The sequence below is a fragment of the Aphelocoma coerulescens genome, unplaced genomic scaffold (assembly GCF_041296385.1).
Source record: "Aphelocoma coerulescens isolate FSJ_1873_10779 unplaced genomic scaffold, UR_Acoe_1.0 HiC_scaffold_168, whole genome shotgun sequence".
Classification (NCBI taxonomy): Eukaryota; Metazoa; Chordata; class Aves; order Passeriformes; family Corvidae; genus Aphelocoma; species Aphelocoma coerulescens.
Genome location: NW_027183516.1, coordinates 3,206 through 143,167, shown reverse-complemented (window position 1 = coordinate 143,167; position 139,962 = coordinate 3,206). Strand labels below are relative to the sequence as shown.

General features: G+C 59.7%; 5 protein-coding genes across 5 annotated transcripts in view; 1 reads left to right on the top strand and 4 right to left on the bottom strand.

Annotated features, from left to right (window-relative positions):
• The window catches only part of LOC138100925 (proliferation-associated protein 2G4), a 28,780-nt gene extending 27,016 nt beyond the window's left edge, over positions 1–1,764 (bottom strand). Inside the window, exon 1 of the mRNA XM_068998751.1 lies at positions 1,646–1,764. Within this exon, the coding sequence (XP_068854852.1) occupies positions 1,646–1,733 (88 nt within the window). The 5' untranslated portion in view covers positions 1,734–1,764. The remainder of the gene's footprint in view (positions 1–1,645) is intronic.
• Positions 1,765–3,035: 1,271 nt separating this feature from the next.
• On the bottom strand, positions 3,036–44,571 carry LOC138100929 (receptor tyrosine-protein kinase erbB-3-like). The gene is made up of 28 exons (XM_068998752.1): positions 44,448–44,571; positions 40,193–40,344; positions 38,275–38,461; positions 36,819–36,944; positions 36,624–36,689; positions 36,409–36,527; positions 34,154–34,295; positions 33,960–34,073; positions 33,762–33,882; positions 33,617–33,690; positions 33,434–33,524; positions 31,653–31,852; positions 29,762–29,894; positions 28,607–28,697; positions 26,889–27,043; positions 25,476–25,529; positions 23,130–23,271; positions 17,878–17,997; positions 15,519–15,617; positions 12,697–12,882; positions 12,461–12,616; positions 10,934–11,009; positions 10,701–10,847; positions 9,131–9,228; positions 7,992–8,147; positions 6,644–6,709; positions 5,173–5,440; positions 3,036–3,815 (listed from the first exon to the last, which is right to left on the bottom strand). Exons 1-28 carry the CDS (start codon positions 44,542–44,544, stop codon positions 3,223–3,225), a joined length of 4,029 nt encoding a protein of 1,342 aa, XP_068854853.1. The 5' UTR covers positions 44,545–44,571; the 3' UTR covers positions 3,036–3,222.
• Positions 44,572–45,174: 603 nt separating this feature from the next.
• On the bottom strand, positions 45,175–52,610 carry LOC138100934 (small ribosomal subunit protein eS26-like). Its single transcript, XM_068998758.1, has 5 exons — positions 52,378–52,610; positions 51,424–51,601; positions 48,414–48,544; positions 45,790–45,889; positions 45,175–45,203 (listed from the first exon to the last, which is right to left on the bottom strand). Exons 1-5 carry the CDS (start codon positions 52,378–52,380, stop codon positions 45,175–45,177), a joined length of 441 nt encoding a protein of 146 aa, XP_068854859.1. The 5' UTR covers positions 52,381–52,610.
• Positions 52,611–59,818: 7,208 nt separating this feature from the next.
• LOC138100930 (zinc finger protein Eos-like) lies at positions 59,819–133,469 on the bottom strand. The gene is made up of 9 exons (XM_068998753.1): positions 133,424–133,469; positions 114,320–114,373; positions 109,301–109,426; positions 101,797–101,895; positions 89,932–90,168; positions 83,356–83,523; positions 77,537–77,677; positions 65,311–65,436; positions 59,819–60,576 (listed from the first exon to the last, which is right to left on the bottom strand). The coding sequence occupies exons 2-9, from the start codon at positions 114,357–114,359 to the stop codon at positions 59,894–59,896; spliced, it is 1,620 nt and encodes a 539-aa protein (XP_068854854.1). The 5' UTR covers positions 114,360–114,373; positions 133,424–133,469; the 3' UTR covers positions 59,819–59,893.
• Positions 133,470–139,871: 6,402 nt separating this feature from the next.
• LOC138100933 (homeobox protein ESX1-like) overlaps positions 139,872–139,962 on the top strand; it is a 1,044-nt gene continuing 953 nt past the window's right edge. The window contains exon 1 of the mRNA XM_068998757.1: positions 139,872–139,935. Coding sequence (XP_068854858.1) covers positions 139,872–139,935 — 64 coding nt within the window. The remainder of the gene's footprint in view (positions 139,936–139,962) is intronic.

Here is a 139,962-nt window from a genome sequence, read left to right as displayed (position 1 = left end):
CCAGATAAAAGGGAAAACCCTCGGAGCATTCCAAGGGATCCGGGCACAGCTGATAGCAAACGCTCCTCCAAGGCCTGACTCCTTCCCGGTGGTTTTTTTTTTTTTAGGGAGTCGAGGCACTTTTGATCCCTAAAACCCGACAGCTGGAAGGTTTTTTTATTTCGTTTGCCGGAGTTTTTTTTTGGTGTTTGCGCTTCCCAAGGGAGAAGAACCCGAGTGGAGCTGCTTTTTTCCCCCCCCGGGAAGGGAGGCGGCCAAACTTCCAGTCTGCCCAGGAGACTTCCCTCCCTTCCCGAAGGGAATGCCGGCTCCCAAAACGCCTCCCGGGACACCGGCAGGAGCTCAAGAGAAGCTCTGGAGTCAGCAGGAAGCGGGGTGGGACAGCGGGGAGCCCCGCGGAACCGGTCGGGGCAGCTCCCGGAGCCGGGACACCGGGAACGGCGGGGAGAGGGGGGGGTTAAAAAATAATCGGGAAAGGGGGAGGGGGCGGCAGCTGGAGCCGCATTCCCGGGAAAGGATCCCCATTCCCGGGACAGGATCCCCATTCCCGGGACAGGATCTACATCTTGATCGGGAATGCACCCCCATTCCCGGGACAGAACCCCCATTCCCGGGGAAAGACCCCCATTCCCGGCACAGGACCCCCATTCCCGGCACAGGACCCCCATTCCCAGGACAGAACCCCCATTCCCGGGACAGGATCCCATTCCTGGGACAGGATCCCGTTCCCGGGACAGGATCCCCATTCCCGGGACAGGACCCCCATTCCCGGGACAGAACCCCCATTCCCGGGGAAAGACCCCCATTCCCGGCACAGGACCCCCATTCCCGGCACAGGACCCCCATTCCCGGGACAGGATCCCCATTCCCGGGACAGAACCCCATTCCCAGGACAGAACCCCCATTCCCGGGACAGGACTCAATCCCTGCCCCGGGACAGGACCCCATTCCCAGCACAGGAACCCCCCCAACCGGGGCTGGATCCACCTCCTGACCGGGACAAGACCCCGATTCCCCATTCCCAGAACCGGCTCCCAGAACACGATCCCGTTCCCGGTACAGGACCCCCAGCCCGCTCCGGGCCCCCATTCCCAGCACAGAACCCCGTTCCCGGGGCATCCCCCACCCTCCAACTCGGCCGGGCTCCCGCCGCTCCCGGGGCTCCCGCCGCTCCCGGGGCTCCCGCCGCTCCCGTCCCGTCCCCGCGGGGCTCGGCTCCCCCCTCTCACCGGAGGGGGGGTGGGTCAGACCCCGAACAAAAGGGGTCCCGGCGGGGTTTGGGGCGGGGGGCGGCAGGCCCGGCCCCGCTCCCCCCGCGCCGCCGGTGCACGTGGGGCGCGGTACCACGTGCCGGCAGCGGCGGCGGCCGCGCGGGGCCGGGCCCCGCCGGGACCGGGTGGGTCCCGCGCACCGGGTGAGGGGAGGGGGGGTCACACCGGGACCCCCACCCCGCCACCCCCACCCCGCCCCCAGCCCCAACCGGCGAGCCCGTAGGGGCCCAAGCCGGGGGTCTCAAGCCGGGGCGGGGGGGGGGGGGGGGAGGCTCAGGCCTGGCCGCCCCCCGCCTCAGCGCTCCCCCCGCGCCCTCCCCGCCGCCCCCTGCCCGCCGCCCCCCCCCCCCCCCCCGCCCGCGGCCCGCACTCACGGTTGGCGATGTCCCCCCCCATCTTGTACTTGGTCACCACCAGGTCCTCGGCGATGGTGAGCTCGGCCGCCTCCTCCTCGCCCGACATGGTGGGAGCCCCGCCGAGCCCCCCGGAGCCCCCCCGGGCCTGGTCGAGCCCCCCCCGCCCGGCGCTGAGGAGCCCCCGGGACCGCGAGCCGGAGGCGCGAGCAGGGCAGAGCGCGGGCTCCGCGCGGGGCACGCTGGGAACACGAGTCCTCCCCGCCCCCCTGGACTACAACTCCCGGCGGTCCCCGCGCGCAGTGCCCCGGACGGGTGCGTGCGGCCCCCCCCATGGTGTACCCCGTGGACTACAACTCCCAGTGCGCAGCGCGGCCCTCGCGAGAGGAGGTAAGGTGCGAGAACGGAAGTGGCCGCGGAGGGTGATGGGGGATGTAGGCGGAAGGGGGGAACGGGAGAGGAAGGGGCGGGTGCGGCGTTTCGGCACCGGGACGGCACCGGGACGGCGCCGGGAGCGGTCATTCCCTCCCTCCTTCGCCTCTCGGGGTCCCCGCGGCACGGTCCTGGATCCGACCCTGCAGCACCGGTCCCACGCAGCACCCCCAGACCCGCGGCTCCCGTCCCGCTCCGCCCCCGACCCTCCGGTCTGCTCCGCCAGCACCGGCACCGCGGCCACGCCGGCACCGGTCACTGCTGGACCGTGGCACCGGGCCCGCTCAGCGGCCTCAGTCCCATGGTCCCAGCCCCGCCGCACCCCCCGGTGCTCCCCCCGACCCCCGCTCAAGCCCCTCCGACCCCCCCCCGGCACCGCGAGCACACCGGGACCGGTCACTGCCCCGGGGCTGTCGCTGTCCCCGGACCATGGTCCCGGTCCCCGGTCCGGTGTCCCCCCCCCCCGGTCCAGCCCCTCTCTGACCCCCCCCAAAGCCGCAGCACCGACGCTTTTACTCAAATTCCTTTATTTTCACTCATCCCGCGCGACCCCCGGGGCCGGGGGCGATCCCTGAGCGGGGGGGGTGTCCCCCCCCCCCCCCCCCCAACCCGGGCAGCCCCCGAAAAACCGGGGGGAAACACCCCAAAAAGGGATCCGGGGGGGGGGGGCGAACCGGGGAGAGGGGGGGGGGGGTCCACCCCCAAACCTTCACTCCGGTGCCAGCGGGGAGTGGGGAAACCTGAAAATGAGTCTGGGGTCCTTCAGAAATCCCGTCTGACCTCGTCTGTGGACCCCCGGCCCCCCCAGCGACCCCCGGCCCCTCCAGGGACCCCCCCTCAGGGATTTGGGGGAGCACCTTCAGTGAGGGTGGGGGGAGAGGGAGGAAAGAAACGATGGGAGGGGGATGCGGGGGGGGGGGGGGGTCTCCGCTGCCCCCTCCCCACCTCGGCGTGCTCTCAGCCCCCCCCCCCCCACCCCCATACCCAAAACAACAAAAAGGGGGCGGGGGGAGGGGAGGGGAGAGGCCACAGCCGCCCCCGGAGGGGCTGAGACCCCCGGAGGGGCTGAGACCCCCGACCCTCCGCCCGATGGGAGGGGGGATCCTTCATATCCAATGTGAAATGAGGGGAGGAGGGGGGGTGGTCCCGGGGTGGGGAGGGGTCCCCTACGTCCGCTGGGCATCGGCCTTGGCGAAGAGGCGACTGTGCCAATAATCGGGGTTGTCGAAGGCGCAGTCCGAGGCTTCCAAACTCCGCAGGGGCTTCATGGGGGGCCCGCGGCAACCGGGGCAGCGCGGGGCGACCACGGCGTCCATCTCCTCGTAGCCTTGCTCTTCATCCTCCTCCTCCTCCTCCTCCTCCTCTTCTTCCTCCTCCGGGGAGGTGGCGGAGGTGTCCCCCGGTCTCATATCGGTGTAGCCGTCGTGCCGGGGGAGGGGGGGTCCCGGGAGGCCCCCGCCGGGGTCGCTGCCCAGCGAGCGGCTGAGCCGCGGTTGTTTGTTCATGTACTCGTAGTCCTCTTCTTCATCCTCCTCATCCTCGTCGCGCTGCGGTGCCCCCCGGCCTAAGGGGGCTCCCGGGGGTCCCCCCGCCTCTGAGCCCACCTCCATGTATTCGTAGCCCAACTCTTCCAGCGAGGCCGGCCGCGGTTGGGGGGCTCCCGGGGCACCCCCCGGCCGTCGGTTCATGTACTCGTACTCCTCCTCCTCCTCTTCCTCCTCCCGCGGCTCCGGCAGCGAGACCCCCGCGGGGTCTGAATCTGGGGGGCGGACGGGGGGGGGGTCAGACACCGGACAGGGATTCCCCTCCCCCCCCCCCCGAGCCCTCCTGGGGTCCCCCTGGCTGCCCGCAGGACCCTCGGTTTGGGGGGGGGGGGGTCTCACCTGGGTTCATCCCAGGTCAAAAACCTAAAAGAGCATCCCCTAAATGGTGACCCCCCCTCTTGGACCCCAGACCCTAAAACAGCATCCCCTAAATGACCCCACCCCCAGCCCGGACCCCAAACCCTAAAAGAGCATCCCCTAAATGGTGACCCCCCCTCTTGGACCCCAGACCCTAAAAGAGCATCCCCTAAATGGTGACCCCCCCCTTGGACCCCAGACCCTAAAGAGCATCCCCTAAATGATCCCCCCCTCTTGGACCCCAGACCCTAAAGAGCATCCCCAAAATGACCCCACCCCCAGCCTGGACCCCAGACCCTAAAAGAGCATCCCCTAAATGGTGACCCCCCCTCTTGGACCCCAGACCCTAAAGAGCATCCCCTAAATGGTGACCCCCCCTCTTGGACCCCAGACCCTAAAAAAGCATCCCCTAAATGGTGACCCCCCCTCTTGGACCCCAGACCCTAAAACAGCATCCCCTAAATGACCCCACCCCCAGCCCGGACCCCAAACCCTAAAAGAGCATCCCCTAAATGGTGACCCCCCCCCTTGGACCCCAGACCCTAAAAGAGCATCCCCTAAATGGTGACCCCCCCTCTTGGACCCCAGACCCTAAAGAGCATCCCCTAAATGGTGACCCCCCCTCTTGGACCCCAGACCCTAAAAGAGCATCCCCTAAATGGTGGCCCCCCCCCCCCCCAGCCCAGACCCCAGACCCTACACGGGGGAGCCCCCAGACCCCAATCCAACGGGACAGGACCCCCTCCCCAAAACCCCCACAGACATGGGGGAGCCCCCAGACCCCAATCCAACGGGACAGAAACCCCCTCCCCAAAACCCCCACGGACTGGGGGAGCCCCCAGACCCCAATCCAATAGCACAGAAACCCCCTCCCCAAAACCCCCACGGTCTGGGGGAGCCCCCAGACCCCAATCCAATAGCACAGAAACCCCCTCCCCAAAACCCCCACGGACTGGGGGAGCCCCCAGACCCCAATCCAACGGGACAGGAACCCCCTCCCCAAAACCCCCACGGACATGGGGAGCCCCCAGACCCCAATCCAACGGGACAGAACCCCCTCCCCAGAACCCCCTCCCCAAAACCCCCACGGACACGGGGAGCCCCCAGACCCCAATCCAATGGCACAGAAACCCCCTCCCCAAAACCCCCACGGACTGGAGGAGCCCCCAGACCCCAATCCAACGGGACAGGACCCCCCTAAAGCCCCCTCCTCACCGCGGTGGGCGCAGTTGGGGGTGACGTAGCCATTGGGGTCCTCCTCGCTGCCCTCGGAGCTGGGGGGCGGGGGGGGGAAGCTCTCGCGCTGGGACAGGTACGCGCTGTCCCCCCCCCGCGAGCGGAGGCTGCGGCAGAGGCTCCCGGCCAGGGACCCCCCCTCGCCCAGCTCCAGCTCCGAGGCGGTGCCGCGACCCTCGGACGACTCGGACACCGTCCGGCCCAGCGACTCCTGACGGCTCCGCCGCAGCGGCCGCGACCCCCCGGCCTGGGGACAGCGGGGGTCAGGGGGGGGACCCCAACCCCCCGCCCTGGGACCCCCCGGCCTGGGGACAGCGGGGGTCAGGGGGGGGACCCCAACCCCCCTGCCCTGGGATCCCCCACCCTTGGGGACAGCGGGGGTCAGGGGGGGACCCCAACCCCCCGCCCTGGGACCCCCCACCCTTGGAGACAGCGGGGGTCAGGGGGGGACCCCAACAGGACCCCAATCCCCCGCCTTGGGACCCCCACCCTTGGGGAGAGCGGGGATCAGGGGGGGACCCCAACAGGACCCCAACCCCGCCCTGGGACCCCCACCCTTGGGGACAGTGGGGGTCAGGGGGCGACCCCAACAGGACCCCAACCCCCCGCCCTTGGGGACACTGGGGGTCGGGGGGGGGGCCCACCTGGACCCCAATCCTGCCTCTGGTCCACCTTCCCCAACCCCGGGACCCCCCCCACCCTTGGGGACAGCGGGGATCAGGGGGGGACCCCAACAGGACCTCAACCCCCCGCCCTGGGATCCCCCGGCCTGGGGACAGCGGGGATCGGGGGGGGACCCCAACCCCCCGCCCTGGGACCCCCCACCCTTGGAGACAGCGGGGGTCAGGGGGGACCCCAACAGGACCCCAACCCCCGCCTTGGGACCCCCCGGCCTGGGGACAGCGCGGATCGGGGGGGACCCCAACCCCCCGCCCTGGGACCCCCCACCCTTGGGGACAGCGGGGGTCAGGGGGCGACCCCAACAGGACCCCAACCCCCGGCCTGGGGACAGCGGGGATCGGGGGGGACCCCAACCCCCCGCCCTGGGATCCCCCACCCTTGGAGACAGCGGGGGTCGGGGGGGACCCCAACAGGACCCCAATGCCCCGCCTTGGGACCCCCCAACCTGGGGACAGCGGGGGTCAGGGGGGGACCCCAACCCCGCCCTGTGACCCCCCACCCTTGGCCTGGGGACATCGGGGGTCAAGGGGGGACCCCAACCCCGCTCTGGGACCCCCCGGCCTGGGGACAGCGGGGGTCAAGGGGGGGACCCCTGAGGACCCCAACCCCCCCGCCCTTGGGGACACGGGGATTAAGGGGGGGACACCTGCGGACCCCAACCTCTCTTCCACCGCCTCCCTCCCCGTGTCACCCCTTTGTGCCCCCACCCTGGCACCCCACGGTCGCCCCCCCAGCCCCTCCCCCGAGCCCCCCGAAGCGCCCCCGGTACCGTTCGGGTGAAGCCGGGCTGGTTCATGGGGATGTACCCGGCGGGGGGGCTCAGCAGGCTGGGGCTCTGCGGGGACACGGCGGGGCTGGCACCGGCCGGGGGCACAGGGACAGGGGGGCAGGGGGGCAGGGGGCACGGGGGGCAGGGGGCATGGGATAGGGGGGCACGGGGACAGGGGGGCAGGGGGGCAGGGGACAGGGGGCATGGGATAGGGGGGCACGGGGACAGGGGGGCATGGGACAGGGGGCATGGGATAGGGGGGCACGGGGGACAGGGGGGCACGGGGACAGGGGGACAGGGGGACAGGGGACAGGGGGCACGGGGGACAGGGGGGCATGGGGCACGGGGACAGGGGGCATGGGATAGGGGGGCACGGGGACAGGGGGACAGAGGGGCAGGAGGGCACGGGGACAGGGGGCACGGTGACACAGGGACAGAGGGACACGGGGACAGAGGGACACGGGGACAGGGGGGCACGGGGGGACACGGGGACAGGGGACAGAGGACAGGGGGACAGGGGGCACGGGGACAGGGGATAGGGGGCACGGGGGGCACGGGGACACAGAGCACGGGGACACAGAGCACGGGGACAGGGGGCACGGGATAGGGGGACAGGGGGACAGGGGGGCAGAGGGACAGGGGGACAGGGGATAGGGGGCACGGGGACAGGGGGGCACGGGGACACGGGACAGGGGGACAGGGGGGCAGGGGGACAGGGGGACAGGGGACAGGGGATAGGGGGCACGGGGACAGGGGGGCACGGGGACACGGGACAGGGGGACAGGGGGGCACGGGGACAGGGGGCACGGGATAGGGGGGCAGGAGACACGGGATAGGGGGGCAGGGGGCACGGGGGACAGGGGGCACGGGGACAGGGGGGCAGGGGGACACGGGATAGGGGGGCACGGGGACAGGGGGACACAGGGACAGGGGGACACGGAAATAGGGGGGCAGGGGGACAGGGGGACACGGGGACAGGGGGACACGGGGACACGGGGGGACAGTGGGACAGGGGGACAGGGGACAGGGGGACAGAGGGGCAGGAGGGCACGGGGACAGAGAGCACGGGGACAGGGGGACACAGGGACAGGGGGACAGGGGACAGGGGGGCGGGGGACACGGGGACACGGGGGGCACGGGGACAGGGGACAGGGGGGCACGGGGGGTTGGCTCCAGATCCCACCCCCGTGCCACTTTCCAGGACCCCGTGCCACTTTCCAGGACCCCGTGCCACACCCCAAGCCCCCATGCCACACCCCACACCCCAAGCCCCCATGCCACACCCCACACCGCATCCCCCGAGCCCCCCCGAGCCCCCCGGGCGCCCCCAGCCCCGCTCGGGCCTCACCCGGGCGCAGCTGCCCCGCGGGCGCTGCGGGCACAGCCCGAGGCCGAAGGGCTCCAGCTCCTCCTCCTCCTCCTCCAGCTCCAGCGTCTCCACCTCGTCCAGCTCCTTGTCACTGAGGGTGGGGGGCTCGGCGGGGGGCGCGGCCCCGCTCTCCTGCTGCGGGGGGGGGGGGGGGGGCTCACCTTGACCACCAGGTAACACCGGGGGGGAGGTCCCGGTTCGGGTCTAGGGGGGACTGGGGGGGCTCACCTTGATGGCCGGGTAGCTCTGGGGGGGCTGGGGGGCTCTGGGGGGGCTGTGGGGGGCTGTGGGGGGCTCACCTTGATGGCCGGGTAGCTCTGGGGGGTCTAGGGGGGTCTGGGGGGCTCTGGGGGGGCTCTGGGGGGCTGTGGGGGGCTCTGGGGGGTTCACCTTGATGGCCAGGTAGCTCTGGGGGGGTCTGGGGGGGGTCTGGGGGGGCTCACCTTGATGACCAGGTAGCTCTGGGGTGCTCTGGGGGGCTCTGGGGGTGCTTTGGGGGGGCTCTGGGGGGCTCTGGGGGCCTCTGGGGGGCTCTGGGGGGGCTCTGGGGGGCTCTGGGGGGTCGGGGGGCTCACCTTGATGACCAGGTAGCTCTGGGGGTCTCTGGGGGTCTCTGGGGGGCTCTGGGGGGCTCTGGGGGGGCTCACCTTGATGACCAGGTAGCTCTGGGGGTCTCTGGGGGTCTCTGGGGGGTCTCTGGGGGGCTCTGGGGGTCTCTGGGGGTCTCTGGGGGGCTCTGGGGGGCTCTGGGGAGGCTCACCTTGATGACCAGGTAGCTCTGGGGGTCTCTGGGGGTCTCTGGGGGGCTCTGGGGGGCTCTGGGGGGCTCACCTTGATGACCAGGTAACTCTGGGGGTCTCTGGGGGTCTCTGGGGGGGCTCTGGGGGTCTCTGGGGGTCTCTGGGGGTCTCTGGGGGTCTCTGGGGGTGCTCTGGGGGGCTCTGGGGGTCTCTGGGGGTCTCTGGGGGGGCTCTGGGGGGCTCTGGGGGTCTCTGGGGGTCTCTGGGGGTGCTCTGGGGGGCTCTGGGGGGCTCTGGGGGGCTCACCTTGATGACCAGGTAGCTCTGGGGGTCTCTGGGGGGTCTCTGGGGGGCTCTGGGGGGCTCTGGGGGGCTCACCTTGATGACCAGGTAGCGCGGCGGGTCCCGGGCCATGCGGGTGAACTCGTTGGCCAGCTCCTTGAAGGTGGGGCGGATGTTCTCATCGATCATCCAGCCTGGGGGGCGGGGGGACAGCGGGGACACGGTCACGGGGGGGTGGGACAGGGGCAGGAGCCACCCTGGGCGTGGGGACACGGACAGGGAAAGGATCCTCCTGGGAATGGGGACAGGGACAGGGACGGGGACAGGGAAAGGATCCTCCTGGGAATGGGGACAGGGACAGGGACAGGGACAGGGAAAGGATCCTCCTGGGAATGGGGACAGGGACAGGGACAGGGACAGGGAAAGGATCCTCCTGGGAATGGGGACAGGGACAGGGACAGGGACAGGGACAGGGACAGGGACAGGGACAGGGAAAGGACCCTCCTGGGAATGGGGACAGGGATAGGGACAGGGACAGGGATAGGGACAGGGACAGGGAAAGGATCCTCCTGGGAATGGGGACAGGGACAGGGACAGGGAAAGGATCCTCCTGGGAAAGGGGACAGGTACAGAGACAGGGACAGGGACAGGGACAGGGACAGAGACAGGGAAAGGATCCTCCTGGGAATGGGGACAGGGACGGGGATGGGGACAGGGACAGGGACAGGGACAGGGACAGGGACAGGGAAAGGATCCTCCTGGGAATGGGGATGGGGACAGGGACAGGGACAGGGACAGGATCCTCCTGGGAAAGGGGACAGGGACAGGGACAGGATCCTCCTGGGAATGGGGACGGGGACAGGGACAGGGACAGGGACAGGACCCTCCTGGGAATGGGGACGGGGACAGGAACAGGGACAGGGACAGGACCCTCCTGGGAATGGGAACGGGGACAGCTCTGGGGACAGCGGCAGGACCCTGCTTAGGGCTGGGGACAGCGGCAGGAGCCGGGGATGGGGACAGGGACAGCTCTGGGGACAGCAGCAGGATCCTCCTGGGATGGGGACGGGGATGGGGATGGGGACAGGATCCTCCTGGGAATGGGGACAGCTCTGGGGACAGCAGCAGGATCCTCCTGGGATGGGGATGGGGATGGGGACAGGATCCTCCTGGGAACGGGGACAGCTCTGGGGCCAGCAGCAGGACCTGTCCGGGGCTGGGGACACCTCTGGGGACAGCAGCAGGAGCCGGGGATGGGGACAGGGACAGCTCTGGGGACAGCAGCAGGACCCTCCAGGGATGGGGATGGGGACAGGATCCTCCTGGGAACGGGGACAGCTCTGGGGACAGCAGCAGGAGCCGGGGATGGGAACTGGAGCAGGACCCTCCAGGGAACAGGGACGGCTCTGGGGACAGCAGCAGGAGCCGGGGATGGGGACAGCTCTGGGGACAGCAGCAGGAGCTGGGGATGGGGACAGGGACAGCTCTGGGGACAGCAGCAGGATCCTCCTGGGATGGGGATGGGGACAGGATCCTCCTGGGAACGGGGACAGCTCTGGGGACAGCAGCAGGAGCCGGGGATGGGGATGGGGACAACTCTGGGGACAGCAGCAGGAGCCTGCCCAGGGTTGGGGACAGCTCTGGGGACAGCTCTGGGGACGCTCACATTTCACCATCACCATGTAGACGTCGATGGTGCAGATCTGGGGCTGCGAGAGCCGCTCCCCCTTCTCCAGCAGGTCGGGCACCTCTGCCAGGCGGATGCCGGCGTAGGGCTCGGCCCCGAACGTCATCATCTCCCACAGTGTCACCCCTGGGGCGGGGACAGGCCCCGTGAGCCCCGCGGGGACACGGGGGGACACCGGGGGACACCGGGGGGACACCGGGGGGACCGCTCACCGTAGCTCCAGACGTCGCTCTGGTGCGTGTACTTCCCGAAGTGGATGCTCTCCAGGGCCATCCACTTGATGGGAGTCTGCGGGAAAAGGGGGAGTGGGAGACGGGGACAAGGAGGGGACACCCCACGGGGCAGGGGACACGGAGGGGGTGGCACGCAGGGGGTCCTGGAGGTGCGGGATGGGCAGAAGAGAGGGGATGGGATATGGAGGGGGTGGGATTTTGGGGGTCCCAGGGGTGTGGGGCGGGTGACACGGAGGGGGTGGGACATCCCTGGGTGCTGGGGACAAGGAGGGGATGGGATTTTGGGGGGTCCTGGGGGTGCAGGACGGGTGACACGGAGGGGATGGGACATCCCTGGGTGCTGGGGACACAGGGAATGGGATTTTGGGGGGTCCTGGGGGTGCGAGGTGGGTGACATGGAGGGGGCAGGACATCCCTGGGTGCTGGGAACACGGAGGGGATGGGATTTTGGGGGGTCCTGGAGGTGCAGGATGGGTGGCAGAGAGGGGGTGGCACATCCCTGGGTGCTGGGGACAAGGAGGGGATGGGATTTTGGGGGTCCTGGGGGTGCAGGACAGGTGGCACAGAGGGGATGGGACATCCCTGGGTGCTGGGGACACGGAGGGGATGGGATTTGGGGGATCCCACAACTCAGGAGGTCCCAGGGGTGTGGGACAGGCAGAACAGAGGGGATGGGACATCCCTGAGAACACAAAGGGATGGGTTTGGGGTGTCCTGGTGGGTGGCACAGAGGGGATGGGACATCCCTGAGAACACAAAGGGATGGGTTTGGGGTGTCCTGGTGGGTGGCACAGAGGGGATGGGACATCCCTGAGAACACAAATGGATGGGTTTGGGGTGTCCTGGAGGTGCAGGACGGGTGGCACAGAGGGGATGGGACATCCCTGGGTGCTGGGGACAAAGAGGGGATGGGATTTTGGGGGTCTCAGGGGGTCGGGGTGGGTGGCACAGGGGGATGGGACATCCCTGAGAACACAAAGGGGTGGGTTTGGGGTGTCCTGGAGGTGCAGGACCAGTGGCACAGGGGGGTGGGACATCCCTGAGAACACAAATGGATCAGTTTGGGGTGTCCTGGTGGGTGGCACAGAGGGGATGGGACATCCCTGAGAACACAAAGGGGTGGGTTTGGGGTGTCCTGGAGGTGCAGGATGGGTGGCACAGAGGGGATGGGACATCCCTGAGAACACAAATGGATCAGTTTGGGGTGTCCTGGTGGGTGGCACAGGGGGGATGGGACATCCCTGAGAACACAAAGGGGTGGGTTTGGGGTGTCCTGGTGGGTGGCACAGGGGGGATGGGACATCCCTGAGAACACAAATGGATCAGTTTGGGGTGTCCTGGTGGGTGGCACAGGGGGGATGGGACATCCCTGAGAACACAAAGGGGTGGGTTTGGGGTGTCCTGGTGGGTGGCACAGGGGGGATGGGACACCCCTGAGCACTGGGAACACAAAGGGGATGAGTTTGGGGCGATCCCACAGCTCAGGGCATCCCCAGCAAGGCCCACCTTGACCTCGTTGTAGAAATACTTTTTGTCATCGGGGTAGAGCAGGTCGGCGATCCCAAAATCAGCCACCTGCACCTGGCTGGGCGACTTGAGCAGCACGTTGCGAGCCGCCAGGTTGCGGTGCACCATGCGGTGCTCCTCCAGGTAGTACATCCCCTGGAAAAACGGGGGGGGCTTTCGGCTCAGCGGCAGCGGGGAGGGCAGGAAAAACCCCAAAACGGCCGCGGGGGACTGACCTTGGCCACCTGGACGCACCAGTTGAGCAGCAGCTGGGGGCTGATGGAGTCGCGGTTCTTGCGCACGTACTCGAGCAGGGAGCCCAGCGGCAGCAGCTGCGTCACCAGCTGCAGCTGCGGGCCCGGGCAGATGCCCAGCAGGCGCACGATGTACGAGTGGTCCAGGCTGCCGATGGCCAGCATGTGCTGGGGGGGACACGGTCAGCACCCCCGGAGCACTCCCGGAGTACCCCCGGTTCCAGGGGGTTACACCCAGAGCACCCCCAGAGTACCCCCGACCCCAGGGGGACACGGTCAGCACCCCCGGAGCACTCCCAGAGCAGCCCCGGTTCCAGGGGGGTACACCCAGAGCACCCCCAGAGCACCCCCAGAGCACCCCCAGAGCACCCCCAGAGCACCCCCGGTTCCGAGGGGGGATACGCAGAGCACCCCCAGAGCACCCCCGACCCCAGGGGGACACGGGCAGCACCCCTGGAGCACCCCCGGAGCAGCCCTGACTCCAGGGGGGACACGGGCAGCACCCCCGGAGCACTCCCAGAGCACCCCCGGTTCCGAGGGGTACACCCAGAGCACCCCTGGAGCACCCCCGGAGCACCCCCGGTTCCGAGGGGGGATACGCAGAGCACCCCTGGAGCACCACTGGAGCACCCCCAGAGCACCCCCGGTTCCAGGGGGTTACACCCAGAGCACCCCGAGAGCATCCCCAGAGTACCCCCGACCCCAGGGGGACACGGTCAGCACCCCCGGAGCACTCCCAGAGCACCCCCAGAGTACCCCCGACCCCAGGGGGACACGGGCAGCACCCCTGGAGCACCCCCAGAGCACCCCCAGAGTACCCCCGACCCCAGGGGGACACGGGCAGCACCCCCGGAGCACCCCCAGAGCACCCCCAGAGTACCCCCGACCCCAGGGGGACACGGGCAGCACCCCTGGAGCACCCCCGGAGCAGCCCTGACTCCAGGGGGGACACGGGCAGCACCCCCGGAGCACTCCCAGAGCACCCCCGGTTCCGAGGGGTACACCCAGAGCACCCCCAGAGCATCCCCAGAGTACCCCCGACCCCAGGGGGACACGGGCAGCACCCCCGGAGCACCCCCAGAGCACCCCCAGAGTACCCCCGACCCCAGGGGACACGGTCAGCACCCCTGGAGCACCCCCGGAGCAGCCCTGACTCCAGGGGGGACACGGGCAGCACCCCCGGAGCACTCCCAGAGCACCCCCGGTTCCGAGGGGTACACCCAGAGCACCCCTGGAGCACCCCCGGAGCACCCCCGGTTCCGAGGGGTACACCCAGAGCACCCCTGGAGCACCCCCGGAGCACCCCCGGTTCCGAGGGGGGATACGCAGAGCACCCCTGGAGCACCACTGGAGCACCCCCAGAGCACCCCCGGTTCCAGGGGGTTACACCCAGAGCACACCCAGAGCACCCCCAGAGTACCCCCGACCCCAGGGGGACACGGGCAGCACCCCTGGAGCACCCCCGGTTCCAGGAGGGACACCCGGAGCACCCCCAGAGCACCCCCGGAGCACCCCCGGTTCCAAGGGGGGACACCCAGAGCACCCCCAGAGCATCCCTGACCCCAGGGGGACACGGGCAGCACTCCCGGACCACCCCCGGAGCACCCCCAGTTCCAAGGGGAGACGCCTGGAGCATCCCTGGAGCACCCCTGGTTCCAAGGGGGGACACCCAGAGCACCCCCAGAGCATCCCTGACCCCAGGGGGGACACCCAGAGCACCCCCAGAGCACCCCCGGTTCCAAAGGGGGATACCCGGAGCACCCCCGGAGCATCCCCAGTTCCAAGGGGGGACACCCAGAGCACCCCCAGAGCACCCCTGGAGCATCCCTGAAGCACTCCCAGTTCCAAGGGGGGACACCCAGAGCACCCCTGGAGCACCCCCAGTTCCAAGGGGGGACACCCAGAGCACCCCCAGAGCACCCCTGGAGCACCCCCGGAGCACTCCCAGTTCCAAGGGGGGACACCCGGAGCACCCCTGGAGCACCCCCGGAGCACTCCCAGTTCCAAGAGGGAACACCCAGAGCACCCCTGGAGCACCCCCAGTTCCAAGGGGGAACACCCAGAGCACCCCTGGAGCACTCCCAGTTCCAAGGGGGGATACCTGGGGCACCCCTGGAGCATCCCCAACCCCAGAGGGACACCTGGAGCACCCCCAGAGCACCCCTGGAGCATCCCTGGAGCACTCCCAGTTCCAAGGGGGAACACCCAGAGCACCCCCGGAGCACTCCCAGTTCCAAAGGGGAACACCCAGAGCACCCCCGGAGCATCCCCAACCCCAGAGGGACACCTGGAGCACCCCCGGAGCCCCCCTGGAGCCCCCCAGGGCCCCCCCAACCCCCCCCGGAGCCCCCCTGGAGCCCCCCGGGCCCCCTCAGAGCCCCCCCAACCCCCCCCCGGAGCCCCCCCGGAGCCCCCCCGGGCCCCCTCAGAGCCCCCCCAACCCCCCCCGGAGCCCCCCCGGAGCCCCCCCGAGCCCCCTCAGAGCCCCCCCAACCCCCCCCGGAGCACCCCCGGAGCCCCCCTGGAGCCCCCCAGGGCCCCCCCAGCCCCCCCCGGAGCCCCCCTGGAGCCCCCCGGGCCCCCTCAGAGCCCCCCCAACCCCCCCCGGAACCCCCCTGGAGCCCCCCGGGCCCCCTCAGAGCCCCCCCAACCCCCCCCGGAGCCCCCCCGGAGCCCCCCAGAGCCCCCCCAACCCCCCCCGGAGCACCCCCGGAGCCCCCCAGAGCCCCCCCAGGGCCCCCCCAGCCCCCCCCGGAGCACCCCCGGAGGCCCCCCGGAGCCCTCCCGTCCCCTGGGGCACTCACGTCGGTGACGGCGTGGAAGGATTGCTGCCCGCTCCAGTCCTGGATCACCTTGATGCTCACCGGGATCTTGATGGAATCCCCGTCCGGGATCCAGATACCCTGAGGGGGATTGGGATGGGATTGAAGGGATGGGATGGGATGGGATGGGATGGGATTGATGGGATTGATGGGATGGGATGGGATGGGATTGATGGGATGGGATTGGGATGGGATTGAGGGGATGGGATTGATGGGATGGATGGATTGGGATGGGATTGATGGGATTGATGGGATGGGATAGATTTATGGGATTTATAGGATGGATGGGATGGGATGGGATAGATTGGGATGGGATGGGATTGATGGGATTTATGGGATTGATGGGATGGGATGGATGGATTGGGATGGGACTGATGGGATGGGATAGATTTATGGGATTTATAGGATTGATGGGATGGGATGGGATTGGATGGATGGATTGGGATGGGATTGATGGGATTTATGGGATTGATGGGATGGGATGGATGGATTGGGATGGGATTGATGGGATTTATGGGATGGGATAGATTTATGGGATTTATAGGATGGATGGGATGGGATGGGATGGGATGGGATGGGATGGGATGGGATTGGGATGGGATTGATGGGATTTATGGGATGGGATTGGGATGGGATGGGATGGATTGGGATGGGATTGATGGGATTTATGGGATGGGATTGGGATGGGATTGATGGGATTTATGGGATGGGATGGGATGGGATGGGATGGGATGGATTGGGATGGGATTGATGGGATTTATGGGATGGGATGGGATAGATTTATGGGATTTATGGGATTGATGGGATGGGATGGATGGATTGGGATGGGATTGATGGGATTTATGGGATGGCATGGATTGGGATGGGACTGGGATGGATTGGGATGGGATGGGATTTATGGGATGGGATTTATGGGATTTATGGGATTTATAGGATGGGATGGGATGGGATGGGATGGGATGGGATGGGATGGGATGGGATGGGATGGATGGATTGGGATGGGATTGATGGGATTTATGGGATGGGATAGATTTATGGGATTTATAGGATGGATGGGATGGGATTGGGATGGGATTGATGGGATTTATGGGATGGGATGGGATAGATTTATGGGATTGATGGGATTGATGGGATTGATGGGATGGATTGGGATGGGATGGGATTGATGGGATGGGATGGATGGATTGGGATGGGATTGATGGGATTGATGGGATGGGATAGATTTATAGGATTGATGGGATGGGATGGATTGGGATGGATTGGGATGGGATGGGATGGGATGGGATGGGATGGGATGGGATGGGATGGGATGAGATGGGATTGGGATGGGATTGATGGGATTGATGGGATGGGATTGATGGGATTTATGAGATGGGATAGATTTATGGGACTTATAGGATTGATGGGATTTATGGGATGGGATGGGATGGGATGGGATTGGGATGGGATGGATTGGGATGGGATTGATGGGATTTATGGGATGGGATGGGATAGATTTATGGGATTTATAGGATTGATGGGATGGGATTGATGGATTGGGATGGGATTGATGGGATTTATGGGATGGCATGCATTGGGATGGGATGGGATGGATTGGGATGGGATGGGATTTATGGGATGGGATTTATGGGATTTATGGGATTTATAGGATGGGATGGGATGGGATGGGATGGGATGGGATGGGATGGGATGGGATGGGATGGGATGGGATGGGATGGAATGGGATGGGGTTTATAGGATGGGATGGGGATGGGATGGATTGGGATGGGATGGATTTATAGGATTTATAGGATTGATGGGATGGGATTTATGGGATGGGATGGATTGAGATGGGATTGGGATGGGATTGAGATGGGATTGGGATGGGATTGATGGGATTTATGTGATGGGATTGAGATGGGATTGGGATGGGATTGAGATGGGATTGAGATGGGATTGATGGGATTTATGGGATGGCATGGATTGGGATGGGATTGGGATGGATTGGGATGGGATGGGATTTATGGGATGGGATTTATGGGATGGGATTTATGGGATGGGATGGGATGGGATGGGATGGGATGGGATGGGATGGGATGGGATGGGATGGGATGGAATGGGATGGGGTTTATAGGATGGGATGGGGATGGGATGGATTGGGATGGGATGGATTTATAGGATTTATAGGATTGATGGGATGGGATTTATGGGATGGGATGGATTGAGATGGGATTGGGATGGGATTTATGGGATGGGATTGAGATGGGATTGGGATGGGATTGAGATGGGATTGGGATGGGATTGATGGGATTTATGGGATGGCACCTCAGCCCCCCCGACCCCCTCCCCAAATCCCCCCCACCTTGTGCACGGTGCCGAAGACGCCGGAGCCCAGGACCTTGAGGCGCTTCAGCTCCGTCTCCTTGAAGATCCGGGCCAGGACCTTGTTGGCTTTTTCACTGGGATCCAGCGGCTCCAGGCTCTGCCGGGCGGGACACGGAGTGGGAACGGGAACGGGGAACGGGAACGGGAACGGGAACAGGAACGGGGAACGGGAACAGGAACGGGAACGGGAAACGGGAACGGGAACAGGAACGGGAACAGGAATGGGGAACGGGAACGGGAAACAGGAACAGGAACGGGAACGGGAACGGGAAACGGGAACGGGAACAGGAATGGGGAACGGGAACGGGAAACGGGGAATGGGAACGGGAACAGGAACGGGAAACGGGAACGGGAACAGGAACGGGGAACGGGGAACGGGGAACGGGGAACGGGGAACGGGAAACGGGAACGGGAACGGGGAACGGGAACGGGAACAGGAATGGGGAACGGGAACGGGAACGGGAACGGGAACGGGAAACGGGAACGGGAACGGGAAACGGGGAATGGGAACGGGAACAGGAATGGGGAACGGGAACGGGAACAGGAATGGGGAACGGGAACGGGAACGGGAACAGGAACGGAAAACGGGAACGGGAACGGGAAACGGGAACGGGAACAGGAATGGGGAACGGGAACGGGAAACGGGAACGGGAACAGGAATGGGGAACGGGAAACGGGAACGGGGAATGGGAACGGGAATGGGAACGGGAAACGGGAACGGGAAACGGGAACGGGAACGGGAACGGGAACGGGGAACGGGAACGGGAAACAGGAACGGGAACGGGAAACGGGGAATGGGAACGGGAACAGGAATGGGGAACGGGAACGGGAACAGGAATGGGGAACGGGAACGGGAACGGGAACAGGAATGGAAAACGGGAACGGGAACGGGAAACGGGAACGGGAACAGGAACGGGGAACGGGAACGGGAACGGGAACGGGAAACGGGGAATGGGAACGGGAACAGGAATGGGGAACGGGAACGGGAACAGGAATGGGGAACGGGAACGGGAACGGGAACAGGAATGGAAAACGGGAACGGGAACGGGAAACGGGAACGGGAACAGGAACGGGGAACGGGAACGGGAAACGGGAACGGGAACAGGAATGGGGAACGGGAACGGGAAACGGGAACGGGAACAGGAATGGGGAACGGGAACGGGAAATGGGAACGGGAAACGGGAACGGGAACAGGAACGGGGAACGGGAACGGGGAACGGGAACGGGAACGGGGAATGGGAACGGGAATGGGAACGGGAAACGGGAACGGGAAACGGGAACGGGAACGGGAACGGGAACGGGAACGGGGAACGGGAACGGGAAACAGGAACGGGAACAGGAATGGGGAACGGGAACGGGAAACAGGAACGGGAACAGGAACGGGAAGGGGGAACGGGAACGGGAACGGGAAACGGGAACGGGGAACGGGAACGGGAACGGGAACGGGAACAGGAATGGGGAACGGGAAACGGGAACGGGAACGGGAACGGGGAACGGGAACGGGAACGGGAACGGGAAAGGGGAACGGGAAACGGAACGGGGAACGGGAACAGGAACGGGAACGGGAACAGGAACGGGAACGGGAACGGGGAACGGGAAACGGGAACGGGAACGGGAACAGGAATGGGGAACGGGAACGGGAACGGGAAACGGGAACGGGAACGGGAACAGGAACGGGAACGGGAACGGAATGGGGAACGGGAACGGGAACAGGAACAGGGAACGGGAACGGGAACGGGAACAGGAATGGGGAACGGGAACGGGAACAGGAACGGGAACGGGGAACGGGAACGGGAACGGGAACGGGGAACGGGAACAGGAAACGGGAACGGGAACGGGAACAGGAACGGGAACGGGGAACGGGAACGGGAACGGGAAACGGGAACAGGAATGGGAAACGGGAACGGGAACGGGAAACGGGAACGGGAACAGGAACGGGAACAGGAATGGGGAACGGGAACGGGAAACAGGAACAGGAACGGGAACGGGAACGGGAAACGGGAACGGGAACAGGAATGGGGAACGGGAACGGGAAACGGGGAATGGGAACGGGAACAGGAACGGGAAACGGGAACGGGAACAGGAACGGGGAACGGGGAACGGGGAACGGGGAACGGGAAACGGGAACGGGAACGGGGAACGGGAACGGGAACAGGAATGGGGAACGGGAACGGGAACGGGAACGGGAACGGGAAACGGGAACGGGAACGGGAAACGGGGAATGGGAACGGGAACAGGAATGGGGAACGGGAACGGGAACAGGAATGGGGAACGGGAACGGGAACGGGAACAGGAATGGAAAACGGGAACGGGAACGGGAAACGGGAACGGGAACAGGAACGGGGAACGGGAACGGGAAACGGGAACGGGAACAGGAATGGGGAACGGGAACGGGAAACGGGAACGGGAACAGGAATGGGGAACGGGAAACGGGAACGGGGAATGGGAACGGGAATGGGAACGGGAAACGGGAACGGGAAACGGGAACGGGAACGGGAACGGGAACGGGGAACGGGAACGGGAAACAGGAACGGGAACGGGAAACGGGGAATGGGAACGGGAACAGGAATGGGGAACGGGAACGGGAACAGGAATGGGGAACGGGAACGGGAACGGGAACAGGAATGGAAAACGGGAACGGGAACGGGAAACGGGAACGGGAACAGGAACGGGGAACGGGAACGGGAACGGGAACGGGAAACGGGGAATGGGAACGGGAACAGGAATGGGGAACGGGAACGGGAACAGGAATGGGGAACGGGAACGGGAACGGGAACAGGAATGGAAAACGGGAACGGGAACGGGAAACGGGAACGGGAACAGGAACGGGGAACGGGAACGGGAACAGGAATGGGGAACGGGAACGGGAAACGGGAACGGGAACAGGAATGGGGAACGGGAACGGGAAATGGGAACGGGAAACGGGAACGGGAACAGGAACGGGGAACGGGAACGGGGAACGGGAACAGGAATGGAAAACGGGAACGGGAACGGGAAACGGGAACGGGAACAGGAACGGGGAACGGGAACGGGAACGGGGAATGGGAACGGGAATGGGAACGGGAAACGGGAACGGGAAACGGGAACGGGAACGGGAACGGGAACGGGAACGGGGAACGGGAACGGGAAACAGGAACGGGAACAGGAATGGGGAACGGGAACGGGAAACAGGAACGGGAACAGGAACGGGAAGGGGGAACGGGAACGGGAACGGGAAACGGGAACGGGGAACGGGAACGGGAACGGGAACGGGAACAGGAATGGGGAACGGGAAACGGGAACGGGAACGGGAACGGGGAACGGGAACGGGAACGGGAACGGGAATGGGGAACGGGAAACGGAACGGGGAACGGGAACAGGAACGGGAACGGGAACAGGAACGGGAACGGGAACGGGGAACGGGAAACGGGAACGGGAACGGGAACAGGAATGGGGAACGGGAACGGGAACGGGAAACGGGAACGGGAACGGGAACAGGAACGGGAACGGGAACGGAATGGGGAACGGGAACGGGAACAGGAACAGGGAACGGGAACGGGAACGGGAACAGGAATGGGGAACGGGAACGGGAACAGGAACGGGAACGGGGAACGGGAACGGGAACGGGAACGGGGAACGGGAACAGGAAACGGGAACGGGAACGGGAACAGGAACGGGAACGGGGAACGGGAACGGGAACGGGAAACGGGAACAGGAATGGGAAACGGGAACGGGAACGGGAAACGGGAACGGGAACAGGAACAGGAATGGGGAACGGGAACGGGAAACGGGAACGGGAACGGGGAACGGGAACAGGAATGGGGAATGGGAACGGGAAACGGAAACGGGAACGGGAACGGGAACAGGAACGGGGAACGGGAACGGGAACGGGAACAGGAATGGGAAAGGGGAACGGGAACGGGAACAGGAATGGGGAACGGGAACGGGAAACGGGAAACGGGAACGGGAACAGGAAACGGGAACGGGAACGGAAACAGGAATGGGGAACGGGAACGGGAACAGGAACGGGAACGGGGAACGGGAACGGGAACAGGAAAGGGCAGGGAGCGGGATGGGGATGGGGAGGAAGCGGGACAGGGACAGGGATAGGGGATGGGACAGGGACAGGGATGGGCACAGGCAGGGAGCGGGACGGGGAGGGGGATAGGGACAGGGATGGGATGGGATGGGGACAGAAATGGGGACAGAGACAGGGATGGGGACGGGGATGGGGATGGGATGGGATGGGATGGGATGGGATGGGGATGGGGATGGGGATGGGGACAGGGATGGGATGGGGAGAGGAATGGGATGGGGACAGGAATGGGATGGGGACAGGGATGGGATGGGAATGGGATGGGATGGGATGGGATGGGATGGGATGGGATGGGATGGGATGGGATGGGATGGGGTGGGGTGGGATGGGATGGGATGGGATGGGATGGGATGGGATGGGATGGGATGGGATGGGATGGGGTGGGATGGGGATGCGGATGGGGACAGGGATGGGATGGGGAGAGGAATGGGATGGGGACAGGAATGGGATGGGGATGGGGACAGGGATGGGATGGGATGGGATGGGATGGGATGGGATGGGATGGGATGGGATGGGATGGGATGGGATGGGTTGGGATGGGGTGGGGTGGGATGGGATGGGGTGGGGTGGGATGGGATGGGATGGGATGGGATGGGATGGGATGGGATGGGGACAGGGATGGGATGGGAATGGGATGGGATGGGATGGGATGGGATGGGATGGGATGGGATGGGATGGGATGGGATGGGATGGGATGGGAATGGGATGGGGACAGGAATGGGATGGGGATGGGGACAGGGATGGGATGGGGATGGGATGGGGATGGGGACGGGATGGGGACAGGAATGGGACGGGGACAGGAACGAGATGGGGACAGGAATGGGATGGGATGGGATGGGATGGGATGGGATGGGATGGGATGGGATGGGATGGGATGGGATGGGATGGGATGGGATGGGATGGGGACAGGAATGGGACGGGGACAGGAATGAGATGGGAATGTGACGGGGACAAGGACGGGGCCAGGAGCAGAGCAGGGTGAGGATGCAGAGCGAGGCCGGCCCGGCCGCAGAGATGGACACGGACGGGGACGGGGCTGGCGAGGGACGGCCACGGCTCCAGCCAGGCGGGACGCGGCACCGGGACGGGTCCCGCCCCTTCCCCGCCGTCCCGGGGCCGTTCCCGGGGGCTCTCCCGGTGCTGCCGGCGCTGACCTCGCCCCTCTCCAGGTAGCGCCGCATCGCCCGCTTCTTCTGGATCTTCTTCCCCCGCCAGTAGAGCAGCGCCAGCAGCACGAGCGAGCAGGAGAGGAAACCCCCGCCGACCACCATGACCGCCACCAGCGTCGGGGTCCGCCTGCGGGACCGGGACCGGGACCGGGGGACGGGGGACGGGGCGAGGTCAGCGCCCGGCAGGACCCGCCAGGTCCTGGCAGGACCCCACACCCTCCCCGCCGCCGCCCCGGTGCTGGGGATGTGTCCCAAGCCCGGGCTGGCGGGCACGACACGGCACGGGATGGCACGGGATGGCACGGGATGTCCCCACAGCCCCCTCCGGGATGTCCCCGCAGCCTTTTGGGGTCCCCCCAGCCCCCCCCGGGATGTGCCCACAGCCCCCCCGGGATATCCCCACAGCCCCCCCCGGGATGTCCCCGCAGCCTTCTGGGGTCCCCCAGCCCCCCCCGGGATGTCCCCGCAGCCTTTTGGGGTCCCCACAGAACCCCCCCCGCGGGGATATCCCCGCACCCCCCGGGATGTCCCCGCAGCCTTCTGGGGTCCCCACAGCCCCCCCCGGATGTCCCCCCAGCCCCCCCGGGATGTCCCCGCAGCCTTTTGGGGTCCCCCCCCCCCCGGGATGTCCCTGCACCCCCCGGATGTCCCCCCAGCCCCCCGGATGTCCCCGCACACCCGGGATATCCCCGCAGCCTTTTGGGGTCCCCCCAGCCCCCCCGGATGTCCCCGCAGCCTTTTGGGGTCCCCCACAGCCCCCCCCGGGATATCCCCGCAGCCCCCGGGATGTCCCCGCAGCCTTTTGGGGTCCCCCCAGCCCCCCCAGGGATGTCCCCGCAGCCTTTTAGGGTCCCCCCAGCCCCCCCGGGATATCCCCGCAGCCCCCGGGATGTCCCCGCAGCCTTTTGGGGTCCCCACAGCCCCCCCAGGGATGTCCCCGCAGCCTTTTGGGGTCCCCACAGCCCCCCCCGGATGTCCCCTCAGTCCCCCGGGATGTCCCCGCAGCCTTTTGGGGTCCCCACAGCCCCCCCCGGATGTCCCCTCAGCCCCCCGGGATGTCCCCGCAGCCTTTTGGGGTCCCCCCAGCCCCCCCGGGATGTCCCCGTAGCCTTTTAGGGTCCCCCACAGCCCCCCCCGGGATATCCCCGCAGCCCCCGGGATGTCCCTGCACCCCCCGGGATATCCCCACAGCCCCCCCCGGGATGTCCCCACAGCCTTTTGGGGTCCCCCCCAGCCCCCCCCGGGATGTCCCCGCAGCCTTTTGGGGTCCCCCACAGCCCCCCCCCGGGATGTCCCCGCAGCCCCCGGGATGTCCCCGCAGCCTTTTGGGGTCCCCCCAGCCCCCCCCGGATGTCCCCGCAGCCTTTTGGGGTCCCCCACAGCCCCCCCCGGGATATCCCTGCACCCCCCGGGATGTCCCCGCAGCCTTTTGGGGTCCCCCAGCCCCCCCGGGATGTCCCCGCACCCCCCGGGATGTCCCCCCAGCCCCCCGGATGTCCCCACAGCCCCCCCCGGGATGTCCCCGCACCCCCCGGGATGTCCCCGCAGCCTTTTGGGGTCCCCACAGCCCCCCTCGGGATGTCCCCGCACCCCCCGGGATGTCCCCGCAGCCCCCGGATGTCCCCGCACACCCGGGATATCCCCGCAGCCTTTTGGGGTCCCCCCAGCCCCCCCGGATGTCCCCGCAGCCTTTTGGGGTCCCCCCAGCCCCCCCAGGGATGTCCCCGCAGCCTTTTAGGGTCCCCCCAGCCCCCCCGGGATATCCCCGCAGCCCCCGGGATGTCCCCGCAGCCTTTTGGGGTCCCCACAGCCCCCCCCGGATGTCCCCTCAGTCCCCCGGGATGTCCCCGCAGCCTTTTGGGGTCCCCCCAGCCCCCCCGGGATGTCCCCGTAGCCTTTTAGGGTCCCCCACAGCCCCCCCCGGGATATCCCCGCAGCCCCCGGGATGTCCCTGTACCCCCCGGGATATCCCCACAGCCCCCCCCGGGATGTCCCCGCAGCCTTTTGGGGTCCCCCAGCCCCCCCGGGATGTCCCCGCACCCCCCGGGATGTCCCCACAGCCTTTTGGGGTCCCCCCAGCCCCCCCGGGATGTCCCCGCACCCCCCGGGATGTCCCCACAGCCTTTTGGGGTCCCCCCAGCCCCCCCGGGATGTCCCCGCACCCCCCGGGATGTCCCCGCAGCCTTTTGGGGTCCCCCCAGCCCCCCCGGGATGTCCCCGCACCCCCCCGGATGTCCCCGCAGCCTTTTGGGGTCCCCCAGCCCCCCCAGGGATGTCCCCGCAGCCTTTTGGGGTCCCCCAGCCCCCCCGGGATGTCCCCGCACCCCGTACCTGGACACGGGCAGGGGGTCCCCCAGGCAGTCCCGCAGCAGCGGCCCCACGCACCTGAGGGACGGACCTGGGGGTCAGCCGGTGTGGGACCCCCCCCCCCCCCCCCAGCGGGCACCTGGGACCCCCAACCTGCCCCCCATGGGGTCCTGGGTCCCCCAACCCTGCCCCAAATGAGTCTCGGGACCCCCGACCTCCTCCCCAGCAGGGTCTTGCCCCCCCACAGCCTTTCCCCCCTTTCCCCAATCTGCCCTTGGAACCCCCAACCAGCCCTGGGACCCCCACCCTGCCCCCCAACCAGCCCTGGGACCCCCACCCTGCTCCCAGTGATGTCCTGGGACCCCCAGTGAGGTCTCAGGACCCCCAAATGATGCCCCGGGCCCCCCAGTGAGGTCTCAGGACCCCCAAATGATGCCCTGGGCCCCCCAGTGAGGTCTCAGGACCCCCAAATGATGCCCTGGGCCCCCAGTGAGGTCTCAGGACCCCCAAATGATGCCCTGGGCCCCCCAGTGAGGTCTCAAGACCCCCACCCTGCCCCCCAAATGATGCCCTGGACCCCCCAGTGAGGTCTCAGGACCCCCAAATGATGCCCAGGGCCCCCCAGTGAGGTCTCAGGACCCCCAAATGATGCCCTGGGCCCCCCAGTGAGGTCTCAGGACCCCCAAATGATGCCCCGGGCCCCCCAGTGAGGTCTCAGGACCCCCAAATGATGCCCCGGGCCCCCCAGTGAGGTCTCAGGACCCCCACCCTGCCCCTCAGTGATGTCCTGGGCCCCCAGTGAGGTCTCAAGACCCCCACCCTGCCCCCCAAATGATGCCCTGGACCCCCCAGTGAGGTCTCAGGACCCCCAAATGATGCCCTGGGCCCCCCAGTGAGGTCTCAGGACCCCCACCCTGCCCCTCAGTGATGTCCTGGGCCCCCAGTGAGGTCTCAGGACCCCCACCCTGCCCCCCAAATGATGCCCTGGGTCCCCCAGTGAGGTCTCAGGACCCCCAAATGATGCCCTGGGCCCCCCAGTGAGGTCTCAGGACCCCCAAATGACACCCTGGGCCCCCCAGTGAGGTCTCAAGACCCCCACCCTGCCCCCCAAATGATGCCCTGGACCCCCCAGTGAGGTCTCAGGACCCCCAAATGATGCCCAGGGCCCCCCAGTGAGGTCTCAGGACCCCCAAATGATGCCCTGGGCCCCCCAGTGAGGTCTCAGGACCCCCACCCTGCCCCTCAGTGATGTCCTGGGCCCCCAGTGAGGTCTCAGGACCCCCACCCTGCCCCTCAGTGATGTCCTGGGCCCCCAGTGAGGTCTCAGGACCCCCACCCTGCCCCCCAAATGATGTCCTAGGACCCCCAGTGAGGTCTCAGGACCCCCACCCTGCCCCCCAGTGATGCCCTGGGCCCCCCAGTGCCCCCCGGGCCCACCCCCGGGTGCAGTTCTCGTGGCAGGGCCGGCACTCGCGGCCGCTGTCGGGGAATTTGTAGATGGGGCCGCGCTCGCCCAGGACTCCGTCGGGACATCGCTCCACGCAGTGGGGCCCGTCGCGATAGTGGGCACAGCGCGTGCAGGTGTCGGCGCCCTGCGCGGGGGTGGGGACACGTGTGGGGACCCGCGGGGGGGACAGCGGCGACAAAGGGGGGGCTCGGAGCCGGGCTGGGGGTCCCCGTGGCTCGGAGGGACTAAAGGGGGGGGCTGGGAGCGGGGCTGGGGGTCCCCGTGGCTCGGAGGGACAAAGGGGGGCTCGGAGCAGGGGCTGGGGGTCCCCGAGCCTTGGAGAGACAAAGGGGGGCTCGGAGAGGGGCTGGGGGTCCCCGAGCCTTGGAGGGACTAAAGGGGGGCTCAGAGCGGGGCTGGGGGTCCCCGTGGCTCGGAGGGACAAAGGGGGGCTCGGGGCGGGGTCTGGGGGTCCCCGTGGCTCGGAGGGACAAAGGGGGGGGCTCGGAGCCGGGCTGGGGGTCCCCGTGGCTCGGAGGGACTAAAGGGGGGCTCGGAGCGGGGTCTGGGGGTTCCCAAGCCTTGGAGGGACAAAGGGGGTCTCGGGGCGGGGTCTGGGGGTTCCCAAGCCTTGGAGGGACAAAGGGGGGCTCGGAGAGGGGCTGGGGGTCCCCGAGCCTTGGAGGGACTAAAGGGGGGCTCGGGGCAGGGTCTGGGGGTCCCCGTGGCTCGGAGGGACAAAGGGGGGGGCTCGGGGCAGGGTCTGGGGGTCCCCGTGGCTCGGAGGGACAAAGGGGGGCTCGGGGCGGGGGCTGGGGGTCACCAAGCCTTGGAGGGACAAAGGGGGGGCGCGGGGCGGGGTCTGGGGGTCCCCGTGGCTCGAAGGGACTAAAGGGGGGCTTGGAGTGGGGCTGGGGGTGCCCGAGACTTGGAGGGACTAAAGGGGGGGCTCGGGGTGGGGTCTGGGGGTCCCCGTGGCTCGGAGGGACAAAGGGGGGCTCGGGGCAGGGCTGGGGGTCCCCGTGGCTCGGAGGGACAAGGGGGGCTCGGGGCAGGGTCTGGGGGTCCCCGAGCCTTGGAGAGACAAAGGGGGGCTCGGAGAGGGGCTGGGGGTCCCCGAGCCTTGGAGGGACTAAAGGGGGGCTCGGAGCGGGGCTGGGGGTCCCCGAGCCTTGGAGGGACTAAAGGGGGGCTTGGAGTGGGGCTGGGGGTGCCCGAGCCTTGGAGGGACTAAAGGGGGGCTCGGGGCAGGGTCTGGGGGTCCCCGTGGCTCGGAGGGACTAAAGGGGGGCTCGGAGCGGGGTCTGGGGGTTCCCAAGCCTTGGAGGGACAAAGGGGGTCTCGGGGCGGGGTCTGGGGGTTCCCAAGCCTTGGAGGGACAAAGGGGGGCTCGGAGCGGGGCTGGGGGTGCCCGAGCCTTGGAGGGACAAAGGGGGGCTCGGAGCAGGGCTGGGGGTCCCCGTGGCTCGGAGGGACAAAGGGGGGCTCGGGGCGGGTCTGAGGGTGCCCGAGCCTTGGAGGGACAAAGGGGGGCTCGGGGCAGGGTCTGGGGGTCCCCGTGGCTCGGAGGGACTAAAGGGGGGCTCGGGGCGGGGTCTGGGGGTCACCGAGCCTTGGAGGGACAAAGGGGGGCTCAGAGCGGGGCTGGGGGTCCCCGTGGCTCGGAAGGACAAAGGGGGGCTCGGAGTGGGTCTGGGGGTCCCCGTACCGAGCCGTTGCAGGTGGGCCCGCCCTCGATGCGCTCGCACTCGGGGTGGCACTCGGAGCATTCGCCGTCCTGCGAGAACTCCCGCGTGTCCCTGGGGACCCCGGGCAGCGTCACCGCGCCCGCCCGGCGGCGACAGTGCCACCGCACGGGTGTCCGTCCCACCCCGGGGCCATCAGCAGCGTCCATCCCACCCTGGGGTCATCAGCAGCGTCCGTCCCACCCTGGGGTCATCAGCAGTGTCCATCCCACCCCGGGGTCATCAACAGCGTCCGTCCCCCCCGGGGTCATCAGCAGTGTCCGTCCCACCCTGGGGTCCTCTCCTTCAGTGTCCATCCCACCCTGGGGTCATCAGCAGTGTCCGTCCCACCCTGGGGTCCCCTCTTTCTGTGTCCATCCCACCCGGGGGTCCCCTCCTTCAGCGTCCATCCCATCCTGACGTCATCAGCAGTGTCCATCCCACCCTGGGGTCCCCTCCTTCAGTGTCCGTCCCACCTTGGGGTCCCCTCCTTCAGTGTCCATCTCCACGTCCCCGTGCCCCCTGTGTCCCCCCGTGTCCCCCCTTGACCCCCCGTGCCCTCTGCCCCCCTGTTCCCCCCGTGCCCCCCGTGCCGCCCGTGTCCCCCTTGTCCCCTTTATCCCCCCTTTATCCCCCCGTGTCCCCCTCTCCCCGCGTGTCCCCCTTGTCCCCTTTATCCCCCCGTGCCCCCCGTGTCCCCCTTGTCCCCTTTATCCCCCCGTGCCCCCGTTCCCCCCGTGCCCCCCCGTGCCCCCCGTGCCCCGCGTGTCCCCCTTGTCCCCTTTATCCCCCCGTGCCCCCCGTGTCCCCCTCTCCCTGCGTGTCCCCCTTGTCCCCTTTATCCCCCCGTGCCCCCCGTGCCCCGCGTGTCCCCCTTGTCCCCCTTTATCCCCCCGTGCCCCCCTCTCCCCGCGTGTCCCCCTTGTCCCCTCTATCCCCCCTTTATCCCCCCGTGCCCCCCGTGCCCCGCGTGTCCCCCTTGTCCCCTTTATCCCCCCTTTATCCCCCCTTTATCCCCCCTTTATCCCCCCTTTATCCCCCCGTGCCCCCTGTTCCCCCCTCTCCCCGCGTGTCCCCCTTGTCCCCCTTTATCCCCCCGTGCCCCCCGTGCCCCCCCGTGCCCCCCGTGCCCCGCTGACCCCTCGCTGAAGCGGCAGGTGGACACGCAGACCCCCCTCCGGCTGTAGTAGCGGCAGGACAGGCACTGCCCGGGCCCGGGCCCCCAGCACCCCTCGGCCGAGCACAGCGGGTCACACACCTTCCCCTCTTGCTCTGCGGGGACATCGGGGGGCTCAGAGCGGGGCTGGGGGTCCCCGGGGGGACAGAGAGGGGCTCAGAGTGGGGCTGGGGGTCCCTGGGGGGACAGAGAGGGGCTCAGAGAGGGGCTGGGGGTCCCTGGGGTACAGAGAGGGGCTCAGAGCAGGGCTGGGGGTCCCTGGGGGGACAGAGAGAGGCTCAGAGCGGGGCTGGGGGTCCCCGGGGGGACAGAGAGGGGCTCAGAGTGGGGCTGGGGGTCCCTGGGGGGACAGAGAGGGGCTCAGAGCGGGGCTGGGGGTCCCTGGGGGGACAGAGAGGGGCTCAGAGCGGGGCTGGGGATCCTCAGGGGAACATCGGGGGGCTCAGAGCGGGGCTGGGGGTCCCCGGGGGGACAGAGAGGGGCTCAGAGAGGGGCTGGGGGTCCCCGGGGGGACAGAGAGGGGCTCAGAGTGGGGCTGGGGGTCCCTGGGGGGACATCGGGGGGCTCAGAGCGGGGCTGGGGGTCCCCGGGGGGACAGAGAGGGGCTCAGAGCGGGGCTGGGGGTCCCCAGGGGGAACATCGGGGGGCTCAGAGTGGGGCTGGGGGTCCCTGGGGGAACATCAGTGGGCTCAGAGTGGGGCTGGGGGTCCCCGGGGGGACAGAGAGGGGCTCAGAGAGGGGCTGGGGGTCCCCGGGGGAACATCGGGGGGCTCAGAGTGGGGCTGGGGGTCCCCAAGCCTCGGGGGGACATCGGGGGTTCAGAGAGAGGCTGGGGGTCCCCGGGGAGACATCGGGGGGCTCAGAGCAGGGCTGGGGGTCCCTGGGGGGACATCGGGGGGCTCAGAGCGGGGCTGGGGGTCTCCAAGCCTCGGGGGGACAGAGGGGGGTTCAGAGTGGGGCTGGGGGTCCTCGGGGGGACATCGGGGGGCTCAGAGCGGGGCTGGGGGTCCCCGAGCCTCGGGGGGACAAAGGGGCTCGGTCACCCCCCCATGGGCTCAGAGGGGGGTCTGGGGGTCCCCGGGTCTTGGAGGGATGGGGGGGGGGGCTCAGTACGAGGTCCAGGGGTCCCCACGCCCCCTCCCCTGTGAGAAGGACGGGGGGAGGGTCTCAGCACGGGGTCTGGGGGTGCCCAAGAGGTGCCGGGGGGGTCTCACGCCCCCTCCTTGGTGGGACGGATTGGGGGGGGGTCTCAGTGCGGGGTCTGGGGGTGCCCAAGAGGTGCCGGGGGGGTCTCACGCCCCCTCCTTGGTGGGACGGATTGGGGGGGGTCTCAGTGCGGGATCTGGGGGTCCCCCGTGTCCCCTTCCCTATGGGATGGACAGGGGGTCTCTCGCGGGGTCTGGGGGTGCCCAAGAGGTGCCGGAGGGGTCCCCCACCCCCTCCTTGGTGGGACGGATTGGGGGGGGGGGGTCTCAGTGCGGGGTCTGGGGGTCCCCCGTGTCCCCTTCCCTATGGGAAGGGGACCCCGGGGGGACCGGGAGGGGCCCCACGGGTTCAGTGGGGGGGTTCTGGGGGTCTCAATGTCCCCTTCCCTATGGGACAGACGGGGGGTCTCTCACGGGGTCCGGACGTGCCTGGGGGTCCCGGGGGGGGGGTCTCACGCCCCCTCCCTGGAGGGATAGAAGGGGAGGGGGGCGCTCTCAGTGCGGGGTCCGGGGATCCCCCGTGTCCCCTTCCCTATGGGACGGACCGGGGAACTCTCAGGGCTTTCTGGGGATGCCCAGGAGATCCCTGGGGGGGGGGGGGGGAAACGGGGGGGGTCCCACGCCCCCTCCCCAGCCCGGCCCACGCACGGCACTTGCTGCGGGGTCGGTTGTTGCGGATGTCGAGGTCGGCGCGGCTGCGGCTGAGCGCGGCCCAGTGCACGGTGTGCAGGAAGCAGAGCCGCCGGTTCTCCGTGATGTACACGCGGCCCGCGCTCACCTCCCGCAGCGAGCGCAGCCCCAGAGACGTCACGTTCTCGTTCTTCATGATCAGCAGGGAGAAGCCGCGGCTGCGGGGAGCGGCGGTCAGCGCGGGGGGGTCGGGAGGAGGGAGTGAGGGGAGCTGGGGGTGCTCCGGGAGTGAGGGGGTGCGCAGGGAGTGAGGGGATGGTCCGGGAGTGAGGGGGTGCGCCGGGAGTGAGGGGGTGCGCCGGGAGTGAGGGGGTGCTCCGGGAGCTGCTCCGGGAGTGAAGGGATGGTCCGGGAGCTGCGGGTGCTCCGGGAGTGAGGGGATGGTCCGGGAGTGAGGGGATGCTCCGGGAGTTGGGGGTGCTCCGGGAGCTGCTCCGGGAGCTGGGGGAGCTCGGGGAGCTGGGGATGGTCCCGGGAGTGACGGGGTGCTCCGGGAGCTGCTCCGGGAGTGAGGGGATGGTCCGGGAGTGAGGGGGTGCGCCGGGAGTGAGGGGATGGTCCGGGAATGAGGGGATGGTCCGGGAGTGAGGGGGTGCGCCGGGAGTGAGGGGATGGTCTGGGAGTGAAGGGATGCTCCGGGAGTGAGGGGGTGCACCGGGAGTGAGGGGATGGTCCGGGAGTGAGGGGGTGCACCGGGAGTGAGGGGATGGTCCGGGAGTGAGGGGATGCTCCGGGAGTTGGGGGTGCTCCGGGAGCTGCTCCGGGAGTGAGGGGATGGTCCGGGAGCTGGGGGAGCTCGGGGAGCTGGGGATGCTCCCGGGAGTGGGGAGGTGCGCCGGGAGTGAAAGGATGGTCCGGGAGTGAGGGGATGCTCCGGGAGTGAGGGGGTGGTCCGGGAGTGAGGGGATGCGCCGGGAGTGAGGGGATGCGCCGGGAGTGAGGGGATGGTCCGGGAGTTGGGGGTGCTCCGGGAGTGAGGGGATGCTCCGGGAGTGAGGGGATGCTCCGGGAGCTGCTCCGGGAGCCGGGAAATCCTCCGGGAGTGAGGGGATGCTCCGGAAGTCGGGAGCCGCTCCTGGAGCCGGGGAATGCTCCGGGATCCGGGAGCGGCTTCGGGCATGAGGGGATGCTCAGGGAGTGAGGGAATGCTCCGGGCATGAGGGGATGCTCCGGGAGCCGGGGAATGCTCCGGGAGTGAGGGAATGTTCTGGGACCCGGGGAATGCTCTGGGAGTGAGGGGATGCTCCGGGACTGAGGGGATGCTCCGGGAGCCGGGGAATGCTCCGAGATCCGGGGAATGCTCCGGGACTGAGGGGATGCTCCGGGAGCCGGGGAATGCTCCGGGAGTGAGGAGATGCACCGGGAGTGGGGAGCCGCTCCGGGATCCGGGGAGTGCTCCGGGCATGAGGGGATGTTCCAGGAGTGGCGGAAGGGAAGCTCCGGTAACAGGAGAATGTTCCGGGACCCGGGGAATGCTCCGGGATCCGGGGAATGCTCCAGGACTGAGGGAGGCTCCGGGAGCGGGAGGAGGGAGGGAGGGAGGGAGGGAGGGAAGGTCCCGAGGGAACACAGGGACAAGGACATGGGGATGGGGGGTGCCGGGGATGCAGGGATGAGGGGATGCGGGGATTAGGGAAAACGGGGAATTCGGGGATTGGGGATGACGGGGGATTCAGGGATTAGGGAAAACAGGGAATTCGGGGATCGGCGGAGCAGGACACGCGGCGGAGGCTCCTCACTTGTACAGGCTCCGGCCCCCGATGGTCTCGAGGTTGGAGAAGACGCTGAAGTTGTGCATGTGCTTGGGCCAGGACTGGATGTTCAGGTACCCTGCGGGGACACGGGGGGCTCAGGGCGGCTCCGGGGGTCCCGGGGGGAGGGCTCCAGGGGGGGGTCCCAGCACCCCCAGCCCCGCTCCTCACCCGTGATCTCCCGCACCGTCCGGAACACGTTCAGCTTCTCCGGGTCCAGCGCCGAGATGTTGCGCCAGGGATCCCTGCGGGGCCGCAGCCATCAGTAGGGCTGGGGGGCTGCACCCCCGAGCCCCCCCCAAATCCCGCCCCTCACCCCTCCAGGCCCGTGATGAGGAAGTCGAGGTTGCCCAGGATCTTGGTGCAGTTGATGAAGGTGTCGATGTTGCTCGAGTCCACGGTCTGGTATTTGCTGCCGGCGCCGGTGCCCTCGCAGGCTGTGGGGGTGCGGGACGGGGGTCAGGGGGGGGGTCCCGCCATCCCCGGCCCCCCTCGGGGACCCCCAGCCCCGTACCCTTGGGGCACAGCCCCGCGCAGGGCTCGCAGATCTTCAGCCCGTTCTTCTCCACTTCCATCTTGTCGTTGGGGCAGGCGCGCACGCACGAGCTCTGGTCCACCACGAAGTTGTCTGGGGGAGAGGCTCGGGGTCACCGAGCGGCCGTCCCCAGAGCCCCCCGGAGCCCCCCCAAATCCCAAACGCCGACTCACGGGGGCATTCCCGCACGCAGACCCCCCCGTACTGGTACTTGGTGTCAGGGTTGGGCTCCAGCTGGAACGTCAGCTTGTTGTAGATGAGGGGCTGCGGACACAGCGGGACACAGGCGCCGCTGTCGTTGAAGTGCCGGCAGGCCTGGGAGGGACAGACGGACACGGGATGGACATGGGATGGACAGGAGATGGACAGGAGATGGACACGGGGATGGACATGGGATGGACGGGGGGGGACATGGGGTGGACACAGGGATGGACACAGGGATGGACACAGCGGGACACAGGCGCCGCTGTCGTTGAAGTGCCGGCAGGCCTGGGAGGGACAGACGGACACGGGATGGACATGGGATGGACAGGAGATGGACAGGAGATGGACACGGGATGGACACAGGGATGGACACAGGGATGGACAGGAGATGGACAGGGATGGACACAGGATGGACACAGGGATGGACACGGGGATGGACACAGGGATGGACACAGCGGGACACAGGCGCCGCTGTCATTGAAGTGCCGGCAGGCCTGGGAGGGACAGATGGACACGGGATGGACATGGGGATGGACATGGGATGGACACAGGGATGGACACAGGGATGGACACAGCGGGACACAGGCGTTGCTGTCACTGAAGTGCCGGCAGGCCTGGGAGGGACAGATGGACACGGGACGGACATGGGATGGACAAGGGATGGACATGGGATGGACAGGGATGGACAGGGATGGACATGGGATGGACACAGGATGGACACAGGGATGGACAGGAGATGGACAGGGATGGACATGGGGTGGGACATGGGGTGGGCATGGGATGGATATGAGGATGGTTAGGGGGGACACAGGGACAGCCAGCTGGACACAGGGATGGACAGACAGTCACAGGGGTGGACAGATGGACACGGGATGGACAGACGGACACAGGGGACGGACAGACATGGGGATGGACAGACGGACACAGGGACGGACAGACAGACACAGGGGATGGACAGACTGACACAGGGGATGGACAGACGGACACAGGGGATGGACAGATGGACACAGGGACGGACAGACAGACACAGAGACAGCCAGCTGGATGCAGGGATGGACAGACGGACACAGGGGACAGACAGACACAGGGGATGGACAGACGGACACAGGGGTGGACAGACAGACACAGGGACGGACAGACAGACACAGGGACGGACAGACGGACACAGGGATGGACAGACAGACATAGGGACGGACAGACGGACACAGGGGTGGACAGACAGACACAGGCACGGACAGACAGACAGGGATGGACAGACGGACACAGGCACGGGCAGACAGACACAGGCACGGACAGACGGACACAGGGGTGGACAGACAGACACAGGGACGGACAGACGGACAGGGACGGACAGACGGACACAGGGACGGACAGACAGACACAGGGACGGACAGACGGACACAGGGGTGGACAGACAGACACAGGCACGGACAGACGGACACAGGCACGGACAGACGGACACAGGGACGGACAGACAGACACAGGGACGGACAGATGGACAGGGATGGACAGACGGACACAGGGACGGACAGACAGACATAGGGACGGACAGACGGACACAGGGGTGGACAGACAGACACAGGCACGGGCAGACAGACAGGGATGGACAGACAGACACAGGCACGGACAGACGGACACAGGGGTGGACAGACAGACACAGGGACGGACAGACGGACAGGGATGGACAGACGGACACAGGCACGGACAGACGGACACAGGCACGGACAGACAGACAGACACAGGCACGGACAGACGGACAGACGGACGGACAGAGGGACAGACGGCCGCGGGCACGGACAGACGGACGGACAGACGGACGGACAGAGGCACAGACGGCCGCGGGCACGGACAGACAGACGGACAGACGGACGGACAGAGGCACAGACGGCCGCGGGCACGGACAGACAGACGGACAGACGGACGGACAGAGGCACAGACGGCCGCGGGCACGGACAGACAGACGGACAGACGGACGGACAGAGGCACAGACGGCCGCGGGCACGGACAGACGGACGGACAGACGGACGGACAGAGGCACAGACGGCCGCGGGCACGGACAGACGGACGGACAGACAGACGGACAGAGGCACAGACGGCCGCGGGCACGGACAGACAGACGGACGGACGGACAGAGGCACAGACGGCCGCGGGCACGGACAGACAGACGGACAGACGGACGGACAGAGGCACAGACGGCCGCGGGCCGCGCTCCCGGCTCACGTACGAAGCAGTGGGTGCGGAGGGGGCCGGTGCAGCCCCCCGCGCACTCCTCGTGGCAGCACTCGTTGGGCGCCCGCCCGAAGCAGCGCCCGTTGCACTGCGGGGCGCAGATGGTCTTGGTCACTGCGGGGCCACACGGTGGGGTCACCCGGGGGGCCGGGGGGTGCTGACCACCCCAAATTCCCCCCCATGACCCCCCCCCCCCCCCCAGGTACCCACGTTTCTGGCAGTCCTCGGGGCCGGGCCCCCAGCAGTGGCCGCCGCAGCTCTCGTGGCATGGGGGACCTGCGGGTGGCACAGAGGGCGGGGGTCACCCCGAAGTGACCCAAACCCAGGGGTGACCCCCAGCTGGACCCCGAGCGCAGGGGTGGCCCCGAAGCCCCCCCCCCCCTCCCGGGGTGCCCTGGCACGCACAGCCCTTGCCGTTGTCCCTCACGATGGGCTCCAGGCGCGGGTCCCTCATGATGTCCCTCCACTCCACCGTGTCCACGTGGCAGAGCTGCGCGTTCTTCTCGATGTACACCCCCCCCGCCAGGATCTCTGGGGACAGGGGGGACAGGGGGTGATGGGGGGGATGGGGGGGGGACAGGGGGGACAGGGGGGGACAGGGGTGACGGGGGGGACAGGGGGGACGGGGGGGGACGGGGGGGACAGGGGGGACGGGGGGTGACAGGGGGGATGGAGGGGGACAGGGGGGACAGGGTGTCCCCAGCCCCCCTTGGTGTCCCCAACCCTGTGGTGTCCCCAGCCCCCCACAGCATCCCTGGCTCCCCATGGGTGTCCCCAGCCCCCCGTGGTGTCCTCAGCCCCCCATGATGTCCCCAACCCACCATGGGTGTCCCCAACCCCACGGCATCCCCAACCCCGTGGTGTCCCCTCTCTGTGCTGCTCCCATGGGTGTCCCCAGCCCCCCGTGGTGTCCCCAACCCCTCACAATGTCCCCAACCCCACAATGTCCCCAACCCACCCTGGGTGTCCTCAACCCCATGGTGTCCCCAATCCTACAGCATCCCCAACCCCATGGTGTCCCCTCTCTGTGCTGCTCCCATGGGTGTCCCCAGCTCCCCGTGGTGTCCTCAGCCCCCCACGATGTCCCCAACCCACCCTGGCTGTCCCCAACCCCTCGCGACATCCCCAACCCCACAACGTCCCCAGCCCCACGATGTCCCCAACCCACCCTGAGTGTCCCCAACCCCTCACAACGTCCCCAACCCCACGATGTCCCCAACCCACCCTGGGTGTCCCCAACCCCTCACGACGTCCCCAACCCCACGATGTCCCCAACCCACCCTGGGTGTCCTCAACCCCACGGCATCCCCAACCCCGTGGTGTCCCCTCTCTGTGCTGCTCCCATGGGTGTCCCCAGCCCCCCGTGGTGTCCTCAGCCCCCCACGATGTCCCCAACCCACCCTGGCTGTCCCCAACCCCTCGCGACATCCCCAACCCCACAACGTCCCCAGCCCCACGATGTCCCCAACCCACCCTGAGTGTCCCCAACCCCTCACAACGTCCCCAACCCCACGATGTCCCCAACCCACCATGGGTGTCCCCAACCCTGTGGTGTCCCCTCTCTGTGCTGCTCCCATGGGTGTCTCCAGCTCCCTGTGGTGTCCCCAACCCCACGATGTCCCCAAACCACCCTGGGTGTCTCCAACCCCACAACGTCCCCAGCCCCTCACAACATCCCCAACCCCACGACGTCCCCAACCCCACGATGTCCCCAACCCACCCTGGCTGTCCCCAACCCCACGACGTCCCCAACCCCACGATGTCCCCAACCCACCCTGGCTGTCCCCAACCCCTCACGGCGTCCCCAACCCCCCGTTGCCCCCTCCCCGCGCCGTCCCCGTGCCCGCGGCGATGCCCCCACCCGTGAGCTGGCTGAGGCCGAGCTGGCGCAGGGCGTGGGTGGCGTTGGGGTTGTAGTTGAGCAGCACGAAGAGGGCGAAGCGCTCCTCGTAGAACTGCGTCCCGCGGATCACGCGCAGGCTGCGCAGCGGCAGCGCCGCGAACACGTTCATGGCGATCAGGATGTAGCCGGTCACCTCCCGGATGGTCTGCGGCCACCGTGCGGTCAGCATGGCCACCTAACCTCCCCCTGGTCACCTCCCGGATGGTCTGCGGCCACCATGCGGTCAGCATGGCCACCTAACCTCACCAGTCACCTCCCGGATGGTCTGCGGCCACCGTGTGGTCAGCATGGCCACCTAACCTCCCCCTGGTCATCTCCTGGATGGTCTGTGGCCACCGTGTGGTCAGCATGGCCACCTAACCCCCCTGGTCACCTCCTGGACGGTCTGCAGCCACCGTGTGGTCAGCATGGCCACCCAACCCCCCTGGTCACCTCCCGGATGGTCTGTGGCCACCGTGCAGTCAGCATGGCCACCTAACCTCCCCCTGGTCACCTCCCCGATGGTCTGCGGCCACCGTGCGGTCAGCATGGCCACCCAACCCCCCTGGTCACCTCCTGGATGGTCTGCGGCCACCGTGCGGTCAGCATGGCCACCTAACCTCCCCCTGGTCACCTCCTGGACGGTCTGCGGCCACCGTGCGGTCAGCATGGCCACCCAACCCCCCTGGTCACCTCCCGGATGGTCTGCGGCCACCGTGCGGTCAGCATGGCCACCCAACCCCCCTGGTCACCTCCCGGATGGTCTGCGGCCACCGTGCGGTCAGCATGGCCACCTAACCTCCCCCTGGTCACCTCCCGGATGGTCTGTGGCCACTGTGCGGTCAGCATGGCCACCCAACCCCAACAGTCACCTCCCGGATGGTCTGTGGCCACCGTGTGGTCAGCATGGCCACCTAACCTCCCCCTGGTCATCTCCTGGATGGTCTGCGGCCACCGTGTGGTCAGCATGGCCACCTAACCTCACCAGTCACCTCCCAGATGGTCTGCGGCCACCGTGTGGTCAGCATGGCCACCCAACCCCAACAGTCACCTCCCGGATGGTCTGCGGCCACCGTCTGGTCAGCATGGCCACCTAACCTCCCCCTGGTCACCTCCCGGATGGTCTGCAGCCACCATGCAGTCAGCACGGCCACCCAACCTCCCCCTGGTCACCTCCTGGATGGTCTGCGGCCACCGTGCGGTCAGCATGGCCACCTAACCTCACCAGTCACCTCCCGGATGGTCTGTGGCCACTGTGTGGTCAGCATGGCCACCCCGCCCCCCACACTGACCACCAGGTACCACCCAGCCACCCTCCACAAGTGGGGCTGGGGACACCCGTGGGGGGCTGGGGACACTGTGGGGGGTTGGGGACACCCATGGGGGGCTGGGGACACCCATGGGGGGCTGGGGACACTGAGGGGGGGTTGGGGACACCCATGGGGGGCTGGGGACACTGAGGGGGGGTTGGGGACACCCAAGGGGGGTTGGGGACACTGAGGGGGGCTGGGGACACCCATGGGGGGCTGGGGACACCCAAGGAGGGCTGGGGACACTGAGGGGGGCTGGGGACACTGTGGGGGGCCGGGGACACCCAAGGAGGGTTGGGGATACTGAGGGGGGCTGGGGACACCCATGGGGGGCTGGGGACACTGAGGGGGTCTGGGGACACCTTTGGGGGTTGGGGACACTGAGGGGGGCTGGGGACACCCAAGGGGGGCTGGGGACACTGAGGGGTCTGGGGACACCCATGGGGGGCCGGGGACACCCAAGGAGGGTTGGGGACACCCATGGGGGGCCGGGGACACCCAAGGGGGGTTGGGGACACTGAGGGGGGCCGGGGACACCCAAGGAGGGTTGGGGACACCCGTGGGGGGCTGGGGACACCCTGGGTCACCTGGAGGAAGGACAGGTCCTGGGTGTGGTCGATGAGGACGATCTCCAGGTTGCCCATGACGATCTCGCAGTTGTTGTACATCTTGTGCAGGGTCTGGTACTGGTGCTGCGCGTCCCCCGTCACGCTCAGCCCGTTCAGCGTCCCCGCGCACACTGCGGCCACCGACGGGGTCACCGGGGCCACCGCGGCCACCCCCGCGTGGCCACGGCACCCCCCCGAGCTGGACGCGTCCCACACGTCACGGCCGTGGTCGTGGCACCCCCACGGGGGCTGTGTCACCCCCTTGAATGGTCACGTCCTCCCCTTGGTGGCCGCGGTGGTCCCCCGCGCTGGCCACCGTGTCACCTCCACGCTGGCCACGTGCCCTGTGTGGTCTCTGTCCCCTCTGAGCTGGTCATGTCCTGCCCTTGATGGTCCCCATGGTGGCCGTGTCACCCCTTCGATGGTCACGTCCTCCCCTTGGTGGCCACACCAATGTCCTGGATGGGCTCGCTGTCCACTCCAAGCTGGCCATGTCCCCCCCCCCCCCCAGTGGCCATGTCCCCTCCTTGGTGGCTCCGTCTCCTCCTGGACGCTCCCGTGCTGGTCTCTGTCCCTCCTGTGCTGGCCCTGTGCCCCCCACAGTGCCCATAGTGTCCCGTCCATGGTGCGCCTCCACGGTGTCCCTGTCACCCCCACGGTGTCCCTGTCCCTTCCATGGTGTCCCTGTCCCTTCTGTGGTGTCCTTGTCTCCTCCATGGTGTCCCTGTCCCCCCCACGGTGTCCCTGTCCCCTCCATGGTGTCCCAGTCCCCCCCATGGTGTCCTTGTCCCTTCTGTGGTGTCCTTGTCCCCTCCATGGTGTCCCTCTCCCCCCCACGGTGTCCCTGACCCCTCCATGGTGTCCCTGTCCCCTCCATGGTGTCCCTGTCCCCTCCATGATGTCCCTGTCCCCCCCATGGTGTCCTTGTCCCTTCTGTGGTGTCCCTGTCCCTTCCATGGTGTCCTTGTCCCCTCCATGGTGTCCCTGTCCCCTCCATGGTGTCCTTGTCCCCTCCACAGTGTCCCTGTCCCTTCTGTGGTGTCCCTGTCCCTTCTGTGGTGTCCCTGTCCCCCCCATGGTGTCCCTGTCCCTTCCACGGTGTCCCTGTCCTCCCCATGGCGTTCCTGTCCCCTCCACGGTGTCCCTGTCCCCCCCATGGCGTTCCTGTCCCTTCCACGGCGTCCCTGTCCCCCCCATGGCGTTCCTGTCCCTTCCATGGTGTCCCTGTCCCCTCCATGGTGTCCTTGTCCCTTCCATGGTGTCCCAGTCCCCCCCATGGTGTCCTTGTCCCTTCTGTGGTGTCCTTGTCTCCTCCATGGTGTCCCTCTCCCCCCCACGGTGTCCCTGTCCCCTCCATGGTGTCCTTGTCCCCTCCACCGTGTCCCTGTCCCTTCTGTGGTGTCCCTGTCCCCCCCATGGTGTCCCTGTCCCTTCCACGGTGTCCCTGTCCCTTCCATGGTGTCCTTGTCCCTTCTGTGGTGTCCTTGTCTCCTCCATGGTGTCCCCGTCCCCCCCATGGTGTCCCCATCCCCTCCATGGTGTCCTTGTCCCTTCCATGATGTCCCTGTCCCCTCCATGGTGTCCCTGTCCCTTCCATGATGTCCCTGTCCTCCCCATGGCGTTCCTGTCCCCTCCATGGTGTCCTTGTCTCCTCCACAGTGTTCTTGTCCCTTCCATGATGTCCTTGTCCCCCCCATGGTGTCCCTGTCCCCTCTGTGGTGTGCCCCTTACAGTGTCCTTGTTCCCTCTGCTCTTGTCCCTGTCCCCTCCCCGGTATCCCACCCATGGCGTCCCTGTCCCTTCCATGGTGTCCCTTCCATGATGTCCCTGTCCCTTCCATGATGTCCCTGTCCTCCCCATGGTGTCCCTGTCCCACCCATGGTGTCCCTGTCCCTTCCATGGTGTCCCTGTCCCCTCCATGGTGTCCCTTCCATGGTGTCCTTGCCTCTCCCTTTTGTCCCCCCCCCCACATCCGCACATCCCCCCCCACCCCTCGGCGGGGGTGGCGGTGCCCGGGGCGGGGAGCGCCGGGTCCTCCCGCTCCTCTCCGCTCCCTCCCTCCGGAGCGCGGTGCCCGAACCGGCCGGGCGAGCCTTGCGCAAGGCGGGTGCCGCGGGCACGGCCCCCCCGCCCCGCCACGCCCGCCCGGACTTCGGCCCCGCCGCCACCGCCCCACAGGGCCGGGCCGAGCCCCGCGGACACCCCCGGCCTCGGGGGCGCGGGGTCCCCCCGGGGGTGACGGGCTCGGTGTCCGTCCGTCCCCCCCTCCCCGCACCCCGCGTGGGCGCACAGGGCCCCCTTTGTGCGCGGGGCCCCCTCCCCTGGCACCGCACAAAGCCGCGATTGTGGCGGGCGGGACGGGAGGGGGGGGGGGGGGGGGCTGAGCCCCCCGAAACCGGGACCCCCGGGGGGCACGGAGGGGTGCGGGCTCCCCCCCCCGGGACCCGGCAGACGTGACTCAGGCCCCGGCGCGGGGGGGCCGCGGTCAAAGGCGGCTTTGTCCGGCCCGGGACCCCTCCGGGGGCGGCCGCAGCTCGGTGCCCGCACGGGAAGGGCCCCCCCGCCCCGGGCCGAGCTATTTTAGCAGGGAAGGGGCTAAAAAAAGGTCCCAGCTGCGATGGCAGCGGCCCCCCAGCCCCGACGCCCCGGGGATGGGCACGGGGGGGCCCGGAAAAGGGGGTGCTGCGACCCCCCGTGAAACACCGGGGGGGGTCCTCAGGGTGTTGGGGGGGGGCGAAGCATCCAGCGCCCCCCGACCCTCGTAGCCTTGAGCGTGCTGGGGCAGCGCCGGTGACTCCTGAACGGCGGCTCCGAGGGTCCCACCGGGACCCCTCGGCACGGGGGACTGCGGGGGCGCGACCCCCGGGTGCACCTGCCCGCGGGGGGGGTGGGGGGCGATGCCGGGGGCCCCCCCCCGGGCGCCGCGGCGGCGGCGGGACCGGGCGTTATCAGCGCGGGGCCCCGCTGGCAGCTCCGGCACGTCCCCGCTATCAGCCGCGTGCCACCGCGGCCCCCGGCCCCCGCCGCCAGGAATAGCACCGGGGGACCCGGGGGGGGGCACCGGGGGGGGCACCGGGGACGGGGGGGACGGGGGGGGGACGGGGGGCCAGGCGCGACCTCCTGCCCTCGGCCCCGGCGGCGGCACAAAGGGGGCTGTGTGCGCCGGGCCCCGGGCGAACAAAGGGGGCTCTCAGAGGGGACGGGGAGCCGGCTTTGGGGGGTGCAGAGCTGCGGCCGCTCCCCTCGGTGTCCCCTCGGTGTCCCCGAGCCCCCCCCGAGGTGTCCTTGAGCCCCCCGAGGTGTCCCTGAGCCCCCCCACTGCTCCCTCTCTCCCGTCCGTGCGATCCGGACCCCGTGGGTGGCAGCCGAGGCGTCGCCGGTGGCACACGGAGCTGGGGACACCCCGAGGGGGTCCCCCGTGTGTCCCCCCCAGCCCCGGGCACCCCCGGGCACCGCCGGCATTTCGGGGTGACGCCGGCCCCACCTGCGCGTCCAGCCCTCGGTGTTTTTCCTTTGGGGACTGGAAAACAACTCCCGGGCGGCCGCGGCCCTTCCGGGGTGCGCGGGGGCCGCGCGGGCAGGGCCGGGGCCCTTCCGAGGGTCCCGTCTGAAGGATCCCCCCCCAAACCCCTCGGGGGGTCCCACCCGGATCCCAAAGGCATCGGCGGGTCCCGGCCTCGCAGCCTAAAATTAGCCCGGGCAGCTGCGGGGCCGCAGGTGCCGAGCGCGGGAGGGGGCACCGAGAGCGGGACCGAGCCCGGGAGGGGGCACCGAACCCCGGGTGGGACCCCCGGGAGGGGGCACCGAGAGCGGGACCGACCCCCGAGAAGGGGCACCGAGCGCGGGATCGACCCCCGGGAGGAGGCAGCGACCCTCGGGACAGACCCCCGGGAGGGGGCAGCGAGCCCCGGTCCCGCCGGAGCCACGATCCCGGGGGGGGCTTTGCCAGTCCCGGTACCCCCGGGGCCGTGGGGTCCCCCCCGGGACAGCGCCGGGGGATCCCGGGACGCTCCCGCGGGGGGAAGCGGCCGCGGGAATTGTCGGGATTGGGTCGGGGTCCGGTACCGGCCGAATCGGGACACCAGGGGCGCCGGGACCCCCGAGCGCTCCCACTGCCGCCGCCCATCCCGGGAGCCCCGAGCGCTCCGGTATTTCCCCGTTTCCCCCCTTGCCCGCTCCGGCCGCGCAGCCCCGGTTCCCCCGTGCTCCCGGCGGTGCCGGTGCCGGTGCTCACCTGCCTGCGCGGCGCCGGGCGCGGGGGCGCGGAGCAGCAGCAGCAGCAGCAGCAGCAGCACCGCCCGGGGCCGCTCCCGGTGCCGGTGCGGCTCCATCGCGGCTCGCGGGGCCCCGGTAGCGGCGGAGCGTGCCCGGGAATGCACCTGGCGCGGGGCCGCGGGGCGGGCGGGGCCGGGCCGGGCCGGGCCGGGCGGGGGCAGCGCCGGGGAGGAGGTGAGGGGGGGAACGGGACACCCCGCTTCCCTCCCCGCCCCTCCCCGGGACCCGCCCGCCGCGCCCGGGGCGGTGGCACCGGGACCCTCCGCCCCCGCCCGGGCCGGGCACGGCCGGGACCGGCCCCAGCGCGACGCCCCCGGCTCGGTTCGGCCCCTCCCGGTTCGGGCGGGTGAAGCCCCGGTGCCCCCCCCCGCCCCCGGCCCGGTTCGGCCCCTCCCGGTTCGTTCGGATGAAGCCCCGGTGCCCCCCCCCGCCCCCAGCCCGGTCCGGCCCCTCCCGGTTCGTTCGGGTTAAGCCCCGGTGCCCCCCCCGCCCCCGGCTCGGTTCGGCCCCTCCCGGTTCGTGCGGGTGAAGCCCCGGTGCCCCCCCCGCCCCCGGCCCGGTCCGGCCCCTCCCGGTTCGTTCGGGTGAAGCCCCGGTGCCCCCCCCGCCCCCGGCCCGGTCCTGCCGCCCCCCGGCGCCGGTCCCGGGACGAAGTTCGTCCCTCGGTGTCCCCCCCCCAGCCCCGTTCACACCCCCCGGGCACGGCCTGGCCCCACTGCGGCCCCCCCAGAACAGGGGAGAGGGGTCGGGCCCCACTGCAGCCCCCCCAAATCCGCTCCCAGATTGACGCCCCCCCCCCCCCCCCGCCCCGCTCCCCCAAAACGGGGGGGGGGGGGTCCTGACCCCCATTCCGGCCCCCCCAGCTCGGGGCAGGTTCTGGCCCTGGGGAGGATTTGGGGACCCGGAACCCCCCCTGAGCAAGGTTTGGGGTCAGGGGAGGGGTTTGGGGGCACCGGGGCAGCCCCCCCAAACCCTCTGCAGGCAGGGGGTGCCCCCCTGAGCCCCCCCAAATACACCCGGACAGCACCAGGGGGCAGAGCCCCCCCCCCCCCATCCCCCCCCTCCAGGGTGGGCAGCAGCCCCCCAGCCCCACACTGGGGACCCCAGAGCCCCCCATAACCAGGGGGCTGAGAACCCCTCAGGAACCCCCCCACCCCCAAAAACCACAGGAGCCAGGCTTGGAGCAGCCCCCCCCCCCCCCCCCAAGATATGGGGTGACCCCAGAGCCCCCCCATAAGGAGGGGGCTGAGAACCCCTCAGGACCCCCCCCCAATTCCCGAATCCCCCCAAGAACACGGAGCCGGCTCGGAGCTGATCCTTTATTGACTCTGCGCTCGGGGGTCCCGCACGGGGCCGGGGGCTCCTCACATGGGCTTGGGGGGGGGGGCGGGGGGCTGCTCCCTGCAGAGAGAACCCACGGTTAGGGGGGCACAGACCCCCGGAGACCCCCCCAGACCCCTCCAGGTGCCCCCCAGACCCCTTGGGACTCCCCAAAACCCCCTGGGGACCCTCCCAGAACCCCCCCAGAAGCCCTGTGGATCCCTCCAGAACCCCCTGAGACCCCTCCAGGACCCCCTGGGACCTCCCCCCGGACCCCCTGGGACCCTCCCAGACCCCCTGGGACCCCTCCAGGACTCCCTGGAACTCTCCCAGACCCCACCAGGACCCCCTGGGAACCCCCCCAGGACTCCCTGGAACTCTCCCAGACCCCCTGAGACCCCCTGGGACTCTCTCAGACCCCTCCAGGGCACTCTGGGACCCTTCCCAGACCCCCTTGGACCCCCCCAGGACCCCCTGGAACCCTCCCAAACCCCTCCAGGACTCCCTGGGACCCTCCCAGACCCCCTAGGACCCCTGCAGGACCCCCCAGACCCCCTGGGACCCTTCCAGACCCCCTGGGACCCTCCCAGACCCCTCCAGGACCCCCTGCAACTCCCCCAACTCCCCTAGGACCCCCCCCAGGAACCCCTGTGACTTTCCCAGACCCCTCCAGGACCCCCTGGGACCCTTCCAGGACCCCCTGGAACCCCCCCAGGACCCCGTGGAACCCTCCCAGACCCCCTGGGACCCTCCCAGACACCCTGAAACTTTCCCAAACCCCCTAGGACCCCTCCAGGACCCCCGCAGACCCCCTGGGACCCCTCCAGGACCCCCCCTCGGACCCCCTGGGACCCTTCCAGGACCCCCAGGGACCCTCCCAGACCCCTCCAGGACCCCCTGCAACTCTCCCAACTCCCCTAGCACCCCTCCAGGACCCCCTGGGACCCCCTGGAACCCTCCCAGACCCCTCCAGGACCCTTTGCGACCCCCCCAGGACCCCCTGGAACCCTCCCAGACCCCCTGGAACCCTCCCAGACCCCTCCAGGACCCTTTGCGACCCCTCTAGGACCCCCTGGAACTCTCCCAGACCCTTCCAGGAACCCCTGTGACTTTCCCAGACCCCTCCAGGACCCCCTGGGACCCTTCCAGGACCCCCTGGAACCCCCCCAGGACCCCCTGGAACCCTCCCAGACCCCTCCAGGACCCTTTGCGACCCCCCCAGGACCCCCTGGAACCCTCCCAGACCCCCTGGGACCCTCCCAGACACCCTGAAACTTTCCCAAACCCCCTAGGACCCCTCCAGGACCCCCGCAGACCCCCTGGGACCCCTCCAGGACCCCCCCTCGGACCCCCTGGGACCCTTCCAGGACCCCCGCAGACCCCCTGGGACCCCTCCAGGACCCCCTGGGACCCCTCCAGGACCCCTGCAGACCCCCTGGGACCCCCGCAGACCCCCTGGGACCCCTCCAGGACCCCCGCAGACCCCCTGGGACCCCCGCAGACCCCCTGGGACCCTTCCAGGACCCCCACAGACCCCCTGGGACCCCTCCAGGACCCCCTGGGACCCTTCCAGGACCCCCGCAGACCCCCTGGGACCCCTCCAGAACCCCCTGGGACCCTTCCAGGACCCCCGCAGACCCCCTGGGACCCCCGCAGACCCCCTGGGACCCTTCCAGGACCCCCACAGACACCCTGGGACCCCTCCAGGACCCCCTGGGACCCTTCCAGGACCCCCACAGACCCCCTGGGACCCCTCCAGGACCCCCTGGGACCCTTCCAGGACCTCCGCAGACCCCCTGGGACCCCTCCAGGACCCCCTGGGACCCCTCCAGGACCCCCGCAGACCCCCTGGGACCCCTCCAGGACCCCCGCAGACCCCCTGGGACCCCCGCAGACCCCCTGGGACCCTTCCAGGACCCCCACAGACCCCCTGGGACCCCTCCAGGACCCCCTGGGACCCTTCCAGGACCCCCGCAGACCCCCTGGGACCCCTCCAGAACCCCCTGGGACCCCTCCAGGACCCCCGCAGACCCCCTGGGACCCTTCCAGGACCCCCACAGACCCCCTGGGACCCCTCCAGGACCCCCTGGGACCCTTCCAGGACCCCCACAGACCCCCTGGGACCCCTCCAGAACCCCCTGGGACCCCTCCAGGACCCCCGCAGACCCCCTGGGACCCTTCCAGGACCCCCACAGACCCCCTGGGACCCCTCCAGGACCCCCTGGGACCCTTCCAGGACCCCCGCAGACCCCCTGGGACCCCTCCAGGACCCCCTGGGACCCTTCCAGGACCCCCGCAGACCCCCTGGGACCCCTCCAGAACCCCCTGGGACCCCTCCAGGACCCCCGCAGACCCCCTGGGACCCCTCCAGAACCCCCTGGGACCCCTCCAGGACCCCCGCAGACCCCCTGGGACCCCTCCAGGACCCCCTGGGACCCTTCCAGGACCCCCGCAGACCCCCTGGGACCCCTCCAGGACCCCCTGGGACCCCTCCAGGACCCCCGCAGACCACCTGGGACCCCTCCAAGACCCCCGCAGACCCCCTGGGACCCCTCCAGGACCCCCGCAGACCCCCTGGGACCCCTCCAGGACCCCCCGGACTCACGGCGGGGCGGAAGCGGGGCGGGGGGGTGCGGTCCTTGCGGGCCTCGCGGGAGCGGTTCCGCACCACCTTGCTGTGGATGGCGCAGCTGACGCAGTAGTGCAGCTTCACGTACAGCTTGGGCAGCACGTAGGCTGTGGGAGGGGGCACGGGGGGCTCAGGGACCCCAAAAACACCCCTGGGACACAGCAGGAAACCCCAAACCCACCCCCGGGACAGACCTGACCCCACCCAGGTATGGTGGGAGTTGTTACGGGGTGGAACGGTGACCCCAATTTCCCCTGCTCTGAGGAGGGTGGATCTGCTGGGGAGGGGGCACGGGAGGCTCAAGAGACCCCAAAAACACCCCTGGGACACAGCAGGAAACCCCAAAACCCCCCTGGAGCAGACCTGACCCCACTCAGGTATGGTGGGAGTTGTTATGGGGTGGAACAATGACCCCAAACCCCCCTGTTCTGAGGAGGGTGAATCTGCTGGGGAGGGGGCACAGGGACCCCAAAAACACCCCTGGGACAGACCTGACCCCACCCAGGTATGGTGGGAGTTGTTACGGGGTGGAACAGTGACCCCAAACCCCCCTGTTCTGTCTCAAGGAGGGTGGATCTGTTGGGGAGGGGGCTCAGGGACCCCAAAAACACCCCTGGGACACAGCAGGAAACCCTAAAACCCCCCCAGGACAGATCTGACCCCACCCAGGCATGGTGGGAGCTGCTGTGGGGTGGAACAGTGACCCCAAACCCCCCTGTTCTGTCTCCAGGAGGGTGGATCTGCTGGGGAGGGGGCTCAGGGACCCCAAAAACACCCCTGGGACACAGCAGGAAACCCCAAACCCTCCCCCTGGAGCAGACCTGACCCCACCCAGGTATGGTGGGAGTTGTTACGGGGTGGAACAGTGACCCCAAACCCCCCTGCTCTGAGGAGGGTGGATCTGCTGGGGAGGGGGCACGGGGACCCCAAAAACACCCCTGGGACAGACCTGACCCCACCCAGGCATGGTGGGAGTTGTTACGGGGTGGAACAGTGACCCCAAACCCCCCGGTTCTGTCTTGAGGAGGGTGGATCTGTTGGGGAGGGGGCTCAGAGACCCCAAAACCACCCCTGGGACACAGCAGGAAACCCCAAAACCCCCCCAGGACAGACCTGACCCCACCCAGCCATGGTGACCCCAAACCCATCCCAGCACGGCCCTGTCTTCACCTGGGGATCTTTTGGGGAGGGGGCACAGGGGGGTCAAGGACCCCAAAAAACACCCCCGGGACAGCCCAGAGACCCCCAAAATCCCCCTGGGACAGCCCAGAGACCCCCAAAATCCCCCCGGGATAGCCCAGAGCCCCCCAAAATCCCCCTGATCCAAGCAGGGTGGGACGTTCTGAGGGTCTGATTTGGGGGGGGCAGATGGAGGAGGGTGGGATATTTGGGGGGGACAGGGTGGGATATTTTGGGGGGACAAGGGGCTGTTTTTGGGGGATAAGGGGCTGTTTTGGGGGGACAAGGGGCTGTTTTTGGGGGACAAGGGGCTGTTTTGGGGGACAAGGGGCTGTTTTGGGGGGGACAAGGGGCTGGTTTTGGGGGACAAGGGGCTGGTTTTGGGGGATAAGGGGCTGTTTTGGGGGGGACAAGGGGCTGTTTTGGGGGATAAGGGGCTGTTTGGGGGGACAAGGGGCTGTTTTGGGGGGACAAGGGGCTGGTTTTGGGGGGCAGAGGCAGCAAGGTGGGCTGATTTTGGGGGGTATCTTTGGGGTGCCAGGATGGGTTATTGGGGGGAATCAGGGCAGGCTGTTTTGGGGTGACAAAAGGACTATTTTTGGGGTGAGCAGGGGGGGCTATTTAGGGGGGCAAGGGGAGCTTTTTTGGGGTGACAAAAAGGACTGTTTTTGGGGTGACAAAAGGACTATTTTTGGGGTGACACGGCGAGCGGGGGGGGCTATTCAGGGGGGGCTATGGGAGCTATTTTGGGGTGACAAAAGGACTATTTTTGGGGCGACAAAATGACTGTTTTTGGGGTGAGCAGGGGGGGCTATTTAGGGGGGGGCTAGAGGAGCTATTTTGGGGTGACAAAATGACTGTTTTTGGGGTGACAAAAGGACTGTTTTTGGGGTGAGCAGGGGGGGCTATTTAGGGGGCAAGGGGAGCTATTTTGGGGTGACAAAAGGACTATTTTTGGGGCGACAAAAGGACTGTTTTTGGGGTGAGCAGGTGGGGCTATTTAGGGGGCAAGGGGAGCTATTTTGGGGTGACAAAAGGACTATTTTTGGGGTGCCAAAAGGACTGTTTTTGGGGTGACAAAAGGACTATTTTTGGGGTGACACGGCGAGCGGGGGGGGCTATTCAGGGGGGGCTAGGGGAGCTATTTTGGGGTGACAAAAGGACTATTTTTGGGGTGACAAAAGGACTGTTTTTGGGGTGACAAAAGGACTATTTTTGGGGTGACACGGCGAGCGGGGGGGGCTATTCAGGGGGGGCTAGGGGAGCTATTTTGGGGTGACAAAAGGACTATTTTTGGGGTGACAAAAGGACTGTTTTTGGGGTGACAAAAGGACTATTTTTGGGGTGACACGGCGAGCAGGGGGGCTATTCGGGGGGGGCTAGGGGAGCTATTTTGGGGTGACAAAAGGACTGTTTTTGGGGTGACAAAAGGACTGTTTTTGGGGTGACAAAAGGACTGTTTTTAGGGTGAGCAGGGGGGGCTATTTAGGGGGCAAGGGGAGCTATTTTGGGGTGCCAAAAGGACTATTTTTGGGGTGACAAAAGCACTGGTTTTGGGGTGACAAAAGCACTGGTTTTGGGGTGAGCAGGGGGGGCTATTTAGGGGGCAAGGGGAGCTATTTTGGGGTGACAAAAGGACTATTTTTGGGGTGACACGGCGAGCAGGGGGGGCTATTCAGGGGGGGCTAGGGGAACTTTTTTGGGGTGCCAAAAGGACTGTTTTTGGGGTGACACGGCGAGCAGGGGGGGGCTATTTCAGGGGTGAGCAGGGGGTTATTTTTGGGGGCCTCCCCCCCCCGCAGCTCACAGTCGAACACGCTGGCCTCGGAGATGTCCCTGACGGCCGCGGCCTCCACGATGTTCCTGATGACGAATTTCTTGATGGCCTTGTCCTTGGGCACGCAGCGGGCACAGTTGGTGCAGCGGATGGGCTGCACGTGCCCGCGGCCCTTCTTGGCCCTCCCGTTGTTCCTCCTCTTCTTCGTCTGCGCCGGGAAAGGCCGGGATCAATCCCCGGCAGCCCGGAGAACCTCCCCCCCTCCTTCCTCCAACTCCCACCCCAAAAGGAATTCCCCCCCCTCAAAGCCACCCCCAGCCCCAAAACGACCCCCAAAAAAGTCCCATCCGCGCCCCCCTCCCCCCCCGTCCCATAAGGGCCTTGGGGTTTTCCCTGTACCTTCCGCCCTATAGGGACCCCGTCCATCCCCGCCCCCCCTCAGACACCCCAAATATCACCCTCAGATGCCCCAAAAGCATCTCCTGCCCCACACGTGGCCCGCCTTAGAAACACCCCTAATGCCCCCCAGGAACCTCTCTCCTCAACACCCCCCGCCCCATATGAGCCCCACATCCCTCTCCGAGCCCCCCATCCCAAATCCCCCCGGAGACCCCAAAGCCCCTCCCGCAGCTCTCAGGGCGCCCCTCTCGGTACCCCAAGAACCACCCCAAGGGCCCCCCTCAGCATCCCACACCCCACACGGACCCCACACGGACCCCACACGGACCCCACGTCCCTCTCCGGGGCCTCAGAACCCTCTCAGAGCCCCCCCCCGCCAAACCCCTCCTGAGGCCTTCACGACCCCTCCCACGCCTCCCCCCTCCCGTCACTCTCGCACACCTCCCAAAGCCCCCCCAGGGGTCCTTCTCAACACCCCCTGCCCCATAAGGGCCCCACATCCCTTTCCGAGCCCTTTGGGTCCCCTCCGAGCCCCATCCGCGCCCCCCGGAGCCCCCCGGGCCGCCCCGGCCACGCCGCGCTCACCATGGCGGCTCTGAGGGAGCGGCGGAAGAGGCACGGCCGCAGCACCGCTGTCCTTATATCCGTCCGCTCCCTCCGCCCGGAAGCGCCGCCGCCGCCGCCGCGGCTCCCGTGGGGACCCCCGAAGCGGCCTGGCAGCGGCTCCGCCCGAGGCACCGGGGCGGGTGGGGGCGGCGGCGAGCGGCGGGAATGGGGGCGGGGAATTAACGGGAGCTGGGGTGAGGTAGGGACTATTTTTTTTCTGCGAGGGGCGGAGGGATTCGCGCCGCGCGCGAGGAGCGAGATTTCCCGCGCCGTGCGTGTGACGTCACCCGCAGGGCGCGCGCCGCGGGGGCTGCTGGGAAATGGAGTCCGAAAGGGTGGGTGGGGGGGTCCCCTCCGATCCATGGGGGTCCCCAGTGACGTGGGGGGGTCCCCCCAGCCCCGGGGGTCCCCAGTGCCATTTGTGTCCCCCCTTGGTGTCCTGTGTCCCCCCAAACCCCTAAACGAGACCCCAATGTCCTTTTCCCCCCATCCCTGGGGGTCCCCAATGTCCTGTGTCCCCCTAAACCCCTCCAGGACACCCCCAATGTCCTTTTCCCCCATCCCTGTGTGTCCCCAATGTCCCGTGTCCCTTCCTGGGGTCTCCCCCCAGTGTCCTGTGTCCCCCCAAAACCCCTAACCGAGACCCCAATGTCCTTTTCCCCCATTTCTGGGGGTCCCCAGTGCCATTTGTGTCCCCCCCCAATGTCCTGTGTCCCCCCAAACCCCTAAACGAGACCCCAATGTTCTTTTCCCCCCATCCCTGGGGGTCCCCAATGTCCTGTGTCCCCAAAACCTCTCCAAGATACCCCCAATGTCCTTTTCCCCCCATTCCTGGGGGTCCCCAGTGCCATCTGTGTCCCCCCCAAAACCCCTAAACAAGACCCCTGTGCCCTTTCCCCCCCAATTCCTGGGGGTCCCCAATGTCCTGTGTCCCCCCCAATGTCCTGTGTCCCCCAAAACCCCAAAATGAGACCCCAATGTCCTTTTCCCCCCATTCCTGGGGGTCCCCAGTGCCACTTGTGTCCCCCTCAAACCCCTAAACAAGACCCCAATGTCCTTTTCCCCTTTTCCTGGGGGTCCCCAAAGTCCTGTGTCCCCAAACCCCCTCCAAGATACCCCCAATGTCCTTTTCCCCCCAATTCCTGGGGGTCCCCAATGTCCTGTGCCCCCCCAAAACCCCTAACCGAGACCCCAATGTCCTTTTCCCCCATTTCTGGGGGTCCCCAATGTCCTGTGTCCCCCCCAATGCCATTTGTGTCCCCCCCAAACCCCTAAACAAGACCCCAATGTCCCTTTCCCCCCATCCCTGGGGGTCCCCAATGCCATTTGTGTCCCCCCCAAACCCCTAAACGAGACCCCAGTGTCCTTTTCCCCCCAATTCCTGGGGGTCCCCAATGTCCTGTGTCCCCCCCAATGTCCTGTGTCCCCCCCAACCCCTAAACGAGACCCCAATGTCCCTTTCCCCCACAATTCCTGGGGGTCCCCAATGCCATTTGTGTCCCCCCCAAACCCCTAACCGAGACCCCAATGTCCTTTTCCCCCCATCCCTGGGGGTCCCCCATGTCCTGTGTCCCCAAACCCCCTCCAAGATACCCCCAATGTCCTTTTCTCCCCAAGTTCTGGGGGTCCCCAATGCCATTTGTGTCCCCCCCAACCCCAAAACGAGACCCCAATGTCCTTTCCCCCCATTCCTGGGGGTCCCCAATGCCATTTGTGTCCCCCCCAGTGTCCTGTGTCCCCCCCAAACCCCTAAACAAGACCCCAGTGCCCTTTCCCCCCCAATTCCTGGGGGTCCCCAATGTCCTGTGTCCCCAAAACCTCTCCAAGATACCCCCAATGTCCTTTCCCCCCATTCCTGGGGGTCCCCAATGCCATTTGTGTCCCCCCCAAACCCCTAAACGAGACCCCAATGTCCTTTTCCCCTTTTCCTGGGGGTCCCCCATGTCCTGTGTCCCCAAACCCCCTCCAAGATACCCCCAATGTCCTTTTCTCCCCAAGTTCTGGGGGTCCCCAATGCCATTTGTGTCCCCCACAAACCCCTAAACGAGACCCCAATGTCCTTTTCCCCAATTTCTGGGGGTCCCCAGTGCCATTTGTGTCCCCAAAACCCCTCCAAGATACCCCCAATGTCCTTTTCCCCCCAATTCCTGGGGGTCCCCAATGCCATTTGTGTCCCCCCCAAACCCCTAAACAAGACCCCAGTGCCCTTTCCCCCCCAATTCCTGGGGGTCCCCAATGTCCTGTGTCCCCAAAACCTCTCCAAGATACCCCCAATGTCCTTTCCCCCCCAATTCCTGGGGGTCCCCAGTGCCATTTGTGTCCCCCCCAGTGCCATTTGTGTCCCCCCCAACCCCAAAACGAGACCCCAATGTCCTTTCCCCCCCAATTCCTGGGGGTCCCCAATGTCCCGTGCCCCTTCCCGGGGGTCCCTTCCCCTCGAAGCCCACCCCAGCACCAGCCCCCAGGTGAGGAAAGGGATTTTTTGGGGTGAGGGGGGGGGGCACATTAAATTATTCCTGTTTATTTATAACAGACCCTCAGCCAGTACAGTACAAAACTTACAGTAGATCTCGTTACACAAATCATTAATTACAATATTTTACAGATACAAAAGCTCCCGGGAAAGGGGAAAATTCGGGAAAAAGGGGGGGGGGAGGGGTCCAAAAGCGAGTCCAAAACCTCACAAAAAAAGGGCCAAGCCAAAAAAAAAAAAACAAAAAACAAACAAAAAAAAAACAAAGCAAAAAAAAAATTAAAAAAAAACAAACGAAAAAACCAAAACCAACCAAAAAGAGACGACGGCGAATCCATGAATTCCTCGGGATTTTGGGGGAAAAATGGGGGGTGGGAGGGGGGGTATTGCACATCCTCGTTTGTTCTTCATCCATCGGATTTAAAAAATAGATATTTACAGGGATAAAGCCACCTGGAGGTCTTACAAAATTCCTACAGTTTCGGGTCAGACACCGAAAAAAAGGGGAAAAAAAAATGAGGGGGGGGAAGGATGGAAAAGGGGGGAAAATGGAAAAGGGGGGAAAAAGGGGAAAAGGGGGGAAAGAAAATGGGAAAGGGGGGGAAAATGGGAAAGGGGAGAAAGAAAATGGGAAAAAGGAAAAAAGAAATGGAGAAAAAAGGGAAAAGAAATGGAAAAAAAAAGGGAAAGAAATGGAAAAGGGGAAAAAAAATGGGAAAAAGGAAAAAAAAGAAATGGAGAAAAAAGGGAAAAGAAATGGAAAAAAATGGAAAAAAGAAAATGGAAAAAAATGGGAAAAAGAAATGGAAAAAAAAAGGAAAAGAAATGGAAAAGAGGAAAAATAAAATGGGAAAAAGGAAAAAAGAAATGGAGAAAAAAGGGGAAAAGAAATGGAAAAGGGGAAAAAGAAAATGGGAAAAAGGAAAAAAATGGAGAAAAAGGGAAAAGAAATGGAAAAGGGGAAAAAGAAAATGGAAAAAAGAAATGGAAGAAAGAAATGGGAAAAAAGGAAAAGAAATGGAAAAGAGGAAAAAGAAAATGGGAAAAGGAAAAAAAAGAAATGGAGAAAAAAGGGAAAAGAAAATGGGAAAAAGAAAATGGGAAAAAAAAGGGAAAGAAATGGAAAAGGGGAAAAAGAAAATGGGAAAAAGGAAAAAAGAAATGGAGAAAAAAGGGAAAAGAAATGGAAAAGGGGAAAAAGAAAATGGGAAAAAGGAAAAAAGAAATGGAGAAAAAAGGGAAAAGAAATGGAAAAGGGGAAAAAGAAAATGGGAAAAAGAAATGGAAGAAAGAAATGGGAAAAAAAAGGAAAAGAAATGGAAAAGGGGAAAAAGAAAATGGAAAAAAAATGGGAAAAAGAAATGGAAAAAAAAGGAAAAGAAATGGAAAAGGGAAAAAAGAAAATGGGAAAAAGAAATGGAAGAAAGAAATGGGAAAAAAGGGGAAAAAGAAAATGGGAAAAAGGAAAAAAGAAATGGAGAAAAAAGGGAAAAGAAATGGAAAAGGGGAAAAAGAAAATGGGAAAAAAAAGGGAAAGAAATGGAAAAGGGGAAAAAGAAAATGGGAAAAAGGAAAAAAGAAATGGAGAAAAAAGGGAAAAGGAATGGAAAAGGGGAAAAAGAAAATGGAAAAAAAAAAGGAAAAAGAAATGGAAAAGGGGGGAAAAAAAAGGAAAAGTGGGGAAAAAAAGGAAAAGGAGAGAAAGAAAACGGAAAAAAGGGAGAAAGAAAACGGAAAAGTGGGAGAAAAAATGGAAAAAAGAAATGGAAAAGGGGGAAAAAAACCCCAACCCAACCAACCCAAGAGGGGCTGGAAACGGCAGAGCTTTGATTTGGGTTCAAAAAAACCCCTTTTTGGGGTTCAAACCCCCCGTTTTTGGGTTAAAAAACCCTCACTTTGGGGTTAGAAACCCTGTTTTGGGTTAAAAGCCCCCCGTTTTTGGGTTAAAAAACCCTCACTTTGGGGTTAGAAACCCTGTTTTGGGTTAAAAGCCCCCCGTTTTTGGGTTAAAAAACCCTCACTTTGGGGTTAGAAACCCTGTTTTGGGTTAAAAGCCCCCCGTTTTTGGGTTAAAAAACCCTCACTTTGGGGTTAGAAACCCTGTTTTGGGTTAAAAGCCCCCCGTTTTTGGGTTAAAAAACCCTCACTTTGGGGGTTAGAAACCCTGTTTTGGGTTAAAAGCCCCCCGTTTTTGGGTTAAAAAACCCTCACTTTGGGGTTAGAAACCCTGTTTTGGGTTAAAAGCCCCCTGTTTTTGGGTTGGTCTGGGCGCTGGGGGAGGCGTGGGGGCCGTGGGCACCCCCAAAAAGGGGCGGCTGAGAACGGGGGGACCCCCCCCCCCCCCCTGCCCCGAGCCCCCCTTCCTCCCCCACCCCCCCCCTCCCCGAGCTGCCAGGCGCTGTGGAGGAGGGGGAGAAGAGGCGGGGGGGGAAAAAAAGGGGGGAAAACGCCCCAAAATCCCCAAAAAAAGCAGGGAAAGAGGGGGCGCAGGGGGGGCAGCGGGCGCTGCTGAGGTGCTCGTGGTGTCCCCTGGAGGGGACAGCTTTGGTTTGGCCCCCGCAGCCACCGCGGGGGCGTTTTATGCATCCTGGGCCGGGGGACGCGGGACCCCCGACGGGGGCAAAATGGGGTGGGGGGGGGGGGGGGACACCCCCGGAATTGAGGGAGGGGACCCCCGGAATTGAGGGAGGGGACCCCCGGAATTGAGGGGTGGGGTCTCTGTGGGGGTGGGGCTGCAGCGAGGGGTCCTTCAGTCGTGGGGTTGGGGGTTTGTATAGGTGAGGGGTTGAGGTTGGGGGTCTGCAGTTCTGGGGGGTCTCCAGTACTGAGGGGGTGGGGGGGGGGGGGGGTTCTGGGGGTTGTTGTGGGTGGGGGTCTCCAGTTTGGAGAGATGGGTGGGGGGGGCTGCAGTGAGGGGTCCCCCCAGTCCCAAGGGATTTGGGTCCTCAAGGGTGAGGGGCTGCAATTGGGGGTCCCCAGCACTGAAGGTCTGGGGTGGGGGTCCCCAATTCCAAGGAGTGGGGTCCTCAAGGGTGAGGGGCTGCAATTGGGGGTCCCCAGCACTGAAGGTCTGGGGTGGGGGTCCCCAATTCCAAGGGGTGGGGGCTGGGGGGACCCCATGGGTGGGGGGGCTGCAGCGAGGGGTCCCCAATTCCAAGGGGTTGGGGCTGGGGGGACCCCATGGGTGGGGGGGCTGCAGCGAGGGGTCCCCCCAGCATTGAGGGGTGGGGCCTGGGCTGGGGGTCCCCACTCGGGGGGGGGGATCCCCCAGTTCTGGGGGCTGGGGTGACCCCATGTGGGGGGGGGGGGCTGTGACTGGGGGTCCCCATGGCCGGGGGGTCCCCCCAGATCTGAAGGGTTGGGGACTGGGGGGACCCCATATGGGTGGGGGGGCTGCAGCAAGGGGTCCCCCAGCACTGAGGGGTGGGGGGTTGAGGTGGGGTCCCCCAGGACTGAGGGGGGCTGGGATTGGGGTCCTCTGAGCTCCCCCCCCCCTTTGTCAGACCCCAAACTCGGGGGGGGGGGGGGTGGGGTCCCAGATCTGGGGGTCCCACCCTGCACGTGCCGAGGAGGAGGAGACCCCAGGATCCAACGTGGGACCCTCATCCTTCATTTTAGGGGTTCGGGGGGGGGGGGGATCTGGGAAGGCTCTGGGAAGGATCCTGGGGGATGCCAGGGGGTCCCCACGTCCCATTTTGGGGTTTCCCGGTTAAAGCTCGGGACGGGGCAGCTCCCCCTGGGCTGGGGGGGGGGGGGGGGGTCAGGCCGGGGTTTGGGGGGGTCCCGGATGTGGGGGAGGGGGGTGGTGGGGGGGGTTTAGCACCGAATTTTGAGGTTCCTTTAGCCCGGGAATGGGGCCGGGCAGTGCCGGGCTCGGAGCCGGCGGGAGCGGGGCAGGGGGGGAACAGTCTCCAAAATTCAAGTGAGACTTTTTGTTTTTTGTCTTCTTCATCTTTTTTTTCTTTTCTTTTCCTTTTCTTTTTTTTTTTTTCTTTTTTTTTGTTTTTTTTTGGGGGGGGGTGGGTGAAAAAAACTCCCCCCCCCCCCCCCAAGAATTTTCAAAAGAGCAACCGAAAAGCTTAATAAATAACGGGGGCAAAAGGGGGAAAAAAAAAAAAAGCACAAAAAAAAAAAAAAAAGTCAGTTCCTATTCAATATTTAAATAATTCCGTTTATAAAAAAGGTCTCCCCCTGGGCGGGGCCGGTCGGTTTTTTTTTTGGGGGGTGGGGTCGGCGGGGGGGGGAGGTTGTTTCTGGTTTTGGGTGTTTTTTTTGTTGTTTTTAAATACTTTTTTTTTGTTGTTGTTTTATAGCCAAAGTCAGTGCAAAGGAGTATAAAAGAAAAAAAAAAAAATAAAAACAACACAACCCAACAGTTCCATGCCCTAAGGAGGGGAGGGGCCGCGCTAAAGACGGGGAGGGGAAAATGGGGGGAAAGCGGGGAAAATCGGGAAAAATGGGGGGGAAATCGGGCAATTGGAGGCGGGGCGATCTTTCCAACCTCCCATTTCGAGCTCGCCGTGCACCATGTGGGAGGGGAAAACCGGGAAAAACGGGGGAAAATCGGGGCAAATCGGGCAATTGGAGGCGGGGCGATTCTTCCAACCACGCATTTCGAGCTCGCCGCGCACGATGTGGGAGGGGAAAACCGGGGAAAATCGGGAAAAATGGGGGGAAATGGGGGAAAACTGGGGAAAATCGGGCAATTGGAGGCGGGGCGATCTTTCCAACCTCCCATTTCGAGCTCGCCGCGCACCATGTGCGAGGGGAAAACCGGGGAAAATCAGGAAAAATGGGGGGAAATGGGGGAAAACTGGGGAAAATCGGGCAATTGGAGGCGGGGCGATCTTTCCAACCTCCCATTTCGAGCTCGCCGCGCACGATGTGGGAGGGGAAAATGGGGACAAATCAGGAAATTGGAGGCGGGGCGATCTTTCCAACCTCCCATTTCGAGCTCGCCGCGCGCGCCACGTGGGAGGAGAAAACCGGGGAATTTGAGGAGGGGGGGCGATTTTTCCAAGCTCAGATTTTGTGCTCGCCGCGCACGATGTGGGAGGAGAACTCGTACCGGTCCTGGCTGCGGTAGCCGCAGATGTTGCACTCGAAAGGGTCCCTGAAGCCGTGGCAGCCCATGTGGATGGTGAACATGACGTGGTCCAGGAACAGCACCCGGCAGTGCTCGCAGCAGAACGCCCGCAGCTGCTCGCCGTCCTCGTTGAGCACCCGCAGGGAATCCTTCGGGAAGCACCGCGCCGCCCCCTCGGGCCCCTCCTTGGGCTCCTCCTTGGCGTACGCGGGGCTGTGCCGGCTGCTGCCGCCCGGCCGCTCCTCCTGGATGCTCTCGGTGTCCGTGGAGTCCTGGCAGCCGTTGGAAGGGGACCCGCCGGGATCGCGGCTGCGGAAGATCACCGGGATCCCTTCCGGGCCGTCCTCGGAAGCTTCGCGGCCCCGCGGCAGCTCCAGGCGGGCGGGCAGCGCTTGGATCTGGGTGTAGACGGAGCTGATGACCGGGGTCACCTCGGTGATGCAGTTCGTGGCCAGGCGGAGCGGCCGCAGAGGGTCCCCGGCGCCCAGCAGGGACAGGGGCCCGGCGTAGGGCGGGTCCAGGGGGTGGCCGCGGGCGGGGACCACGTCCACGTCCTTCTCGAAGCCCGGGCTGACATCGAACGGCAGCTCCGAGAGGGCGAAGCGCATCTGCTTCTCGCCTGTGGGGCGGAGACAGGGGTTGGGGTGGGGCGGGGGACACCGCCGGGGCACCCCGAAGTCAGGGAGAGGGGTTGGGGTGGGGTGGGATGGGATGGGATGGGATGGGATGGGATGGGGGCACCCCCGGGGCACCCCGAAGTCAGGGAGAGGGGTTGGGGTGGGATGGGATGGGATGGGATGGGGGCACCCCCGGGGCACCCCGAAGTCAGGGAGAGGGGTTGGGGTGGGGCGGGGACACCCCCAGGGCACCCCGAAGTCAGGGAGAGGGGTTGGGGTGGGATGGGATGGCATGGGATGGGATGGGATGGAATGGAATGGGGTGGGATGAGATGGGGTGGGATGGGGGCACCCCCAGGGCACCCTAATGTCAGAGACAGGGGTTGGGGTGGGGCGGGGACACCCTCAGGGCACCCCGAAGTCAGGGAGAGGGGTTGGGATGGGATGGGGGCACCCCAAAGTCAGGGAGAGGGGTTGGGATGGGATGGGATGGGGGCACCCCCAGGGCACCCCAAAGTCAGGGAGAGGGGTTGGGGTGGGGCGGGGACACCCCCAGAGATCCCCAAAGTCAGAGAGAGGGGTTGGGATGGGATGGGGGCATCCCCAGGGCACCCCAAAGTCAGGGAGAGGGGGTGGGGGGAGTGGGTTTGGGGTTTTGGGAGCCCCCAGAGCATCCCCAGATCGGAGAGAGGGGTTGGGACACTCCCAGAGCACCCCAATATCAGAGAGAGGGGTTGGGGTGGGAAGGTTTGGGGTTTTGGGATCCCTCAGAGCACCCCAATATCAGAGAGAGGGGTTGGGGTGGGGCTGGGAGACCCCCAGATGGGAGAGAGGGGTTGGGGGGGTGGGTGGGTTTGGGGTTTTGGGATCCCCCAGAGCACCCCCAGATCGGAGAGAGGGGTTGGGGTGGGATGGGGAAACCCCCAGAGCACCCCAAAGTCAGAGACAGGGGTTGGGGTGGGCAGGTCTGGGGTTTTGGGATCCCCCAGAGCACCCCAAAGTCAGAGACAGGGGTTGGGGTGGGCAGGTTTGGGGTTTTGGGATCCCCCAGAGCACCCCAAAATCAGAGACAGGGGTTGGGGTGGGCAGGTTTGGGGTTTTGGGATCCCCCAGAGCATCCCAAAATCGGAGAGAGGGGTTGGGATGGGCAGGTTTGGGGTTTTGGGATCCCCCAGAGCACCCCAAAATCAGAGACAGGGGTTGGGATGGGCAGGTTTGGGGTTTTGGGATCCCCCAGAGCACCCCAAAATCGGAGAGAGGGGTTGGGATGGGCAGGTTTGGGGTTTTGGGATCCCCCAGAGCACCCCAAAATCGGAGAGAGGGGTTGGGGTGGGGCAGGTTTGGGGTTTTGGGATCCCCCAGAGCATCCCAAAATCGGAGACAGGGGTTGGGGTGGGCAGGTTTGGGGTTGGGGTCGGGATCAGGACTATGAGGAAACCCCAAACCCAATGGGGGAGGGATTTGGGAATGATCCTGGGGGGGGGTGGGGGTCCCTGTGTCCCATTCCAGGAATTCCTTGGATTAAGTTTGGGATTTAGCAGCTCCCCCCAGGCTGGGGGGGGGGGGGTCCTAAGGGGGTTCAGCCCCAAATTTTGGGTTCATTTTTTCCTGGGAATGGGGCCAGGAGCTGGAGGAGGGGGGGGAAGTCTCCAAAATTCCAGGGGGATTTTTTTTTTTTGGGGGGGGGGGGTTTAAAGACTCCAAAATTATCAAAATGCAACTTAAAAGGTTCATAAATAACAGGGGGAGGGGAGAGAGGTGGGGGGAATGCCCCAAAAATTCCAGGAATATCCAATATTGAGGGGGGAATTTTTTCTTTATAGGGTTGTGTTTTTTCTTTTTTAATTTGAGGGTTTTTTTTTTTAATTTGAGGGTTTTTTTTTTAATTTGAGGGTTTTTTTTTAATTTGAGGGGTTTTTTTTTAATTTGAGGGGGTTTTTTTTGAGGTTTTTTTTTAATTTTCGGAGGTTTTTTTAAATTTGATGAGGATTTTTAAAGTTTCAGGACTTTTAAAATTTTGAACTTGTTTTTTGTAATTTAAGGGTGGTTTTCTTTTTAATTTGAGGGGAGAATTTTTTTGAGGTTTTGTTCATTTGAGGGTGTTTTTCTTTTTATTTTAAGGGGGTTTTTTTAACTTTGAAGGTTTTTTCTTTCTATGAGGGGAGATTTTTTTAATATGAGGGCATTTTGTTAATTTGAGGAGGTTTTTTTGTTAATTTGAGTGGTTTCATGTTAATTTAAGGGAGTATTTTTTAACATGAAGGGGGATTTTTTTAATTGGAGGGCTTTTTGTTAATTTGAGCGGGTTTTTGTTCATTTGAGGGGGGATTGTTTTAATTTAAGGAGGTTTTTTTAAATTTGAGGGGTAATTTTTCATTTTGAGGGGAGAAGTTTTTAATTTGAGGGGGATCTTCTAAATGTGAGGGGTTTTTTGTTAATTTGAGGAGTTTTTTGTTAATTTGAGGAGCGTTTTTTTTAAATTCGAGAGGGTTTTTTTAAAATTTGAGCTTTTTTTAATTTAAGGTGGTTTTTCTCTAATTCAGGGGGAGAATTTTTTAAATTGAGGGGGAATCTTTTTAATTTAAGGGGTTTTTTTTAAATTATTTAAGGTTTTTTCTTAATTTGAGGCCCACTTTTGAGGCCTTTGTGTGGGGTTTGAGTTTTTTTGTTAATTTACGGGGTTTTTTGATTTAATGTGGGCTTTTTTCAATGTGAGGGGAGATTTTTAAAATTTAAATGTTTTTTAAAATGAGTTCCTTTTCTTTTAATTTCAAGTTTGTTTATATTAATTTTGAGCAGGTTTTTTGTTAATTTGAGGTTTTTTTTGTTAATTTGTGGGGTTAATTTGAGGGATTGTTTAATGTGAGGGGAGATTTTTTTAATTTAAAGGTTTTTTTAAATTAGTTCCTTTTCTTGTAACATCAGGGGGTTTTTTAATTAATTTTGAGGGGTTTTTTTGTTAATTTGGGGGTTTTTTTTATTTAATGTGGGGTTTTTTCAATGTGAGGGGAGATTTTTTAAATTTAAAGCTCTAGTTAAATGAGTTGCTTTTCTTTTAATTTCAGGTTTGTTTTTCATTAATTTTGAGCAGGTTTTTTGTTAATTTGAGGGTTTTTTTGTTAATTTGAGGGGTTTTTTTGCTGATTTGTGGGGCTAATTTGAGGGATTGTTTAATATGAGGGGAGATTTTTTAAATTTAAAGGTTTTTTTAAATGAGTTCCCTTTCTTTTAATTTCAGGTTTGGTTTTTATTAATTTTGAGCAGGTTTTTTGTTAAATTGAGGGGATTTTTGATTTAATGTGGGGCTTTTTTCAATGTGAGGGGAGATTTTTTTAATTTAAAGCTCTATTTAAATGAGTTCCTTTTCTTTTAATTTCAGGTTTGTTCTTTATTAATTCTGGGCCGTTTTTTTGCTAATTTGAGGGATTTTTTTCATTTAATGTGGGTTTTTTCAATCTGAGGGCAGTTTTTTTAAATTTAAAGGTTTTTTAAAATGAGTTCCTTTTCTTTTAAGTTCAGGTTTGTTTTTCATTAATTTTGAGCAGGTTTTTTTTTGTTAATTTGAGGGTTTTTTTGTTAATTTGAGAGTTTTTTTGCTGATTTGTGGGGTTAACTTGAGGGATTGTTTAATGTGAGGGGAGATTTTTTAAATTTAAAGGTTTTTTTAATGAGCTGCTTTTCTTTTAATATCAGGGTTGTTTTTATTAATTTTGAGCAGTTTTTTTGTTAATTGGAGGGATTTTTTTCATTTAATGTGGGTTTTTTCAATCTGAGGGGAGTTTTTTTAAATTTAAAGGTTTTTTTAAATGAGTTCCTTTTCTTTTCAGTTCAGGTTTGTTTTTGTTAATTCGGAGCAGGTTTTTTGTTAATTTGAGGGGTTTTTTTGTTAATTTGAGGGTTTTTTTGCTGATTTGTGGGGCTAATTTGAGGGATTGTTTAATGTGACGGGAGATTTTTTAAATTTAAAGGTTTTTTTAATGAGCTGCTTTTCTTTTAATTTCAGGGGGATTTTTATTAATTTTGAGCAGTTTTTTTGTTAATTGGAGGGATTTTTTTCATTTAATGTGGGTTTTTTCAATCTGAGGGGAGTTTTTTTAAATTTAAAGGTTTTTTAAAATGAGTTCCTTTTCCTTTCAGATCAGGTTTGTTTTTTATTAATTCTGAGCAGGTTTTTTGTTCATTTGAGGGGGTTTTAGTTAATTTGAGGCCTTTGTGTGGGGATTCCCCTTCCGGCGCCGCTCCCGGCCCCCCCCAAACCCCACAAATCCCTGAGGCCGCCCCTCATCTCCCTGAGGATTTTTCCATCTTTTCCCTGGAAAACCCCAGCCCCTCACCCACGAATTTCTGTGGCGTGGAGCGTTTTCTCTTGGGTTTTTGTTAATTTGAGGCGGGGGAGGCGGTAATTTGAGGGGTTTTTTTTGTTTAATGTGGGGTTTTTTTCAATGTGAGGGGAGGATTTTTTAAATTAAAGCTTTTTTTAAAAAAAAATGAGATGCTTTTCTTTTCATTTCAATTTATTGCTTTTTTTTTTAATTTTTGGAGCCGTTTTTTGGTTAATTTGAGGGTTTTTTCTGTTCATTTGAGCCTCATCTCGAGGCCTTTGTGTGGGGATTCCCCTCCCGACGCCGCTCCCGGCCCCGCTCCCCCTTCCCCCCCCCCCCCCTCGCCAAACCATTCCCGATTCATCTCCCGAGCGGATTTTTCCATCTTTTCCCTGGAAAACCCCATCCCCTTACCCACGAATTTCTGCGGCGTGGAGCGTTTCCTCTTGGTGAAGCTGCCGGCCAGGCGCTCGATGAAGGTGGGGCGCTCGGGGTGCAGCAGCGCCTCAGGCACCATGTCCAGCTCCCGGATTTCCTCTCCTGGAACACAAACAAAGAAAAATCCCGGGATGAGCGGGCGGGACGGGAGCTCCGGGATGGGAGGGCCCCTGGGAGCGGCTGCCGGGCCCCGAGCTTACCCCGTGCGTGTCCCCTCGGTGCCGGCAGCCGCTCCCGGATCCCTCCTGCTTCCAGCGGGGCCCGCTCCTGCCGCTGGAGGGGGGGGGGGGGGGGGAGAGGAGGCGGCTTCAGCGCTGGGATCGGCCCGCGGGTGGGCCCGGTAGCCCCGCGGGTGGGCCCGGTAGCCCCGTGAGTGGGCCCGGTAACCCCGTGAGTGTGCCCGGTAGCCCCGCGGGTGGGCCCGGTAGCCCCGCGGGTGGGCCCGGTAGCCCCGCGGGTGTGCCCGGTAGCCCCGCGGGTGGGCCCGGTAGCCCCGCGGGTGGGCCCGGTAACCCCGTGAGTGTGCCCGGTAGCCCCGCGGGTGGGCCCGGTAGCCCCGCGGGTGTGCCCGGTAGCCCCGTGAGTGGGCCCGGTAGCCCTGCGGGTGGGCCCGGTAGCCCCGTGAGTGGGCCCGGTAGCCCCGCGGGTGGGCCCGGTAGCCCCGCGGGTGGGCCCGGTAACCCCGCCATGGCCGCGGGAAAAGCGGCTGGGAATGGCCGCGAGCCGGGAATACCGAGCGGGAATGGCCCCTGATGCTGAAAATCCCGAGTGGGAATGGCCCCTGAGCCCGGGAATAACGAATGAGAATGGGCCCTGATGCTGAAAATCCTGAGTGGGAATGGCCCCTGATCTGGAAAATCCCAATCAGGAATGGCCCCTGAGCCCGGGAATAACGAATGAGAATGGGCCCTGATGCTGAAAATCCCAATTGGGAATGGCCCCTGATCTGGAAATCCCAGTTGGGAATGGCCCTTGAGCCTGGGAATGGCCCCTGATGCTGAAAATCCCGAGTGGGAATGGCCCCTGATCTGGAAAATCCCAATCAGGAATGGCTCCTGAACCCAGGAATGGCCCCTGATGCTGAAAATCCCGAGTGGGAATGGCCCCTGATCCTGAAAATCCCAATCAGGAATGGCTCCTGAACCCAGGAATGGCCCCTGATGCTGAAAATCCCAATCAGGAATGGCCCCTGAGCCTGGGAATGGCCCCTGATGCTGAAAATCCCAATTGGGAATGGCCCCTGAGCCTGGGAATGGCCCCTGATCCTGAAAATCCCAATCAGGAATGGCCCCTGAGCCCAGGAATACCAAGTGGGAATGGCCCCTGATGCTGAAAATCCCAGTCGGGAATGGCCCCTGATGCTGAAAATCCCAATCAGGAATGGCCCCTAAGCCTGGGAATGGCCCCTGATCCGGAAAATCCCAATCAGGAATGGCCCCTGAGCCTGGGAATGGCCCCTGATGCTGAAAATCCCAATTGGGAATGGTCCCAGATGCTGAAAATCCCAATCAGGAATGGCCCCGGAGCCTGGGAATACCGAATGGGAATGGCCCCTGATGCTGAAAATCCCAATCAGGAATGGCCCCTGAGCCTGGGAATGGCCCCTGATGCAGAAAATCCCAATCAGGAATGGCCCCTGAACCCGGGAATAACGAATGAGAATGGGCCCTGATGCTGAAAATCCCGAGTGGGAATGGCCCCTGATCTGGAAATCCCGAGTGGGAATGGCCCTTGAGCCTGGGAATGGCCCCTGATGCTGAAAATCCCGAGTGGGAATGGCCCCTGATCTGGAAAATCCCAATCAGGAATGGCCCCTGAGCCTGGGAATGGCCCCTGATCCTGAAAATCCCAGTTGGGAATGGCTCCTGAGCCTGGGAATGGCCCCTGATGCTGAAAATCCTGAGTGGGAATGGCCCCTGATGCTGAAAATCCCAATCAGGAATGGCCCCTAAGCCTGGGAATGGCCCCTGATCCGGAAAATCCCAATCAGGAATGGCCCCTGAGCCTGGGAATGGCCCCTGATGCTGAAAATCCCAATTGGGAATGGTCCCAGATGCTGAAAATCCCAATCAGGAATGGCCCCGGAGCCTGGGAATACCGAATGGGAATGGCCCCTGATGCTGAAAATCCCAATCAGGAATGGCCCTGAGCCCGGGAATGGCCCCTGATGCTGAAAATCCCAATTGGGAATGGCCCCTGATCCTGAAAATCCCAGTCAGGAATGGCCCCTGAGCCTGGGAATACCGAATGGGAATGGGCCCTGATGCTGAAAATCCCGAGTGGGAATGGCCCCTGATCTGGAAATCCCGAGTGGGAATGGCCCCTGATCCTGAAAATCCCAGTCAGGAATGGCCCCTGAGCCCGGGAATAACGAATGAGAATGGGCCCTGATGCTGAAAATCCCGAGTGGGAATGGCCCCTGATCTGGAAAATCCCAATTGGGAATGGCCCCTGAGCCCAGGAATGGCCCCTGATCCTGAAAATCCCAATCAGGAATGGCCCCTGAGCCCAGGAATACCAAGTGGGAATGGCCCCTGATGCTGAAAATCCCAGTTGGGAATGGCTCCTGAGCCTGGGAATGGCCCCTGATGCTGAAAATCCTGAGTGGGAATGGCCCCTGATGCTGAAAATCCCAATTGGGAATGGTCCCAGATGCTGAAAATCCCAATCAGGAATGGCCCCTGAGCCTGGGAATGGCCCCTGATGCTGAAAATCCCAATTGGGAATGGCCCCTGAGCCTGGGAATGGCCCCTGATCCTGAAAATCCCAATCAGGAATGGCCCCTGAGCCCAGGAATACCAATTGGGAATGGCCCCAGATGCTGAAAATCCCAGTTGGGAATGGCTCCTGAGCCTGGGAATGGCCCCTGATCATGAAAATCCCAATCAGGAATGGCCCCTGATGCTGAAAATCCCAATCGGGAATGGCCCCTGGTCTGGAAAATCCCAATCAGGAATGGCCCCTGAGCCTGGGAATGGCCCCTGATGCTGAAAATCCTGAGTGGGAATGGCCCCTGATGCTGAAAATCCCAGTCGGGAATGGCCCCTGATCCTGAAAATCCCAATCAGGAATGGCCCCTGAGCCGGAAAATCCTGAGAGGGAATGGCCCCTGATGCTGAAAATCCCAATAAGGAATGGCCCCTGAGCCTGGGAATGGCCCCTGATCCTGAAAATCCCAATCAGGAATGGTCCCAGATGCTGAAAATCCCAATCAGGAATGGCCCCTGAGCCTGGGAATGGCCCCTGATGCTGAAAATCCCAATCGGGAATGGCCCCTGAGCCTGGGAATGGCCCCTGATGCTGAAAATCCCAATCGGGAATGGCCCCTGAGCCTGAAAATCCCAATCAGGAATGGCCCCGGAGCCTGGGAATACCGAATGGGAATGGCCCCTGATGCTGAAAATCCCAATCAGGAATGGCCCTGAGCCCGGGAATGGCCCCTGATCATGAAAATCCCAATCAGGAATGGCCCCTGATGCTGAAAATCCCAATCGGGAATGGCCCCTGGTCTGGAAAATCCCAATCAGGAATGGCCCCTGAGCCCAGGAATGGCCCCTGATGCTGAAAATCCTGAGTGGGAATGGCCCCTGATGCTGAAAATCCCAATCAGGAATGGCCCCTAAGCCTGGGAATGGCCCCTGATCCGGAAAATCCCAATCAGGAATGGCCCCTGAGCCTGGGAATGGCCCCTGATGCTGAAAATCCCAATTGGGAATGGTCCCAGATGCTGAAAATCCCAATCAGGAATGGCCCCGGAGCCTGGGAATGGCCCCTGATCCTGAAAATCCCAGTCAGGAATGGCCCCTGAGCCTGGGAATACCGAATGGGAATGGGCCCTGATGCTGAAAATCCCGAGTGGGAATGGCCCCTGATGCTGAAAATCCCAATTGGGAATGGCCCCTGAGCCCAGGAATGGCCCCTGATCCTGAAAATCCCAATCAGGAATGGTCCCTGAGCCTGAAAATCCCAATCAGGAATGGCCCCGGAGCCTGGGAATACCGAATGGGAATGGCCCCTGATGCTGAAAATCCCAATCAGGAATGGCCCTGAGCCCGGGAATGGCCCCTGATCCTGAAAATCCCAGTCAGGAATGGTCCCTGAGCCTGAAAATCCCAAGTGGGAATGGCCCCTGATCCTGAAAATCCCAATCAGGAATGGCCCCTGAGCCCAGGAATGGCCCCTGATCATGAAAATCCCAATCAGGAATGACTCTGAGCCTGGGAACACCAGTCAGGAATGTTCCCTGCTCCCAAAAATCCTACTCTGGAATGGCCCCTGCATCCCAGAATCCCAATCAGGAATGTCCCCTGCTCCTGGGAATCCAAATCAGGAATGGCCCTGATCCTAAAATTCCCACTCTGGCATGTTCCCTGTTCCTGGGAATCCCGAGTGGGAATGTCCCTACTCCCAAAAATCCCGGTGCTTCCAGGGGAGACCACGCTAAGGAGATGGGAATGCCCCGATTTTGGCTTTTTCCCGGGAAAATTCTGCCTCCCTGCAGCTCCCGAGCCACGATTCCAAAAGTAGGGAATGGCAGCTCGTGGAAAAAGCTCCTGGAAATTCTGGGAATGGGCGTTTGGAGTCAGGGATTTGGGATTTGGGATCTGGGATTTGGGATTTGGGAGGGCACAGTGGGGTGGTGGCATCGACTCACGGCACCGGGAGCACGTTCCCAACACTTCCCAGCCCTTTTTCCATGGAAAAGCATCACAATCCCTCACTCCCAGCCCTTTTCCATGGATTTGGGATCACAATCCCTCACTCCCAGCCCTTTTCCACGGATTTGGGATCACAATCCCTCACTCCCAGCCCTTTTCCACGGATTTGGGATCACAATCCCTCACTCCCAGCCCTTTTCCATGGATTTGGGATCACACTCCCTCACTCCCCACCCCTTTTCCATGGATTTGGGATCACAATCCCTCACTGACAGCCCCTTTTCCATGGATTTGGGATCACAACCCCTCACTCCCCACCCCTTTTCCATGGATTTGGGATCACAACCCCTCACTCCCCACCCCTTTCCCATGAAAATGGGTCACAATCTCCTCACTTCCCAACCTTTTTCCATGAAAATGGATCACAATCCCTCACTCCCAGCCCCTCTCCCATGGATTTGGGATCACAATCCCTCACTCCCAGCCCCTTTTCCATGGATTTGGGATCACAATCCCCCTATGGATTCGGGATCACACTCCCCTCACTTTCCAGCTCTTTTCCCACAGATTTGGGATCACACTCCTCTCTTTTCCCACTCATCCATGGAAAAGGGTCACGATCCCACAGCTCCCACCCCTTTTCCATGGATTTGGGATCACAACCCCTCACTCCCACCCCTTTTCCATGGATTTGGGATCACAATCCCTCACTCCCACCCCTTTTCCATGAAAATGGGTCACAATCCCACAACTCCCAGCCCTTTTTCCATGGAAAAACGTCACAACCCCTCACTCCCCACCCTTTTCCCAGGGATTTGGGATCACAATCCCTCACTCCCCACCCCTTTTCCATGGATTTGGGATCACAATCCCTCACTCCCAGCCCCTTTTCCATGGATTTGGGATCACAATCCCTCACTCCCACCCCTTTTCCATGGATTTGGGATCACAATCCCTCACTCCCCACCCCTTTCCCATGAAAATGGGTCACAATCTCCTCACTTCCCAACCTTTTTCCATGAAAATGGATCACAATCCCTCACTCCCAGCCCCTTTTCCATGGATTTGGGATCACAATCCCCCTATGGATTCGGGATCACACTCCCCTCACTTTCCAGCCCTTTTCCCACAGATTTGGGATCACACTCCTCTCTTTTCCCACTCCTTATCCATGGAAAAGGGTCACGATCCCACAGCTCCCACCCCTTTTCCATGGATTTGGGATCACAATCCCTCATTCCCAGCCCCTTTTCCATGGATTTGGGATCACAATCCCTCACTCCCCACCCCTTTTCCATGAAAATGGGTCACAATCCCACAACTCCCAGCCCTTTTTTCCATGGAAAAACGTCACAACCCCTCACTCCCCACCCCTTTTCCATGGATTTGGGATCACAATCCCTCACTCCCAGCCCCTTTTCCATGGATTTGGGATCACAATCCCTCACTCCCCACCCCTTTTCCATGGATTTGGGATCGCAATCCCTCATTCCCCACCCCTTTTCCATGGATTTGGGATCACAATTCCCTCACTCCCACCCCTTTTCCATGAAAATGGGTCACAATCCCACAACTCCCAGCCCTTTTTCCATGGAAAAACGTCACAACCCCTCACTCCCCACCCTTTTCCCAGGGATTTGGGATCACAATCCCTCACTCCCAGCCCTTTTCCATGGATTTGGGATCACAATCCCTCACTCCCACCCCTTTTCCATGGATTTGGGATCACAATCCCTCACTCCCCACCCCTTTCCCATGAAAATGGGTCACAATCTCCTCACTTCCCAACCTTTTTCCATGAAAATGGATCACAATCCCTCACTCCCAGCCCCTTTTCCATGGATTTGGGATCACAATCCCTCATTCCCCACCCCTTTTCCATGGATTTGGGATCACAATCCCTCACTCCCCACCCCTTTCCCATGAAAATGGGTCACAATCTCCTCACTTCCCAACCTTTTTCCATGAAAATGGATCACAATCCCTCACTCCCAGCCCCTCTCCCATGGATTTGGGATCACAATCCCCCTATGGATTCGGGATCACACTCCCCTCACTTTCCAGCCTTTTTCCCACAGATTTGGGATCACACTCCTCTCTTTTCCCACTCCTTATCCATGGAAAAGGGTCACGATCCCACAGCTCCCACCCCTTTTCCATGGATTTGGGATCACAATCCCTCACTCCCACCCCTTTTCCATGGATTTGGGATCACAATCCCTCACTCCCCACCCCTTTTCCATGGATTTGGGATCACAATCCCTCATTCCCCACCCCTTTTCCATGGATTTGGGATCACAATCCCTCACTCCCAGCCCTTTTCCATGGATTTGGGATCACAATCCCTCACTCCCCACCACTTTTCCATGGATTTGGGATCACAATTCCCTCACTCCCACCCCTTTTCCATGAAAATGGGTCACAATCCCACAACTCCCAGCCCTTTTTCCATGGAAAAACGTCACAACCCCTCACTCCCCACCCTTTTCCATGGATTTGGGATCACAATCCCTCACTCCCAGCCCCTTTTCCATGGATTTGGGATCACAATCCCTCACTCCCAGCCCCTTTTCCATGGATTTGGGATCACAATCCCTCACTCCCACCCCTTTTCCATGGATTTGGGATCACAATTCCCTCACTCCCCACTCTTTATCCATGGAAAAGGATCAGGATCCCCTCTTTCCCCTCCTTTTCCACGGATTTGGGATCACACTCCTCTCTTTTCCCACTCCTTATCCATGGAAAAGGGTCACGATCCCACAGCTCCCACCCCTTTTCCATGGATTTGGGATCACAATCCCTTCACTCCCAACCTTTTTTCATGGAAAACCATCACAATCCTGTCACTCCCAACCCTTTTTCCATGGATTTGGGATCACAATCCCCCTGTGGAAAAGGATCACACTCCCCTCACCTTCCAGCCCCTTTCTCCATGGATTTGGGATCACAGTCCTCTTATTCCCCACCCTTTTTCCATGGAAAAGGATCCCAATCCCACAGCTCCCACCCCTTTTCCATGGATTTGGGATCACAATCCCTTCTCATCCCACTCTTTATCCATGGAAAAGGATCACACTCCCCTCACCTTTCAGCACTTTTTCCATGGATTTGGGATCACACTCCCCTCACTTTCCAGCCCCTTTCTCCATGGATTTGGGATCACAATCCCCTCTTTTCCCACCCTTTTCCCATGGATTTGGGATCACAATCCCCTCTTTTCCAGCCCCTTTCTCCATGGATTTGGGATCACAATCCACTCTCTTCCCACCCTTTTCCCATGGATTTGGGATCACAATCCCCTCTTTTCCAGCCCCTTTCTCCATGGATTTGGGATCACAGTCCTCTTATTTCCCACCCTTTTTCCATGGAAAACCATCCGGATCCCACAACTCCCAGCCCCTTTTCCCAGCTCCCAGCCCCTTTTCCCAGCTCCCAGCCCCTTTCCCGGCCTCGATTTCCCGGGATCAGACCTGGCTGTGCGGGGTTTTCCGCAGGGAGGCTCCTGAGGAACCTTTATCCATGGAAAGCATCCCGATCCCACAGCTCCCAGCCCCTTTCCCATGGATTTGGGATCACAATCCCCTCTCTTCCCACTCTTTTATTCATGGAAAAGGATCACACTCCCCTCACCTTCCAGCACTTTTCCCATGGATTTGGGATCACAATCCCTTCACTTTCCAGCCCCCTTTCTCCATGGATTTGGGATCACAATCCCCTCACCTTCCAGCCCCCTTTCTCCATGGATTTGGGATCACAATCCCCTCTTTTCCCACCCTTTTTCCCATGGATTTGGGATCACAATCCCCTCTTTTCCAGCCCCTTTCTCCATGGATTTGGGATCACAATCCACTCTCTTCCCACCCTTTTCCCATGGATTTGGGATCACAATCCCTCACTCCCCACCACTTTTCCATGGATTTGGGATCACAATCCCCTCTTTTCCAGCCCCTTTCTCCATGGATTTGGGATCACAGCCCTCTTATTTCCCACCCTTTTTCCATGGAAAACCATCCGGATCCCACAACTCCCCGCCCCTTTTCCCAACTCCCAGCCCCTTTTCCCAACTCCCCGCCCCTTTTCCCATCTCCCAGCTCCTTTTCCCAGCTCCCAGCCCCTTTCCTGCCCTCGATTTCCCGGGATCAGACCTGGCTGTGCGGGGTTTTCCGCAGGGAGGCTCCTGAGGAACCTTTATCCATGGAAAGCATCCCGATCCCACAGCTCCCAGCCCCTTTCCCATGGATTTGGGATCACAATCCCCTCTCTTATTTCCCACCCTTTATCCATGGAAAAGGATCACACTCCCCTCACCTTCCAGCACTTTTTCCATGGATTTGGGATCACACTCCCCTCACTTTCCAGCCCCCTTTTCCATGGATTTGGGATCACAATCCCTTCACTTTCCAGCCCCCTTTCTCCATGGATTTGGGATCACAATCCCCTCACCTTCCAGCCCCCTTTCTCCATGGATTTGGGATCACATTCCCCTCATTTCCCACCCTTTTTCCATGGAAAAGGATCACAATCCCCTCTTTTCCCACCCTTTTCCATGGATTTGGGATCACAATCCCCCTATGGAAAAGGATCACACTCCCCTCACCTTCCAGCCCCTCTTCCATGGATTTGGGATCACAATCCCCTCGCTTCCCACTCTTTATCCATGGAAAAGAATCCCAACCCCACAACTCCCAGCCCCCTTTCTCCATGGATTTGGGATCACAGTCCCTTCACTCCCACCCTTTTCCCATGGAAAACGATCACAATCTGTCACTCCCCAACCCTTTTCCCATGGAAAAGCATCCGAATCCCACAACTCCCCGCCCCTTTTCCCAGCTCCCAGCCCCTTTTCCCAGCTCCCAGCCCCTTTTCCCATCTCCCAGCCCCTTTTCCCAGCTCCCAGTCCCTTTTCCCAGCTCCCAGCCCCTTTCCTGCCCTCGATTTCCCGGGATCAGACCTGGCTGTGCGGGGTTTTCCGCAGGGAGGCTCCTGAGGAACCTTTATCCATGGAAAGCATCCCGATCCCACAGCTCCCAGCCCCTTTCCCATGGATTTGGGATCACAATCCCCTCTCTTATTTCCCACTCTTTATCCATGGAAAAGGATCACACTCCCCTCACCTTCCAGCACTTTTTCCATGGATTTGGGATCACACTCCCCTCACTTTCCAGCCCCCTTTTCCATGGATTTGGGATCACAATCCCTTCACTTTCCAGCCCCCTTTCTCCATGGATTTGGGATCACAATCCCCTCACCTTCCAGCCCCCTTTCTCCATGGATTTGGGATCACATTCCCCTCATTTCCCACCCTTTTTCCATGGAAAAGGATCACAATCCCCTCTTTTCCCACCCTTTTCCATGGATTTGGGATCACAATCCCCCTATGGAAAAGGATCACACTCCCCTCACCTTCCAGCCCCTCTTCCATGGATTTGGGATCACAATCCCCTCGCTTCCCACTCTTTATCCATGGAAAAGAATCCCAACCCCACAACTCCCAGCCCCCTTTCTCCATGGATTTGGGATCACAGTCCCTTCACTCCCACCCTTTTCCCATGGAAAACGATCACAATCTGTCACTCCCCAACCCTTTTCCCATGGAAAAGCATCCGGATCCCACAACTCCCCGCCCCTTTTCCCAGCTCCCAGCCCCTTTTCCCAGCTCCCAGCCCCTTTTCCCAGCTCCCAGCCCCTTTCCCGGCCTCGATTTCCCGGGATCAGACCTGCCTGTGCGGGGTTTTCCGCAGGGAGGCTCCTGAGGAACCTTTATCCATGGAAAGCATCCCGATCCCACAGCTCCCAGCCCCTTTCCCATGGATTTGGGATCACAATCCCCTCTCTTCCCACTCTTTTATTCATGGAAAAGGATCACACTCCCCTCACCTTCCAGCACTTTTCCCATGGATTTGGGATCACACTCCCCTCACTTTCCAGCCCCTTTCTCCATGGATTTGGGATCACAATCCACTCTCTTCCCACCCTTTTTCCATGGATTTGGGATCACAATCCCCTCTTTTCCAGCCCCTTTCTCCATGGATTTGGGATCACAATCCCTCACTCCCCACCACTTTTCCATGGATTTGGGATCACAATCCCCTCTTTTCCAGCCCCTTTCTCCATGGATTTGGGATCACAGCCCTCTTATTTCCCACCCTTTTTCCATGGAAAACCATCCGGATCCCACAGCTCCCCGCCCCTTTTCCCAGCTCCCAGCCCCTTTTCCCATCTCCCAGCTCCTTTTCCCAGCTCCCAGCCCCTTTCCCGGCCTCGATTTCCCGGGATCAGACCTGGCTGTGCGGGGTTTTCCGCAGGGAGGCTCCTGAGGAACCTTTATCCATGGAAAGCATCCCGATCCCACAGCTCCCAGCCCCTTTCCCATGGATTTGGGATCACAATCCCCTCTCTTCCCACTCTTTATCCATGGAAAAGGATCACACTCCCCTCACCTTCCAGCACTTTTCCCATGGATTTGGGATCACACTCCCCTCACCTTCCAGCCCCCTTTTCCATGGATTTGGGATCACAATCCCCTCACCTTCCAGCCCCCTTTCTCCATGGATTTGGGATCACAATCCCCTCACCTTCCAGCCCCCTTTCTCCATGGATTTGGGATCACATTCCCCTCATTTCCCACCCTTTTTCCATGGAAAAGGATCACAATCCCCTCTTTTCCCACCCTTTTCCATGGATTTGGGATCACAATCCCCCTATGGAAAAGGATCACACTCCCCTCACCTTCCAGCCCCTCTTCCATGGATTTGGGATCACAATCCCCTCGCTTCCCACTCTTTATCCATGGAAAAGAATCCCAACCCCACAACTCCCAGCCCCCTTTCTCCATGGATTTGGGATCACAGTCCCTTCACTCCCACCCTTTTCCCATGGAAAACGATCACAATCTGTCACTCCCCAACCCTTTTCCCATGGAAAAGCATCCGAATCCCACAACTCCCCGCCCCTTTTCCCAGCTCCCAGCCCCTTTTCCCAGCTCCCAGCCCCTTTTCCCAACTCCCAGCCCCTTTCCTGCCCTCGATTTCCCGGGATCAGACCTGGCTGTGCGGGGTTTTCCGCAGGGAGGCTCCTGAGGAACCTTTATCCATGGAAAGCATCCCGATCCCACAGCTCCCAGCCCCTTTCCCATGGATTTGGGATCACATTCCCCTCACTTTCCAGCCCCCTTTCTCCATGGATTTGGGATCACAATCCCCTCGCTTCCCACCCTTTATCCATGGAAAAGGATCACACTCCCCTCACCTTCCAGCACTTTTCCCATGGATTTGGGATCACAATCCACTCTCTTCCCACCCTTTTTCCATGGATTTGGGATCACAATCCCTCACTCCCAACCCTTTTCCCATGGAAAATGATCCCAGTCCCACAGCTTCCAGCCCCATTCTCCATGGATTTGGGATCACGATCCCACAGTTCCCAGCCCTTTTCCATGGATTACCATCCCAATCCCACAGCTCCCAGCCCCTTTTCCCAGCTCCCAGCCCCTTTTCCCAGCTCCCAGCCCCTTTCCCGGCCTCGATTTCCCGGGATCAGACCTGGCTGTGCGGGGTTTTCCGCAGGGAGGCTCCTGAGGAAGCTGTGGCAGCGCTCCCGGTGCTCCTCCAGGCTGCTCTGCTGTTTGTAGCTGCGGCCGCAGGAGCTGCACTTGTAGGGCTTCCCCACGGTGGGAGAGGAGACTGGGAAAATCCAGGGAAAATCAGCTGGGAACGGGCTGGGAACGGGCTGGGAACGGGGGCACCGGGAAGGGATCGGGGCTGGGAGGGGAAAAATGGAAGGGGGTGGGAAAACAGGGGGAGAAAAGTGGGAGGGATTGGGGATGGGGGAGGAAATCGAGAGGGAATTGGGGAGAAATTGGGGAATGGAGGAGGGAAAAGTGGGAGGAATTGGGGGAGGGGGAGGAAAACGGGAGGAATTGGGAATGGGGAGGAAAAAGTGGGAGGAATTGGGGGATGGGGGAGGAAAACGGGAGGAATTGGGAATGGGGAGGAAAAAGTGGGAGGAATTGGGGAATGGGGGAGGAAATCGAGAGGAAATTGGGGAGAAATTGGGGAATGGAGGAGGGAAAAGTGGGAGGGATTTGGGAAATGGGGGAGGAAAAAGTGAGAGGAATTGGGGAGAAATTGGGGAATGGAGGAGGAAAAAATGGGAGAAATTGGGGACTGGGGGAGGAAATCAACAGGAATTGGGGAATGGGAGGGAAAAATGGGAGGAATTGGGGAGAAACTGGGGAATGGAGGAGGGAAAAGTGGGAGGGATTTGGGAATGGGGGAGGAAATCAACAGGAATTGGGAATGGGGGGGAAAAATGGAAGGAATTGGGGAGGAATTGGGGAATGGGGAGGAAAAAGTGGGAGGAATTGGGGGATGGGGCAGGAAATCGAGAGGAAATTGGGGAGAAATTGGGGAATGGAGGAGGGAAAAGTGGGAGGAATTGGGGGAGGGGGAGGAAAACGAGAGGAATTGGGAATGGGGAGGAAAAAGTGGGAGGGATTTGGGAATGGGGGAGGAAATCAACAGGAATTGGGAATGGGAGGGAAAAATGGAAGGAATTGGGGAGGAATTGGGGAATGGAGGAGGGAAAAATGGGAGAAATTGGGGGAGGGGGAGGAAAACGAGAGGAATTGGGAAATGGGGAGGAAAAAGTGGGAGAAATTGGGGAATGGGGGAGGAAAAAGTGGGAGGGATTTGGGAAATGGGGGAGGAAATCAACAGGAATTGGGAATGGGGGGGAAAAATGGAAGGAATTGGGGAGGAATTGGGGAATGGAGGAGGAAAAAATGGGAGGAATTGGGGAATGGGGCAGGAAATTAACAGGAATTGGGGAATGGGGAGGAAAAAGTGGGAGAAATTGGGGAATGGGGGAGGAAATCGAGAGGAAATTGGGGAGAAATTGGGGAATGGAGGAGGGAAAAATGGGAGAAATTGGGGGAGGGGGAGGAAAACGAGAGGAATTGGGAATGGGGAGGAAAAAGTGGGAGGAATTGGGGGAGGGGGAGGAAAACGGGAGGAATTGGGGAATGGGAGGGAAAAATGGGAGGAATTGGGTAGAAATTGGGGAATGGAAGAGGAAAAAGTGGGAGGGATTTGGGAATGGAGGAGGAAAAATGGAAGGGATTGGGAAAATGGGGAGGAAAAAGTGGGAGGGATTTGGGAATGGGGCAGGAAATCGAGAGGAAATTGGGGATGGGAGGGAAAAATGGGAGGAATTGGGGAGAAATTGGGGAATGGAGGAGGGAAAAGTGGAAGGGATTGGGGAAATGGGGAGGAAAAAGTGGGAGGAATTGGGGAGAAATTGGGGAATGGAGGAGGGAAAAGTGGGAGGAATTGGGGGAGGGGGAGGAAAACGAGAGGAATTGGGAATGGGAGGGAAAAATGGGAGGAACTGGGTAGAAATTGGGGAATGGAGGAGGGAAAAGTGGGAGGAATTGGGGGAGGGGGAGGAAAACGGGAGGAACTGGGAAATGGGGAGGAAAAAGTGGGAGGAATTGGGGAGAAATTGGGGAATGGAGGAGGGAAAAGTGGGAGAAATTGGGGAATGGGGGAGGAAATCAACAGGAATTGGGGAATGGGAGGGAAAAATGGGAGGAACTGGGGAGAAATTGGGGAATGGAAGAGGAAAAAGTGGGAGGGATTTGGGAAATGGGGGAGGAAATCAACAGGAATTGGGGAATGGGGAGGAAAAAGTGGGAGGAATTGGGGGATGGGGGAGGAAAACGGGAGGAATTGGGGAGAAATTGGGGAATGGAGGAGGGAAAAGTGGGAGGGATTGGGGGAGGGGGAGGAAAATGGGAGGAATTGGGAAATGGGGAGGAAAAAGTGGGAGGAATTGGGGGATGGGGAGGAAATCGAGAGGAAATTGGGGAGAAATTGGGGAATGGAGGAGGAAAAAATGGGAGAAATTGGGGACTGGGGGAGGAAATCAACAGGAATTGGGGAATGGGAGGGAAAAATGGGAGGAACTGGGGAGAAATTGGGGAATGGAGGAGGGAAAAGTGGGAGGGATTTGGGAATGGGGGAGGAATTGAGGAAGGGAGGAGGAAAAAGTGGGAGGGATTTGGGAATGGAGGAGGAAAAATGGAAGGGATTGGGAAAATGGGGAGGAAAAAGTGGGAGGGGTTTGGGAATGGGGGAGAAAATCAACAGGAATTGGGAATGGGGGAGGAAATCGAGAGGAATTGAGGAATGAGGAGGAAAAGTGGTGAAAATTGGGGAATGTGGGAGAAAATTGACAGGAATTGGGGAATGGGGAGAAAATCAACAGGAATTGGGAATGGGGAGGAAAAAGTGGGAGAGATTGGGGAATGGGGAGGAAAAATGGAAGGGATTGGGAAAATGGAGGAATTGGGGAAGGGGGGAGGAAAAAGTGGGAGGGATTGGGGAAGGGGGGAGGAAATTGAGAGGAATTGGGGAATGGAGGAAAAAATTGAAGGAATTGGGAAATGGGGGAGAAATTGGGGAATGGGGGAGGAAAAAGTGGGAGGGATTTGGGGAATGGGGAGGAGAAATGGAAGGGATTGGGAAAATGGGGAGGAAAAAGTGGGAGGGATTTGGGATTGGGGAGGAAAAATGGAAGGGATTGGGGAATGGGGGAGAAAATTGACAGGAATTGGGGGATGGAGGAGGAAAAAGTGGGAGGGATTTGGGAATGGGGGAGAAAATCGACAGGAATTGGGGGATGGGGCAGGAAAAAGTGGGAGGGATTGGGAAAAGTGGGAGAAATGAGGGAGAAAAAAGTGGAAGGAATTGGGGAATGGAGGAGGAAAAGGCACAGGGACTGTGGGGTGGGACGGCATCGATGGGATGGGGTTGGAACAGGGACAGCCCGGGATCAATGGGGTGGGACGGGCTTTTTCCATGGGGTCCACCCTGGATCTCCCCCAAATTTTCATCCCTCCTCCTCCGCCCCATTTCCCACAGAGCTCCACCCTTTGGAAAAGCTGGGAATTCTCCCCACAGCTCATCCTGAACCATCCCCAAACCTCGGAGCTGCTTCCCACCCCAAACCCGGCCCTTTTCCCCCTTTTCCCACCCCATTCCCATCCTGAACTGGGACCCACAGCTCATCCTGAACCATCCCCCAAACCTCGGAGCTGCTTCCCACCCCAAACCCGGCCCTTTTCCCCCTTTTCCCCCTTTTCCCACCCCATTCCAATCCTGAACTGGGACCCACAGCTCATCCTGAACCCTGCCCCAAACCTCAGAGCTGCTTCCCACCCCAAACCCGGCCCTTTTCCCCCTTTTCCCACTTTTCCCACCTCTCCCACCCCATTCCCATCCCGATCCAGGACCCACAGCTCATCCTGAACCCTGCCCCAAACCTCAGAGCTGCTTCCCACCCCAAACCCGCCCCTTTTCCCCCTTTTCCCACCTCTCCCACCCCATTCCCATCCCGATCCAGGACCCACAGCTCGTCCTGAACCATCCCCAAACCTCAGAGCTGCTTCCCACCCCAAACCCGCCCCTTTTCCCCCTTTTCCCCCTTTTCCCCCTTTTCCCACCCCATTCCCATCCCGATCCAGGACCCACAGCTCATCCTGAACCATCCCCCAAACCTCGGAGCTGCTTCCCACCCCAAACCCGGCCCTTTTCCCCCTTTTCCCACCTCTCCCACCCCATTCCCATCCCGAGCTGGGACCCACAGCTCATCCTGAACCATCCCCCAAACCTCAGAGCTGCTTCCCACCCCAAACCCGCCCCTTTTCCCCCTTTTCCCACCCCATTCCCATCCCGAACTGGGACCCACAGCTCATCCTGAACCATCCCCCAAACCTCAGAGCTGCTTCCCACCCCAAACCCGGCCCTTTTCCCCCTTTTCCCACCCCATTCCCATCCCAAGCTGGGACCCACAGCTCATCCTGAACCATCCCCCAAACCTCAGAGCTGCTTCCCACCCCAAACCCGGCCCTTTCCCCCTTTTCCCCCTTTTCCCACCCCATTCCCATCCCGATCCAGGACCCACAGCTCGTCCTGAACCATCCCCCAAACCTCAGAGCTGCTTCCCACCCCAAACCCGCCTCTTTTCCCCCTTTTCCCACCTCTCCCACCCCATTCCCACCCCAAGCCGGGACCCACAGCTCATCCTGAACCCTGCCCCAAACCTCAGAGCTGCTTCCCACCCCAAACCCGGCCCTTTTCCCACCTCTCCCACCCCATTCTGATCCCGAGCTGGGACCCACAGCTCATCCTGAACCATCCCCCAAACCTCAGAGCTGCTTCCCACCCCAAACCCGGCCCTTTTCCCCCTTTTCCCCCTTTTCCCACCCCATTCCCATCCCGATCCAGGACCCACAGCTCGTCCTGAACCATCCCCCAAACCTCAGAGCTGCTTCCCACCCCAAACCCGGCCCTTTTCCCCCTTTTCCCACCTCTCCTACCCCATTCCCACCCCAAACCCGGCCCTTTTCCCCTTTTCCCACCTCCCCCACCCCATTCCCACCCCAAGCCGGGACCCACAGCTCGTCCTGAACCATCCCCCAAACCTCGGAGCTGCTTCCCACCCCAAACCCGCCCCTTTTCCCCCTTTTCCCCCTTTTCCCCCTTTTCCCACCCCATTCCCATCCCGAGCTGGGACCCACAGCTCGTCCTGAACCCTGCCCCAAACCTCAGAGCTGCTTCCCACCCCAAACCCGCCCCTTTTCCCCCTTTTCCCCTTTTCCCCCTATTCCCACCCCATTCCCATCCTGAACTGGGACCCACAGCTCATCCTGAACCATCCCCCAAACCTCGGAGCTGCTTCCCACCCCAAACCCGCCTCTTTTCCCCCTTTTCCCACCTCTCCCACCCCATTCCCACCCCAAACCCGGCCCTTTTCCCCCTTTTCCCCCTTTTCCCACCTCTCCCACCCCATTCCCATCCCGATCCAGGACCCACAGCTCGTCCTGAACCATCCCCCAAACCTCAGAGCTGCTTCCCACCCCAAACCCGGCCCTTTTCCCCCTTTTCCCCCTTTTCCCACTTCTCCCACCCCATTCCCATCCCGAGGCCAGACCCACAGCTCATCCTGAACCATCCCCCAAACCTCAGAGCTGCTTCCCACCCCAAACCCGGCCCTTTTCCCCCTTTTCCCCCTTTTGCCCCTTTTCCCCCTTTTCCCCCTTTTCCCACCCCATTCCCATCCCGATCCAGGACCCACAGCTCATCCTGAACCATCCCCCAAACCTCAGAGCTGCTTCCCACCCCAAACCTGGCCCTTTTCCTCCTTTTCCCACCCCATTCCCATCCCGATCCAGGACCCACAGCTCGTCCTGAACCATCCCCCAAACCTCGGAGCTGCTTCCCACCCCAAACCCGGCCCTTTTCCCACCTCTCCCACCCCATTCCCGTGCCGAGGCCGGCGTTCCCGAGGCGGGACCCACCGGAATGGGTGCGCAGGTGGCCGCTGAGGGCGTCGCGGCGCCGGCAGGCGTAGGAGCAGAAGGGGCACTTGAAGGGCTTCTCCCCCGAGTGCAGCTTGATGTGGCGCAGCAGATTCCCCTTCTGCGTGAAGGAGGCGCCGCACTGCTGGCACTGGAACGGCCGCTCGCCTGCAGGGGCAAAGCTGAGCCTAAAGCTGAGCCTAATGCTGAGCCTGAACCTGAAACTGAACCGGAACATAACCCTGAACCTGAACGTCAACCTAACCCTAACCCGAACCCCGCGCTGCTGGCACTGGAACGGCCGCTCGCCTGCAGGGGCAAAGCTGAGCCTAAAGCTGAGCCTAACCCTGAACCTGAACATAACCCTGAACCTGAACATAACCCTGAACCTGAACCTGAAACTGAACCGAACCCTGAACCTGAACGTCAACCTAACCCTAACCCCGCACTGCTGGCACTGGAACGGCCGCTCGCCTGCAAGGGCAAAGCTGAGCCTAAAGCTGAGCCTAAAGCTGAGCCTGAACCTGACCCAGAACCTGAACATAACCCTGAACCTGAACCTGAAACTGAACCGAACCCTGAACCTGAACATCAACCTAACCCTAACCCTAACCCTAACCCCGCACTGCTGGCACTGGAACGGCCGCTCGCCTGCAGGGGCAAAGCTGAGCCTAAAGCTGAGCCTAATGCTGAGCCTGAACCTGAAACTGAACCGGAACATAACCCTGAACCTGAACCTGAACCTGAACCGAACCCAGGTTCCCCTTTCTGCGTGAAGGAGGCGCCGCACTGCTGGCACTGGAACGGCCGCTCGCCTGCAGGGGCAAAGCTGAGCCTAAAGCTGAGCCTAATGCTGAGCCTGAACCTGAAACTGAACCGGAACATAACCCTGAACCTGAACCTGAAACTGAACCGAACCCTGAACCTGAACGTCAACCTAACCCTAACCCCGCACTGCTGGCACTGGAACGGCCGCTCGCCTGCAAGGGCAAAGCTGAGCCTAAAGCTGAGCCTAAAGCTGAGCCTAAAGCTGAACCTGAACCTGAACATAACCCTGACCCAGAACCTGAACCTAACCCTAACCCAGGTTCCCCTTCTGCGTGAAGGAGGCGCCGCACTGCTGGCACTGGAACGGCCGCTCGCCTGCAGGGGCAAAGCTGAGCCTAAAGCTGAGCCTAAAGCTGAGCCTGAACCTGACCCAGAACCTGAACATAACCCTGAACCTGAACCTGAAACTGAACCGAACCCTGAACCTGAACATCAACCTAACCCTAACCCTAACCCTAACCCCGCACTGCTGGCACTGGAACGGCCGCTCGCCTGCAGGGGCAAAGCTGAGCCTAAAGCTGAGCCTAAAGCTGAGCCTGAACCTGACCCAGAACCTGAACATAACCCTGAACCTGAACCTGAAACTGAACCGAACCCTGAACCTGAACATCAACCTAACCCTAACCCTAACCCTAACCCCGCACTGCTGGCACTGGAACGGCCGCTCGCCTGCAGGGGCAAAGCTGAGCCTAAAGCTGAGCCTAATGCTGAGCCTGAACCTGAAACTGAACCGGAACATAACCCTGAACCTGAACCTGAAACTGAACCGAACCCTGAACCTGAACGTCAACCTAACCCTAACCCCGCACTGCTGGCACTGGAACGGCCGCTCGCCTGCAAGGGCAAAGCTGAGCCTAAAGCTGAGCCTAAAGCTGAGCCTGAACCTGAACATAACCCTGAAACTGAACATAATACTGAACCTGAACGTCAACCTAACCCTAACCCTAACCCCGCACTGCTGGCACTGGAACGGCTGCTCGCCTGCAAGGGCAAAGCTGAGCCTAAAGCTGAGCCTAAGCCGGAACCTGAACCTGAACATAACCCTGAACCTGAACCAAACCCTGAACCTGAACCTAACCCTAACCCCGCGCTGCTGGCACTGGAACGGCCGCTCGCCTGCAAGGGCAAAGCTGAGCCTAAAGCTGAGCCTAACCCTGAACCTGAACATAACCCTGAACCTGAACCTAACCCTGAACCTGAACCTAACCCTAACCCCGCACTGCTGGCACTGGAACGGCCGCTCGCCTGCAGGGGCAAAGCTGAGCCTAAAGCTGAGCCTAAGCCGGAACCTGAACCTGAACATAACCCTGAACATGAACCTAACCCTGAACCTGAACGTCAACCTAACCCTAACCCTAACCCCGCGCTGCTGGCACTGGAACGGCCGCTCGCCTGCAAGGGCAAAGCTGAGCCTAAAGCTGAGCCTAAACCTAACCCTGAACCTGACCCAGAACCTGAACATAACCCTGAACCTGAACCTGAAACTGAACCGAACCCTGACTGAACCTGAACGTCAACCTAACCCTAACCCTAACCCTAACCCCGCACTGCTGGCACTGCAACGGCCGCTCGCCTGCAAGGGCAAAGCTGAGCCTAAAGCTGAGCCTAAGCCTAACCCTGAACCTGAACATAACCCTGAACCTGAACCTAACCCTAACCCCGCACTGCTGGCACTGGAACGGCCGCTCGCCTGCAAGGGGCAAAGCTGAGCCTAAAGCTGAGCCTAATGCTGAGCCTAAAGCTGAGCCTGAACCTGAACATAACCCTGAAACTGAACATAATACTGAACCTGAACGTCAACCTAACCCTAACCCTAACCCCGCGCTGCTGGCACTGGAACGGCCGCTCGCCTGCAAGGGGCAAAGCTGAGCCTAAAGCTGAGCCTAAACCTAACCCTGAACCTGACCCAGAACCTGAACATAACCCTGAACCTGAAACTGAACCGAACCCTGAACCTGAACATAACCCTGAACCTGAACGTCAACCTAACCCTAACCCTAACCCCGCACTGCTGGCACTGGAACGGCCGCTCGCCTGCAACGGCAAAGCTGAGCCTAAAGCTGAGCCTAAAGCTGAACCTGAACATAACCCTAAACATGAACCTGAAACTGAACCGAACCCAGGTTCCCCCTTCTGCGTGAAGGACGCGCCGCGCTGCTGGCACTGGAACGGCCGCTCGCCTGCAAGGGCAAAGCTGAGCCTAAAGCTGAGCCTAAAGCTGAGCCTGAACCTGAACATAACCCTGAAACTGAACATAATACTGAACCTGAACGTCAACCTAACCCTAACCCCGCACTGCTGGCACTGGAACGGCCGCTCGCCTGCAAGGGCAAAGCTGAGCCTAAACCTGAGCCTAAACCTGAGCCTAACCCTGAACCTGAACATAACCCTAACCCTAACCCTAACCCAGGTTCCCCTTCTGCACCATGAGCACGTTGGGGCCGATGCAGAGCATCCCGCAGACGTCGCGCCTGACACTGGCCCCGCCACCCAAAAAATCCCAAATCCCCCAAATCCCCCAAATCCCCCAAATCCCCACCATCCCAGCTCTCATCCCAAGGCCCCGAATTCCCACTTTTTCCTGGGAATCTCACCGGTGTGGGAGCGCTTGTGCACCATGAGCACGTTGGGGCCGATGCAGAGCATCCTGCAGACGTCGCACCTGACGCTGGCCCCGCCGCCCAAAAAATCCCAAATCCCCCAAATCCCCCAAATCCCCCAAATCCCCACAGCCCAGCTCCCATCCCAAGGCCCCGAATTCCCACTTTTTCTGGGAATCTCACCGGTGTGGCTGCGCTTGTGCACCATGAGCACGTTGGGGCCGATGCAGAGCATCCCGCAGACGTCGCGCTTGACGCTGGCCCCGCCCATCCCACACCCCAAAAACCCCAAATCCCCCAAATCCTGCTCCTCTCCCCATTCCCCACAGCCCAGCTCCCATCTCAGGGCCCCGAATTCCCACTTTTTCCTGGGAATCTCACCGGTGTGGCTGCGCTTGTGCACCATGAGCACGTTGGGGCCGATGCAGAGCATCCCGCAGACGTCGCGCTTGACGCTGGCCCCGCCGCCCAAAAAATCCCAAATCCCCCAAATCCCCCAAATCCCCCAAATCCCCCAAATCCCCCAAATCCCCACCATCCCAGCTCCCATCCCAAGGCCCCAAATTCCCACTTTTTCCTGGGAATCTCACCGGTGTGGGAGCGCTTGTGCACCATGAGCACGTTGGGGCCGATGCAGAGCATCCCGCAGATGTCGCGCTTGACACTGGCCCCGCCACCCATCCCACACCCCAAAAACCCCAAATCCCCCAAATCCCCCAAATCCCCACAGCCCAGCTCCCATTCCCAAGGCCCCAAATTCCCACTTTTTCCTGGGAATCTCACCGGTGTGGCTGCGCTTGTGCACCATGAGCACGTTGGGGCCGATGCAGAGCATCCCGCAGACGTCGCGCTTGACGCTGGCCCCACCGCCCATCCCAAAACCCCCAAAACCCCCAAAACCCCAAAAACCCCCAAATCCTGCTCCTCTCCCCATTCCCCACAGCCCAGCTCCCACCCCAGGGCCCCGAATTCCCACTTTTTCTGGGAATCTCACCGGTGTGGGAGCGCTTGTGCACCATGAGCACGTTGGGGCCGATGCAGAGCATCCCGCAGACGTCGCACCTGACGCTGGCCCCGCCCATCCCACACCCCAAAAACCCCAAAAAATCCCAAATCCCCCAAATCCCCCCCATTCCCCACAGCCCAGCTCCCATCCCAAGGCCCCGAATTCCCACTTTTTCCTGGGAATCTCACCGGTGTGGGAGCGCTTGTGCACCATGAGCACGTTGGGGCCGATGCAGAGCATCCCGCAGACGTCGCGCCTGACGCTGGCCCCGCCCATCCCACACCCCAAAAACCCCAAATCCCCCAAATCCTGCTCCTCTCCCCCATTCCCCACAGCCCAGCTCCCATCTCAGGGCCCCAAATTCCCACTTTTTCCTGGGAATCTCACCGGTGTGGGAGCGCTTGTGCACCATGAGCACGTTGGGGCCGATGCAGAGCATCCCGCAGACGTCGCACCTGACGCTGGCCCCGCCACCCAAAAAATCCCAAATCCCCCAAATCCCCCAAATCCCCCAAATCCCCACAGCCCAGCTCCCATCTCAGGGCCCCGAATTCCCACTTTTTCCTGGGAATCTCACCGGTGTGGGAGCGCTTGTGCACCATGAGCACGTTGGGGCCGATGCAGAGCATCCCGCAGACGTCGCGCTTGACGCTGGCCCCGCCCATCCCACACCCCAAAAACCCCAAAAAATCCCAAATCCCCCAAATCCCCCAAATCCCCACCATCCCAGCTCTCATCCCAAGGCCCCAAATTCCCACTTTTTCTGGGAATCTCACCGGTGTGGGAGCGCTTGTGCACCATGAGCACGTTGGGGCCGATGCAGAGCATCCCGCAGACGTCGCACTTGACGCTGGCCCCACCACCCATCCCACACCCCAAAAACCCCAAAAACCCCAAATCCCCCAAATCCCCCCCATTCCCCACAGCCCAGCTCTCATCCCAAGGCCCCAAATTCCCACTTTTTCTGGGAATCTCACCGGTGTGGGAGCGCTTGTGCACCATGAGCACGTTGGGGCCGATGCAGAGCATCCCGCAGACGTCGCACTCGACGCTGGCCCCGCCGCCCAAAAAATCCCAAATCCCCCAAATCCCCCAAATCCCCCAAATCCCCACCATCCCAGCTCCCACCCCAAGGCCCCGAATTCCCACTTTTTCCTGGGAATCTCCCCGGTGTGGGAGCGCTTGTGCACCATGAGCACGTTGGGGCCGATGCAGAGCATCCCGCAGACGTCGCGCCTGACGCTGGCCCCACCACCCATCCCAAAACCCCAAAAACCCCAAAAACCCCAAATCCCCCAAATCCCCACCATCCCAGCTCCCATCCCAGGGCCCTGAATTCCCACTTTTTCCTGGGAATCTCACCGGTGTGGCTGCGCTTGTGCACCATGAGCACGTTGGGGCCGATGCAGAGCATCCCGCAGACGTCGCACCTGACACTGGCCCCGCCCATCCCACACCCCAAAAACCCCAAATCCCCCAAATCCTGCTCCTCTCCCCCATTCCCCACAGCCCAGCTCCCATCTCAGGGCCCCAAATTCCCACTTTTTCCTGGGAATCTCACCGGTGTGGGAGCGCTTGTGCACCATGAGCACGTTGGGGCCGATGCAGAGCATCCCGCAGACGTCGCACCTGACGCTGGCCCCGCCACCCAAAAAATCCCAAATCCCCCAAATCCCCCAAATCCCCCAAATCCCCACAGCCCAGCTCCCATCCCAAGGCCCCGAATTCCCACTTTTTCCTGGGAATCTCACCGGTGTGGGAGCGCTTGTGCACCATGAGCACGTTGGGGCCGATGCAGAGCATCCCGCAGACGTCGCGCTTGACGCTGGCCCCGCCCATCCCACACCCCAAAAACCCCAAAAAATCCCAAATCCCCCAAATCCCCCAAATCCCCACCATCCCAGCTCTCATCCCAAGGCCCCGAATTCCCACTTTTTCCTGGGAATCTCACCGGTGTGGGAGCGCTTGTGCACCATGAGCACGTTGGGGCCGATGCAGAGCATCCCGCAGACGTCGCGCCTGACACTGGCCCCGCCACCCAAAAAATCCCAAATCCCCCAAATCCCCCAAATCCCCCAAATCCCCACCATCCCAGCTCTCATCCCAAGGCCCCGAATTCCCACTTTTTCCTGGGAATCTCACCGGTGTGGCTGCGCTTGTGCACCATGAGCACGTTGGGGCCGATGCAGAGCATCCCGCAGACGTCGCACTTGAGCTTCCCGTTGGGAAGTCGGATCCCGCCCGGGGAATGCGGCTCCGGGAAGGGCTCCGGGAAGGGCTCGGGAAGGGAATCCTCGCCCAGCCCCTCCTTGTCCTCCTGGGCCAGCAGGCGGCCCGAGGACTCCTCGTCCGACGACATCTCCACCTTGATGGAATTGGCTGCGGGAAGGGGGGAAACGGGGGAAAAAAATGGGATGAGAAGAGAGGGGGGAATTGGGATCGGGGGGGGAATGGGAGGAGAGGGGGAAAATGGGAGGAGAAGGGGGGGAATTGGGATGGGGGGGGGAAAATGGGAGGAGAGTGGATAACAGGATGGGGGTGTGGAAAAATGGGATGAGAGGAGGGAAAATGGGAGGAGGAGGGAAAATGGGATGAGAGGGGGGAAAAACGGGGGGGGAATGGGATGAGAAGGGGGAAAATGGGATGGGGGTGTGGAAAAATGGGATGAGAGGGGGGAAAAAATGGGAGGAGAGGGGGGAAAATGGGGGTGAGGAGGTGGGAAAATGGGATGAGAGGGGGGAAAATGGGAGGAGAGGGGGGGAAATGGGATGAGGAGGGAAAAATGGGATGAGAGGGGGGGAATTGGGATGGGGGTGTGGAAAAATGGGAGGAGAGGGGGGGAAATGGGATGGGGGTGTGGAAAAATGGGATGAGAGGGGGGAAAAATGGGAGGAGGGGGAAAAATGGGAGGAGAGGGGAGAAAATGGGATGGGGGTGTGGAAAAATGGGAGGGGGGGAAAATATGGGATGAGAGGGGGGAAAATGGGATGGGGGTGTGGAAAATGGGATGAGAGGGGGGAAAATGGGAGGAGAGGGGGGAAATGGGATGGGGGTGTGGAAAAATGGGAGGAGGGGGGGGAAATATGGGATGAGAGGGGGGAAAATGGGAGGGGGGTGTGGAAAAATGGGAGGGGGGGAAAATATGGGATGAGAGGGGGGAAAATGGGATGGGGGTGTGGAAAATGGGAGGAGAGGGGGGAAAATGGGAGGAGAGGGGGAAAATATGGGATGAGAGGGGGGGAAATTGGGATGGGGGTGTGGAAAAATGGGAGGAGAGGGGGGAAATGGGATGGGGGGGAAATGGGATGCGAGGGGGGAAAATGGGAGGAGAGGGGGGAAAATGGGGGTGGGGGTGTGGAAAAATGGGAGGAGGGGGGGAAAATATGGGATGAGAGGGGGGAAAATGGGATGGGGGTGTGGAAAATGGGAGGAGAGGGGGGAAAATGGGAGGGGGGTGTGGAAAAATGGGAGGGGGGGAAATGGGATGAGAGGGGGGAAAATGGGAGGAGAGGGGGGAAAATGGGGGTGGGGGTGTGGAAAAATGGGATGGGGGGGAAACGGAAGGAGAGGGGGGAAAATGGGATGAGAGGGGGGAAAACGGGGGGAAAATGGGATGAGAGGGGGGAAATGGGATGGGGGTGTGGAAAAATGGGAGGGGGGGAAACGGGAGGAGAGGGGGGAAAATGGGATGAGAGGGGGGAAATGGGATGGGGGTGTGGAAAAATGGGATGGGGGGGGAAATGGGATGAGAGGGGGGAAAACGGGGGGAAAATGGGATGAGGGGGGGAAATGGGATGGGGGTGTGGAAAAATGGGAGGGGGGGAAATGGGAGGAGAGGGGGGAAAATGGGGGTGAGGGGGTGGGAAAATGGGAGGAGAGGGGGGAAAAATGGGATGAGAGGGGGGAAAATTGGGATGAGAGGGGGGGAAAACGGGGGGAAAATGGGATGAGAGGGGGGAAATGGGATGGGGGTGTGGAAAAGTGGGATGGGGGAAATGGGAGGAGAGGGGGGAAAATGGGAGGAGAAGGGGGAAAATTGGGATGGGGGGTGGGAAAATGGGAGGAGAGGGGGGAAATGGGATGAGAGGGGGGAAAAATGGGAAGAGAGGGGGAAAATATGGGATGAGAGGGGGGGAAATTGGGATGGGGGTGTGGAAAAATGGGAGGAGAGGGGGGGAAATGGCATGGGGGTGTGGAAAAATGGGATGAGAGGGGGGAAAAATGGGAAGAGAGGGGGAAAATATGGGATGAGAGGGGGGGAAATTGGGATGGGGGTGTGGAAAAATGGGATGGGGGGAAATGGGAGGAGAGGGGGGAAAACGGGAGGAGAGGGGGGAAAATGGGATGGGGGTGTGGAAAAATGGGGGGGGGGGAAATGGGAGGAGAGGGGGGAAAATGGGATGGGGGTGTGGAAAAGTGGGATGAGGGGGGGAAATGGGATGAGAGGGGGGAAAATGGGAGGAGAGGGTGGAAAAATGGGATAAGAGGGGGGAAAAATGGGAGGAGAGGGGGAAAAACAGGATGGGGGGGAAAAATGGGATGGGGGGGTGGAAAAATGGGATGAGAGGGGAAAACATGGGAGAAGAGGGGGGGAAAATGGGAGGAGAGTGGAAAAATGGGAGGAGAGGGGGGAAAATGGGAGGGGGGGGGTGGAAAAATGGGAGGAGAGGGGGGGAAATGGGATGGGGGTGTGGAAAAATGGGATGAGGGGGGGAAAATGGGAGGAGAGGGGGGAAAATGGGGTGAGGGGGTGGGAAAATGGGAGGAGAGGGGGGAAAATGGGAGGAGAGGGGGGGAAATGGGATGAGGAGGGAAAAATGGGATGAGAGGGGGGGAAATTGGGATGGGGGTGTGGAAAAATGGGAGGGGGGGGGAAATGGGAGGAGAGTGGAAAAATGGGATGGGGGGAAATGGGATGGGAGGGAGGAAATGGGAGGAGAGGGGGGAAAATGGGATGGGGGTGTGGAAAAATGGGAGGGGGGGAAATGGGATGAGAGGGGGGAAAATGGGGGTGAGGGGGTGGGAAAATGGGATGACAGGGGGGAAATGGGAGGAGAGGGGGAAAAACAGGATGGGGGGGAAAAATGGGATGGGGGGGTGGAAAAATGGGATGAGAGGGGAAAACATGGGAGGAGAGGGGGGGAAATGGGAGGAGAGGGGGGAAAATGGGAGGAGAGGGGGGAAAATGGGAGGAGAGTGGAAAAATGGGAGGAGAGGGGGGAAAATGGGATGGGGGTGTGGAAAAATGGGATGGGGGGAAATGGGAGGAGAGGGGGGAAAACGGGGGGAAAATGGGATGAGAGGGGGGAAATGGGAGGAGAGGGGGAAATTGGGATGGGGGTGTGGAAAAGTGGGATGAGGGGGGAAAATGGGAGGAGGAGGGAAAATGGGATGAGAGGGGGGAAAAAACGGGGGGGGAATGGGATGAGAAGGGGGAAAATGGGATGGGGGTGTGGAAAAATGGGATGAGAGGGGGGAAAAATGGGAGGAGAGGGGGGAAAATGGGGGTGAGGAGGTGGGAAAATGGGATGAGAGGGGGGAAATGGGAGGAGAGGGGGGGAAAATGGGATGAGGAGGGAAAATGGGATGAGAGGGGGGGAAATTGGGATGGGGGTGTGGAAAAATGGGAGGAGAGGGGGGGAAATGGGAGGAGAGTGGAAAAATGGGATGGGGGGAAATGGGATGGGAGGGAGGAAATGGGATGAGAGGGGGGAAATGGGATGAGAGGGGGGAAATGGGATGAGAGGGGGGAAAACGGGGGGAAAATGGGATGAGAGGGGGGAAATGGGATGGGGGTGTGGAAAATGGGAGGGGGGGGAATGGGAGGAGAGGGGGGAAAACGGGGGGGGGAAATTGGGATGGGGGTGTGGAAAAGTGGGAGGAGGGGGGGAAAATATGGGATGAGAGGGGGGAAAATGGGAGGAGAGGGGGGAAAAATGGGATGGGGGGGAAATGGGAGGAGAGGGGGGAAAATGGGGGTGAGGGGGTGGGAAAATGGGAGGAGAGGGGGGAAAAATGGGATGAGAGGGGGGAAATGGGATGGGGGTGTGGAAAAATGGGATGGGGGGAAATGGGAGGAGAGGGGGGAAAATGGGATGGGGGTGTGGAAAAATGGGATGAGAGGGGGGAAAATGGGAGGAGAGGGGGGAAATTGGGATGGGGGGTGGGAAAATGGGAGGAGAGGGAGGAAAACGGGGGGAAAATGGGATGAGAGGGGGGGAAATGGGAGGAGAGGGGGAAAAACAGGATGGGGGGGAAAAATGGGATGGGGGGGTGGAAAAATGGGATGAGAGGGGAAAACATGGGAGGAGAGGGGGGAAAATGGGAGGAGAGGGGGGAAAAAATGGGAGGAGAGGGGGGGAAATGGGATGGGGGGGGTGGAAAAATGGGAGGAGAGGGGGGGAAATGGGATGGGGGTGTGGAAAAATGGGATGGGAGGGGGAAATGGGATGAGAGGGGGGAAAACGGGGGGAAAATGGGATGAGAGGGGGAAATTGGGATGGGGGTGTGGAAAAGTGGGAGGAGAGGGGGGAAAATGGGAGGAGGGGGTGGAAAATGGGATGAGGAGAGGGAGGAAAAATGGGATGAGAGGGGAAGAAACGGGAGGGGGGGGGAAATGGGATGGGGGTGTGGAAAAATGGGATGAGAGTGGAAAAGTGAGATGAGAGAGTGGAATAATTGGATGAGAGTGTGGAAAAATGAGATAAGAGTGGAAAAATGGGATGAGGAGAGGGAAGGGATTCCCAGGGATCAGGTGGGAATCGGGTCTGGAAGGAATTCTGAGGTGGGAAGGGATCGATTGCTGTGGATGGGGTGGGATTTATTCCCAGGAATTGCTCCAGGGTCGGGAATGTTGGGAGGAGGTTCTGGAGAAGTTTGGGAATGGTGGGAGGAGGTTCTGGAGAAGTTTGGGAATGTTGGGTTGGAGGTCCCGGAGAAGTTTGGGAATGTTGGGAGGAGGTTCTGGAGAAGTTTGGGAATGGTGGGAGGAGGTCCCAGAGAAGTTTGGGAATGGTGGGAGGAGGTCTTGGAGAAGTTTGGGAATGTTGGGAGGAGGTCCTGGAGAAGTTTGGGAATGGTGGGAGGAGGTTCTGGAGAGGGTCGGGAATGGTGGGAGGAGGTTCTGGAGAAGTTTGGGAATGGTGGGAGGAGGTTCTGGAGAAGTTTGGGAATGTTGGGAGGAGGTCCTGGAGGAGTTTGGGAATGGTGGGAGGAGGTTCTGGAGAAGTTTGGGAATGGTGGGAGGAGGTTCTGGAGGAGTTTGGGAATGGTGGGAGGAGGTCCTGGAGAAGTTTGGGAATGTTGGGAGGAGGTCTTGGAGAGGTTTGGGAATGTTGGGAGGAGGTTCTGGAGAAGTTTGGGAATGGTGGGAGGAGGTCCTGGAGAAGTTTGGGAATGGTGGGAGGAGGTTCTGGAGAGGGTCGGGAATGTTGGGAGGAGGTCTTGGAGAAGTTTGGGAATGGTGGGAGGAGGTCCTGGAGAAGTTTGGGAATGGTGGGAGGAGGTTCTGGAGAAGTTTGGGAATGGTGGGAGGAGGTTCTGGAGAGGGTTGGGAATGGTGGGAGGAGGTCCTGGAGAAGTTTGGGAATGGTGGGAGGAGGTTCTGGAGAAGTTTGGAATGGTGGGAGGAGGTCCTGGAGAGGGTCGGGAATGTTGGGAGGAGGTCCTGGAGAAGTTTGGGAATGTTGGGAGGAGGTTCTGGAGAAGTTTGGGAATGTTGGGAATGTGGCCCGGGGGGGGGGCCTGGAGCGAGCGGGAATTGAGGGAGGGGCGGCGAAGGGAGGGAGTGGAAAAGTGGGAATGGGAAACTGGGAATGGGGGAATGGGAAAGTGGGAATGGGAAAGTGGGAATGGGAAAGTGGGAACGGGAAAGTGGGAATGGGGGAATGGGAAACTGGGAATGAGGGAATGGGGGAATGGGAAAGTGGGAATGGGGAAATGGGGGAATGGGAAAGTGGGAATGGGGAAATGGGGGAATGGGGGAATGGGGGGAGGAAATGGGGAATAGGAAACTGGGAATGGGAAAGTGGGAATGGGACAGTGGGAATGGGAATGGGGGAATGGGGGAATGGGGGGAGGGAATGGGAAACTGGGAATGGGAATGGGGGAATGGGAAAGTGGGAATGGGGGAGTCAGGAATTTGGGAATGGGGGTCCAGGAATTCGGGATCCAGGAATTCGGGAATGGGGGCAGGGAATGGGAAACTGGGAATGGGGGAATGGGGGAATGGGAAAGTGGGAATGGGAAAGTGGGAATGGGAAAGTGGGGGGAATGGGAAACTGGGAATGGGAAACTGGGAATGGGGGAGCCAGGAATTTGGGAATAGGGGTCCAGGAATTTGGGATCCGGGAATTTGGGAATGGGGGCAGGGAATGGGAAACTGGGAATCAGGGAGCCGGGAATTTGGGAGCCGGGAATTTGGGAGTGGGGGGGAGGGAATGGGGGATCTGGGATCCAGGAATCAGGGAGGTGGGAATTCAGGAATGGGGGTCTGGGAATTCGGGAATGAGGGGAGAGAAACTGGGAATGGGGGAGCCGGGAATTTGGGAATGGGAGTCCGGGAATTCGGGAATGGGGGTCCGGGAATTCGGGATCCAGGAATTCGGGAATGGGGGGAGGGAATGGGAAACTGGGAATGGGGGAATGGGGGAATGGGAAAGTGGGAATGGGAAAGTGGGAATGGGAAAGTGGGAATGGGGAAATGGGGGGAATGGGAAAGTGGGAATGGGGGAATGGGAACCTGGGAATGGGGAGAGGGAATGGGAAAGTGGGAATGGGAAACTGGGAATGGGGGAATGGGAAACTGGGAATGGGGGAGCCAGGAATTTGGGAATAGGGGTCCAGGAATTTGGGATCCGGGAATTTGGGAATGGGGGCAGGGAATGGGAAACTGGGAATCAGGGAGCCGGGAATTTGGGAGCCGGGAATTTGGGAATGGGGGGAGGGAATGGGAAACTGGGAATGGGGGATCCAGGAATCAGGAATTTGGGAATGGGAAATGGGAAACTGGGAATGGGGGAGTCGGGAATTCGGGAATGGGGGAAGGGATTTAGGGATTCGGGAATCAGGGAAGGGAAATTGGGAATCAGGGAAGGATTCAGGGAATTCAGGGATTCAGGAATCAGGGATTTGGGATTCAGGGATTCAGGGAAGGATTCAGGGAATTCAGGGATTCGGGATTCAGGGAATTCAGGGAATTCAGGATTCAGGGAATTCAGGGAATTCAGGATTCAGGGATTCAGGGAAGGATTCAAGGAAGGATTCAGGGAATTCAGGATTCAGGGAAGGATTCAGGGAATTCAGGGAAGGATTCAGGGAATTCAAGGAATTCAGGGATTTGGGATTCAGGGAATTCAGGGAATTCAGGATTGAAGGATTCGGGATTCAGGGAAGGATTCAAGGAAGGATTCAGGGAATTCAGGGAATTCAGGGATTTAGGGAATTCAGGATTCAGGGAAGGATTCAGGAATTCAGGAATTCAGGGATTTAGGGAATTCAGGATTCAGGGAAGGATTCAGGAATTCAGGAATTCGGGGAATTTAGGGATTCAGGGCCGGGATTCAGGGAATCGATTCCTCCTCCCGCGGCTTTTCCCACCCCCCACAAATCCCTGGAATTCTGCTCCGGGCTCCTCCCCCCCCACCCCTGAGCGCTCCCGGGGCAATTCCAGCGGAATTCCCGGGGCAATTCCAGAGGCATTCCCGGGGCAATTCCAGCGGAATTCCCGGGGCAATTCCAGCAGAATTCCCAGGGCAATTCCAGCAGAATTCCCGGGGCAATTCCAGAGGCATTCCCAGGGCAATTCCAGAGGCATTCCTGGGGCAATTCCAGCAGAATTCCCAGGGCAATTCCAGAGGCATTCCTGGGGCAATTCCAGCGGAATTCCCAGGGCAATTCCAGCAGAATTCCCGGGGAAATTCCAGAGGCATTCCCAGGGCAATTCCAGCAGCATTCCCAGGGAAATTCCAGCAGAATTCCCGGGGCAATTCCAGAGGCATTCCCGGGGCAATTCCAGCAGAATTCTCAGGGCAATTCCAGAGGCATTCCTGGGGCAATTCCAGCGGAATTCCCGGGGCAATTCCAGAGGCATTCCCGGGGCAATTCCAGCAGAATTCCCAGGGAAATTCCAGCAGAATTCCCGGGGCAATTCCAGAGGCATTCCCAGGGCAATTCCAGAGGCATTCCTGGGGCAATTCCAGCAGAATTCCCAGGGCAATTCCAGAGGCATTCCTGGGGCAATTCCAGCGGAATTCCCGGGGAAATTCCAGAGGCATTCCCGGGGCAATTCCAGCAGAATTCCCGGGGCAATTCCAGCAGAATTCCCGGGGCAATTCCAGCAGAATTCCCGGGGCAATTCCAGAGGCATTCCCAGGGCAATTCCAGAGGCATTCCTGGGGCAATTCCAGCAGAATTCCCAGGGCAATTCCAGAGGCATTCCTGGGGCAATTCCAGAGGCATTCCTGGGGCAATTCCAGCAGAATTCCCGGGGAAATTCCAGAGGCATTCCCGGGGCAATTCCAGCAGAATTCCCGGGGCAATTCCAGAGGCATTCCCAGGGCAATTCCAGCAGAATTCCCGGGGCAATTCCAGAGGCATTCCCAGGGCAATTCCAGCGGAATTCCCGGGGCAATTCCAGCAGCATTCCCGGGGCAATTCCAGAGGCATTCCCGGGGCAATTCCAGCGGAATTCCCGGGGCAATTCCAGAGGCATTCCCAGGGCAATTCCAGCAGAATTCCCGGGGAAATTCCAGAGGCATTCCCAGGGCAATTCCAGCAGCATTCCCAGGGAAATTCCAGCAGAATTCCCGGGGCAATTCCAGAGGCATTCCCGGGGCAATTCCAGCGGAATTCCCGGGGAAATTCCAGAGGCATTCCCAGGGAAATTCCAGCGGAATTCCCGGCTCCGCTCCCTCCTTTTCTCGGGATTTTCCCCCTCCTCTCTCCCTCATTCCCTCAGGGAACGGGTTCGGGTTTTTCCCAAATTTTCTCCTCCCTCTGGAATCTCGGCCGGAGCCGGAATTCCCGGGAATTCTCGGGAGGGATCAGAGCAGCTGGGAAAGGGGGGGGAAAGGCGGGATCCTGCCGCATTCCAGAGGGATCGTCCCACATTCCAGAGGGATTGTCCCACATTCCAGAGGGATCCTGCCACATTCCAGAGGGATCCTGCCACATTCCAGAGGGATTATCCCACATTCCAGAGGGATTATCCCACATTCCAGCGGATTCCAAGAGGAGGTGAGGCCGCCTCCCCCTCTGGAATGCCGAGATTCCTTCCCGGAGGGAATGGGGGGGGGTCAGGAATGAGGGAGCTGAGGGAATTCGGAGGGAATTCCCAGGGAATTCTGGGGAAATTCCCAGATTCCCTCAGGGAATTCCCAGATTCCATTGGATTTTCCCACATTCCCTCGGATTTTCCCACATTCCATCGGATTCCCAGCAGTGGCACCTCTGGAATGCCGAAATTCCGGAGCTCCCCGGTGTTTTCCAATGGGAATGTGGGGTCAGGAATGAGGGAGCGGAGGGAATTCGGAGCAAATTCCCGGGAAATTCCCAGGAAATTCCCGGTGTTTTCCCACATTCCCTCAGGGAATTCCCAGATTCCATCGGATTTTCCCACATTCCCTCGGATTCCCGGCACTGGCACCTCTGGAATGCCGAAATTCCGGAGCTCCCAGGTGTTTTCCAGTGGGAATGTGGGGTCAGGAATGAGGGAGCTGAGGGAATTTGGAGCGAATTCCCAGGGAATTCCCAGGAAATTCCCGGTGTTTTCCCAGATTCCATCGGATTTTCCCACATTCCATCGGATTCCCAGCACTGTCACCCTCTGGAATGCCAAAATTCCGCATCCCTGAGGAGCTCCCAGTGGGAATGTGGGGTCAGGAATGAGGGAGCTGAGGGAATTCGGAGGGAATTTCCAGAGAATTCCCGGTGTTTTCCCAGATTCCCTCAGGGAATTCCCAGATTCCATCGGATTTTCCCACATTCCCTCCGATTCCCGGCACTGGCACCTCTGGAATGCCGAAATTCCGCATCCCTGAGGAGCTCCCAGTGGGAATGGGGGGGTCAGGAATGAGGGAGCTGAGGGAATTCGGAGCGAATTCGGAGGGAATTTCCAGAGAATTCCCGGTGTTTTCCCACATTCCCTCGGATTTTCCCACATTCCCTCGGATTCCCGGCACTGGCACCCTCTGGAATGCCGAAATTCCGGAGCTCCCCGGTGTTTTCCAAGACAAAAACGAGATCAGGAATGAGGGATCGGAGGGAATTCGGAGCAAATTCCCGGGAAATTCCCAGGAAATTCCCGGTGTTTTCCCACATTCCCTCAGGGAATTCCCAGATTCCATCGGATTTTCCCACATTCCATCGGATTCCCGGCACTGGCACCTCTGGAATGCCGAAATTCCGGAGCTCCCGGGTGTTTTCCAGTGGGAATGTGGGGTCAGGAATGAGGGAGCTGAGGGAATTCGGAGGGAAATTCAGGAATATTCTGGGATTTCTGGGAATACTGGGAACGTTCTGGGAATTTTGGGAATAGTTTGGGAATTTTTTGGGAATTTTTTGGGGAATGTTCTGGGAATTCTGGGAATATTTTGGGAATTTTTGGGAATATTCTGGGCATTTTGGGAATATTCTGGGAATTTTGGGAATGTTCTGGGAATTTTGGGAATTCTCGGAATTGGGGAATTTTTGGGAATATTCTGGGAATTCCGGGTTCTGGGAATTTGGGGAATATTTTGGGAATTCTGGGAATTCTGGGAATTCTGGGAATATTCTGGGACTTCTGGGAATACTGGGAATGTTCTGGGAATTTTTGGGAATTCTGGGACTTTTGGGAATTTCAGGAATTCTGGGAATTCTGGGAATGTTCTGGGAATTTTTGGGAAAATTCTGGGAATTCTGGGAATATTCTTGGAATGCTGGGAATTTTGGGAAGATCCTGAGAATGCTGGGAATTTTGGGAATATTCTGGGAATTTCGGGAATTCTGGGAATATTCTGGGCATATTCTGGGAATGCTGGGAATTCTGGGAATATTCTGGGAATTCTGGGAATATTTAGGAATTTGGGGAATAATCTGGGATTTCTGGGAATTCTGGGAATATTATGGGAATTCTGGGAATTTTCTGGGAATTTCAGGAATATTCGGTGAATTCTGGGAATTCTGGGAACATTCTGGGAATTTCAGGAAAATTCTGAGAATTCTGGGAATTTTCTGGGAATTTGGGGAATTCAGGGAATATTCTGGGAATGTTCTGTGAATTCTGGGAATATTCTGGCAATTTTTGGGAATGTTCTGGGAATTTTGGGAATTCCAGGAATTTTGGGAATATTCTGGGAATTTTCTGAGAATTCTGGGAATGTTCTGGGAATGCTGGGAATTTTGGGAAGATCCTGAGAATGCTGGGAATTTTGGGAATATTCTGGGAATTCTGGGAATTTTCTGGGAATTTTGGGAATTCAGGGAATATTCAGGGAATGTTCTGTGACTTCTGGGAATGTTCTGGGAATTTCGGGAAAATTCTGGGAATTTTGGGGATATTCTGGGATTATTTTGGGAATTTCGGGAATATTCTGGGGAATTCTGGGAACTCCGGGAATTCTGGGAATTTGGGAATTTTGGGAATTTGGGAACTCTGGGCATTTGGGAATTTGGGAACTCTGGGAATTCTGGGCATTTGGGAATTGTGGAATTTGGGAATTCTGGGATTTCGGGAATTTGGGATTTTGGGAATTTGGGAATTCTGGGAATTGGGGAATTCTGGGAATTCTGGGATTTCGGGAATTTGGGATTTCGGGAATTTGGGAATTCTGGGAATTTTGGGAATTCTGGGAATTTGGGAATTCTGGGATTTCGGGAATTTGGGAATTCTGGGCATTTGGGAATTGGGGAATTCTGGGAATTTGGGAACTCTGGGAATTCTGGGATTTCGGGAATTTGGGAATTTGGGATTTCGGGAATTTGGGATTTCGGGAATTTGGGAATTCTGGGAATTCTGGGAATACTCACCGGGGGACCGAGGGGACGAGCGGGGGCTGGGCGGGCTCCGGGCGGCCGCTCCCACCACGGCCGAGCGGAATTCCGGCTCCAGGGGGGAATCCCCGCGGCCTGGGGGGACACGGACTGGTCAGACTGGGAACGGGACTGGGCAGACTGGGAATGGGCAGGGTCAGACTGGGAACGGGACTGGTCAGACTGGGAATGGGCAGGGTCAGACTGGGAACGGGCAGGGTCAGACTGGGAACGGGACTGGTCAGACTGGGAATGGGACTGGGCAGACTGGGAATGGGAAGGGTCAGACTGGGAATGGGAATGCCCAAACTGGGACCTGGATTCCCTCCCATTCCTGATCCCAACCCCCCTCCCTGGATTTGGGAAGGGGCCGGGATTTGTTCCCGTTCCCGATCCCGTTCCCGATCCCATTCCCGATCCCATTCCTGATCCCATTCCCGATCCCGTTCCTGATCCCAATCCCAGATTTGGGAAGGGCCGGGGCCGGAATTCGCTCCCATTCCTGATCCCATTCCCGATCCCACTCCCGATCCCACTCCCGATCCCACTCCCGATCCCATTCCTGATCCCACTCCCGATCCCACTCCCGATCCCGTTCCCGATCCCAAACCCCGTTCCCAGATTTGGGAAGGGGTTGGGGCTGGGATTTGCTCCCATTCCCATTCCCGCTCCCACTCCCGATCCCGTTCCCGATCCCGTTCCCGATCCCATCCCCGCTCCCATTCCTGATCCCAAACCCAAATCCCAGATTTGGGAAGGGGTTGGGGCTGGGATTGGTTCCCATTCCCGATCCCAAACTCCCTGCCTGGATTTGGGAAGGGCTGGGACAGGAATTCGCTCCCATTCCCGATCCCGTTCCCGATCCCAAACCCCAATCCCAGATTTGGGAAGGGCTGGGACAGGAATTCGCTCCCATTCCCGATCCCGTTCCCGATCCCAAACCCCAATCCCAGATTTGGGAAGGGCCGGGGCCAGAATTCGCTTCCATTCCTGATCCCATTCCTGATCCCACTCCCGATCCCAAACCCCAATCCCGGATTTGGGAAGGGCTAGGACAGGAATTCGCTCCCATTCCTGATCCCATTCCTGATCCCACTCCCGATCCCAAACCCCAATCCCAGATTTGGGAAGGGCTGGGACAGGAATTCGCTCCCATTCCCGATCCCGTTCCCGATCCCAATCCCGATTCCAAACCCCAATCCTGGATTTGGGAAGGGGCTGGGGCTGGGATTTGCTCCCACTCCCGATCCCATTCCCACTCCCAATCCCATTCCCGCTCCCATCCCCCATCCCGGTGATCCCAAGGGATCCAAACCCCTCGAATCCCCCTGGATCCCCCCTGGCTCCCCCCTGGATCCCCCCTGGCTCCCCTCTGGATCCCCTTGAATCCCCTCGAATCCCTCTGGATCCCCCCTGGACTCTCCTGGATCCCCCCTGGATCCCCCCTCAAGTCCCCTGGACCCCCCTGGATCCCCTTGAATCCCCCCCTGGATCCCCTCAGATCCCCCTGGATCCCTCCTGAATTCCTTTCCCTGACAACTCCCAGCTCCCGGGGCACCGATCCTGATCCCGATCCCAATCCCGATCCCGATCCCGATCCCGATCCCGATCCTGATCCCGATCCCAACCCCGGGCCCAGCCCGGCCCCTCCCCACTCCCCGAATTCCCTGGAGCAGCTCCCGGCTCATCCCAAATTCCGCCCCCCCCGATCCCAAATTCCCCCCCCCGATCCCAAATCCCAAATTCCCCCCACCCCCCCCCCCAGCATCCCAAATTTCTCCTCCCATCCCAAATTGTCCCGATCCCAAATTTCCCCCCCCAATCCCAAATTCCTGTCCCCATCCCAAATTCCCCCCCGACCCCAAATCCCAAATTCTCCCCTGATCCCAAATTCTCCCCCATCCCAAATTCGCCCCCCCAATCCCAAATTCCCCCCTCGATCCCAAATCCCTGCCCCTGAACCTAAATTCCTTCCCCATCCCATATTGTCCTGATCCCAAATTCCCCCCCTCAATCCCAAATTTTCCACCCCCGATCCCAAATCCCAAATGCCCCCTCCCCGACCCCAAACTCCCCTCGCCGACCCCAAATTCCTCCCCCCAATCCCAAACTCCCCCCCTCCCCGATCCCAAATCCCCCCAATCCCAAATTCCCCCTCAATCCCAAATTCCTCCTCACCCCTCCCCGATCCCAAATCCCCCCCAATCCCAAATTCCCCCTCAATCCCAAATTCCTCCTCACCCCTCCCTGATCCTAAATTCCCCCCCGATCCCAAATCCCAAATCCCCCCCCCGAACCCAAATCCCAAACTCCCCCCCTCTCCCCGATCCCAAACTCCCCTCCCCGATCCCAAATTCCCCCCCTCAATCCCAAATTTCTCTCCCCGATCCCAAATCCCAAACTCCCCCCCTTCCCCGATCCCAATTTCCCCTCTCCCCGATCCCAAATCCCCTCAACCCCAAACTCCCCCTTTCCCAATCCCAAATCCCAAACTCCCCCCTCTCCCCGATCCCAAACTCCCCTCTCCCCGATCCCAAATCCCCTCGATCCCAAACTCCCCCTTTCCCCAATCCCAAATCCCAAACTCCCCCCCCCCTCCCCGATCCCAAATCCCCTCGACCCCAAATTCCTCCTTTCCCCGATCCCAAATCCCAAACTCCCCCCCCCCGATCCCAAATCCCCTCGACCCCAAATTCCTCCTTTCCCCGATCCCAAATCCCAAACTCCGCCCCCCCCGATCCCAAATCCCCTCGATCCCAAACTCCCCCTTTCCCCAATCCCAAATCCCAAACTCCCCCCCCTCCCCGATCCCAAATCCCCTCGATCCCAAACTCCCCCCCTTCCCCAATCCCAAATCCCAAACTCCCCCCTCTCCCCGATCCCAAATTCCCCCTCCCTGATCCCAAATCCCCTCGATCCCAAACTCCCCCTTTCCCCAATCCCAAATCCCAAACTCCCCCCCCCATCCCAAATCTCCTCGATCCCAAACTCCCCCCCTTCCCCAATCCCAAATCCCAAACTCCCCCCTCTCCCCGATCCCAAACTCCCCCCTCCTCGATCCCAAATCCCCTCGACCCCAAACTCCCCCTTTCCCAATCCCAAATCCCAAACTCCCCCCTCTCCCCGATCCCAAACTCCCCTCTCCCCGATCCCAAATCCCCTCAATCCCAAACTCCCCCTTTCCCCAATCCCAAATCCCAAACTCCGCCCCCCCCGATCCCAAATCCCCTCGATCCCAAACTCCCCCTTTCCCCAATCCCAAATCCCAAACTCCCCCCTCCCCGATCCCAAATCCCCTCGACCCCAAACTCCCCCTTTCCCAATCCCAAATCCCAAACTCCCCCCTCTCCCCGATCCCAAACTCCCCCCTCCTCAATCCCAAATCCCCTCGACCCCAAACTCCCCCTTTCCCCAATCCCAAATCCCAAACTCCCCCCCCCGATCCCAAATCCCCTCGACCCCAAATTCCTCCTTTCCCCAATCCCAAATCCCAAACTCCCCCCTCTCCCCGATCCCAATTTCCCCTCTCCCCGATCCCAAATCCCCTCGATCCCAAACTCCCCCTTTCCCCAATCCCAAATCCCAAACTCCCCCCTCCCCAATCCCAAATCCCAAACTCCCCCCCCACTCCCCGACCCCAAACTCCCCCCCCTGGGGCCGCGCTTCCATGGGAACGGCGGAATTTGGGGGATGGCAAAGTTCCCCTTTGGAGCAGCTGGGAACGCGATTCCCAAACTCCGGCAGCTGCAAAAACCTCGGGGAAAAAAAAAAAAACCAAAAAAACCCCAAAAAACCCCAAAAAACAAAAAAATTCCCCCCCGCCCCGGGCTGGGGGATTGGAACGGGAAGAATTCCCGGGAAGCGCCCTGGGAGCGGCTCCGCGTTTCCCAAACATCCCAAAAGCTCCCGAGAGGGGAGGAGGAGGGGGGGTGAAAAATTCCTTCCTTCCCAAGAAAGGGGTGGGAAAAGCCTGGGAAAGGCCGGGAGGAGCCGTTCCCGCTCGGCTCCCGCCTGGAATGCTGCTCCCGAGGGAGCCGGGGGGAGAAAAGGCTGCGGGGCGGGGCGGGCCCTGCGCGGGTATTCCAAGGGGAAATCCCGAGGGGAAAATCCCGATCCCAGGGAAGGATCCGATTTTTCCCAGCTCTTCCCTCGGGCACAGGAAATTCCAGGATCCTTAAATTCCCTCTCCAGAATTCCCTGAATTTCCCGTACAGAGCTGATCCCACGGTAAATCCCGAGGGGAAAATCCCGATCCCAGGGAAGGATCCGATTTTTCCCAGCTCTTCCCTCGGGCACAGGAAATTCCAGGATCCTTAAATTCCCTCTCCAGAATTCCCTGAATTCCCCCTCTGGAGTTGAGCTCGGGGTAAATCCCGAGGGGAAAATCCCGATCCAAGGGAAGTTCAGGGGGGCAGGAGTTTCCCAGCTCTTCCCTGGAGCACAGGGAATTCCAGGATCCCGAAATTCTCTCTAAATATCCCCAAATTCCCCTTCAAAAATCCCTAAATTTCCCCTCCGGAGTTGGTCCCACGGTAAATCCCGAGGGGAAAATCCCGATCCAAGGGAAGTTCAGGGGGCAGGAGTTTCTCAGCTCTTCCCTGGAGCACAGGGAGTTCCTGGATCCTTAAATTCCCTCTAAATATCTCAAAATTCTCCTTCAAAAATCCCAAATTCTCCTTCAAAAATCAATAAATTCCCCCTCTGGAGTTGGTCCCACGGTAAATCCAGAGGGGAAAATCCAGGGGAAGGGAATTTTGGGGGGGGGCAGGAGTTTCCCAGCTCTTCCCTGGAGCACAGGGAATTCCAGGATTCTGAAATTCCCTCCAAAATTCTCCTTCAAGAATCCCTAAATTCCCCCTCTGGAGTTGAGCTCGGGGTAAATCCCGAGGGGAATATCCCGATCCAAGGGAAGTTCAGGGGGCAGGAGTTTCTCAGCTCTTCCCTGGAGCACAGGGAATTCCTGGATCCCTAAATTCCCTTTCCAGGATCCCTAAATCCCCCTCCAGAATTCCTAAATCCCCTTTCCAGGATCCCTAAATCCCCCTCCAGGATCCCTAAATCCCCCTCAGGAGCTGGATCTGTCTCCATGGGCACCTCTCCCCCAGCACAGGGAATTCCAGGATCCCTAAATTCCCCCTCTGGAGCCGATCCAGGGGCAGATCCCGAATCCCAAATCCCCCGGAGTGGGACAACACCGACCCTTGGGAAGATCCCGGAGCCGCACCCCGACCCCACCCGGCTCCGATCCCATTCCCAAGGGCTTTTTCCCAGCACGAGGAATTCCAGAATCCCTAAATCTCATTCCAGAGCATCTCTGGCTACTCCAGGGGCACATCCCGAAATCCCGAATCCCCCAAACTGGATCAAACTGGGATGATCCCGGAGCCCCATCCCGATCCCACTCCACAGACCCTTCCCTCCCGGCACAGGGAATTCCAGAATCCCGAAATCCCGAATCCCAAATCCCCCGGACTGGATCAAACTGGGATGATCCCAGAGCCCACCCGGCTCCGATCCCACTCCACGGACCCTCCCCTCCCGGCACAGGGAATTCCAGGATCCCTAAATTCCCCTCTGGAGCCGATCCAGGGGCACATCCCAAATCCCAAATCCCCCGGACCGGATCAGCACCGACCCTCGGGATGATCCCGGAGCCCCATCCCGATCCCACCCGGCTCCGATCCCACTCCACAAACCCTCCCCTCCCGGCACACGGAATTCCAGAACCCCGAAATCCCGAAATCCCAAATCCCCCGGACCGGCTCAGCACCGACCCCTGGAATGATCCCGGAGCCTCATCCCGATCCCACCCCACTCAACGGACCCTCCCCTCCCGGCACAGGGAATTCCAGGATCCCTAAATCCCCCTCTGGAGCCGATCCAGGGGCACATCCCAAATCCCAAATCCCCCGGACCGGCTCAGCACCGACCCTCGGGATGATCCCGGAGCCCCATCCCGATCCCACTCCACGGACCCTCCCCTCCCGGCACACGGAATTCCAGAATCCCGAAATCCCCCTCTGGAGCCGATCCAGGGGCACATCCTGGAATCCCAAATCCCCCAAACTGGATCAAACTGGGATGATCCCAGAGCCCACCCGGCTCCGACCCCACTCCACGGACCCTCCCCTCCCGGCACACGGAATTCCAGAATCCCGAAATCCCAAATCCCCCAAACTGGATCAGCACCGACCCTCGGGATGATCCCGGAGCCCCGTCCCGATCCCACCCGGCTCCGATCCCACTCCACGGACCCTTCCCTCCCGGCACACGGAATTCCAGAACCCCGAAATCCCGAAATCCCGAATCCCAAATCCCCCGGACCGGATCAGCACCGACCCCTGGAATGATCCCGGAGCCCCATCCCGATCCCACCCCACTCCACGGACCCTCCCCTCCCGGCACACGGAATTCCAGGATCCCTAAATCCCCCTCTGGAGCTGATCCAGGGGCACATCCCAAATCCCAAATCCCCCGGACCGGATCAGCACCGACCCTCGGGATGATCCCGGAGCCCCATCCCGATCCCACCCGGCTCCGACCCCACTCCACGGACCCTCCCCTCCCGGCACACGGAATTCCAGAATCCCGAAATCCCCCGGACCGGATCAGCACCGACCCCTGGAATGATCCCGGAGCCTCATCCCGATCCCACCCCACTCCACGGACCCTCCCCTCCCGGCACACGGAATTCCAGGATCCCTAAATTCCCCTCTGGAGCCGATCCAGGGGCACATCCCGAATCCCAAATCCCCCGGACTGGATCAAACTGGGATGATCCCAGAGCCCACCCGGCTCCGATCCCACTCCACGGACCCTCCCCTCCCGGCACACGGAATTCCAGGATCCCTAAATCCCCCTCTGGAGCCGATCCAGGGGCACATCCCGAATCCCAAATCCCCCGGACCGGCTCAGCACCGACCCTTGGGATGATCCCGGAGCCTCATCCCGATCCCACCCGGCTCCGATCCCACTCCACGGACCCTCCCCTCCCGGCACACGGAATTCCAGAACCCCGAAATCCCAAATCCCCCGGACTGGATCAAACTGGGATGATCCCAGAGCCCACCCGGCTCCGACCCCACTCCACGGACCCTCCCCTCCCGACACACGGAATTCCAGAACCCCGAAATCCCGAAATCCCAAATCCCCCGGAGCGGCTCAGCACCGACCTTCAGGAATATCCCGAAGCTTCATCCCGATCCCAGCTCGCGCTCCGCTCTTCTCCCCAACCCGGCAATTCCAACAAACCCCAAATCCCTCCTGGAGCCACTCCGGGAATCTCCGGCTCCTCCCAAATCCCTAAATCCCTCTGATCCCACCTCGGGGAGTGGCCAGAGCATTCCCGCTTTCCCTCCTCCCTCCTTCCAGCCCCGGGAATTCCATCCCTCCCTCCCTTCCTTCAATCCCCTGCTGGCGGCCGCTTTTCCACCCCCCAGCGCTGAGTTCTGCCGGGGGGGGGAAGGGGGGGGATTATCCCGGAATTCCAAGGATCCCGTACCTTGCTGGAGGTATCCCGGAGCTCCCTGGATGCCGATTCCCGGGAAGCAGCGCGGGATCCCGGGAGGGCGCAGGGCGGTGCTGGCGGGGCGCACGCAGCCGCTCACCTTCCAGGAAGAGCAGATTCCTGGAATCCAGGGAAAAGCCGCGCTCAGGAGGCAGCGGGAAGAGCGCCGGGAATGGGGGAGAGAGGGGAGGAGGAGGAGGAGGAGGAGGAGGAGGGAGGGAGGGAGGGAGGGAGGGAAAAGGGATGGGAATGTGGGAAGGGAAGAGGGAGGGAGAGAGGGATCCCAGATTTTTGTGGGATAGGGATGAGGAATGGAGCATTCCCGAAAGTCTGGGAGTGGGAATTGCAGCGGGAATGGGGCCGGGAATGGGAATGTGGGAAGGGAAGAGGGAGAGATCCCAGAATTTGGTGAGATCCCAGAATTTGGTGAGATCCCAGATTTTTGTGGGATAGGGATGAGGAATGGAGCATTCCCGAAAGTCGGGGAGTGAGAATTGCAGCGGGAATGGGAAAGGGGAGGAGGAGGAGGAGGGAAAAGGGATGGGAATGTGGGAAGGGGAAGAGGGAGGGATCCCAGATTTTGGTGGGATCCCAGATTTTGGTGGGATCCCAGATTTTGGTGGGATGAGGAATGGAGCATTCCCGAAAGTCTGGGAGTGGGAATTGCAGCGGGAATGGGGCCGGGAATGGGAAAGGGGAGGAGGGAAAAGGGATGGGAATGTGGGAAAGGAGGAGGGAGGGATCCCAGATTTTGGTGGGATCCCAGATTGGTGGGATCCCCGATTTTTGTGGGATAGGGATGAGGAATGGAGCATTCCCAAAAGTCAGGGAGTGGGAATTGCAGCGGGAATGGGAAAGCGGAGGAGGGAAAAGGGATGGGAATGTGGGAAGGGAAGAGGGAGGGAGGGATCCCAGATTTTTGTGGGATCCCAGAATTTGGTGAGATCCCAGATTTTTGTGGGATAGGGATGAGGAATGGAGCATTCCCGAAAGTCGGGGAGTGGGAATTGCAGCGGGAATGGGGCCGGGAATGGGAACCGGGGCAGGCAGAGATCCAGGGGATGGAGCTGGGGGTGCCATGGAATAGGATGGGACAGGAGGGAGCCGGGATGGATCCAGAGGCTCGGGAGGGATCCGGGAGGGATCCGGGATGGATCCGGGAGGGCTCCAGAGGCTCAGGAGGGATCCGGGGTGGATCCGAGATGGATCCAGAGGCTCGGGAGGGATCCGGGATGGATCCAGGGGCTCGGGAAGGAGCTGGGACAGATCCGGGACGGATCCGGGATGGATCCAGAGGCTCAGGAGGGATCCGGGATGGATCCAGGGGCTCGGGAGGGATCCGGGATGGATCCAGAGGCTCGGGAGGGATCCGGGACGGATCCGGGATGGCTCCAGAGGCTCGGGATGGAATCCGGGACAGATCCGGGAGGGATCCGGGATGGTTCCAGAGGCTCGGGAGGAATCCGGGATGGATCCAGAGGCTCGGGAGGAATCCGGGATGGATCCGGGATGGATCCAGGGGCTCGGGAAGGAGCTGGGACAGATCCAGGATGGATCCAGGGGCTCAGGAGGGATCCGGGATGGCTCCAGAGGCTCGGGAAGGAGCTGGGATGGATCCGGGATGGATCCAGGGGCTCGGGAGGGATCCGGGACAGATCCAGGATGGATCCGGGACAGATCCGGGATGGATCCAGGGGCTCAGGGGGGATCCGGGATGGATCCGGGATGGATCCAGAGGCTCAGGGGGGATCCGGGACAGATCCGGGATGGATCCAGAGGCTCAGGAGGGATCCGGGATGGATCCGGGACGGATCCGGGATGGCTCCAGGGGCTCAGGAAGGATCCGGGACAGATCCAGGATGGATCCGGGACAGATCCGGGATGGCTCCAGGGGCTCAGGGGGGATCCGGGACAGATCCGGGATGGATCCAGAGGCTCAGGAGGGATCTGGGATGGATCCGGGATGGATCCGGGATGGATCCGGGATGGACCCGGGATGGCTCCAGGGGCTCAGGAGGGATCTGGGACAGATCCAGGAAGGATCCGGGACAGATCCAGGATGGATCCGGGACAGATCCGGGATGGCTCCAGGGGCTCAGGAAGGATCCAGGACAGATCCGGGATGGATCCAGGGGCTCAGGATGGATCCGGGACAGATCCGGGATGGCTCCAGGGGCTCAGGAAGGATCCGGGACAGATCCAGGAAGGATCCAGGACAGATCCGGGATGGATCCAGGGGCTCAGGATGGATCCAGGACAGATCCGGGACGGCTCCAAAGGCTCAGCTTCCCGGCAGGAACGCCGGCAGCCTGGATCCAAACCCATTTATTTTTTTTTTTTTTTGGGGATGAGCATCCACGGGAAGATTCCAAACCCGGCAAATTCCCTTCCCACCTCCCCCTCCCCTCTCCCCCTCCCCCTCCCCGATCCCTGCGGGGCAATTCCAGCTCCGGCTTTCCTGGGAACATTCCAAGCCCCCTGGAACAGCTTCTCCCTCCTGGAATTTTCCTGGATCTCATTCCCTCGCCGCTGCCAAGCTGGAATTTGAACCATTCCCTCCCCTCCGGGAGCGGCTCCAGCCTCGAGCTCCTGGAAATTCCAGCCCCAATCCAAGCGGGAATGGCCCGTCCCCACCCCTCCCCCCTCCTCCATTCCCGGCTCCCACGCGAATTCCAGCCCCTGGTAAAATTCCCGTGGGATTTTCCAGCCCTGAATCTGTGGGAAAAGCTGGAAAAAGTCCGGAATTTCCCCACTCAGATTCCTTGGGAATCGGGGTAAATCCCAACCGAATCGATGATTTTGGGGTCGGGATCCTTTAAATCCAGCCCTGGAATTCCTTCTGGAGCCGGGTTGGGGTCCCGGTGATGGATCCTGGATATTCCATGGAAAAATCCCTGGAATTGCACCTGGATTCAGGCAGGGGATCCCGGAGATCGGGATGGATCCAGCCCCAAACTCAACACAGGGAATGGGTTTTCCTCCCAGATTCCCAAAAAAACGTTGGGAATATCGGCAGGGAACAACAGCTCCAATCTTGGGAATTTCATGGAATTCAGCCCTCCCCGGGTGCTTAAACAGCGACGTTCCCAATGTTCCTCCTCAAATCCAGCCCCAAAAATCCGGGAAAATCTGGGGGGAAATCAGGGAAAAAGCTGGGAAAAAGCTGGGAAAAATCCGGGAAAAATCCGGGAAAACTGGGGAAAAATCAGGGAGAAATCCGGGGAAAATCGGGGAAAAATTGGGGAAATATCGGGGAAAAATCAGGGAAAAAACTGCAGAAAATCTGGGAAAAAAGCTGGGAGAAGTCTGGGAAAATCTGGGAAAAATCGGGGAAAAATTCAGGAAAATCTGGGGAAAAGCTGGGAAAAGTCTGGGAAAAATCAGGGGAAAATCTGGGAAAAATTTGGGGAAAATCTGGGAAAAATTCAGGAAAAAATCGGGGAAAAATCTGGGAACAATCCTGGAAAAATCCAGGAAAAATCCGGGGGAAACTCAGGAAAATCGGGGAAAAATTGGGGAAAATCTGGGAAAGATCTGGGGAAAATGTGAGAAAAATCCAGGAAAAATTGGGGAAAATCTGGGAAAAATCAGGGGAAAAATCCGGAAATAAATCTGGGAAAAATTGGGGAAAAGTCGAGGAAAAATCAGAAAAATCCGGGAAAAATCCGGGAAAATCTGGGGAAAAGCTGGGAAAAAGCTGGGGGAAATCCAGAAAAAAACCTGGGAAAACTCCGGGAAAATCTGGGAGAAATCTGTGGAAAAGCTGGGAAAAGTCTGGGAAAAGCTGGGAAAATCTGGGGAAAATCCAGGGAAAATCCAGGGAAAATCCAGGAAAAATCTGGGAAAATCCGGGAAAATCTGGGGAAAATCCAGGAAAATCTGGGGAAAAGCTGGGAAAAATCCGGGAAATAAATCTGGGAAAAATTGGGGAAAAGTCCAGGAAAAATCGGGGAAAATCTGGGAAAAATTGGGAAAATCTGGGAAAAATCAGGGAAAAATCTGGGAGAAATTTGGGGAAAATTCGGGGAAAATCCAGGAAAAATGCGGGGAAAATGCGGGGAAAATCTGGGGAAAATCCGGGAAAAATCCAGGAAAAGCTGGGGAAAATCTGGGAAAATCTGAGAAAAATCTGGGGAAAATCTGGGGAAAATCTGGGGAAAACTGGGGAAAATCTGGGAAAAATTGGGGAAAAGTCAGGGGAAAATATGGGAAAAATCTGGAAATAAATCTAGGAAAATTGGGGAAAAGTCCAGGAAAAATCAGAAAAATCTGGGAAAAATCTGGGGAAAAATTGGGGACAAAATCCGGGAAAATCCAGGGAAAATCCGGGGAAAATCTGGGAAAAATCCAGGAAAAATCCAGGAAAAATCCAGGAAAAATCCAGGAAAAATCCAGGAAAATCTGAGAAAAATCAGGGAAAAATTGGGGAAAATCTGGCAAAAATCAGGGGAAAAATCCGGGAAAAATCTGGGAAAAATTGGGGGAAAATCTGGGAAAATCTGGGAGAAATCTGGGGAAAATTTGGGAAAAATTTGGGGAAAATTTGGGGAAAATATGGGGGAAAATCCGGAAATAAATCTGGGAAAAATCGGGGAAAAGTCCAGGAAAAATCGGGGAAAATCTGGGAAAAATCGGGGAAAAAATCCGGGAAAATCCGGTGAAAATCCGGGGAAAATCCAGGAAAATCTGGGAAAAATCTGGGGAAAAGCTGGGAAAAATCAGGGGAAAATCTGGCAAAAATCAGGGGAAAAATCCGGAAATAAATCTGGGAAAAATCCAGGAAAAATCTGGGGAAAATTTGGGGAAAATCTGGGAAAAATCCGGGATAAATCCAGGAAAAATCCGGGAAAAATCTGGGAAAAATCTGGGAAAAATCCAGGAAAAGCTGGGAAAAGTCTGGGAAAATCTGAGAAAAATCAGGGGGAAAATCCGGAAATAAATCTGGGAAAAATCTGGGAGAAATCCAGGGAAAATCTGGGAAAAATCCATGACAAACGCGTGCCGGAGCCTTACCGGTGATGTAGGAGCGGGCGTTGCAGTCCTCGATGTCCATGGCGGCGAAATTCCCTGGAAAAGGGAGGAAAACTCCGTCAGGAGCCCGGAATTCCAGAGCTTTCAGCCCTGGAAAACTCCGGGATTTCGGGAGACGCCGGCGCCGGGGAAAGGTCGGATCCAAAGGGAGCTCCCGGAATTCCGGGAGAATCCAAAGGGAAAAGGTCGGATCCAAAGGGAGCTCCCGGAATTCCGGGAGAATCCAAAGGGGAAAGGTCGGATCCAAAGGGAGATCCCGGAATTCCGGGAGAATCCAAAGGGAAAGGTCGGATCCAAAGGGAGTTCCCAGAATTCCAGGAGGAATCCAAAGGGAGCCGGAATTCCGGGAGAAGTGAAGGGAAAAAGTCGGATCCAAAGGGAGTTCCCGGAATTCCCAGGAAAGCCGGAATTCCAGGAAAGCTGAAGGGAGAAGGTTGGATCCAAAGGGAGCCGGAATTCCGGGAGATCCAAAGGGAAAGGTCGGATCCAAAGGGAGTTCCCGGAATTCCAGGAGAATCCAAAGAGAGCCCGGAATTCCGGGAGAATCCAGAGGGAAAAGGTCGGATCCAAAGGGAGCCGGAATTCCGGGAGATCCAAAGGGGAAAAAGTCGGATCCAAAGGGAGTTCCCGGAATTCCAGGAGAATCCAAAGGGAGCCGGAATTCCATGAGAATCCAGAGGGAAAAGGTCGGATCCAAAAGGAGTTCCCGGAATTCCAGGAGAATCCAGGGAAAGGTTGGATCCAAAGGGAGCCAGAATTCCGGGAGAATCCAAAGGGAGCCGGAATTCCGGGAGAAGTGAAGGGAAAAAGTCGGATCCAAAGGGAGTTCCCGGAATTCCAGGAGAATCCAAAGGGAAAAGGTTGGATCCAAAGGGAGTTCCCGGAATTCCGGGAGAAGCAAAGAGAGCCCAGAATTCCGGGAGAATCCAAAAGGAGCCGGAATTCCGGGAGAATCCAAAGGGGAAAGGTCGGATCCAAAGGGAGTTCCCGGAATTCCGGGAGAAGTGAAGGGAAAAAGTTGGATCCAAAGGGAGCCAGAATTCCAGGAGAATCCAAAGAGAGCCCAGAATTCCAGGAAAGCCGAAGGGAACCGGAATTCCGGAAGAATCCAGGAAAAGGTCGGATCCAAAGGGAGTTCCCGGAATTCCGGGAGAATCCAAAGGGAAAGGTCGGATCCAAAGGGAGTTCCCGGAATTCCCAGGAAAGCCGGAATTCCAGGAAAGCTGAAGGGAGAAGGCTGGATCCAAAGGGAGCCGGAATTCCGGGAAAATTTAAAGGGAAAGGTCGGATCCAAAGGGAGCCGGAATTCCGGGAAAATTTAAAGGGAAAGGTCGGATCCAAAGGGAGTTCCCGGAATTCCAGGAGAATCCAAAGAGAGCCCGGAATTCCAGGAGAATCCAGAGGGAAAAGGTCGGATCCAAAAGGAGTTCCCGGAATTCCGGGAGAAGTGAAGGGAAAAAGTTGGATCCAAAGGGAGCCAGAATTCCGGGAGAATCCAAAGAGAGCCCAGAATTCCGGGAGAATCCAAAGGGAAAAGGTCGGATCCAAAGGGAGTTCCCGGAATTCCCAGGAAAGCCGGAATTCCAGGAAAGCTGAAGGGAGAAGGTTGGATCCAAAGGGAGCCGGAATTCCGGGAAAATTTAAAGGGAAAGGTCGGATCCAAAGGGAGTTCCCGGAATTCCGGGAGAATCCAGGGAAAGGTTGGATCCAAAGGGAGTTCCCGGAATTCCAGGAGAATCCAAAGGGAGCCCAGAATTCCAGGAGAATCCAGGGGGAAAAGGTTGGATCCAAAGGGAGCCGGAATTCCGAGAGAATCCAAAAGGAGTCGGAATTCCAGGAAAGCCGAAGGGAGCCGGAATTCCAGGAGATCCAAAGGGAAAGGTCAGATCCAAAAGGAGATCCCGGAATTCCGGAGAAGCAAAGAGAGCCCAGAATTCCAGGAGAATCCAGAGGAAAAAGGTTGGATCCAAAGGGAGTTCCCGGAATTCTGGGAGAATCCAAAAGGAGTCGGAATTCCAGGAAAGCCGAAGGGAACCGGAATTCCGGGAGATCCAAAGGGAAAGGTCGGATCCAAAGGGAGTTCCCGGAATCCCAAAGAAGCAAAGAGAGCCCAGAATTCCGGGAGAATCCAAAAGGAGCCGGAATTCCGGGAGAATCCAAAGGGAGCCCAGAATTCCGGGAGAATCCAAAAGGAGCCGGAATTCCGGGAGAATCCAGGGAAAGGTTGGATCCAAAGGGAGCCCAGAATTCCAGGAAAGCCGAAGGGAACCGGAATTCCGGGAGATCCAAAGGGAAAAGGTTGGATCCAAAGGGAGTTCCCGGAATTCCCAGGAAAGCCGGAATTCCAGGAAAGCTGAAGGGAGAAGGTTGGATCCAAAGGGAGTTCCCGGAATTCCGAAGAAGCAAAGAGAGCCCAGAATTCCGGGAGAATCCAAAAGGAGCCGGAATTCCGGGAGAATCCAAAGGGGAAAGGTCGGATCCAAAGGGAGTTCCCGGAATTCCGGGAGAATCCAAAGAGAGCCCGGAATTCCAGGAGAATCCAGAGGGAAAAGGTCGGATCCAAAGGGAACCGGAATTCCGGGAGATCCAAAGGGAAAGGTTGGAACCAAAGGGAGTTCCCGGAATTCCGGGAGAATCCAAAGGGAGCCCGGAATTCCAGGAGAATCCAGGAAAAGGTCGGATCCAAAGGGATTTCCCGGAATTCCGGAAGAATCCAGGGAAAGGTCGGATCCAAAGGGAGTTCCCGGAATTCCGGGAATTCCAGGGAAATTCCCGAGGGTTTGGGGCTCCCAGGGGAATTCCCGGAGTGGGGCCCTAATTAGTGATGAATGGGGTATTAATGGGCCGTTAATTGGCTTTTAATTAGGCATTAATGACTCATTAATTGGCTGTCAATCAGTTATTAATTGGTTATTAATTGGTTCTTAACTGGCTCTTAATTGGATATTAATTCGTTATTGATTGGCTGTTCATTGGTCATTAATTTGACATGAATTGGTTATTAATTAGTTATTAATTGGCTGTTAGTTATTAGTTGGTTATTAATCAGTTATCTTTTTGTCATTGATTGTTATTAATTAGTTATCTTTTTGTCATTAATTGTTATTAATCAGTTATTTTGATATTAATCGGTTATTAATTCATTATCCATTTGCTATTGGATGCTAATTAGTCGTTAGTTAGTAATTGGATACTAATTAGCAATTATTCGCTATTAATTAGCTACTAATGCGTTATTCATTTGCTGTTAATTGGTTATAAATTCGTTGGATATTAATCAGTTATTGATTGGTTATTACTTAGTTATTGATTGGTTATTACTTAGTTATTGATTGGTTATTAATTAGTCATTGGTTGGTATTAATTAGCTATCAATTTGTTAACAACTAGCTGTTAATTGGTGATCAATTAGTTATTAATTGGATAGCAGATAGGCATCAATAAATCATTATTGAGTTATTAATTGGCTATTAATTAGTTATTATTTGGATATCAAATAGTTCTTAATGAGCTCTTAATATTTATTGATCGGACATTAATTCATTACTAATTGGATACTGAGCCATTATTAATTGCTATCACTTCGTTAGCGGCTATTAATGAGCTGTTAATCGGTTGCTATCAGTTATTAATGAGCCATTAATGAGCCGTTAATGAGCCGTTAATGAACTGTTAATGAGCCGTTAATGAGCCGTTAATGAGCCGTTAATGAGCCGTTAATGAGCCATTAATGAGCCGTTAATGAGCTGTTAATTAGCACTGAACAAGGACTCGGAGCCGCTCCCATCCCGGGCATGGGGGGGGGGGGAGGGGCGGGGGGGGAACTTCCCGGGAGATCCCGGGGCTGGGAACAACCCGGGATCGGGGAGAATCCGGGATTGGGGAGAATCCGGGATCGGGAACAGTCTGGGATCAGGGATGATCCGGGATCAGGGAGAATCCGGGATCGGGGAGAATCTGGGATCGGGAACAGTCCGGGATCGGGGAGAATCCAGGATCAGGGAGAATCCGGGATTGGGAACAGTCTGGGATCAGGGAGAATCCGGGATCAGGGAGAATCCGGGATCGGGGAGAATCTGGGATCGGGAACAGTCCGGGATCGGGGAAAATCCAGGATCAGGGAGAATCCGGGATCAGTGATAATCTGGGATCGGGGATGATCCGGGATTGGGAACAGTCCGGGGATAGGAACAGTCTGGGATTGGGGAGAATCCAGGATCGGGGAGAATCTGGGATCGGGAATAATCCGGGATTGGGAACAGTCTGGGATCAGGGAGAATCCGGGATTGGGGATAATCTGGGATCAGGAATAATCTGGGATCGGGGATAATCTGGGATTGGGAACAGTCTGGGGTTGGGGAGAATCCAGGATTGGGGATAATCTGGGATCGGGGATAATCCGGGATCGGGGATAATCCGGGATCAGGGATAATCCAGGATTGGGAACAGTCCCGGGATAGGAACAGTCTGGGATCGGGAAGAATCCGGGATTGGGAACAGTCCGGGATCGGGGAGAATCTGGGATTGGGGATAATCTGGGACCAGGAATAATCTGGGATCGGGGATAATCTGGGATCGGGAACAGTCTGGGATTGGGAACAGTCTGGGATTGGGAACAGTCTGGGGTTGGGAACAATCCGGGATCAGGGATAATCCGGGACTGGGGAGAATCTGGGATCGGGGAGAATCTGGGACCAGGAACAGTCTGGGATTGGGAACAGTCCCGGGATAGGAACAGTCTGGGATCAGGGAGAATCCGGGATTGGGGATGATCTGGGATCGGGGATGATCCGGGATTGGGAACAGTCCGGGATTGGGGAGAATCCAGAATTGGGGATAATCTGGGATCGGGGATAATCTGGGACCAGGAGCAGTCTGGGATCAGGGAGAATCCGGGATCGGGGAGAATCCGGGATTGGGAACAGTCTGGGATCAGGGAGAATCCGGGATCGGTGATAATCTGGGATCAGGGATGATCCGGGATTGGGAACAGTCCGGGATTGGGGAGAATCTGGGATTGGGGATAATCTGGGATCAGGAATAATCTGGGATCGGGGATAATCTGGGATTGGGAACAGTCTGGGGTTGGGAACAATCCAGGATCAGGGATAATCCGGGACTGGGGAGAATCTGGGATCGGGGATAATCCGGGATCAGGGATAATCCAGGATTGGGAACAGTCCCGGGATAGGAACAGTCTGGGATCAGGCAGAATCCGGGATTGGGGATAATCTGGGATCGGGGAGAATCCGGGATTGGGAACAGTCCCGGGATAGGAACAGTCTGGGATCAGGGAGAATCCGGGATTGGGGATAATCTGGGATCGGGAAGAATCCGGGATCGGGAACAGTCCGGGATTGGGGAAGGGTCCGGGATTGGGAACAGTCTGGGATTGGGAACAATCCGGGATCAGGGATAATCTGGGATTGGGGAGAATCTGGGATCAGGAACAGTCCCGGGATAGGAATAGTCTGGGATCGGGGAGAATCCAGGATCAGGGATGATCTGGGATCGGGAACAGTCCGGGACAGGGGAGAATCCGGGATTGGGAACAGTCTGGGATAGGGAAGCGTCCGGGATCAGGGATAATCTGGGATCAGGAACAATCCAGGATTGGGAACAGTCCTGGGATAGAAACAGTCCGGGATCGGGGAGAATCCGGGATCAGGGATGATCCGGGATTGGGAACAGTCCCGGGATAGGAAGAGTCTGGGATCGGGAATAGTCTTGGGATTGGGGATGATCCGGGATCGGGGATAATCTGGGATTGGAGAGAATCCGGGATTGGGAACAATCTGGGATTGGGAAGAGTCCCGGGATCAGGAACAGTCTGGGATCGGGGATAATCCAGGATCGGGAACAGTCCGGGACTGGGGAGAATCTGGGATCAGGGATAATCCAGGGATTGGGAATAGTCCCAGGATTGGGAAGAGTCCAGGATAGGGAAGAGTCTGGGATTGGGAACAATCTGGGATTGGGAACAGCCCGGGATCGGGGATAATCTGGAATAGGGAAGAGTCCGGGATTGGGAACAGTCCTGGCACAGGAACAGCCCGGGATAGGGAACAGTCGGGATCGGGAACAATCTGGGATCAGGGACAGTCCCGGGATCAGGAACAATCTGGGAAAGGGAAGAGTCCGGGATAGGGAAGGGTCTGGGATCAGGGATAATCTGGGATAGGGAACAGTCCGGGGATTGGGAACAGTCTGGGATCAGGGACGATCCGGGATCGGGGATGATCTGGGATAGGGAACAGTCCAGGGATAGGAACAGTCTGGGATCGGGAATAGTCCTGGCATCAGGGATAATCCGGGATCGGGAAGAGTCCTGGGATTGGGGGTAATCCGGGATCGGGTATAATCCGGGATCGGGGATAATCTGGGATCGGGGAGAATCTGGGATCAGGAACAATCCGGGATTGGGAACAGTCCCGGGATAGGGAACAGTCGGGATCGGGAACAATCTGGGATCAGGGACAGTCCCGGGATCAGGGACAGTCCCAGGATCAGGAACAATCTGGGAAAGGGAAGAGTCCAGGATTGGGAATAGTCCCGGGACTGGGAACAGTCTGGGATAGGGAACAGTCCTGGGATCGGGGATAATCCGGGATTGGGAATAGTCCCGGGACAGGGAACACTCCGGGATCAGGGACAATCCTGGAATTCAGGACAATCCTGGATCAGGGCCAATCCCGGGATCAGGGACAATCCTGGGACTGACAATTCCACCTTTCCCTGCCCATTTTCCCTCTGGAATTCAGCAATTCCAGCTTTTCCAGCCCCATTTTCCCTCTGGAATTCAGCAATTCCAGTTTTTCCTGCCCCATTTTCCCTCTGGAATTCAGCAATTCCACCTTTCCCTGCCCCATTTTCCCTCTGGAATTCAGCAATTCCAGCTCTCCCCGTGGATCCCAGAACTTCCCAGGTAAAATTCCCCTTTTTTTTTTTTTTTTTTTATCCCGTGCTGGATTTTTCCAACCTCAATTCCCACAAAATCCCTGCGGGGGGGGGGGGAGGGGAAGGAGGGTGGGGGTGGAAATTCCAAGCGAAATCGGTGTCCAGGGAAGGAAGGAATGGATGGGGCGGGGTGGGAAGGGAATTCCGGAGTGCCGGGAATGGCCTGAATTCCAGGATTGGTCCTGATCCCGGGATCGTCCTGAATTCCAGGATTGGCCCCGATCCTGGGATCATCCTGAATTCCAGGATTGTCCCTGATCCTGGGATCATCCTGAATTCCAGGATTGTCCCTGATCCGGGATCATCCTGAATTCCAGGATTGGTCCTGATCCTGGGATCGTCCTGAATTCCAGGATTGTCTCTGATCCTGGATCATCCTGAATTCCAGGATTGGTCCTGATCCTGGGATCACCCTGAATTCCAGGATTGTCCCTGATCCTGGGATCGTCCTGAATTCCAGGATTGTCCCTGATCCTGGGATCATCCTGAATTCCAGGATTGTCTCTGATCTTGGGATCGTCCTGAATTCCAGGATTGGTCCTGATCCGGGATCATCCTGAATTCCAGGATTGTCCCTGATCCTGGGATTGTCCTGAATTCCAGGATTGTCCCTGATCCTGGGATCATCCTGAATTCCAGGATTGGCCCTGATCCTGGGATCGTCCTGAATTCCAGGATTGTCCCGATCCGGGATCATCCTGAATTCCAGGATTGTCCCTGATCCTGGGATCACCCTGAATTCCAGGATTGTCCCTGATCCTGGGATCACCCTGAATTCCAGGATTGGTCCCGATCCGGGATCATCCTGAATTCCAGGATTGTCCCTGATCCTGGGATCATCCTGAATTCCAGGATTGGTCCTGATCCTGGGATCGTCCTGAATTCCAGGATTGTCCCGATCCGGGATCATCCTGAATTCCAGGATTGTCCCTGATCCTGGGATCACCCTGAATTCCAGGATTGTCCCTGATCCTGGGATCACCCTGAATTCCAGGATTGGTCCCGATCCGGGATCATCCTGAATTCCAGGATTGTCCCTGATCCTGGGATCATCCTGAATTCCAGGATTGGTCCTGATCCTGGGATCGTCCTGAATTCCAGGATTGTCCCTGATCCTGGGATCATCCTGAATTCCTGGATTGTCCCTGATCCTGGGATCATCCTGAATTCCAGGATTGGCCCTGATCCTGGGATCATCCTGAATTCCAGGATTGACCCTGATCCTGGGATCGTCCTGAATTCCAGGATTGTCCCTGATCCGGGATCGTCCTGAATACCAGGATTGGTCCTGATCCGGGATCATCCTGAATTCCAGGATTGGCCCTGATCCGGGATCATCCTGAATTCCAGGATTGGTCCCGATCCTGGGATCATCCTGAATTCCAGGATTGTCCCTGATCCTGGGATCGTCCTGAATTCCAGGATTGTCCCCGATCCCGGGATCGTCCTGAATTCCAGGATTGGCCCTGATCCGGGAATGTCCTGAATTCCAGGATTGGTCCTGATCCTGGGATCGTCCCGAATTCCAGGATTGGTCCCGATCCGGGATCATCCCGAATTCCAGGATTGGTCCTGATCCTGGGATCGTCCTGAATTCCAGGATTGTCCCTGATCCGGGATCGTCCTGAATTCCAGGATTGTCTCTGATCCAGGATCATCCTGAATTCCAGGATTGGCCCTGATCCAGGATCATCCTGAATTCCAGGATTGTCTCTGATCCAGGATCATCCTGAATTCCAGGATTGGCCCCAATCCCGGGATCGTCCTGAATTCCAGGATTGTCCCTGATCCTGGGATCATCCTGAATTCCAGGATTGGTCCTGATCCTGGGATCGTCCTGAATTCCAGGATTGGTCCTGATCCTGGGATCGTCCTGAATTCCAGGATTGTCCCCAGCTCTGGAATGTCCCTGATCCCGGGATTGTCAATGCCAGAGGGAAAATGGGGCAGGAAAAGCTGGAATTGCTGAATTCCAGAGGGAAAATGGGGCAAGAAAAGCTGGAATTCCTTGATCCCAGTTGGCAGAAAAAGCTGGAATTCTCAATCCCAGCAGGATAAAGGACAGAAAAAAGCTGGAATGCTCAATCCCAGCTGGATAAAACACAGGGAAAAGATGGAATTCTCAACCCCAGCTGGCAGGAAAAGCTGGAATTCTCAATCCCAGCTGGATAAAGCACAGAAAAAAGCTGGAATTGTCAATCCCAGTAGGATAAAGGACTGGGAAAAGCTGGAATTCTCCATCCCAGTAGGATAAAGGACTGGGAAAAGCTGGAATTCTCAATCCCAGCAGGATAAAACACAGGGAAAAGCTGGAATTCTCAACCCCAGCTGGCAGGAAAAGCTGGAATTCTCAATCCCAGCAGGATAAAGGACAGAAAAAAGCTGGAATGCTCAATCCCAGTAGGATAAAGGACTGGGAAAAGCTGGAATTCTCAATCCCAGCAGGATAAAGGACAGAAAAAAGCTGGAATTCTCAATCCCAGCTGGCAGGAAAAGCTGGAATTCTCAATCTCAGAGGGATAAAGGACAGAAAAAAGCTGGAATTCTCAATCCCAGCAGGATAAAGGACTGGGAAAAGCTGGAATTCTCAATCCCAGCTGGCAGGAAAAGCTGGAATTCTCAATCCCAGCGGGATAAGGAGCAAGGAGAGGTGGATCCTTCATCCCTGGATTTCAAAAAAAAAAAACCCCCAAAACCCCTGGAATAATTAAAAAACCCCCCCAGGATCTCTCCAGGAACCACATCCCGAATTCTTTCCCTTCATTTCTTGCCCAGTCCGAGCCTCCCAAAGCCAGGCTGGGAATAAAACGCTGCAAATTCCCAAAATTCCTGCAAATTCCCAAAATTCCCAAAGGCACCACCCGAGCTCATTCCCATGGATTTTGGGGGTTTTTTTGGGTTTTTTTGGGGGGTTTTTTTGGGGTTTTTTTGGTTTTTTTTCCCTCTGGATTCAAAGGGAAATTCCAAAAAAAGCAGCGCGGGCAGCCGGAGAAATTCCCAAGGCACATTCCCGGGATAAGCAGGACACGGATCAGGGGCTGATCCCGGAGGGAAGGGAGGGGATCCCTCGGGAACGGGAGCCGGAATGAGGGCAGAGCTCTCCTCCCTCCTTCCCACAATCCAGGACTTTTCCCCACGTGGGAAAAACTCCGGGAGAGAGAGAAAAAAAAAAGGAGGATGGGAGGGGGGGGGGAGGAATAAAATCCAACAATCCAAAAATCCAACAATCCAAAAATCCAACAATCCAAAAATCCAAAAATCCAACAATCCAACAATCCAACAATCCAACAATCCAAAAATCCAACAATCCAACAATCCAACAATCCAAAAATCCAAAAATCCAACAATCCAAAAATCCAAAAATCCAACAATCCAAAAATCCAACAATCCAACAATCCAAAAATCCAACAATCCAACAATCCAACAATCCAAAAATCCAACAATCCAAAAATCCAAAAATCCAACAATCCAACCCCAAATCCTGTGGGAACAACTCGGTTTAACCCCTCCCCCCCTCACCAATCCCACATCCCAATCCCGAGGAATTCCAGGAAAGCAGCCGGATTCCCCCCCCCCCCTAAAAAAAAAAAAGCAGGAAAATCCCCTGGGATCCCACCCCACGCTGTAAAATCCAGGGATTTCCACCCTTTGCTCCCCACTCTGGAATTTTTTTTCCCACCTCTGGATGCAGGAAAAGCTTCCCCATCCCCCCCCCCTTTCCAAACACCCACCGGGAAATCTGAAGGATCCCGGCCCTGGGAAGGCAAATCCCGTTTTTCCCGGGATATCCCAGCTGGGATCCGTCCCTCTCCGAGCTCCTCTCAGCTCTGGAAGCAGCAGGAAAGAGGTTTTTTTTTTTTTTGGGGGATAAACACCTCCGGATAACCACCCAAAATTCCCTGAGCTTCCCTTTTCCAATCCCGGTTTCCTTTCCAAGCTCCGTTTCCGATGGATTTTTTTTTTTTGGGTTGTTGTTGGGTTTTTTTTTTTTTGGGTTTTTTTTGGGTTTTTTTTTATTATTTTTTTGGGGGTTTTTTTGGTTTTTTTTTTTTGTTGTGTTTTTTTTTTTCCCAACCCATTTTTGCCGCTGGATCCGAAAAATTCCCAGAAGGTTTTTTTTTTTATTTTTTTTTTTTTTTTTATTTTTGTCCGTGGAAAAAGTTCCGGAGCTCATGGAAAGCCCCATCCCACGAACATTCCCAGAGCAAAGCAGAGGAAGTGGCTCTGGGAAGAGCCGGGAGTGGGCGGGAAAAGGGAAAAAAAAGACCAAAAACCCATAAAAAATTCCCTCCTCCCTCTCCTCCCTTTGGAAAAATCAAGGGAAAGAATGAAAAACTGCTGGAATGTGCTGGATCCAGGAGAAAAAAAAAAAAAAAACCAAACCCAAACTACCCAGGGAATATTTGGGAATACATCCAAACACCTCCCCCCCCCCCCCTTCTCTCTCAGCTCCTCGTCCTCACCTGCGGCCGAAATTCCTGGGAAAGGAATTCCAGCTGGGAATTCCCAGCCCCAAGAATCCCCCAGAAGGCCCCATCTGGAATCCTGGAATTCTTTCCATTGGGAAAGACCTCCAGGCTCAGCCAATCCAAGTCCATCCCCCCCCCCTTCTTCCCTTCCCCACCCTCCCCTCCTGTCCCTGCTGACGGGGTTGGGATCCTCTCCCAGATTTTTCCCCCCACATTCCCAGGGCGTTTTTCCAGGAATTGAAGCACAGGCGGCTTCGATTCCCAGCCTTTGCAGGGCTGGAAAAAAGCAGGGAATGGAATCCCGGAGAAATCCTGGATAAATTCCTAATTCCCACTTTTTGTATAACTGGGAAAAACAGGGAATGGAATGCCAGAAAAACCCCAATTCCCACTCTTTGTATAACTGGGAAAACAGGGAATGGAATCCCAGATAAATCCCAGAAAAACCCCAATTCCCAGCCTTTGCAGGGCTGGAAAAAAGCAGGGAATGGAATCCCAGATAAATCCCAGATAAATCCTGGATAAATCCCCAATTCCCACTCTTTGTATAACTGGGAAAAGCAGGGAATGGAATCCCAGATAAATCCCGGATAAATCCCAGAAAAATCCCAATTCCTGTCCTTGGAACAACTGGGAAAAAGCAGGGAATGGAATCCCGGAGAAATCCTGGATAAATTCCTAATTCCCACTCTTTGTATAACTGGGAAAAGCAGGGAATGGAATCCCAGATAAATCCCGGATAAATGCCGGATAAATCTCCATTCCTGTCCTTGGAACAACTGGGAAAAACAGGGAATGGAATCCCAGATAAATCCCAGATAAATCCCAGATAAATCCCAATTCCCACTGTCTGCATAACTGGAAAAACAGGGAATGGAATCCCAGAAAAACCCCAATTCCCAGCCTTTGCAGGGCTGGAAAAGCAGGGAATGGAATCCCAGATAAATCCTGGATAAATTCCTAATTGCCACTTTTTGGATAACTGGGAAAAGCAGGGAATGGAATCCCAGATAAATCCCAGATAAATCCCAGATAAATCCCAATTCCCACTGTCTGCATAACTGGGAAAGCAGGGAATGGAATCCCAGAAAAACCCCAATTCCCAGCCTTTGCAGGGCTGGAAAAAAGCAGGGAATGGAATCCCAGATAAATCCCAGATAAATCCTGGATAAATCCCCAATTCCCACTCTTTGTATAACTGGGAAAAGCAGGGAATGGAATCCCAGATAAATCCCAGATAAATCCTGGATAAATCTCCATTCCTGCCCTTGGAACAACTGGGAAAAGCAGGGAATGGAATCCCAGAAAAACCCCAATTCCCACCCTTTGCAGGGCTGGAAAAAAGCAGGGAATGGAATCCCAGATAAATCCCAGATAAATCCCCATTCCTGCCCTTGGAACAACTGGAAAAGAAGGAAATGGAATCCCAGAAAAACCCCAATTCCCACTCTCTGAATAACTGGGAAAACAGGGAATGGAATCCCAAAAAAACCCCAATTCCCACAATTTACACAACTGGGAAAAACAGGGAATGGAATCCCAGATAAATCCCAGATAAATCCCCATTCCCAGCCTTGGAACAACTGGAAAAGCAGGGAATGGAATCCCAGATAAATCCCAGATAAATCCCAATTCCCACTCTTTGCATAACTGGAGAAAAGCAAGGAATGGAATCCCAGAAAAACCCCAATTCCCAGCCTTGGAACAACTGGAAAAACAGGGAATAGAATCCCAGATAAATCCCGGATAAATCCTGGATAAATCTCCATTCCTGTCCTTGGAACAACTGCAAAAACAGGGAATGGAATCCCAGAAAAACCCCAATTCCCACTCTCTGCATAACTGGGAAAACAGGGAATGGAATCCCAGATAAATCCCAGATAAATCCCCATTCCTGCCCTTGGAACAACTGGGAAAGAAGGAAATGGAATCCCAGAAAAACCCCAATTCCCACTCTCTGAATAACTGGGAAAACAGGGAATGGAATCCCAGAAAAACCCCAATTCCCACAATTTACACAACTGGGAAAAACAGGGAATGGAATCCCAGATAAATCCCAGATAAATCCCAGATAAATCCCCATTCCTGCCCTTGTAACAACTGGAAAAGAAGGAAATGGAATCCCAGAAAAACCCCAATTCCCACAATTTACACAACTGGGAAAAACAGGGAATGGAATCCCAGAAAAATCCCAATTCCCACTCTTTGCATAACTGGGAAAAACAGGGAATGGAATCCTGGTGAAATCCCAATTCCCAGCCTTGGAACAACTGGAAAAGCAGGGAATGGAATCCCAAAAAAACCCCAATTCTCACAATTTACACAACTGGGAAAAACAGGGAATGGAATCCCAGATAAATCCAAGATAAATCCCGGATAAATCCCAGATAAATCCCAGATAAATCCCCATTCCCAGCCCTGGCACGGCTGAAACCCCGGGAATGCAATCCCCGCCTAAATCCCCGCCTAAATCCCCGCCTAAATCCCGGCCTCCGTCTCCCATGGAAATCGGGATGTTATTTTTCCCTAATAATCCCTGCTGGGAGAAGCTCCGCCCTGCCTGGAAAAAAAAAAAAAACCAACCCAAAAAACCCCAAAACCACACCCCCCATCCCCCCCAAAAAAAAAAATCCTGGGAAAACGGCGCAAATTCCTGCATTTCAACCCCCGGGAAATTCCAACCCTTGGGAATTTTGATTAATTAAATTGATTAATTGATTAATTTCTTTATTCATCCCCCCCCCCTCTCTCTGTTTTGTCCCGGCTCCAACCTCTCAGCTCGGGATAAATCCCAGGAAAAAGCTGGAAAAAGAATTCCAAGGATGAAGCTCCGGCTGCTCCGGAGGAGAGGGGGGAGGGGTTTTTGGGGGGGGTTTTTGGGTTTTTTTTTTAGGTTTTTTTTGGGGATTTTAATTTGAAACTGGAGCAGCTCCCTCGGGAAGAGATCCCAAAAAATTGGAGCTGCCGGCTGCCCTTGGATAACCCCGAAATTCCCATGGGATCGGGAGCCTCCGGCACATTCCTGGAGTCGTCCTTGGGAGCCAATCCCAAAGCAAAAAAAAACCCAAAACCCCCCAAAAAAATCCCAAAGGAGCCGCCGGATCCCAGAGAAATCCAAAGGGAAAATCCCGGATTTTTTTTCCCCCCTCCTTTTCCCACCGGGAATTCCCACGGGATAATTCAGCAATTCCTGAGGAAGGGGGGGGTGGGAATTTCAGGATTTTGGGAAAAGGGAGGGTGGGGGGGACTTGGAGTGGAAAAAAAAAAAAGGAGGGAAATTCCCCAAATTCCTGGAATGGGAGGAGATTCCCAACATTCCCAAAAAGGAGGGGGGGGGAAACTCAGCTTGGAGGTGAAGGAAAAGCTGGGAAAGGGAGGGAAAAGCTGGGAAAGAGAAGGAAAAGCTGGAAAAATGAGGGAAAAACTGGGAAAGGGAGGGAAAAGCTGGAAAAAACGAGGGAAAAGCTGGAAAAATGAGGGAAAAACGAAGGAAAAGCAAAGGAAAAGCTGGAAAAGGGAGGGAAAAGCTGGAAAAAACAAGGGAAAAGCTGGAAAAATGAGGGAAAACCTGGAAAAGCAAGGGAAAAGTGAGGAAGAGCTGGAAAAGCAAAGGAAAAGCTGGAAAAGGGAGGGAAAAGATGGAAAAAACGAGGGAAAAGCTGGAAAAGGGAGGGAAAAGATGGAAAAAAAGAGGGAAAAGCTGGAAAAGGGAGGGAGAAGCTGGGAAAGAGAAGGAAAAGCTGGAAAAACGAGGGAAAAGCTGGAAAAATGAGGTAAAAGCTGGAAAAACGACTGGAAAAATGAGGGAAAAGGTGGAGAAACGAGGGAAAAGCGAAGGAAAAGCTGGAAAAGCTGGGAAAGGGAGGGGAAAAGCTGGGAAAACGAGGGAAAAGCTGGGAAAAAGAGGGAAAAGCAAAGGAAAAGCTGGGAAAGAGAGGGAAAAGCTGGGAAAATGAGGGAAAAGCGAAGGAAAAGCTGGAAAAAATGAGGGAAAAGCTGGAAAAACGAGGGAAAAGCTGGAGAAGCGAAGGAAAAGCTGGAAAAACAAGGGGAAAGCTGGAAAAAATGAGGGAAAAGCTGGAAAAAATGAGGGCAAAGCTGGAAAAATGAGGGCAAAGTGAAGGAAAAGCTGGAAAAAACGAGGGAAAAGCGAAGGAAAAGCTGGAAAAATGAGGGAAAAGCTGGGAAAAAGAGGGAAAAGCTGGAAAAATGAGGGCAAAGCTGGGAAAATGGGGGAAAAGCTGGGAAAATGAGGGAAAAGCTGGAAAAAACAAGGGAAAAGCGAAGGAAAAGCTGGAAAAATGAGGGAAAAGCTGGAAAAAACGAGGGAAAAGCTGAAAAAACAAGGGAAAAGTGAAGGAAAAGCTGGGAAAATGAGGGAAAAGCTGGAAAAAACGAGGGAAAAGCTGGGAAAAAAGAGGGAAAAGCTGGAAAAATGAGGGAAAAGCTGGGAAAAACGAGGGAAAAGCTGGAAAAAATGAGGGAAAAGCTGGAAAAAATGAGGGAAAAGCGAGGGAAAAGCTGGAAAAATGAGGGAAAAGCTGGAAAAACGAGGGAAAAGCTGGAAAAAACAAGGGAAAAGCGAAGGAAAAGCTGGAAAAAACGAGGGAAAAGCTGGGAAAAAGAGGGAAAAGCTGGAAAAATGAGGGAAAAGCTGGGAAAAAGAGGGAAAAGCTGGAAAAATGAGGGAAAGCGAGGGCAAAGTTGGAAAAATGAGGGCAAAGCTGGAAAAAACGAGGGGAAAGCTGGAAAAAACGAGGGAAAAACGAAAGAAAAGCTGGAAAAGCAGCGCTGAAGAATCCCAGGAAAGGGGGGGAAGGGCAGGGGGGAAGTAGGGACACCCCTCCCCCCCCCCCCGCCCACCCCAAATCCCCCCGAATTCCCAAAAAACGCCAATCTCCCCCCCCCCCAAAAAAAAACCCCCAAAGCCCCAAATCGAGGCCGGAGCCAGGAAAAGCCCCAGGAATTGGGGGCGGGGGGGGGAGGGGACATTCCCACCAAAGTCATTCCAGGGATTCCAGGGAGCGCTGGGCTCCGAGGAATCCACGCGGGGGGGGGGGGGGGAATTTTGGGGGGGGGAGGGAATTTTGGGGAGGGGTCCAAGCGTTCCGCAAGTCCCAGCACCCCAAAAATCGGTCCTGATCCTAAAAGGGGATCCCCCAAAAATCAGAGTTCCCCTCCCCCCCTCCAAAAAGGGGGAAGGAGGGGGCAGGGATGCCCCCCCAAAAAAGGACAGGGACCACCCCCCCCCCCACCCAAAAAATCAGAGGTCCCCCCAAAAAAGGGGGCAAGAGGGGACAGGGACCCCCCCCCGAAAATCAGAGCATCCCTAAAAAGGGGACAGGAGGGACCCCCCCCAAAAATGACAGGGACCCCCCAAAAAAGGGGTCAGGAGAGGGCAGGGACCCCCCCCAAAAAGGACAGGGACCCCCCCAAAATCAGAGCCCCCCCTAAAAAGGGGGAGAGGGACCCCCCCCAAAAATCAGAGCCCCCCTAAAAAAAGGGGACAGGGACCCCCCCCAAAAATCAGAGCCCCCCTAAATGGGACAGGGACCCCCCCCAAAATCAGAGCCCCCCTAAATGGGACAGGGACCCCCCCCCAAAATCAGAGCCGCCCCCCAAAAAGGGTTCAGGAAGGGACAGGGACCCCCCCCAAAAAATCAGAGCCCCCCTAAAAAGGGGGACAGGGACCCCCCCCAAAAATCAGAGCACCCCTAAAAAAAGGGGACAGGGACCCCCCCCAAAATCAGAGCCCCCCTAAATGGGACAGGGACCCCCCCCAAAATCAGAGCCGCCCCCCCAAAAAGGGTTCAGGAAGGGACAGGGACCCCCCCCTAAAAATCAGAGCCCCCCCCTAAATGGGACAGGAGGAGACAGGGACCCCCCCAAAAAGGAGAGGGACCCCCCCCAAAAATCAGAGCCCCCCCCCAAAAAGGGGACAGGGACCCCCCCCCCAAAAAGAACAGGGACCCCCCAAAAATCAGAGCCCCCCCAAAAAGGCGACAGGAGGGGGCAGGGACCCCCCCCCCCCAAAAATCAGAGCCCCCCCCAAATCCAGCCCTGAGCCCCCCGGGGGAGGGGGGAGGACACGACCCCCCCCCCCCAAAATCCAGAGCCCCCCAAAATCCAGGACCCCCCCAAATACAGCCCTGACAGCGGCGGGGGGAGGCGCGACCCCCCCCAAAATGCAGACCCCCCCACAAAAATCCAGGACCCCCCCAAAATCCAGACCCCCCCTCAACAGAGCCCTGACAGCGGCCGGGGGGACGCGCGACCCCCCCCAAAATCCAGGAACCCCCCCAAAACACTGCCCTGACAGTGGCGGGGGGAGAAGCGACCCCCCCCAAAATCCAGGACCCCTCCCCCAAAATCCAGGACCCCCCCCCCAAAATCCAGACCCCCCCCCCAAAATCCAGGAACCCCCCCAAAACACTGCCCTGACAGCGGCGGGGGGAGAAGCGACCCCCCCCAAAATCCAAACCCCCCAAAATCCAGACCCCCCCCCGAATCCAGACCCCCCCAAAAACACCCAGACCCCCCCTCAAGAGCGCCCTGACAGCGGCGGGGGAACGCGACCCCCCCCAAAAATACAGACACCCCCCCCCCCCCCCAAAATCCAGGACGCCCCCAAATCCAGCCCTGACAGCGGCGGGGGAGGCGCGACCCCCCCCAAAATCCAGGACCCCCCCAAAATGCAGAGTCCCCCCCAAACACAGCCCTGACAGCGGCGGGGGGGACGCGAACCCCCCCAAAAACCAGGACCCCCCCCAAAATGCAGACCCCCCCCAAAGGTAGATCCCCCCCAAATCCAGGACCCCCCCCCCCCCCAAAACACTGCCCTGACAGCGGCGGGGGAACGCGACCCCCCCCAAAATCCAGGACCCCCCCAAAATCCACGACCCCCCCAAAAACAGCCCTGACAGCGGCGGGGGGAAAAGCGACCCCCCCAAAAACCACGACCCCCCCCCTCCAAATCCACACCAAAATGCAGAAACCCCACCCCCCAAAATCCAGACCCCCCCCCAAAATCCAGGAACCCCCCCAAAACACAGCCCTGACAGCGGCGGGGGGAGAAGCGACCCCCCCCAAAATGCAGACCCCCCCAAAATCCAGGACCCCTCAAAATCCAGACCCCCCCCAAATCCAGACCCCCCCCAAAATCCAGACCCCTCAAAATCCAGACCCCCCCTCAAAATCCAGACCCCCCCCTCAAAATCCAGACCCCCCCCAAAATCCAGACCCCCCCCAAAATCCAGGAACCCCCCCAAAAACAGCCCTGACAGCGGCGGGGGGAGAAGCGACCCCCCCCAAAATCCAGGACCCCCCCAAAATCCAGACCCCCCCTCAAAATCCAGACCCCCCCCCCCCAAATCCAGACCCCCCCCAACATCCAGACCCCCCCCAAAATCCAGGACCCCCCAAAATCCAGACCCCCCCTCAAAATCCAGACCCCCCCCAAATCCAGACCCCCTCCCCCAGCAGAGCCCTGCCAGCCCCGGGGGGGGGTCCCGGCCCCCCCCCAGCCACACCCCCCCAAACCGGCCCCGCCCTGGGGGGGGGTCCCCGCGCCCCCCGCCCCCCCCGCCCCCCTCAGCCGCGCCCCCCCCTCAGCCCCGGCCCCGCCGCCCCCCGGCCGCTGCCGCTCCCCCCGCGCTCTCACCGGCGGGGCCGCGGGCGGGCTCGGGAGGCCCCCCCGGGCCTGGGGGGGGGGCTCGGGGCTCCCGGGGTGCGGGGGGGTCCGGGGGGGTCCGGGGGGGTCGGGGGGTCCGGGGGGGTCCGGGCGCGGCGGCGGCGGCGGCGGCTCCTGAGGAGGCCCCGGGGCCCCCCCCCCGCCCCGCGCCACTTCCGGCCCCGCCAGGCCGCGCCGAGAGCGCCGAGAGCGTCGAGCGGGGCGGGAGGGGAGGGGGGGAGGAGCGGGGGAAGGGGGGGGAGAGCGCCGAGAGGATCGATAGGGGCGGGGAGTTGAGAGCGGAGAGCGTCGAGCGGGGAGCGCCGAGCGCATCGATGGGGCGGGGAGGGATAACGGGGAGTGATAACGGGGATCGATAACGGGGATTGATAACGGGGATCGATAACGGGGAGTGATAACGGGGATCGATAACGGGGGGTGATAACGGGGATTGATAACGGGGGGTGATAACGGGGAGTGATAACAGGGGGTGATAACGGGGGGTGATAACGGGGATCGATAACGGGGATTGATAACGGGGGGTGATAACGGGGATTGATAACGGGGATTGATAACGGGGGGTGATAACGGGGATCGATAACGGGGAGTGATAACGGGGGGTGATAACGGGGGGTGATAACGGGGATCGATAACGGGGATTGATAACGGGGGGTGATAACGGGGAGTGATAACAGGGGGTGATAACGGGGGGTGATAACGGGGATCGATAACGGGGATCGATAACGGGGGGTGATAACGGGGATTGATAACGGGGATCGATAACGGGGGGTGATAACGGGGATCGATAACGGGGGGTGACAACGGGGATCGATAACGGGGATCGATAACGGGGGGTGATAACGGGGATTGATAACGGGGATCGATAACGGGGATCGATAACGGGGATTGATAACGGGGATTGATAACGCGGATCAATAACAGGGGGTGATAACGGGGATCGATAACAGGGATCGATAACGGGGATTGATAACAGGGATCGATAACGGGGATCGATAACCAGGAATCGATCAGCGAGGATCTATTGGCAGTGATCAATAACCGGAGGTGGGTATCGGTGATCGGGAAGCGATCGCTGCTGATCGATCAGTGAGGATCAATCACCGATGATCGATCAGTGAGGATCAATAGGGTGGGGTCGGGGCCATTTGGGGTCATTTGGGGTCAGGGGTCGTTTGGGGCCATTTGGGGCCATTTGGGGTCGTTTGGGGTCGTTTGGGGTCTTTTGGGGTCAGGGGTCATCTGGGGCCATTTGGGGCCATTTGGGGTCGTTTGGGGTCATTTGGGGTCGTTTGGGGTCGTTTGGGGTCAGGGGTCATTTGGGGTTGGGGGCCCATGGGGTCAGGGGTCATTTGGGGCCATTTGGGGCCGTTTGGGGTCGTTTGGGGCCATTTGGGGCCATTTAGGGGTATTTGGGATCATTTGGGGCCATTTGGGGTCATTTGGGGCCATTTGGGGCCATTTGGGGTCATTTGGGGGTATTTGGGGTCATTTGAGGTCAGGGGTCATTTGGGGTCGGGGCCATTTGGGGCCATTTGGGGCCATTTGGGTCCATTTGGGGTCATTTGGGGCCATTTGGGGTCATTTGGGGCCATTTGGGGTCAGGGGGCCCGTGGGGTCAGGGGTCGTTTGGGTCCATTTGGGGTCGTTTGGGGTCAGGGCCCCTCTGGCCTTGGGGGTTCTGCAGGGACCTCTGTGGGGCCGGGGCTATTTGGGGTCAGGGGTCCTGTAGGGTCAGGGGGTCCTGTAGGGTCACAGAGTCCTGTAGGGTCAGGGGTCCTGTAGGGTCAGGGGGTATTTGGGGTCAGGGGGTTATTGAGGGTCACAGGGGTCTGTAGGGTCAGGAGGTTATTGAGGGTCAGGGGGTTATTTGGGGTCCCATGGGGGTCCTGTAGGGTCGGGGGGTTATTTAGGGTCAGGGGGTTATTTAGGGTCACAGGGGTCCTGTAGGATCACAGGGGTCCTGTAGGGTCAGGGGTATTTAGGGTCAGGGGTTATTGAGGGTCCTGTAGGGTCAGGGGGTTATTTGGGGTCAGGGGTTATTTGGGGTCACAAGGTCCTATAGGGTCCCATGGGGGTCCTGTAAGGTCAGGGGTTATTGAGGGTCAGGGGGTTATTTAGGGTCACAGGGGTCCTGTAGGGTCAGGGGGTTATTTAGGGTCACAGGGTTCCTGTAGGGTCAGGGGCTATTTAGGGTCACAGGGGTCCTGTAGGGTCAGGGGGCTATTTAGGGTCAGGGGTCCTGTAGGGTCAGGGGCTATTTAGGGTCACAGGGGTCCTGTAGGGTCACAACACCCCATAGGATGGAGAGGTCCCAGAAGGTCACGAGGCCCTATAGGATCAGGGGGTCCCATGGGGTCACAGGATCCTTATAGGATCAGGGAGTCCCTGGGGGTCCCTGGGTGTCCCATAGGATCAGGGGATCCCTGGGTGTCCCATAGGATCAGGAGGTCCCAGAAGGTCACGAGGCCCTATAGGGCCAGGGGGTCCCACCAGGTCAGGGGGTCCCATGGGGTCACAGGATCCTTATAGGATCAAGGGGTCCCATGGGGTCATCGGGTCCCATAGGATCAGGGGGTCCCTGGGGGTCCCATGGGATCAGGGGGTCCTTGGGGGTCCCATGGGATCAGGGGGTTCTATGGGATCAGGGGGTCCCTGGGGGTCCCAGGGGGTCCTTGGGGGTCCCATGGGATCAGGGGGTTCTATGGGATCAGGGGGTCCCTGGGGGGTCCCATGGGATCAGGGGGGTCCCATGGGATCAGGGGGTCCCTGGGCGTCCCTGGGGGTCCCATGGGGTCATCGGGTCCCATAGGATCAGGGGGTTCTTTGGGGTCCCATGGGATCAGGGGGTCCCTGGGGGTCCCAGGGGGTCCTTGGGGGTCCCATGGGATCAGGGGGTTCTATGGGATCAGGGGGTCCCTGGGGGTCCCATGGGATCAGGGGGTTCTATGGGATCAGGGGGTTCTTTGGGGTCCCATGGGATCAGGGGGACTCTGGGGTCCCATAGGATCAGGGGGTCCCCGGGTGCCCCATAGGACCAGGGGGTCCCAGAAGGTCACGAGGCCCTATAGGGCCAGGGGGTCCCACCGGGTCAGGGGGTCCCATGGGGTCACAGGATCCTTATAGGATCAAGGGGTCCCATGGGGTCATCGGGTCCCATAGGATCAGGGGGTCCCTGGGTGTCCCATAGGACCAGGGGGTTCTTTGGGGTCCCATGGGATCAGGGGGTCCCTGGGGGTCCCAGGGGGTCCCTGGGTGTCCCATGGGATCAGGGGGTTCTTGGGGATCCCATAGGACCAGGGGGTCCCTGGGTGTCCCATGGGGTCATCGGGTCCCATAGGATCAGGGGGTCCTTTGGGGTCCCATGGGATCAGGGGGTCCCTGGGGGTCCCTGGGGGTCCCATGGGGTCATCGGGTCCCATAGGATCAGGGGGTCCTTTGGGGTCCCATGGGATCAGGGGGTCCCTGGGGGTCCCAGGGGGTCCTTGGGGGTCCCATGGGATCAGGGGGTTCTATGGGATCAGGGGGTCCCTGGGTGTCCCATGGGATCAGGGGGTTCTTGGGGGTCCCATAGGATCAGGGGGTCCCTGGGTGTCCCATGGGATCAGGGGGTTCTTTGGGGTCCCATGGGATCAGGGGTTCCCCGGGTGTCCCATGGGATCAGGGGGTCCCTGGGGGTCCCAGGGGTTCCCCGGGTGTCCCATGGGATCAGGGGGTCCCTGGGGGTCCCAGGGGGTCCCTGGGTGTCCCATGGGATCAGGGGGTCCCTGGGGGTCCCAGAACCGCCCCCATTTCTCTCCCCCCCGCCCCGCCCTCGCTGTCCCAGGAAGGCACCGAGCCCATAAAAGTTCCCAAATCTTTATGGAGGCACTTTCACGCAGCGGGGTGCAAATCCTGGGGCCATAAATCCCTGGGGGCCATAAAACCCTGGGGGCCATAAAACCCCGGGGCCATAAAACCCCAAGGCCATAAAACCCCAAGGCCATAAACCCCGGGGCCATAAAACCCTGGGGGCCATAAAACCCCAAGGCCATAAAACCCCAGTGACCTTCGAGCTGTGGGTTGTCGAACCCTTTGGGGCCGTAGAATCCATTGGGGCCAGAGAACTTTTTGGGGTCCTTAAAAATCCTTTTTGGGGTCCATAAAATCCTTTTTGGGATCCTTAAAATCCTTTTTGGGATCCTTAAAATCCTTTGGGATCCTTAAAATCCTTTGGGGTCCTTAAAATCCTTTTTGGGATCCTTAAAATCCTTTGGGATCCTTAAAATCCTTTGGGGTCCATAAAATCCTTCTGGGGTCTCTGGAACACTTTGGGGTCCATAAAATCCTTTTGGATCCATAAAATCCTTTGGGGTCTCTTGAACGCTTTGGAGTCCATAAAATCCTTTTGGGGTCCTTAAAATCCTTTTTGGAGTCCATAAAATCCTTTTGGGGGATCCATAAAATCCTTTTGGAGTCTCTGGAACACTTTGGGGTCCATAAAATCCTTTTGGGGTCCATAAAATCCTTTTGGGGAATCCATAAAATCCTTTTGGGGTCTCTGGAACACTTTGGGGTTCATAAAACCCTTTTGGGGTTCATAAAACCCTTTTGGGGTCTCTGGAACATTTTGGGGATCCATAAAATCCTTTTGGGGGATCCATAAAATCCTTCTGGGGTCCATAAAATCCTTTTGGGGAATCCATAAAATCCTTTTGGGGTCTCTGGAACACTTTGGGGTTCATAAAACCCTTTTGGGGTCCATAAAACCCTTTTGGGGTCTCTGGAACACTTTGGGGTTCATAAAACCCTTTTGGGGTCCATAAAATCCTTTTGGGGTCTCTGGAACACTTTGGGGATCCATAAAATCCTTTTGGGGGATCCATAAAATCCTTTTGGGGTCTCTGGAACACTTTGGGGTTCATAAAACCCTTTTGGGGTCCATAAAACCCTTTTGGGGTCCATAGGACGCGGGGGGTCCGTGGGACCCTTCAGGGGCCGTCAAACCCTTTTGGGGTCCGCAGAACCCATCGGGGACCCCGGATCCCACTGAGCTCCGCGGAACCTTCTGGGGTCCAACAGAACCCAGATCCCACAGAACCCTTTGGGGTCCACGGATCCCACTGAGCTCCCTGGATCCCTTTGGGGTGTCCTGAACCCTTTGGGGTCCATGGATCCCGTTGAGCTCCCTGGATCCCTTTGGGGTGTCCTGAACCCTTTGGGATCCATGGAACCTTTGGGGTCCCTGGATCCCTTTGGGGTGTCCAGAACCCTTTGGGGTCCACGGATCCCACTGAGCTCCCTGGATCTCTTTGGGGTGTCCAGAACCCTTTGGGACCCACGGATCCCACTGAGCTCCCTGGATCCCTTTGGGGTGTCCAGAACCCTTTGGGGTCCACGGATCCCACTGAGCTCCCTGGATCTCTTTGGGGTGTCCAGAACCCTCTGGGATCCCACAGAACCCTTTGAGGTCCATGGAACCCATTGACCTTCGGGTCATCTAGAACCCTCTGGGATCCATGGAACCTTTGGGATCCACGGATCCCATTAAACTCCGTGGATCCCTTTGGGGTGTCCAGAACCCTTTGGATCCACAGAACCTTTGGGGTCCCTGGATCCCTTTGGGGTGTCCAGAACCCTTTAGGGTGTCCAGAACCCTTTGGATCCACAGAACCCTTTGGGATCCATGGATCCCGTTGAGCTCTGTGGATCCCTTTGGGGTGTCCAGAACCCTTTGGGATCCACAGATCCCATTGAGCTCCCTGGATCCCTTTGGGGTGTCCAGAACCCTTTGGGACCCACAGAACCCTCTGGGATCTGGGGAACCCTTTGGGCTCCCCGGTACCCCCGGTGCCCCCCGGCACTCAGCGGGTGACGGTGACGGGCACGCGGTGCCAGCCCCCCAATGTCCCCAGTGCCCCCGGTGCCCCCGGTGTCCCCGGTGTCCCCAATGTCCCCAGTGCCCCCAGTGCCCCCGGCACTCAGCCGGCGATGGTGACACAGTGCCAGCCCCCCCCAATGTCCCCAGTGCCCCCAGTACCCCCGATGCCCCCCCAGCACTCAGCGGGTGACGGTGACACAGTGCCAGCCCCCCTGGTGTCCCCAGTGCCCCCCAACGCCCCCCGGTGTCTCCGGCACTCAGCGGGTGATGGTGACGGGCACGCGGTGCCAGACGCCCCAATGTCCCCAGTGCCCCCAGTGTCCCCAATGTCCCCAATGCCCCCAGTGCCCCCAGTGTCCCCGGTACCCCCGATGCCCCCGGCACTCAGCGGGTGACGGTGACGGGCACGCGGTGCCAGGCCCCCCAATGTCGCCAGTGCCCCCAATGTCCCCAGTGCCCCCAGTGCCCCCCGTGTCCCCAGTGCCCCCAGTGCCCCCAGTACCCCTAATGTCCCCGGCACTCAGCGGGTGACGGTGACGGGCACGTGGTGCCAGAACCCCGATGTCCCCAATGTCCCCAATGCCCCCAGTGCCCCCAGTGCCCCCAGTACCCCCGATGCCCCCCGGCACTCAACGGGTGACGGTGACGGGCA

Excerpts from the sequence above, each read along its gene's own strand:
- LOC138100929 (XM_068998752.1), bottom strand. The coding sequence starts at position 44,544 with ATGGAGCCGCACCGGCACCGGGAGCGGCCCCGGGCGGTGCTGCTGCTG. Across the intron at positions 40,345-44,447 it reads GCCCGGCGCCGCGCAGGCAG|TGTGCGCGGGGACGCTGAAC; the intron begins GTGAGCACCGGC and ends CGGTGGCCGCAG. Across the intron at positions 15,618-17,877 it reads TCTTCGGCACCGTGCACAAG|GGTATCTGGATCCCGGACGG; the intron begins GTGGGGGGGATT and ends AATCCCCCTCAG.
- LOC138100934 (XM_068998758.1), bottom strand. Across the intron at positions 45,890-48,413 it reads CGCCCCGCTTCCGCCCCGCC|GGAGCAGCCCCCCGCCCCCC; the intron begins GTGAGTCCGGGG and ends TTCTCTCTGCAG. Across the intron at positions 45,204-45,789 it reads AAAGGATCAGCTCCGAGCCG|TGGGGCCAGGCCGTGCCCGG; the intron begins GCTCCGTGTTCT and ends GGGGGGCCGCAG.
- LOC138100930 (XM_068998753.1), bottom strand. The coding sequence starts at position 114,359 with ATGGACATCGAGGACTGCAACGCCCGCTCCTACATCACCG. Across the intron at positions 109,427-114,319 it reads CGCCCGCTCCTACATCACCG|GAATCTGCTCTTCCTGGAAG; the intron begins GTAAGGCTCCGG and ends CCTGGATTCCAG. Across the intron at positions 83,524-89,931 it reads GCACAAGCGCAGCCACACCG|GCGAGCGGCCGTTCCAGTGC; the intron begins GTGAGATTCCCA and ends TTGCCCCTGCAG.